The sequence below is a fragment of the Dromiciops gliroides genome, chromosome 2 (assembly GCF_019393635.1).
Source record: "Dromiciops gliroides isolate mDroGli1 chromosome 2, mDroGli1.pri, whole genome shotgun sequence".
NCBI classification, from domain to species: Eukaryota; Metazoa; Chordata; class Mammalia; order Microbiotheria; family Microbiotheriidae; genus Dromiciops; species Dromiciops gliroides.
Genome location: NC_057862.1, coordinates 239,012,098 through 239,156,276, shown reverse-complemented (window position 1 = coordinate 239,156,276; position 144,179 = coordinate 239,012,098). Strand labels below are relative to the sequence as shown.

The window sequence follows — 144,179 nt, the reverse complement described above, 5'->3', positions numbered from 1 at the left end:
TTGGCTGGGGCGCTTTTTGACCCTGGGCTTCAGCTACCCAGAGGTCATTTTGCTGACCCACCAACCATTACCTCCTCACCCTTTCTTCTCCCAATTTTCTGTTTTGGTTTGGTTTGGTTTTTTTTGCAGGGCAATGAGGGTTAAGTGACTTGCCCAGGGTCACACAGCTAGTAAGTGTCAAGTGTCTGAAGCCGGATTTGAACTCAGGTCTTCCTGAATCCAGGGCCGGTCCTTTATCCACTGCGACACCTAGCTCTCCCCACCCCCCAATTTTGTTTACCATATTCGTAGGGAGTCCCCTTTTAAATGGACAGCAAAGGAATACTGCCCTGGGCTGACAAACAAAATAATGGAGTTATTGATCTTTTTATGTCCTCATGTGCCTAGCACAACACCTTTCATATAGCAGACAGCTGAAGTTGGGAGGCCCAGAGTTCAAATTTCACCTCAGATACTTACTAGCTGTTTGACCCTGGGCAAGTCACTTAACCCTAATTGCCTTAAAACATTCGGGCAGTCTCCAGTCGTCTTGATGTTTATCTTGCCACTAGACACAGATGGCTCTGGAGGAGAGAGTGAGGCTGGTGACTTTGCAGAACCCTCTCTCTCTTAAATCCAGTTCACTGCAAGTCATGACATCACCCAGATGTCATGGTCCTCTTCAAGAATTAAGGTGGGGGGGGGAGGTTTCATATAATGAGACACCTAATAAATATTGGATGGATTGGTTTTCCAAGTTCATTTTGGGAAATACCTGAATTTAAGAACCTGCTTGATCTATAAGGTAGTCCCATAAGTGAGCACATATTTTTTAAATTCCTTATTTTTTGCTGTGTGAGGGTAGTAGAGCACATGGTGCATAGGAGTGTTTAATGACTTGACTTAGAATTAGAAGAATCATGTTCAAATCACTTAATAACTGTGTGTTCTTTAGGGTCAGCTAGTTGGCACAGTGGAATCCAGGCACTTGGCCTGGATTCAGTTCAAATGCAGCCTCAAGACATTAGCTGTGTGACCTTGGGCAAGAAACTTAACTTCTGCCTGCCCTAGTTTCCTCAACTAAACAAATGTGAAATGGGGATTAAAATTGGACCTATCTCACAGGACTGCCTTGAGGATCAAATAAAATAATAATCCTCAAGGTTAAATTATTTAACCCTTCTTAAGTGAAAAGGGGGGGATTATGAATGTAAGACCTACGTTTTAGAGCTGTTGTAAACATTAAGGTGTTATGTAAGTGTGCAGCTTTGGAAGACATTTATGTATTCTGTGTGGTCATATAAATGAATTTGAATAAGTTAAATTATTTAATTCCCCCAGCTTTAGATTTGCCTTCTACTAAATGGAGATCATAGTATTTGTAACAACCTAAAGCAGGCAGCTAGGTGGTGCAGTGGATAAAGCACCAGCCCTGGATTCAGGAGGACCTGAGTTCAAATCCAGCCTCAGACACTTGACACTTACTAGCTGTGTGACCCTGGGCAAGTCACCTAACCCTCATTGTCTCTCCAGAAAAGAAAAGATATATTAAATTAAATTAAACATGGGGTTGTTATATAGCTCACATGATGTATCTAAAGTACCTTCCAACTGTAACTGTTCAGTGGTGTTTAACTCTTCTTGACCCCATTTGGGGTTTTTTTGGTAAGGACACTGGAGTGATTCACCATTTCCTTTTCCAGCTCATTTTACAGATGAGGAAACTGAGGCAAGTAGGGTTAAGTGACTTGCCCAAGAACCCTATGTAAATGTCTATCAAAGGAGAGAATACAAGAGTAATGCTTTGTAAAGTTCTATGCTGTAAACCAATGTTCATGGAATACCAAAAACCTTTAAAAATTCTGAGGTTTCCATCCCTCCTGAATCTTTAGGCCTAGGGCATTTGACACAGTGTGACCTCTCATAAGTTCAATTCACTGCATTTGAGAGAGCCCCTGAAAATCACACCTTCAAGAGACATTATTTCCCCCCTCCCCCCCCCCTACTTATTCAGGGTTCTTGTTGGGAGATCCTGGGGTTGGTTGGTTTTTAATTCTTTGGGATTTTAGTTCATCTGGTAATTCTAGATAATGTTGGCAAATTTCCATAGCCTCAGAGACTTAGAACTGAAAGAGACTTCAGATCCTTTAGTCCAACCCTATCATTTTACCAGCAAAACCAAGCCAATCCAGTCAGCATTTATTAATCACCTACTAAGTGCTTGGCACTGTCCTAAGTGATGGAGATGTAATCAATACAGTCCCAGGCTTCAAGGAGCTTACAAGTTAATGGGGTGGGGAGAGACAACACATCTGGGGTGGGGGGAAGGGGCAGGGAAACAGGGGAACTGGATGGAAAAGGAGTTGCAGAGGCTGAGTAAAGTGAGCCCACTTTCTGCCCCCGATAAAGAAAGGCATTGGGAAGAATTTGGTACTCTGCCCTCCGGCCCGAAAATCAGAGGGGAGAGATGGCTTGAGATAACAGTGTGGTGGTGAGCTTAACCTGGGAGGGGCATCATATTCTGGGGAGTTGAAACTAGACAGGACAGCAGATGCAAAGACAGCAAAAGGCAGTGTGGGGACTTCAATCCAGGTCCTCTTTGGGTAAAGCCTGAATGCTTTTCCACCATACCAGGGTACTTCTTCCCATCTTGTATTGTGTTCTTTTAACTTTATCTGAGATGTTGGAACATAAACATTCATTGTAATAATGATGTCATGGATATAACACTTTAAAATTTGCAAAGAGCTTTACAAATGTTATCTCTGGATTGGTCACAACAACCTTGAGGTGGATGCTACTATTATCCCCATTTTATAGATGAGGAAACTGAGCCAGACAGGTTGTCACTTGCCTAGAGTGGTCATACACAACTAGCAAGTGTCCAAGACTGGATTTGTATTCATGCCTTGGCCAAGTTCAGCAATGTACTACTAGTTGACTTCTTGCTTCCTCTAATAAAAATAGCTCACATTTACATAACATTTCCTGTAGGCTGTATCATTTGATCCTTGGAACAATTCTGTGAGGTTTAAACCCATTTTACAGATAAAGAAATTGAGCATCAGATTTAAGTGATTTGGCCAGGATAACACAACTAGTAAGTTTCTCCAGGTGGCATTCAAAACTCAGGTCCTCCTGGTTCAGAATCACTAATCAGTAAGCATGAAGTGTCTGTTATGTTCAAGACACAGGGAGATACAAAGACATAAATGAAATCAACCAATCAGGCAGTTGTCAAATGCTTGCCATGTAAAAGGTACATAGTACTGAAACAGTTCCTGACCTCAAGGAACTTTCATTTTGTGAGAGAGAGAAAGAGGGAGAGGGAGGGAGGCAGGGAGACAAGGAGGAGGAGAGAGGGAGAGGTCAGTAGGTAGGTAGGCATGCATAAAAAGTAAATACAAGATAACTTTGCTGGGGAAGCTGTATCAGGTCATGTAAGAAGTAGCATTGAGCTGAGCTTTTGGAGGAAATTAGTGATTCAGAAAGTCCTTAGTGAGGAGAGAACACCATCTAGCCATGAGATATGAAAGCTTGTATTTCTGAAGAAAGAACTTCACATGCTACTTGTAAGTGATCCTTTGAATTGCAGGTGCATTTCAGAAGACTAGACATTTGGTGCATTTGCTGCCACAGACCATGGATTCCTGGGTTACTAAAGCAAATGCTTCAGAACCTTGGTCAGCATTTGAGTGTGTCCATCTGGAAGACAAGTGCTCCTTACCTTACCATAGGGCTTTATTATATGCTTGGTCTTCATTTCTTATCACCAGCAGTTGTAATTCAGTGCCAGTTTTCATATGTAATTATATAGTGATTTTTTTTTTTTACTTTTTAAGAGCAGAAATGAGAAATCACCTTCCCCCATGTGTTGAATATTTCTCCTGCTCTTATTCTGTCATCTTCTTTTTGATTTTCATCCTTGAAGAACATTTGTGAAAAAGATTTATTTCCTGTTATGTGTACATAATTAAAAGTACTTCAGGGTGTTAAGGGCTAAAATTCTAGCTAGTCTGTCTAAAATATCTAATGAGTGGTCGCCAATAAATTATAAGCTTTAGCAAGAGTTAGACTTTTAAGCATTTATTAAGAAGAATAAGAATTTGGTAAAGAGAGAGAGAAAGGCCTAGATTCCTATCAAAGGGAGAGCACATTTCTAGCTCCCTTCTCCGCCAGAGTCCAGAGGAAAGAGCCTGAGAGCGAGCACCAGTGTCTTCCTTCCTCCTCCCACTAGCCTGCGTCACTTCCTGACGCCAAAGAAAAGACTCCTGGTCTTGCCCTCAAAGACCTTCGCTTCATGGGCAGAACTCTTCTACAGTAAGTCTCCAGCAGGTGGCGTCATTCCAATCGTTACAAGGGAAAAAGAAAAAAAAAAACTTCTATGAAAGCACAGGATGGGAGATGGAATGTCTTGTGTGAAAAACAGCAAGACTAGCTATTCCACCTAGGTGAAAGATAGAGTCCAGGGGCAGCTAGGTGGCGCAGTGGATAGAGCACCGGCCCTGGAGTCAGGAGTACCTGGGTTCAAATCCAGCCTCAGACACTTAACACTTACTAGCTGTGTGACCCTGGGCAAGTCACTTAACCCCAATTGCCTCACTAAAAAAAAAAAAGAGAGAGAGAAAGATAGAGTCCAGAACTCTCCACCAAATTGCCTCATTCTTCTGATGAAAATGATGAAGTGGAGGGGCAGCTAAGTGGCACAGTGGATAAAGCACCGGCCCTGGATTCAGGAGTACCTGACTTCAAATCTGGCCTCAGACACTTGACACTTACTAGCTGTGTGACCCAGGCAAGTCACTTAATCCCCATTGCCTCACTAAAAAAAAAAAAAAGAAAGAAAGAAAATGATGAAGTGGGCAGTGAGGTCCCTAACATTGGGAAGCAGACTCTTTGGTTTACCTTTACAGGAGTACCTCAATTTATACAATATAAATAAATAAATTTTCCTGGAGTTCTGTGCAAACAGGATTGTCAAGCAACAGGAAAGCTGTCTCCTTGTAAAATCTTAATGTTAATTCTGTCATAAATCAATTACACATATTCCACTTTTTCCTTTTTATTATCTCATTTGATCATGAAGTAATAAAGAGCTTAGCACAGTACCAGCCATGTAGGGGCACAATATAAAGGCCTGTTCTTTTTTGTATAAATGTACATTCTAAAGTAAGTCAGATATGTAGTTTCCTCTGCATTGCTATAGCTTCTAACTTAGTTAATAAATATAAATCTTGTCCTTTAGCAGGTATATGGGCTATATCAACGGGGAAGAAAAGTTCACTTGTGGTTTCCAAAAATTATTAAAATGGTTTTTTTAATTGAAACCAGATAAAATTAATATTACACAAATATAGGGCAGCTGGGAGGTGCAGTGGATAGAGCGCCAGGCCTGGAGTCAAGAAGATCCATCTTCTTGAGTTCAAATCTGGCCTCAGATGCTTACTGGCTGTGTAACCCTGGGCTAGTCACTTAACCTTGTTGGCCTCAGTTCCTCATCTGCACAATGAGCCTGACAAGGAAATGGCAAACCACTCCAGTATCTTTATTAAGAAAACCCCAAATGAGGTTATAAAGAGTTGGACACAACTGAAACAACTAAACAATAGCAGGCTTGGGAATGATATGCTATAGTTCTTAGAAACGTCTTTAAAAAGAGTCAGTGTGGTACAGTGAGAAGAGCTGCCACTTTGTACTTGTGTAACTTTGGGCAAGTCACTTAAATGCTCTGGGCCTCAGTTTCCTTATCTTTAAAATGAGGGTATTGGGCTTAGTCACCTCTAATGCCCCTTCCAACTTTAAATTCATCATCTATTGTGAAAAGAATGTGAAGAAGAGCCCAAGTATGTTGGGTGGACCCTTCGGTGAATTTATGGAGAATATGGATAAGAATTACATGGGATTGGGGGCAGTGGATAAAGCATGGGCCCTGGATTCAGAAGGACCTGAGTTTAAATCCAGCCTCAGACACTTGATACTAGCTGTGTGACCCTGGTCAAGTCACTTAACCCCCATTGCCCTGCCCCCCAAAAAAGGAATTACATGGAATGAGCAAGCCCAAATGAATTGTGATCTATGTGGTCAAAGGAAATGGCCATCTCAGTAAGAGCAGAAATCCATTGAAGTATTAGGATACCCCCATTGTAGTGAACAGTCCACTTTTTAAAAAATAATAGCTATGGGGCAGCTAGGTGGCACAGAGGATAGAGCACTGGCCCTGGAATCAGGAGGACCTGAGTTCAAATCCGGCCTCAGACACTTAACACTTACTAGCTGTGTGACCCTGGGAAAGTCACTTAACCCTCGTTGCCTCACTAAAAAAAAATAATAATAATAGCTAGCATTTATATAGTCCTTTAAGGTCTTCAGAGTGCCTTACATAATAAACTAGAAGCCTTTTTTTTTCAGGGCAATGAGGGTTAAGTGACTTGTCCAGGGTCACACAGCTAATAAGTGTCAAGTGTCTGAGGTCAGATTTGAACCCAGGTCCTCCTGAATCCAGGGCCTGTGCTTTAGCCACTGCGCCACCTAGCTGCCCCAAGTGCCTTACATAATGTTAATACATATGTATGTATTCAGGGACTGGTTGATTTGTGGATTATCTTGATCCTTTATATTTATTCCCACTCCAATGCCCACCTTTTGTAATTTCACTAATGGGTTCCTTGGTTGAGGGTGGGAAAAAGTTTGAGAATTATGGGTGGATTATAGTTCCTGCTATGCTTATCCCCTCATAGATAATTAACAGTTAATCATTTCCATTAGAGCAGTGTTTCCAGTTCTCTAGGTGATGTTGGAGCTGGTTAAAGATCAGAGATCCAGAAATCTTATGGGGGCAGAGAAACATGACAGTATGAGTATGACATATGCCCTATACATGATGCCACTTATTCAAAGTGTGTGTCTCTTTTTTTGAACAGAAATGAAGAAGAGAGGCTCATACAGCAGGGAGAAATATGGGAGAAGCAGTTATCAACAGAGCAATGCTTGTCGCTGGAACAGAAGGCGCAGTTCTAATGAAAGGCAAGTGTAATGATAGGAGTCACCCTTTATCCTATGTCTAATTTCAGTCTTAGCTGTGGTTAAAGGTAGTGCTGGGCTCCTTATTTGAAAGTAATTTTTTTAGGCTGTAGCTGTTGTCTAGAAGAAGTTAGAAATAGAGATAACATCATCTGCCTTCAGACAACTTTACCTTTACCTGATTAGAAGTATTTGTTATTTTACAGCTAGAGGTGCAATCTTCTAGGCATTTAATTTCAGTCATTCAGCAAAGGTCTGGGAAAGACTGCAAGATCTTTGCCCTTCAGGCACAGTGGTTAAAGCACCAGCCCTGGATTCAGGAGTACCTGAGTTCAAATCCGGCCTCAGACACTTGACACTTACTAGCTGTGCGCCAATGGGCAAGTCACTTAACCCCCATTGCCTTAAAAAAAAAAAATTTAATACCCATGGAATATAAGAATTAGAATGCAGTCACCATACCCAAACACATTCACCTTCTCCATCTTCATTCATTCCATCCAGTGCTCTGTCATAAAGAAAAATTGGTTACTATACACAGAACAGAAGGGATTGTAACTATGCTTGAAGTCACCACTTTGCTCGGATACTGATGCTCCTGAGTCCTATATGTTAGTAAACATTAGTATGTTGATCATGAGGCAATCAAGGTAGACTTCACAGCACCACTTCTGGAAAGATTCCCAGAGGGAACAATAATATCAATTTAAGAACCTTTCTACCCACCAGACTCCCCTTTGGTGTGAGACAGTAACAATGGATGTTAAGTATTAAACCCACCAAAGTATTTATCTCCAACAATAATAGGCATATACTCAGATGGTTAATGTAAAATAGCCTCCCCAAATCCATCCCATGGTGAAATTAAAAAAGTATTCCACAGGGCAGCTAGTTGGCACAGTGGATAGAGCACTGGCCCTGGAGTCAGAAGTACCTGAGTTCAGATCCGGCCTCAGACACTTGACACTTACTAGCTGTGTGACCCTGGGCAAGTCACTTAACCCTAATTGCCTCACTAAAAAAATAATAATAATAATAATTTGATTTCCTCTTCCACTAATTGGCGAAGCTAGGTGGCCCAGTGGATAGAGCACCGGCCCTGGAGTCAGGAGTACCTGAGTTCAAATCTGTCCTCAGACATATAACACTTACTAGCTGTGTAACCCTGGGCAAGTCACTTAACACCAATTGCCTCACTTTAAAAAAAAAAGCATTCCAATGAGTAACACTTGTATAGAAAAATTATTTAGTGTCAAGTAATGGAGTAACCTGGGTGTCCTTTGGAGACAGACCTTCCCTTACAATGTTTGGTTTTGTGAAGCTTATGTAAGTATATAACCATAACTAAATTGTACAGGAAAGCCTAACAGACCAACAGATGTCTTTTGGGGCTGCAAAAGACAAGGGTAAAAGAGTCACTGGAAAAGGGGATGAAGGGAGTTTAAAAATCAAGGAATAGACTTCCGGGGGCAGAGCCAAGATGGCAGAGAGAAGCTAGGAACATTCCTGAGCTTTCCTGTATTTCCCTCAAAAACAACATTAAACCAAGCCTCTAAACAGATTCTGGAACTACAGAACCTACAAAAAGAGAGACAAAATCCTGCTACTTGAGAAAATTTAGAAGACTTCAGCAAAGGTCTATCTCACCTAGGGTAAAAGGGGAGGGCAGCTCACCTAAGTAAAGCTCGGCTCAGTGTGGCTTAGCACCACTAGTCTCAGCTGGCAGATCACCTTAGCAAAGCTCCACTCATTGGCAGCTCAACACTATTGTAACTCGACACAGCTGAGAGTGGGGCAGCCAAGAGTAGTAAGAAGCTTGCAACCATGAACCCTGTGCCCCAGGAGCAGACTTCAACTTGATAACTTTAAAAATAGCCTACAACATGAGCAAGAAACAAAAAAAGAACCTTACCATTGACAACTTATATGGTTAAAGGGAAGACCAAAATTCAAACACAGATGAGTTAGTCAAAACGCCCACAAGTGAAGACTCAAGAGGGAAGATTATCTTGTCTCAAGACCAAAAAGCCATCTTTGAAGAGCTCAGAAAGGCTTTTAAAAATCAAATAAGAGAGGTAGAAGAAAAAATGGAAAAAGAAATAAGAGAAATGAAAGTTACACTGCAAAAAGAAGCACAAAAAATGACTGAGGAAAACAATTCCTTAAAAAAATACAATTGGCCAAATGAGAGAAAAAATTAGCCAAACAGAAAAAGAAGTGGAAAAGCTTACTGTGGAAAATAAGGCCTTAAAAATTAAAATCGAGCAAATGGAAGCGAATAACTCCATGAGACAACAAGAATCTACCAAATTCGTTTTATGACACAAATATGGTGGTCATACCAAAACCAGGCAGAGCCAAAACAGAGAAAGAAAATTATAGACCAATTTCCCTAATGAATATTGATGCTAAAATCTTAAACAAGATATTAGCAAGGAGATTACAGCAAGTGATCACCAGGATAATGCACTATGACCAGGTGGGATTTATTCCAGGAATGCAGGTGTGAGATTAAAATTGGATATTAGATCATAAATCTCCCCTACTTAACCTTTCCCTTAATTTATCTCCCAGACTAGTAAATGGAAGAAGCTTCTGGTTTTCTTTATTGTATGGTATTCACAAGGTGATATTGATTAGAAGGATAGGAAAGTAGAAATACAATACAAATGGTCTTAAGTCTAGGCTTAGTCTATATTCTGTATAAAATTCACCAAAACCCAAGGCCACTTTTGGGGAAAGAGACCGAGTCAAGCGCGTGCTGTTAACCGAGAGCCGGGCCGAGTCAAACTCCAGTCCGCGTCTGTCTGTGCAGCGCAGCCAGGAGACCAGCGGAGCAGGAAAAAAGCCCCACTTCCATTCTCTCCTTGCCTTTTCAGCTCGCACCCCAGAAGTCGAGTGCATAGCAGGCAGTTTGACATGTGCAGCAGGCACACTGGCATGCGTAGCTCATGCCATTGGTCTCCTCCCCAAAAGGGTGGTCCTTAAAGAAAAACTGGCATCTTTCAGTTATCCTAACCGACTGTTAAAAAACTTTCATTTTTTTTTTTACCACACAGGGCTGGTTCAACATTAGGAAAACTATTAACATAATCAACCATATCAATAAGAAAACCAACCAAAATCATATGATTATCTCAATAGGTACAAAGAAAGCTTTTGACAAAATACAGTACCCATTCCTAATAAAAACACTAGAGTTTAGGAATAGGTGGAGCTTTCCGTAAAATAATAAACAGTATCTACCTAAAGCCATCACCAAGTATTATATGCAATGGAGATAAATTAGAGGCCTTCCCAATAAGATCAGGGGTGAAACAGGGATGTCCATTATCACCCCTATTATTTAATATTGTCCTAGAAATATTAGCTTTAGCAATCAGAGAAGAAAAAGGAATTAAAGGAATTAGAATAGGCAAGGAGGAAACAAAACTATCACTCTTTGCAGATGATATGATGGTATACTTAGAGAATCCTAGAGAATCAACTCAAAAATTACTTGAAACAATTAACAACTTTAGCAAAGTAGCAGGATATAAAATAAATCCACATAAATCATCAGCATTTCTATACATGACCAACAAAGTCCAGCAGCAAGAGATAGAAAGAGAAATTCCATTTAAAGTAACGGTAGATCATATAAAATACTTGGGAGTCTACTTGCCAAGACAAACCCAGGAATTCTATGAACACAACTACCAAACACTCTTCACACAAATCAAATCAGATCTAAATAATTGGAAAGATATCAATTGCTCATGGATAGGCAGAGCTAATATAGTAAAAATGACAATACTGCCTAAATTAATTTACTTATTCAGTGCCATGCCAATCAGACTACCTAAAAATTATTTTATAGAGCTAGAAAAAAATAATAACAAAATTCATCTGGAAAAACAAAAAATCAAGAATATCCAGGGAAATAATGAAAAAAAAATTCACAGGAAGGTAGGTTAGCGGTACCAAACCTGGAGCTTTACTATAAAGCGGCAGTCATCAAAACTATCTGGTAATGGCTAAAAAATAGAGTGGGAGATCAATGGAATAGGCTAGGCTCAGGAAATGCAGTAGTAAATGACACTAGTAATGTAGTGTTTGATAAACCCAAAGACTCCAGTTTCTGGGATAGGAACTCAGTATTTGACAAAAACTGCTGGGAAAACTGGAAGATAGTATGGCAGAAATTAGGCATAGACCAACATCTTACACCTTATACTAAAATAAGGTCAAAATGGATACACAATTTAGACATAAGAGGTGATACCATAGGTAAATTAGGAGAGAAAGGAATAGTCTACCTATCAGATCTTTGGAAAGGAAAACAGTTTTTGACCAAACAAGAGATAGGGTATATTATAAAATGCAAAATGGATGATTTTGATTATATTAAATTAAAAATTTTCTGTACAAACAGAAGCAATGCATCCAAAATTAGAAGGGAGGCAGAAAGCTGGGAAACAATTTTTGAGGCCAGTACTTCTGATAAAGGCCTCATCTCTAAAATATATAGGGAACTAAATCAAATTTATAAGAATCCAAGTCATTCCCCAATTGAGAAATGGTCAAAGGATATGACCAGGCAGTTTTCTGATGAAGAAACCAAAGCTATCTATTCCCATATGAAAAATTGCTCTAAATCTCTAATGATTAGAGAGATGCAAATTAAAACCACTCTGAGGTACCACCTGACACCTATCAGATTGGCTAAAATGACAAAAAAAGAAGATAATAAATGTTGGAGAAGCTGTGGGAAAATTGGAACACTAATTCATTGTTGGTGGAGCTGTGAACTGATCCAACCATTCTGGAGAGCAATTTGGAATTATGCCCAAAGGGCAATAAAGCTGTGCATACCCTTTGACCCAGCAATTCCACTTTTAGGTCTTTTTCCCAAAGAAATCATGGAAAGGGGAAAGGGACCCACATGTACAAAAATATTTATAGCTGCTCTTTACGTGGTAGCAAGGAATTGGAAGTTGAGGGGGTGCCCATCAATTGGGGAATGGCTGGACAAGTTGTGGTATATGAATACAATGGAATACTATTGTGCTGTAAGAAATGATGAGCAGGAGGAGTTCAGAGAAACATGGAGGGTCTTATGTGAGCTGATGATGAGTGAGATGAGCAGAACCAGAAGAACATTGTACATAGTATCATCAGCATTGAGTGTTGACCTACTGTGATGGACTATATTCTTCTCACCAATGCAATGGTACAGAAGAGTTCCAGGGAACTCATGATAGAAGAGGATCTCCAAATCCAAGAAGAAAAAAAAAGAACTGTGGAGTATGGATGCTGATTGAACCATACTATTTCTTTTGTTTTGGGTGCTGTTGTTTTTTTTTTCTATTTTGAGGTTTTGCATTACTGCCCTGATTTTTTCTCTTATAACAGGATTAATGCAGAAATAGGATTAATGTTATTATGGATATATATATGTGTGTGTGTGTGTACATATATATATAGATATAGATATATAGATATATGTATATAGATATATAGATATAACCTATATCAGATTACCTGCTGTCTAGGGGAGGGGGGAGGGAGGGAGAAAAATCTGAAATTGTAAAGCTTGTATAAACAAAAGTTGAAAACTATCTTTACATGTAACGGAAAAAATAAAATACCTTATATGTTAAAAAAAAAAAGATATCAATTGCTCTTGGATAGGCAGAGCTAATATAGTAAAAATGACAATACTGCCTAAATTAATTTACTTATTCAGTGCCATGCCAATCAGACTACCTAAAAATTATTTTATAGAGCTAGAAAAAATAATAAAATTCATCTGGAAAAACAAAAAATCAAGAATATCCAGGGAAATAATGAAAAAAAATTCAAAGGAAGGTGGGTTAGCGGTACCAAACCTAGAGCTTTACTATAAAGCGGCAGTCATCAAAACTATCTGGTAATGGCTAAAAAATAGAGTGGTAGATCAATGGAATAGGCTAGGCTCAGGAAATGCAGTAGTAAATGACACTAGTAATGTAGTGTTTGATAAACCCAAAGACTCCAGCTTCTGGGATAGGAACTCAGTATTTGACAAAAACTGCTGGGAAAACTGGAAGATAGTATGGCAGAAATTAGGCATAGACCAACATCTTACACCTTATACTAAAATAAGGTCAAAATGGATACACAATTTAGACATAAGAGGTGATACCATAGGTAAATTAGGAGAGAAAGGAATAGTCTACCTATCAGATCTTTGGAAAGGAAAACAGTTTTTGACCAAACAAGAGATAGAGTATATTATAAAATGCAAAATGGATGATTTTGATTACATTAAATTTAAAAAATTTTGTACGAACAGAAGCAATGCATCCAAAATTAGAAGGGAGGCAGAAAGCTGGGAAACAATTTTTGTGGCCAGTACTTCTGATAAAGGCCTCATCTCTAAAATATATAGGGAACTAAATCAAATTTATAAGAATCCAAGTCATTCCCCAATTGAGAAATGGTCAAAGGATATGACCAGGCAGTTTTCTGATGAAGAAACCAAAGCTATCTATTCCCATATGAAAAAATGCTCTAAATCACTATTGATTAGAGAGATGCAAATTAAAACAACTTTGAGGTACCACCTGACACCTATCAGATTGGCTAAAATTACAAAAAAGGAAAATAATAAATGTTGGAGAAGCTGTGGGAAAATTGGAACACTAATGCATTGTTGGTGGAGCTGTGAACTGATCCAACCATTCTGGAGAGCAATTTGGAATTATGCCCAAAGGGTGATAAAGCTGTGCATACCCTTTGACCCAGCAATCCCACTTTTAGGTCTTTTGCCCAAAGAAATCATGGAAAGGGGAAAGGGACCCACATGTACAAAAATATTTATAACTGCTCTTTATGTGGTGGCAAGGAATTGGAAGTTGAGGGGATGCCCATCAATTGGGGAATGGCTGGACAAGTTGTAGTATATGAATACAATGGAATACTATTGTGCTGTAAGAAATGATGAGCAGGAGGAGTTCAGAGAAACCTGGAGGGTCTTGCATGGGCTGATGATGAGTGAGATGAGCAGAACCAGAAGAACATTGTACACAGTATCATCAACATTGAGTGTTGACCTACTGTGATGGACTATATTCTTCTCACCAATGCAATGGTACAGAAGAGTTCCAGGGAACTCATGATAGAAGAGGATCTCCAAATCCAAGAAAAAAAAAAAAAAAGAACTGTGGATGCTGAATGAACCATACTATTTCTTTTGTTTTTGGTGCTGTTGTTTTTTTCTATTTTGAGGTTTTTCATCATTGCTCTGATTTTTCTCTCATAACATGACTAATGCAGAAATAGGATTAATGTTGTTATGTGTGTGTGTATATAGATATATAGATATAACATATCAGATTACCTGCTGTCTAGGGGAGGGGGGAGGGAGGGGAGGGAGGGAGAAAAATCTGAAATTGGAAAGCTTGTATAAACAAAAGTTGAGAACTATCTTTACATGTAATGGAAAAAAATAAATTTTTTTAAAACAGGAAAAAAAAAAGAAAACTAACCAAAATTATATAATTATCTCAATAGGTGCAAAGAAAGCTTTTGACAAAATATAGCACCCATTCCTAATAAAAACACTAGAGAGCTTAGGAATAGGTGGAGCTTTCCTTCAAATAATGAGCAGTATCTACCTAAAACCATCAGCAAGTATTATATGTAATGGAGATAAGTTAGAGGCCTTCCCAATAAGATCAGGGGTGAAACAGGGATGTCCATTATCACCCGTATTATTCAATATTGTCCTAGAAATATTAGCTTTAGCAATCAGAGAAGAAAAAGGAATTAAAGGAATTAGAATAGGCAAGGAGGAAACAAAACTATCACTCTTTGCAGATGATATGATGGTATACTTAGAGAATCCTAGAGAATCAACTCAAAAATTACTTGAAACAATTAACAACTTTAGCAAAGTAGCAGGATATAAAATAAATCCACATAAATCATCAGCATTTCTATACATGACCAACAAAGTCCAGCAGCAAGAGATAGAAAGAGAAATTCCATTTAAAGTAATGGTAGATCATATAAAATACTTGGGAGTCTACTTGCCAAGACAAACCCAGGAACTCTATGAACACAACTACCAAACACTCTTCACACAAATCAAATCAGATCTAAATAATTGGAAAGATATCAATTGCTCATGGATAGGCAGAGCTAATATAGTAAAAATGACAATACTGCCTAAATTAATTTACTTATTCAGTGCCATGCCAATTAGCCTACCTAAAAATTATTTTATAGAGCTAGAAAAAATAATAACAAAATTCATCTGGAAAAACAAAAAATCAAGAATATCAAGGGAAATAATGAAAAAATGCACAGGAAGGTGGGTTAGCTGTACCAAATCTGGAGCTCTACTATAAAGTGGCAGTTATCAAAACTATCTGGTACTGGCTAAGAAATAGAGTGGAGGACCAATGGAATAGGGTAGGCACAGGAGACACAGTAGTAAATGACATTAGCAATGTACTGTTTGATAAACCCAAAGACCCCAGCTTCTGGGATAGGAATTCAGTATTTGACAAAAATTGCTGGGAAAACTGGAAGATAGTATGGCAGAAATTAGGCATAGACCAACATTTGACACCTTATACTAAAATAAGGTCAAAATGGGTACATGATTTAGACATAAGAGGTGATACCATAGGTAAATTAGGAGAGAAAGGAATAGTCTACCTTTTAGATCTTTGGAAAGGAGAGCAGTTTATGACCAAACAAGAGACAGAGAATATTATGAAATGCAAAATAGATGACTTTGATTACATTAAATTAAAAAGGTTTTGTACAAACAGAAGCAATACATCCGAAATTAGAAGGGATACAGAAAGCTGGGAAACAATCTTTATGGCCAGTACCTCTGATAAAGGCCTCATTTATAAAATATATAGGTAACTAAATCAAATTTATATGAATCCAAGTCATTCCCCAATTGAGAAATGGTCAAAGAATATGACCAGGCAGTTTTCTGATGAAGAAATCAAAGCTATCTATTCCCATATGAAAAAATGTTCTAAATCACTATTGATTAGAGAGATACAGATTAAAACAACTCTAAGGTACCACCTGACACCTATCAGATTGACTAAAATGACAAAAAAGGAAAATAATAAATGTTGGAGAAGTTGTGGGAAAATTGGAACACTAATGCATTGTTGGTGAAGCTATGAACTGATCCAACCATTCTGGAGAGCAATTTGGAATTATGCCCCAAGAGCTATAAAGCTGTGCATACCCTTTGACCCAGCAATACCACTCTTGGGTCTTTTGCCCAGAGAAATCATAAAAAAGGGAAAAGCACCCACATGTACAAAAATATTTATAGCTGCTCTTTTTGTGGTGGCAAGGAATTGGAAATTATGGGGATGTCCATCAATTGGGGAATGACTGAACAAGTTGTGGTATATGAATGTAATGGAATTCTATTGTGCTGTAAGAAACAGTGAGCAGGTGGAGTTCAGAGAAACCTGAAAGGATTTGCATGAACTGATGATGAGTGAGATGAGCAGAACCAGAAGAACATTATACACAGTATCATCAATACTATGTGTGGACCAGCTGTGATAGATTAGATTCTTCTCACCAATCCAACAGAACAAGAATGTTCCAAAGGACTCATGATGGAAAAGGCTCTCCAAATCCAGGGGGGTAAAAAAAAGGAACTGTGGGATATGGATGCTGATTGGACCATACTATTTCTTTTGTTTTTGATACTGTTGGTTTTCTGATTTCAGGTTTTTCCTTTGTGCTATGATCCTTCTCATGTAACATGACTAGTGCAGAAATATGTTTAATGTTATTATGTATATTTAACCTATATCAGATTGCCTGCTGTCTAGGGAAGAGGGAGGAAGGAGGGAGAAAAATTTGAAATTTGAAATCTTATATAAACAAATCTTGAAAACTATTTCTACATGTAACTGGAAAATAATAAAATACTTTTGTTTTTTAAAAAAGGGGGAATGAAAAATGAATGATAAAATCATGTCTCTTCTGTTGCTCATCACAGAACAAGTTGAACAATTTTGGAACTAGATATTTTTCCTGTAGTTGTCAAGATTACCAGTATTTAAAGAAAACAGTCTTCATTCCCTTGGCTTCATTATTGCTAAGGGTAGGGGTAACTTTTTAGTGTACTCGATACTTATAATGGAATTAACCATGATTCTTAAATAAGGCCTTTGGTTTGTCATCTTCTCATAAACTCCTAGAATTTTAGTTGAAAAAAATTTGAGGAATCTAGTTCTACACCTTTATTTTCCAGATGAAGAATTTGTGCTCCAGGGAGGGAGGTGAATTGACCTGCTAGGACTAGGACCTTCAGTCTTCTGATTCATTCCATTGCTCTATTCCCTATACCATGTTATTTCCTTACCTTCAGCCTGTAATTTACCAAAGGTGAAATGGATGGCTCTTTGGATTAAAAGCAGTACGTTTTCATTCTGGCTTTGACCCTGAAGCAAATGTCTTCATTCCTGAGCCTCAATTTCCCCATCTGTAAACTAGAATAGCCAAGAAAAGCTTGGTAAACCTAGACTAAACAAAAACTAGGACTTGCCTGGTGTATAATTGCTTTTGTGGCAAATGAAAACTGCCATGACATTCTTAGTGGTATGGGTTTCTACGATATTTTAGAGTACTTTGCAACTGGAACATTTTAAATGACTTCAAAAAATGCATTGATGCTTAGAGGTGAAAATGGGAATTACTCTGAAAATACACATCCTTTAAAAAACAAAGGTGAGCAAAAACATTGCCTGACTATTTTGAAGTATATGCTAGGAGAAAAGCCTGAAACTTCAGTTTCACATAAGAAAATAGGCAAAATAACCAAACAAGTTGTGGTGTGAATGTTAATTTAGCTGTATTTATACCATAGGCAGAGGGGTATTGGGACACTAGGTAAACTAAAGCCCTTTGCAGCAAGTAAGCATGACGTCCCAATTTACCATAGCTGCTTATGTTTACAGATATGGAGCACACACATCTCATAGTGCTCAAAGTTCTGACAGCAATACTAGCGCCCTTTCATCAACTTCCAGCTCAGACGCAAGCTCTTCAGTGCCAGGTAAGGCAGTTGCTGAGTGCCAATTATGACCTCTCTTTTGAATCCTTTCTTTCTGACAAAAAATAATTCAAGCGAAAATCCCACCTAGTCAACTTGGTTTTTTCTGTTCAGGCAACACTTTCCTTCTTTAGCTAGAATTTTTGGGGGTAAGTTTGTAGGTTCACTTGGCACCAAAGCAAAAAAGGCCTCTGAGTTTAACCAACTTTCTTCTCATTCTCCTTTTAAATTATTTTTTTCTTTTTTCAAAGTGAAATTACTAATCATCAACAAACACACACAAAATATATATGTGTGTGTGTATGCATGTGTGTGCATGTGTGTGTGTGTGTATATGTATACCTATATGAGAATCAAAGAGAGGGTTTTATATGAACCCACGATCCTCTATCCATTTTGTTTTTATGCACACATATTAAACTTAACAAGGTAGTATTAAAATTGCCTATCGTATCCCATTTGAACTTCATTTTGTTTTCTTCTGTATTTTTAAAATGTTTTATTGATGTTTTATAGACCTTCAATCTAGTGATGAGCATGTGACTATATTTTCTTCCATCCTAGAAAAGATGAATTTAAGCAGGGGTGAGGATCTAATAGCATTACAAGTTCTTTGCCAGGTCAGTCAGTTCATCTTTTTTAAATTCAAATTTCATTTCATTTCATATGGTTAAAGAACTGCCAGGATTTTACTTTGATCCCGAAAAGAACCGTTACTTCCGCTTGCTTCCTGGACATAACAACTGCAACCCCCTCACAAGGGAGCTTATCCAGCACAAGGAGAGGGAGAGCAAAAGACTGAAGCTTTTAGAGGAAGAGGATCTGCAAAAAAAGGTGGGCATGAGGCAAGAGGACAAAATGGAATATTTTATTCTCAGAATTTTTTCCCCATAATGCACGCGCACACATGTCTGTGCACAATATAGCACACCAGTTGCTGAAAAATGACATGCCTAACTTCACCTAACAAACTTCTTTCAGGATGGGGTTACTCACTACTCTGAAAGATGCCTCCAGGACTTATCTTCTTGAGTTGTGATAGAGGAGAAAGAAAACAATTGTCTCTTTGTAAAGTTTAAGCTATTGTCCTGTTATTTGACCTACAAAGGCCTGTGTAATGGGAGAACCACTGAATGGAGAGTGGGGAGACCACTCTTACCAAGGTAGCTGTATGACCCTTAAGCAAGTGATTTAACCTTTTGGGGGTCTTACTTTCCTTAGGCATAAAATGAGGAGGTTGTACTGAACATTCTGTAAAGCCTGAATGGTAACCTAGAATTTATTATAATGAGCTTTCTCATGTTGAGAAATTAATTTCTTACTGTGATCTCCACCTCTGTGCTAGATAAAATTTCATCAGATTCTCTCTTATTTTTCCTTAGAAAACAAGCAGAATTGGATTGAATCCATTACCATTGTTGAACAAGAGGCAGTTGGGTTTACTCTACCCTACCAATTATTGCCGGTAAGACATACTTCTTTAGAATGTTTCTTCTGTTTCTTTGAATGGCACAAAGGTTGGACTGTGTGATCTCTGAGGTTCTTTGCAGCTCTGATTCTTCCTATATCATTGTTTCAAAACAAACCTTTCCAAATGATAACTGAATATCCTTCACAAGGGCCATCACTTTTAGCTCCTTAAGGCAGTCCCAAGGGAGTTATTTCTTTTCTGGAGAGTGGAAAGGATTCCTCCATGAAGGGGAATGGAAAAAGGAGAGAATACAAAGAAATTAAACATGGATGAAAAGAGAAATCTTTTATTTTGGGAGGCCAGTCTTTTTGTTACTATTAAATAATTTATGTACTGATAAATCTTTCATATTTTAGTGAATTTGGCAGGTCCTATAACTTCATCACTATGAATTCCCCGCCTCCCCCACTTCTCCTATTCTCCTTACCTGTTTGCACTATTGAAAATAAGCTTATCTTTCCAGAAGTGTTATGCTAAATGGATACTTTAGAAGTGAGTCACTCCTTCACTTCTGATTCAATTCAACAAATACAGGTATCCCAAAAGTTTTAATGCAGTTTTAAGCTATTTAAGCTTATAAAAACTTTGGCGACACCCTTTCTTTACTAAATTTTTCTTTACTAAATCATTTTTGTGCAAGGTACTCCAAGGCACTGGGAAGACAAAGATGTGCCTCCATCACATAGATCCTACCTTCAAAAAGCTTACAATCCAATAGCTAGTGTGAAGATACATGCTCAAATCATGTTTTCCCTAATAAGCATAGTTCTAAGTACAAATTGGGCAGTGTGCTATGAGAAAGTTGTGGAGATGTGTCAATCCCTTTCTGACCGAAGAGGTGAGAGAGACTCTTGTTTAACCAAGGTAGGCTGTTTTAAATGACAGTTATATCAATCGGAATTTTGTGTAAATAAAATTGTGTATAATAAGCCCTTAGCTTATTCTCAAGCCCAAATTTTAGAGTTCTGGTCTTCATTGTTTTTTTAAAAAACAAAAAAGGCTTATAAATAATCCTAGAACCAGTGAACAGTGAAAAATAACCAGCTGTGGTACGGCAGAAAGAAGACTGAATTAAGAGTTGAAAGAAACTGGTCCTGGCCCTACCCTTAGACTTTGTGTTGGCCCTCTTCTCTTCTCTCTCTATGTTTTCTTTTGGTGACCTTGTTGCACTTATGGATTCAGTTATAGTGTCCACAGATGAGTCCCAGACCTGGTATCCTGAGCTCCCAAGCCCCATCTCACCAACTGCCTAGAGGACATTTCAATCTGAATGTCCTTTAGGCATCTCAGACTCAACATGTCTGAAATAGAACTCATCTTTTCCCCCAGACCCCCCTCTCCTCCAAGGGCATTGCTGTCCCAATCCCAGGTTCTCCGCCTTGGTGTCCTCTTTAGTGGCTCACTTGCACACACCTTTTTTCTCCCCCAACCCCCCATTCCTAAGTCTGGTCAATTGCCAGATCTCCACAATGTGTCTCTCACTGGTCTCATCTTGATTCACACATAAACAGTCCTAGTTCAGGCCCTCGTCACCTCTCTCTTGGACAGATCCAGTAGCCTCCTGATGGGTCTCCCTTCCTCAAGCCTCCCCTTACTTCAGTCCATCCTCTACATGGCTGCCAAAGTCTTCCTAAATGGAAGGTCTGACCATGTCATTTCCCTATTCAGTAAATTCCACTGGTTCCCATTTGCTTCTCTTTGTCATTTAAAGTCCTTCCCCCATTCCCCTTGTCCCAACCTACTTTCCATTTTCTCTCACACATTAACCCCATCCAGCCAAACTGGTCTGTTCTTCCTTCTGTTCTTTCCTCATTCTGTTTCCCACCTGTTCCTTTTTTCACTAACTGTTCCCACTGCCCAAAATGCACTCCCTTCTCCCACCCCCACCCCCTTTTTTTGGGGGGGGGGGGAGTCAATTGGGGTTAAGTGATTTGCCCAGGGTCACACAGCTAGTAATTGTTAAGTGTCTGAGGCCGGATTTGAACTCAGGTCCTCCTGAATCCAGGGCCGGTGCTTTATCCACTGCGCCACCTAGCTGCCCCCCACCCCCTTTTAAAATCCTTAATTTCTTTCAAACTCAGCTGAAGCCAAACCTATAGAAAGTCTTTAGTGTTGTCCACAGGGCATTGTATCTATTTGTGTGTATATGCACATATGTATGTGGTCTTCTCCACTTAGGCTGTAAGCTCCAGCTGCTTGACTGTTTTCCTTTTGTCTTTGTATCGACAACACCTGCTAGTGTTTGTCTGACACATAGTAGGAAAATGCTTGATTTTTTTTTTACCTCTGTGACCTTCATCAAGTTGCTTCACCACACCAAATGTCAGTTTCTGAGGTACTTTCTGGCTGCCACGTGCTCCTTGATGCTACTTCTTACTACCTCTCTCTTCACTTGCTAACAATTTGTCCATTTAAGCCCCGTTGAGCCATTGTTTCCATTACACAATGGAAAGGCTACACTGCCTTCCTGCATTTCCCCTTCCTGCTCAGGCCCCATATAACACTTTGTCCTACTGCTACAAGCAGTTGTGTTTGTGTTTTATTTATCCCTGTACTAGTAAGTTTTCCATGAGAGCAGGTTCAATTAAAGAGGTCAGAAAAGAGACCATTAGGAAAACCTACTCTGGCTTCATGATTCCTATCTCCCAAACTTCTGAACAATAAATGATTCAGAGAAGTCCTCAGGAAGTAGTAAAGGGTAATTTTGGTGGTATAAATGTGCTTACTTTTATCTCAAAGGCAGGTAAGTACATCTCTGGGCCAAAAAAGAAAACACCCAATCCCTGAGATCAGAATCAGAGCTTTTTATTTGAATGGGGAAGGGTATCTTCAAGGTTTTGGTCAAGATATACAGAAGGCAGTACTGTGGTTAAGATTCAGAGCTCTTGGGGGTTTCTTCTTGACATCCATATCCCATTTAATATGTTCAATCTTTTTTGTCAATTTTGGAAAGTTACACTTTCTATCTCCCCAATACTTAAGCCCAGTGCTGAATAAAAGGAAATTGCCTAAATGTCTATTGAATGAAAATGGTTAGAGAATCTTGCCCTTAAAGCTATTCTTAAAGAACAGTATGGAAAGGAAAAATAATAGAGATTTTTCTCATGCTCTACTTACTCTTTCCCACATCCTGAATTTTGTTCACTGCTTAAATAGTCATTACTACCCCCTCCCTGTTTACTGCCTACAGACTAGTCCATGAGTTACGTGTAAACTGCATGCAGAGAAAGAAGGTGGAAATTCAGAGCCCCGATTCCTCTGTTGTTGGAACTGATCACTTTAAACTCATAGTGGTGAGTTGGAGATGATTAAGTATAAGGATTAGCTATGCCAGGATACTCCATAGGGGTGGCAGAGATTTTGGGGTGGTCTATGAACTAGATATAACATTTGGTTTTTAACTTTGGCTTCAAACTGCCACAGAACTGGGTGGCTTGTTATTTATAATTTAAGCACCTGCTGTATCTGCAATAGCAGGTGCTGTCCTGGCGGGGTAGATTGTACTGCAACCATGAACCCACCCATCCCTTCTGCCCCATCAGTTTGCATTAGGGCCCCCATATGCCTAAAGACCAGCTAAGCATCATACATTCTTTTTCCTTTAAGGTGTTATGTCCCTCAGTTGGGTGATGAATTGCATGCTTGTTCCAAGATAAAGGTGGCCAAATTTGGAGCTCGTGTGCATCAGGAACTAAGAGATTCTAGGCAATATAACTTGCATGATCTGTGCACACAAAGGCATTCATTTTCTGAACGATACCTCCATTCCATTTGCCTTATAGAAAGAACCCATCTCCCTATGCTTTGAGACCATTTCCTGTACCACCCCACCCCCACAACATACATGTACCCCTAGAAAGGAGGTAGCAGCCTTTTGGTCCTGGATAGCTCTGGAGACTGCTGAAAGAACATCAATGAGGAGGATAAAAAGTACTTTTTTAAAAGACCTGACTCAGGAATATAACAAAGTATAAATAATTAAAAAGTAGAGTCATCCAAACCCAAGTCATCCCTTTTCTTCCTCTTTGCTAAAGGGTAGCTGTGAAAAGAAGAAAAAGACAGCAGTGGAAAGCATAGCCTTGGATGATTAAGGAGAACTCTTCTAGTGGGAGGGATGGACTTGAGTACAGAATAGTCCAGTGGGGTCAATGCCTGTTCTCTCTGAGGTACATAATACAAATTGGTGTCAGGACAGGACTAAGGTGTTAAAAGACTATTGTAGTCACATCGTCGTTATGGGGGCGGGGGGAGAGATAGACATGAATTATTCTCAGTCTTGCTCCTGCTACACTAGGATCTAACCTAAAATCCACGATACCCCATCCTGATATTCTTCCATTAAACCAGGATGAGCATAGTAGGAAGTCATCTCCACTGCTTGTCATGTGTGTTAGGCAGACTTACCTCTCTTGAGCAAGTGCCTCAGATGACACAAACCTGCTTGGTAGAGTTCTAAGTTGAAGGATTCCTCAGTGACTTTTCATCATAAATGCTGGTAATTCTGTAGATCTTACCTTCCTTTAAACACCATGACAAACATTTAAGCATGGCTGCTTGTCACCAGAGGTCCCATTTTACAGTTCAGATCAGATCCCAAGCACTAGTAATCATTCTTCCTGAGGCATACTTTGGACAGAAATTGAAGCAGCTACACCAGTTTCTCTAGACCCAATTCTTATTTAAGTACTGACCTCAGTTTCCCTGGTAACATTACCTCCAATAAATGTCCCCTTTGTGTGATGTCCTTACGTTCTATTCAGAGTTGTTGAATTGCTAAATCAGGTGCTTGTCAGCATTGCCCCAAAGATGGCTATATTTGGGGGTGGTGAGGGGAGAGTCCAAGTGATTTCTGCTCTTAGAGTTAGCTGACCATATTCCTGCTAAAAAATGTTTTAAAAAGTAAAGGGGCAGTGGACCAGAGAGAAGTGAGCTGTTGCTCAGTTATGACCCTCACAGCTGACCCTGACTCCTACTTTGAAGTAGCACATGGTTTGCTTTGGCAGGCTGACACTGCCCGAGAGAGGATATTCACAGTTAATGATGTGGAGCATGGAGGCTGCAAGTATGGCATCATCAACCTTAGTGGTTTAGGAACCAAGGCTCTCACTGTGGAGATGTATGACAACCTCTACTTTACCAACCGCAAGGTATGTCATTAACTTCTTTGTTACCGGCTATAGGACCTATCCTTTCCCTTCTTCCATCTAGTAATTCCATATCCCAGTTTGGATTTAAATGAGTGGTTCTTGGGGGCAGCTAGGTGGCAGAGTAGATAGAGCACCAGCCCTGGAGTCAGGAGTACCTGAGTTCAAATCCGGCCTCAGACACTTAACACTTACTAGTTGTGTGACCCTGGGCAAGTCACTTTAACCCCAGTTGCCTCACTAAAAATAAAAACAAACAAACAAACAAATAAATGAGTGGTTCTTGGCACTTGGAGGGGCCAAAGAAAAGTTGGATTGTAAAGATGGTAGGAGGGAATACGGGAAGATACCAGACTTTATTTGTCTGATTTTTCTATTCCAAATGACTGAGATCCTGAGTAACTACATTGCAGCCTCAACAGTTGGTGGCTTAGGGAGAGAAAATGACTGCTTTCTCAGATGGCTGTAAGGCAGTCTTTCACAAACTGGGTTTAAGAGCCACAGAAGGGGAGGTGTGAGAGGAGGAGGAAGGATGTTATCCAAAGGTGTCTCAGAGTTGTAGAGTTGTGAGGATGGGGAAGAGATGAACCGTTTGCAGTCAAATAATGAGCTTTCCCTTTCCATGGTCTCTCTGTAAGACTAAGATAAAAAGCTGAGCTTCAAACCTTCCAGCAATAGCTCCCTAAGTACCATCAAAAACACTGTGGACTCTCTCTGCCCTCCCCCTTTTTTGGGGTAGCATATAGGATAAATTAAGTTTGGGATTATTTGAAGTGAAATACGTTGTCTCCCTGCAGTTTGCCTATCTTGGGAAAATTTCTTTTGCTTTTTCTATTTTCTTTTCTTTCTTTCTTCATTTGTTATTGTAGTGAAGGAAGATGGCAGCAATAAAGTGCCTAGGGTGTATTCAAAGCATCTGATAGCGATTTTCCCCCATTCAAAGCTACCCTGATCCTCTCCCTCTTTGAAGTCTTAACACAAAAGTGTCATAGGGAGATAGTGTGCTTTGCTGATATTTACTGGGGAGGGAATACCCCATGGCCATCAATCCAGCACCAAGCTCACATGTAAAAGCAAAAAGGGGGATCAACCACCTTATTCATGAGCATTAAGAATACTGTATTCTACTGTTTCAACAGACATAAAAGCTGCATAGAGCTTGAAAACTCATCTCTGACTGATAGTTAAATTCATCGGGGCCTTTCCCTTATTATAAAGCCACATGGGATTTAACCAGCTCAGAGGAAGAAGAGAACCAAAAGATATCCCTATTTCTGAGACTTTAGGAAACATACCCTGACAATAAGTTAGAAAGCAGTAGTCATAACTGATTTTTCTTCTTGCCGTGTGCTTCCTTACCAGGTAAATTCTGTATGCTGGGCCTCACTGACTCATCCAGATTCCCATGTTTTGTATCCTTCAGCAAGTGAAGAAGTCATGAACACAGAGCAACTATGAGGGTGTTGTTGCCTAAATAAGAGGCTGAATGGAGGAGTGTAAGCCACTGCATGGATATCCCACCTTGTAGGAGAAAAAGGTGCATCTAAATAGAACTCAACAAGAGAATTCTCATGGAAAATAAGAATGAGCAAGCAAGCTCATTATAGGTACTATTTCCCAGGAACATTTTATGCCCTGAGAAAAAGAGTATAACTATCCAAGAGGGCTTCTATTTGTTTAGAATTAAAAATAAAACTTATAAAAGCATCAAAGCCTACAAAAAGAAACAGCTAATTAACACTGAAAATGACAAAGGGGGCTAATCTTGACATGGAGGATTTATTCTTCAAAGAGAGGTCACACTCATTCTGTATGATCTTCACCTTCCTTTAAAACAACTTCCTAGAATCTTCCTTCCCTTCCACAGTTTTTATACCTTCCATTCCTTTGCCCCAGCCCTCCCCCCCCCCCCCTGCCGCCAAGAGTTTCAACAAAAGAGGTGTCTTTTAAATTATGTTCAAGGCAGCTGCCCTCTCCCCCAGTCAGTGGACCTGACCAAAAAAGTGAAAGGTAACCATGGGCAGAATTAGGAGCAGCAGTGGGTTGCAGATTAAGGCTTGTTATAAAAAATTCTTGCCAACAGAAGAGTTCCCCAGTGGATTCCCATGAGGGATCTCACTTGATGTCTGGATGACTACTTGTGAATGTTGGGAAGAAGAGTCTTATCTTGTTCCAGTACATGTTGCACTGAGGTGGCTGCTAAAAGTACCATTCGTGGGTAGCTAGATGGCAAAGTGAATAGAGTACAGGGCCTAGAGTCAGGAAGACCTAAGTTCAAATCTGGCCTCAGATACTTACTAGCAGGGGCAGCTAGGTGACGCAGTGGATAGAGCACCAGCCCTGGAGTCAGGAGTACCTGAGTTCAAATCCAGCCTCAGACACTTAACACTTACTAGCTGTGTGATCCTGGGCAAGTCACTTAACCCCAATTGCCTCACCCAAAAAAAAAAAAAAGATACTTACTAGCTGTATGACCCTGGCAAGTCACTGAACCCTGTTTGCATCAGTTTCCTCATCTATAAAATGAGCATTAAACCACTGCAGTATCTTTGCCAAGAAAACCCCAGAGGGTCACGAAGAGTCAATATGATTGAAACAAATGAACAAGTGAAAAGTTCAATTCACATTCTCTGCTATTATGACACTTGATGTACCCTAGTGCCTTTTGGTAGGAGGAGAGGCTTCACTCTAAGGAACACCTGACTTAATTTCCATCACTTGTATGGTCAACCAAGTGGTACCTTCCTGTTTATATCATGGAGCAGCATTATTTTGAAGTGACTCTCATTCTGTGTATTTCCCTTCCTTAAAGGAGGCAGCAATTGGAATCTTTGCAGAGGAGGTCTCACAAAGTGCTTAGAACCTTTTTTTAAAATGTTGCTTTCTGGGAACAGGACCAGCACATGTTATGGATTCTAATCTGTATTTCAGAGGACAGGATTTGATCCATAGTATATCCAGTCATATTATGAGTCAGGTCTGTTACTCCCTTTTATGTAGCAGAAGTGTTGCTAAAATGTTATATGACTATTTTTATAAATCAACTCCTGCCTTAGGTTTTAGATTTACTTTAAATCAGAATTTAAAGAAATCCAATTATAATTCCCATTTTTTCATTTATTTTTTTAAATCTTAAAAGTATTTTATTATTTTCCAGTTACATGTAAAGATGGTTTTCAACACTTGTTTTTATAAGATTTTGAGTTCTAAATTTTTCTCCCTCCCACCCTTCTCCCCTCCCCAAAACAGAAAACAATCTGATATAGGTTATATATGTAATATCACATTGAACATTTCTGCATATAATTCTCCTTTTTAGTCTTTTTTTTTTTTTGCAGGGCAATGAGGGTTAAGTGACTTGCCTGGGGTCACACAGCTAGTTAAGTGTCAAGCGTCTGAGGCTAGATTTGAACTCAGGTCCTCCTGAATCCAGGACCAGTGCTTTATCCACTGTGCCACCTAGCTGCCCCATAATTCTCCTTTTTAAACAAAAAAAATCCCCAGTGTGCTTTTTTTGTGCAAACCCATTCTTATGTGGAGAGGTTTTCTTTAAAGCAAGACCCACTTTTATATAAATGTGCTACTCTATTGTGATATTTACTCATTCTTGTGAAAAATATCTATATAGAAAGAAGACCTTTGTGGTACAAAAAAAAAGAAAATGAACGCAACCTATTGGCTTCATTTAAAATGCTTTCTTTTTTATGAAAATGACATGATCTTTGTTAGGCTTTAATAGGATCAAAAATACTAATTTTTTTTTTAATTTTTTTTTTTAGTGAGGCAATTGGGGTTAAGTGACTTGCCCAGGGTCACACAGCTAGTAAGTGTTAAGTGTCTGAGGTCGGATTTGAACTCAGGTACTCCTGACTCCAGGGCCGGTGCTCTATCCACTGTGCCACCTAGCTGCCCCAAAAATATTAATGCTGATGTTCCTCTCCAATGGTTAGTTTCCCAGTATCCCCAGGTGTTAGTTTTGGGTACACCTTCTGTTTTCGGCAGAATGTCATCAATCCTTTGTCTACAAAAGTGATACTTTTTTTTTTTTTAGTGAGGCAGTTGGGGTTAAGTGACTTGCTCAGGGTCACACAGCTAGTAATTGTTAAGTGTCTGAGGCCGGATTTGAACTCAGGTCCTCCTGAATCCAGGGCTGGTGCTTTATCCACTGCGCCACCTAGCTGCCCCTAAAAGTGATACTTCTGATTCATCATCCATGTGTGTGCCCTTTAAGTTCTTTTTACCAATAGCACTGATGGTTTTATACTTAGCAGTCTGATCTTGTGTGTACCTATGGCACATATTTGTGAGCACACCTACCTGCAGTTACTGTGCAGAGCTCTATGGAAGAGATTAAGCCCACAACCTTTAGCCTCATGAAAATCATGCTCTAAGTAATTTATCTGTCCTCAAGGGTAAGCTATGATATGTAAGGATTTTCTTCCAACTTCTTACAATCTAAACACAAGACCAAAATTTATATGTAATTTACATGACCCAGCCACAAGATAGTTTATTAATATTTATCTCAGTTTCTGAAGTAAGTACCTAATGGGTTTTGACCTCATAAAACTTACCATTTAAGGCAATATGACATACATATCAAATATCCAGATCAACCTGGCTATTCTCAGTTCAGTTTTCATCATTTTGAAAGATTTTGCCTAAAAATTGTTTTTGTTTCTATATTGTTTGCTAACCTTAAAGTATATAACCATTGTGGAGTTTTTTTTTTTTTTAAATGGCAGTTAGGGGGCAGCTAGGTGGATAAAGCACTGGCCCTGGATTCAGGAGGACCTGAGTTCAAATCTGGCATCAGACATTTGACACTTACTAGCTATGTGACTCTGGGCAAGTCACTTAACCCTCATTGCCCTGACCCAAAAAAAAAAAAAAAAACCAGGCTATAATAACCGTCATCCAAGATAAATACTCAGTTATATTATTTAGGTAAAGGTTTCTCAGTCTGTCATACTTAGTGGCGTTGATTTAATTATTCAAACTTACATATTCCTAAAGCCCAAAAGAAATCAAGGTAGAGTTACTAAAACATTCAATATCCTTGTACGTTCTTGTATCCTTGGGTCTTAATACTAATCTGGTGGCTGGTAAGTTTAGGTATAGTTGGCTGACAGTGAACAAACACAATTTCAGAGGAGTCCTGATAAAACAGGCTTCCTTCTTCCTAGTAGAATTGATGGATTTAGAGTGCATATTGAAAGCATAGTTCTGTTTTGGACATGGCCAATGTGGACATTTGTTTTGCTTAATTATATGTTTGCAACAGGGATTTTCTTTTTCTTTCTCTAGCAGAGGATCGAGGAGAGGTGGGTGGGAGAGAAGGCAGAGTAAGAAAAAAAAATTTTTAAAAAGAGGTGGCTGCAAACAGTTGCTTTTGTCTGTTCAGTTGTGTCTGACTGTGGCCCTATTTGGTGTTTACTTGGCAAAGATACTGCAGTGATTTGCAGTTTCCTTCTCCAGCTCATTTTACAGATGAGGAAACTGAGGCAAACAGAGTGAAGTGATTTGCCCAGGGTTACACAGCTAGTAAGTGTCTGAAACCAGATTTGAACTCAGGAAAAAGAGTCTTACTATCCACTGTGCCACCTAGCTGCCCCTACTATTGTCTTCTAAGCAGGAAAAGGGACAAAGATGTTCCTGATCACTCAGCTATAGATGACTGTGTGGAAGGTTTGCAGGTTCAGAGTCTTCATGGTTCTGTTTAAAAGAATCCATTCATCCCCATTATTTCCCAGAAGAGATTCCTTCTTCCTCCTGTTATCCTTAATGTCATTCTTCAGGCTTTGTCTCATGGGCATTGCAGAGACTCCAGGCTGTGCCAGTTTACTTCCTGCCTCCTTGTTCAGCAACACCAGACCAGGTACAGTGCTCATTTGATTTGAGTGGGTTTGTATTTTAGTAGGGCTAGAAGAACAGTGGACGAAATAGAAAATCATAGGATTAGGCTCATTTGTCTAGTCCCTTCTCATTTTAGAGATGAGGAAATTTAAGGTCCAGCGATTAAGGGACTAACCCGAGCTCACACAGATAGGGAGCAGCAGAGCCAAGATTCACACCCAATTCCTTTGGTTTCAAATCCAGTGCTTTCACCTGTACTTGTATTGCCTCACAGAAAAGCTAGATTCTAATCCTGAGTGTACAGCCCAATAACCCTGTACTTTTATGTCTCTCAGCCTTCATTTCCATCTGTCTTACACACAGCAGGTACTCAGTAAACATATGTGGAACTGACTTGTTCTTCCTCACCTGATATTAAATTAAAAGAATGGGGGCAGCTAGGTGTCGCAGTGGATAAAGCACTGGCCTTGGATTCAGGAGGACCTGAGTTCAAATCCAGCCTCAGACACTTGACATTTAACTAGCTGTGTGACCCTGGGCAAGTCACTTAACCCTCATTGCCCTGCAAAAAAAAAAAAAAAGAATGGACCAGTTAATCTTTGAGGTTCTTTCTTGTGTTTTAAAAAATACTTAAAAATATATATATATTCTTTAATCAGTAGTCCTGTTCACACTTCTGTGTTTCATAGAAGCTGAGACCAATAAAATGTCTCCATTTTTTCCTTGAGATTTGCCCAAAGTTTGGGTCTAGGATTGATTTAACAACAAAACCTTAGGGACCGAGTAAACTTATCTTACTGCTAGGAATCAAATACAGGTTTTCTAACCCCCTAGAGACAAAGCCAATAATGGCATGGTTGTTTCCAGATACATTAATACCAAAGTGGGGATTTGCCTAAGCTCATCCCAGAACTAGTCCTTAGTGGCCTTTAAAGGTTTTGAGTAAACCTTCTCCTCTTAATCTTATTAGTGGGAACTTCAGATTCCCAAGCAAAGATGGTCTGAGTGGCCTGTACAAGAAAACAAAACCTAGGTAGAGACTGCCTTTTTGAAAGCATTTAAGCCTGAAATCACGCCTGCCTCCTTTAAGGCAAATTATTTGCTTGGGGTGGCAAGGTAGCACAATGGTAGCACTGAGCCTGGAGCCAGACACTTACTAGCTGTATGATTTTGGGCAAGACACTTAACCTCTGTTTGCTTCAGTTTCCTCATCTGTAAAATGGAGATGATAATAACACCTACCTCCCACAGTTGTGACGAGGATAAATGAGATAATATCTGTCAAGCACTTTGCATAGTACCTGGCCCATAGTAAGTGCTTTATAAATATTAACTATTGTTATTATTTGTTTTTCCAAACATCCTGTAGATTGGAGCTAAGGAAACTGGGGATAAACCTCTCAACTCTCCTAAGACTGTGCATTCGGAAAAATTGGCATGGACTCCACCTATATATATGTGAATATATTTACAGGTTTCACAGTACCTAGCTGCAGAAGGATTCTATTCCTAGCCACAAGAAAACCCACACAGCATAGTTTATGGATAACAGTTGCTAATCTCTGAAGTTTCTTAGATATGTGGGAAAGATGACATGTGATATAGGCACTGCAGTGGAAATAGAGAATTCAACTTATGTGTTGTTTCACGTCTGCCTATCTAAAAAGACTCAAAAATTCTTTTTCTTTTTTTTTTTAATTTTTAAAACTCAGCAGAAGACCAGCCTGGCATGCTTTGCAATTTTAAGATCTCCACTGCCTGGTCTTGTGCATGGTGCCTGAACCCCCAGGCTAATAATTGCTTCAGTACAGGTGAGCTGTGACCTTCTTAGAATCTGCAACAAGGGAATGATTTAGTAGATGGCTGCATCTCTCCCTGTCCTCATCTTTCAGTAGCATGGACTTGTGGAAGGCTCCCAAAGATCACTTGTGTATTTCCTTTAGGTTTGTCCAGAAGGGTCCTTGTAACCAATGCAGTGACTGGTCATCGGCAGATGTTTGGGACCAACAGTGATGTACTGGCACAACAGTTTGCCACCCAGGTTGGTTGATACTGAAAAATTCTAATCAAGTGCAGATTGAAGCATATTTTTTGTCTTTCTTTTTGTTTTTAATTGATTATTCATATTTGTAATGGGTTTTGTTTTTCTTTCCTTCTTAATGGGTGGGGGAGGGAGAGGTGAGAGAAAATTTAGAACTGAAAATTTTAAAAAGGTCTAATCAAGAGTTCAGGTGGTAGTTAACTAAAACCCAGGAAAGATGATCATGGTCCCCTATAAACTCCCTACCACCACTCCCCAATTTATAGGGAATTGTAACATAACTCAAATATTAGTAGAAGAACTTTGCAGAAGATGGCCAAACTTAATCAAATCTGACTTACTAGTGGTGTAACCTCATGGTTAAGTGTGGCTCTTGGTGAATTCTTGTTTATGGTTAAACTGAGGTACATAGATTATATAGGAGCACAAATAATTGAAAAAACTTATAAATAAAATTAATAAACCACTTAAGCTGTTACATTTTAATATTTAGATGTCATTACTCATGGTTTTGACTGTTTCTGACCTCTGTCTATAAGAAATGGTGTAATTACAGTGAAAATACTTCTGAGATTCATCTACACTGCTTTGAAAGCAGTAAGAAAAGTATCTAAACTGCTCTTCCTCATCCCCCAATTAGGTTCCTACAGTATAACTGGAACCATTCTCCTGTCTAATACCCATTGTCCCATCCTGGAATGTTTTTCCTTCCTCCCACCCCCAAGCTTATACCTAAGGCTATGATAGATTAAAAGACCTATTGGAGACTGCAGTGTTGAAGTTGCAATGGCATACTGCTCTCAAGTGAGATCAAAAGGAATGGAGTATATAGGGCCAGGTCTGGTTGCAGAAATTTGCTCTCTTCCTCCTGAGGCTACCAGTATATTTCACGTATATGAAGACATCTTTCTTTCTTTGAGGTGAATTCTAATCCTAATAAGTTCCCCTCATTTTGGGAGCCTTATCAGTCGAGCCAAAATTCTGTGTGTGCATGCAGATGCATGAGCGGATGGACACACTCTCTCTCTCTCTCTCTCTCTCTCTCTCTCTCTCTCTCTCTCTCTCTCTCTCACACACACACACACACACACACACACACACACACCCTCTTTTGCCCTGACTTTGTGAATGTCAAAGCATGAGAATTTGGGTGGTTGATATGATTTGTTTACTAGTGGGCAATAGATGTTATTGTAATGACTCAGCATAGAAATTCCTTGCCTCTCTACGTAGTCCCCTGTACTATTCAATGGCTGCCGCTCTGGGGAGATCTTTGCTATTGATCTGCGTCATCGAAATCGTAAAGGCCAGGGCTGGAAAGCTGCCCGCTTATTCCATGACTCAGCTGTGACGTCTGTTCGGGTCCTACAAGATGAGCAACACCTAATGGCGGCAGATATGTCTGGGAAGGTACAGACTTTTCTCAAGCTTCTGCTGGATGATCATGAGATCCTGAGGGACCCAGATAGAGGGCGGGGCTACTCCAAAGACCACAGTTGATACTACCTGGCACTTTCTTAGTGGCCCTGTGAAATGTATTGCCTATATTATTATCCCCATTTCACAGATGAGAAAACTGAAGCTAGAGTTCAGTGACTTCCCCAGGGTCACACAGTTAATGTGTCTGAGGCCCATGCTGGACCCTGGTTAGACCCAGGTACAATGGGTTAGCCACTAAGAAAAAAGGGTCCACCTTATTTCCATCTTGGACTTGGTACAGATTGCTTGTGAAGGGAGAAGACAGCCATTAGAAAGCTATCATATAGTGGATTTTTATAGGAAGCAGAAGAGATCTGGTTAGCTAAGCTTTAGGGGCCCTGCTTTGCTGCTCCACCCCGGGCAGAGATGAACATGACTATGTTTCCTAGACTTTAAAGAGTGATGGGAGAGGGGCAGCTAGGTGGCAGAGTGGATAGAGCACCGGCACTGGAGTCAGGAGTACCTGAGTTCAAATCTGGCCTCAGACACTTAACACTTACTAGCTGTGTGACCTTGGGCAAGTCACTTAACCCCAACTGCCTCGCTAAAAAAAAAGAGTGATGGGAGGAAGAGGAGACTAGGGACTGGAGAGGGAATCAGCAGGCCCTAAGTACTCTGGCACTGACTGTGCCTTGCCCCCATGATGTGGCCTTTTGTTTTGCTCTTTTAAGATAGGCTTCTAGTCTGATTCTAGCTTCTGGCTCTTTAATTAACTTCTAGCAAAGTAGGTAGTTCCTTATGACTTTACCCTTATGACCTTAACTCACAGATCAAGCTATGGGACCTGAAGGCAAATAAGTGTGTGAAACAATATGAGGGTCACAATAATGAATACGCCTACCTGCCCCTGCACATACATGAGGAAGAAGGACTTCTGATAGCAGGTATGTGGGAAAGACACATTTCTATATAGGGAGTCAACTGAAAACAGACCTGCCCCCCAACTTCAAGTTATCCTGGAATGTTATGTAGGGTTTATGATATGAGACTGCATTCTATTGTATTATTTCTCATATAGTCACCACCTGGTTAGACAAAGACAACACTTCAGTGATGAGGAGCCAAAAGCCATTGCTTGGAATATATAAGCTTGACCAGAACAAACTGGAGGAAAAATAGACGTTAGGCACATTTTCAGTAATGAAGAAAAGGATTAAAAGTTTAGTTAGTGAAGATTTTGTACAAATAAAGTTATACAAAGTAGGTAGCAGAATAAGACTAAAGATGGTGGGCTTGGATTTGGTATTTGCCTATCTCAAGGATATCACATAAGATACTTTACTGTAGAATTCACCACCACCGGGGCAGCTAGGTGGTGCAGTGGATAGAGCACCGGCCTTGGAGTCAGGAGTACCTGAGTTCAAATCCGGCCTCAGACACTTAACACTTACTAGCTGTGTGACCCTGGGCAAGTCACTTAACCCCAACTGCCTCACTAAAAAAAAAAAAAAAAGAATTCACCACCACCACCCCACCACCCAAAAAAGCAACTTGCTCAAGTCCCTGTTATAAAGCAAGTTCTTTCTAATACTTTTTTTTTTTTTGGTGGGGCAATGAGGGTTAAGTGACTTGCCCAGGGTCAGACAGCTAGGAAGTGTCAAGTATCTGAGGCTGGATTTGAACTCGGGTCCTCCTGAATCCCGGACTGGTGCTTTATCCACTGCACCACCTAGCTGCCCCACAAGTTCTTTTTAGTAAGTAAATCCTAATGGGCAGGGTTTCAAGATACATATATTTAACACCAAATTTGAGGTTCTGACCTCTTGTCACATAGTAAGATATCAGTAGTTTATCTTCCAAATGTATTTCCTCTGAAGACTTCCAAATAGTGTGCATGTTGCAGCATGTCCCGTTTTTCTATACTCACCCAACAAATATAACACATTCCTCAAGAACTGGGATCCTTGAAAACAAACTGAGCCTTTATAAGACAAGGCTTCAGGGACAATTTGCTGGTTGGCAATTAGAGATACACGTACAGCAGTGCAAAATGTCTTCAACATTTCCCATTTTGTTTATTTATTTTCTTAAGTCCAAGAAATGAAACTAACCCACCCTCCAAATTCTGAGGAAGAATTGTAAAAAGGATAAAGAAGGGAAGGCCAGGGAGTTGCTGGTATAAACTTTCCACCCATCCCCTGGTTGGACTACCCCCCAGTGTACTTCTATACCCCCTTCTCTCACCTAAGATATCAGACTCTTGGCCCAGAGGAAAGAGAGCCGGTCTAAGTGATTCAGTCTAGTGGGCTACATTAGCTTCCCCAACCTACAAGGTGTCCAGAGACAGGTATCATTTTGAGTACCTCACAATATGCTTATATTAGAACATTGTTTAGAAATCATTACAATATTTTTGTATCACTTACCAATGCTAGTTACACTGTCGCACATGTACGTGCTAGTGCTCAAGACTCTTGAAGAAGTTAAAGTCCATCTGCTTGACAGCTCATCATTAACCAACCCTCTTTTCCCTTTCCAGTGGGTCAGGACTGCTATACAAGGATATGGAGCCTTCATGATACCCATCTGCTCAGAACCATCCCTTCCCCATACCCATCCTCCAAGGAAGACATCCCTAGTGTGGTTTTCTCCTCCTATCTTGGCGGCTCCCGTGGAGTGCCAGGATTGCTCTTGGCTGTTCGACAGGATCTCTACTGTTTTCCCTATAATTGACTTTGCACTAGACCAGAAAAAGAAGCACAGTAAGATGCCAACCTAATGGAATGGAGATCTAACCAAGTAGATTAAATACAAACTCGTCAGTATAAAGTCTGACGGTATTGATATTGTTGCCTTCCTTGATAGGATATTTTAAGTGGGTGCTTTCAACTTATTTTTTTTCTTCTTAGCTTCTTGGGTTCAGGTTATAAGTCTTGCATTATGTGGGAAAGCTGCAGATGTATTGTCTAATTCCTCTGTGGGCTCAAGGAGTGTGCAAATCCTTTTCATAAAAGGTGCCCATTTCCCTTCCCTTGGAAGATCTCATTCTGTTTTTAAAAATAAACAAGACTTTCCAAGAACTGAAAGGATTGATAGAGTTGGGTTTTTCCTTCTCACTGACCAGAAAACTTTCCTTGAACCTAATGAATGAGAAGTCAGTCTGTGCCTGGGTCCCAAGATATGTGCACATGCCTTATCAAGAAAACCACTATGATATTTCTACAGACAGTTTAAGTAAACAAGACTTGAAGAGTCAAAGACAATACTCTATTATAGTCTCTAAAGAACAGGATGTGGCATTATGGGATGGGTAACAGTTTAACCTTCTTGATTATACACCATATAAGTTTCTGGGATATCTGTTCCAGTTATCTTTCACGAGCATTGGAAAGAAAACTTTTTCTTTAAATTATGACTGCCTTTAAAGTTTTCTTCCTTTGTTAACTGAGCAATAAGTCTAGCGACATGTAACTATTTACAGTGGTTAAAATAGATGGAAGTATTTTTCAGTCAGCAAATTTCATAAATCTTTTATTGGATGAATTTTTCTATTGAAAAATAAAAATATATCTTTGCTGTTATGTGATTGATGCCTTTTGTTGCTTTAGCTGCTTAAACAAACCAAACTGACATAAAGCCTATTAAAATATTGGGTGCTGGGGCAGGTAGGTGGCACAGTGGATAGAGCATTGGCCCTGGATTCAGGAGGACCCGAGTTCAAATCCAGCCTCAGACACTTAACACTTACTAGCTGGGTGACCCTAAGCAAGTCACTTAACCCCAGTTGCCTTACCAAAAAAAAAATTGGGTGCTGACATGACTTAAGTTGAACAGACATATTCCCAATAGAAGACAAACTTATTAGAGGATTGTGCAATACAATTGCTATATACAGCTATCACTCTATTAACCAATAACAAATTCCTAGTTCAGGGAGGAACTAAGAATCAGGGTTAATTGGTGCTTGATGTAGGGTAGGAAGCCAACATTTTACTAGGCCTGAATCCAGATGAATGTGCTTACTGACCCTTCTTACCTGCCCACTCTCCTTCGCTAACAACCCCTTTCACTCCAACATGTCACTTTACCACTGGCCTACCACCCAATACAACCTGGAAGTTCACCCACAAGTTTATCTATTGAACCACTCTCTTATTGAAGGGCTGTTTATTTGACCATATTCTCATATGTAAATTTCAATAACAGTTTTTAAAACTGGAAAGAGTCATGAGAGCAGCAGGTTTAACCCAGGTTTAACAGTGTTAAACACATAAGTGAAGAAACAGGCTCACAAAGGTCACAGTTCCTTGCCTATGGCTTACACTGTGGGAAGGTCACTCAAGTTCTCTGCCTGCCAATTTAAGTTGGAGTAGAGGGAAAGAAGTACCTTTTTATAACCTTTCCATGAAACATTCTGGGTTCATTCTGGTTTTTCAGGGGGTAGGAATGGAGTCAGGAAATGTATTTCTAGTTCTATCCCAAGGGGCTAATAACTTGTGTGGCCTTCCAGTCCTTTCTTAAAAGCCTCTGTTTCCTCATCCCTAATGTAAAAAGATTAAATGGCTTCTAAGGTTTCTTCTGGATCTATAATGGCTTGGTCATGATAGTAAGATGATAGTTACCTATGTGTGTAGGGAGCTTTTATCTTTTATTGATGCCTTTTTTCTTTATACCCCAGTAATTTTGAGAGGTAGCTGGGTGGCACAGTGGATAAGAGTGTTAGGCCTGGAGTCAGGAAGATTCATCTTCCTGAATTCAAACCTGGCCTCAGACACTTACTAGATGTGTGATCCCAGGAAAGTCACTTAACCCTGTTTGCCTCAGTTTCCTCATCTATAAAAAAGCTCTTTGCCAAGAAACCCCCAAATGTGATCATGAAAAGTTGGACACAACTGAAAAATGACTGAACAACAAATTTTCTACCACTAGTCTACTCAATATTGAATCCTCCCTCCCCTGGGACAAAGAAAATTCAGAAAAAATATCCCATATGGAGATAGCATCTGACAATGTACACACTAGTGTTCTAATACTACCCCATCTTTGCTGTGAGAGAGGTATGTTTCAATATCACTTCTCTAGAATCTTCATTTGATTTTTCTGTTATTCAGAATTATATTTCCTTTTAGTGGTATTTTGGGTTTTTTTGGGGTTTTTTTTTTGCAGGGCATTGGGGGTTAAGTGACTTGCCCAGGGTCACACAGCTAGTATGTGTCAAGTGTCTGAGGCTGGATTTGAACTCAGGTCCTCCTGAATCCAGGGCCGGTGCTTTATCCACTGCGCCACCTAGCTGCCCCTTTTAGTGGTATTTTGTAGTCATCATATAATAGTTCTTTTGCTTCTGTTTATTTCAGTCTGTACCAATTCATATAAATCTTGCCATATTTCTCTGAATTCTTCATATTTGTCATTTCCACATAGTAATATTCCATTATATTCATGTGCCATTCTCTAATTGGTGAGCAACCACTTTGTTTCCAGCTCTTTGCTGTCTTAAAGGTGGCTGCTAGGAATATTTTGGTATATTGGAACTTTGTTTCTGACTTTGACTTCCTTGGGGGAGAACCCTGACTCCTAGGAAGAAGCACTCACTATGGGACAAAAACTGCCAAGAAAAGTGAAAAGCAGTCTATCATAAGACCAGTATCTCCCACAAATATACAAAGATAAGCTCTAAATGGATACATGATTTCGGTATAAATAAGCATTTATTACATGCCTACTAGGCACCAGGTACTGGGTTTTTACAAATAGTATTTTTGTACAAATATCTTACTTCATTTTCACAACAACCCTGTGAAATAAGTGCTATTTTAATCCTCATTTTACAATTGAGGAAACTGAGGCAAACAGAGGTTAAGTGACTTTTCCAGGGTCATACACTAGTAAGCGTGATGCCACACTTAAACTCAGTTCTTCCTGACTCCAGATCCATCACTTTTATCCACTGTGCCACATAACTGTGTCTAAGGTTATAATAAAAGATGACATAAATTAAAGGAGCAAAGAAGAAAATACTTTTGATAACTGGGGAGAAGAAGAGTTCATGACCAAACAATGGATAAAGATCACAGGAGATAAAAAAGGCAATTTTAATTACACAGAATTTAAAGAGTTTTGCATCAACAAAACAAATGCGGTTAAATAAATAAGCAGTTAACTAGAGGGGAAAACCTTTGTAGCAGTTCCTCTAATAAAAATCTCATTTCTAAGATATATAAGGAACTGATTCAAATTCATAAGAACAAAAACCATTCCTTCAAGAGAAAGTTAAAGGATATGAACAATTTTCAAAGAAGAAATCCAAGGTATCAACAATCGGGGGAAATGCTCAAAATAACTACTAACAAAAAAAGCAACTCAAATTCTCTCTCATGTTTAACAACTTTGTTTTGTCAGCAAAGTTGACCAAAATGGAAAATGACAAACATCAAAGATGCTTCCAGAAAACAGAAATGAATTGTTAGTGGAGCTGTGAAGTGGTCTAGTTCTTCTGGAAAGTGATTTGGGTTAATAGCCCCAAAGCACTAAAGTATGCATACCCTTTCACCCAATGATAACAGGCCTATATCCCAAAGTATTCAAAAAAGGAGAAAAGGATCCATATATGCCAAAGTATTTATTACAACTCTTTGTTAAAGACCTGGAAACTAAGAAGATTGGATACCATCAATTGGTTAAGAGCTGAATTAATCACTATAAATTAATGTAATGGAATATTATTTCACCATAAGAAATTATGAAAATGACGATTTCAGAAAAACTTGGGGAATATATGACCTGCAACGTGATCACATACAGACAAGTTAAATAACTTCCCTTACATAATTCCAAATTGAAATCCACAATAGCTAGACTATCAGTAGTACAACAATGTGCCTCTCTTTCCACTGCCCTTCCAACACTGTTCCTATCTTTTGTATTATTTATCAGCTTCCATGGTGTGAGATGGAACCTATGTTTTAGTTTAGATTTTTCTTACTTCATATATAGTTTGCACATCTTTTGAAAATTATTCATATCCTTTGAGCACCTGTCCACTGAAGAATGTGACTCTTGGTCTTAAATATTTGAGTCAATTCTCCATTTTTAACATTAATATTCAAAACAAAAATTTTAATATAAACATCTATTAATTTTTACATTAGTAACATTAATAGTTTATGCCAAACTATTATAGTATTTAATGTAAATATTTCCCCTACTCTACTATTTCTCATCTGTCAGTTTTAGGTCAAATAAAAGATTTTTACATTTTGTGTATTCAAAACTATCTGTTTTGTTTTTAAATATTTCCTTTTCCCCTGCTTAAGAATTCTTTCTGTAAGAAAGAGGGTCAGAAGAGGCGGAGCCAAGATGGCAGAGGAAAGGCATTAAATACTCAGAGCTCCTGACAATTACTCCAAAAAACTCCAAACACAGCCATAAGACACCTCCTGGAGCTGCTGAACCCACAAAAAAGATGGGCTGAGATAATTTTCTAGCCAAAGACAGCTTAGAAATATGGCAGGGGGGGGTGAGGTGGCTGCTGTACCAGGGTGGGAGTGGAGCCCAAACCTATGGTCATGCCAACACAGACCCAGTCCCAGGCAGGCTGCACCACAGGAATGTACCCCAAAGCCTCCAAATTAGCTGCAGCACCAGCATCTTCTGGAACTAACCTCATAGTCTGGTGAGAGGGCTGAGTGGTTGGCTGGGGCGGGGGGGGGGGAGTCTACAGGGGTTTCTGTGGGAGCTGAGGGGGAATTCTGATGTCCTACACCAACAGGGAACCAGGAAGAAATCTTGAAATGTGGCAGTCCAGATGGGGGAAGGGCACAGGCTCATCAGAGCTAACAACCACAACAACAACAAAAAAAATTTTGTTGCCTACTTAATTAGCAAGTTGGCCTGAAGTTATTTACAGACCAGAGCATAGGCCAGGCAAGTGAAGAACCTGCCTCTCCTTAAATTGTACCACCTGGGACCCCCTGAAGCTCAGGACAGTGCAGCCTGGAAGCAAGACCCCACTTTAAGAAGGAGTTAAAACTCAAGTAAAAGACAGGCAAGATGAGCAGGCAGAGAAAGTTGCAAACCATAGAAAGTTTCTTTAGTGACAAGGAAGATCAAGCTGCACCCTCAGAAGAGGACTCCTACATCCAAAGCTTCCAAGAAAAATATGAATTGGTCTCAGGCCAAAGAGGTACTCAAAAAGGACTTTGAAGATAAAATAAGAGAGGTAGAGGAAAAAATGGAAAGAGAAATGAGAGTGATGCAGGAAAGTCATGAGAAAAAAGTCAACAGCTTGAAAAGCCGAATGGAAAAGGAGATACAAAAGCTCTCTGAAGGAAATAATTGCCTAAGAATTAGGATTGAACAAATGGAAGCTAGTGACTTTATGAGAAACCAAGACACAATAAAGCAAATCTAAATGAATATTTTTTTTAAAAAAGTGAAATATCTTCTTGGAAAAACTGCTGACCTGGAAAATAGATCCAGGAGAGATAATTTGAAAATTATTGGACTATCTGAAAACCATGATCAAGGAAAGAGTTTAGACATCATCTTTCAAGAGATTGTCAGGGAAAATTGCCAAAATTGCCCTGATATTCTAGAAGCAGAAGGTAAAATAGAAATTGAAAGAATCCATTGATCACCTACTGAAAGAGATCCCCAAAATGAAAACTTTCACAAATATTATAGTCAAATTCCAGAGCTCCCAGGTCAAGGAGAAAATATTGCAAGTATAATTCAAATACTGTGGAGCCATGATCAGGATATCACACCTTCTACATTAAAAGATCAGAGAGCATGGAATATGATATTCTGGAGGGCAAAGGAATTGGGACTAGAACCAAAAATCACTTACCCAGAGAAACTGATTATATTCTTTCAGAGAAAAAATGGGACTTCAATAAAAAAGAGGACTTTCAGGTATTCATCAAAGTTTTCATTGTTAGAGATACTTATTTATTTTCTAGTCTTTTTATTTCCATGCTTAGTTTATTGCTTTTGTTTTCTATTTTGTTAGTGTTTTTATAGGTATAAAATTTCCCAATTGTTTTAGCTATGTCGTAAAAGTTTCATTATATTGTTTTCATTATTTATTCTTTGACTCCATCATGACTCAGTCATCTTTTGGTCCTATTATTTTTATTATAATTCTCTTGTGGGGGCAGCTAGGTGGCACAGTGGATAAAGCACTGGCCCTGGATTCAGGAGGACCTGAGTTCAAATCCAGCCTCAGACACTTGACACTAGCTGGCAAGTCACTTAATCCTCATTGCTCTACAAAAAAAAAAAAAAATCTGTTGTGTTATAACCTATATTTTATTTTACTTGGGGGGGGGGTGTTGAGAGGCAGTGAGGGTTATGTCAAGTGTCTGAGGTTGGATTTGAACTCAGGTCCTCCTGAATCCAGGGCCAGTGCTTTATCCACTGTACCACCTAGCTGCCCTCAAAATTGTAGATTCAGTCTTTTTGTTTTGTTTTGGTTTGGTTTTGGGTGAGGCAATTGGGGTTAAGTGACTTGCCCAGGCTCACACAGCTAATAAGTGTTAAGTGTCTGAGGCCAGATTTGAACTCAGATCCTCCTGATTCCAGGGCCCATGCTTTATCTACTGCACCACCTAGCTGCCCCCTGTGTAATATAATCTATAAAGGAAGCATTTATTATATCTGCCTTTTTACATATGGCCTGGATTCTTAGCATATATTCACTTTTTGTAAAGTTTATCAATGGATGATGCAAAATATTTTCTTTAGCATACTGTTCAGAGGTTAACAAAGGTCAATCAAATCTATTTTATTCAATAAATTCATTCACTTATTTTCCTTCTTCTTACTGACTGAATTTATACAGCTAAAATATTAAAATTCTCTATCCTGGGGGCAGCTAGGCAGTGCAGTGGATAAAGCACTGACCCTGGATTCAGGAAGATCTGAGTTCAAATCTGGCCTCAGATATTTGACACTTGCTAGCTGTGTGATCCTGGGCAAGTCACTTAACCCTCATTGCCCCACCCAAACCCCCCCCCCCCAAAAATTCTCTATCCTATTGAGTTACTAGTGATGTCTTTTTGCAATTAGCCAAACTTTTAAGAATTTATCTATGCTCATTAGTGTATATGATTTAATATTTCTAATTTTCTAATGTTTTTAGACATCGTAAAGTTTCCTTGTCTTCCTTGACTTTATCAGTTAGGTGGTGCAGTGGATAGAGACCAGGACTTGGACTCAGGAAGTTCTTGTTCAAATCCAGACTCACCCATTAACTAGATGGATGATTCCCAGCAAGTCACAACCTCTGCCCACCTTGGTTTTCTACAAAAATCTACAAAATTAGGACAACAGTAGGTCCCAATTTCCAAGCTTATTGTGATGACAAAATTAGGTAATACTTGTAAAGTGCTTTACAAATCTTAAAGCTTTACATAAAATCCAGCTATCATCAATTTTTATTTCATTTTCTTAAAATGTGATTGTAAGCCTTTTTTATTGGCTAGAATAACATTGTTTCATCCCACAATTTGCAGTTTAAAATGTATTCCTGAGGCAGCTACGTGCACAGTGGAGAGAGTAGTGGCTTTGGATTCAGGACCTGAGTTCAAATCCCACATCAGACACAACACCTACTACCTGTGTGACCCTGGGCAAATCATTTAACCCTGACTTCCTTGCCCCCTCAAAAAAAGTTCCTTCTATACAGCATTTTTTTCATTTCTTTATCCATACTTGTTATTATAGAACATAATACTTCAATTTAGGATAATAATTAACATTAATATTAATGACTGTTTCCTCCCACTACTTTGTGAGTATATTCATATTATATACATTATAATTTTTTAAAACTTTGTCTATTGTCTTGTTTTTTCATTAGTTTAACCCCTTTTCTAGTTCAGATAAGAGCATCATAACTAATCCTCAATGTTCTTTCTCCATCTATCTTTTCTACTATTACAGTTATATTAATTTGTAATTCCCCTGTCCTATATACACCAAAACATTTACGTCAGCAATAGATGCCTATTGACTGATGAATGGATAAACAAATTGTGGTATATAAATGTAGTGAGATTTAATGACAAATGATAAGAATTCAGAGAAGCAGAGCAGAATTTGTAAACTGAGATAAGAAATAAGAAAATATACATTATGATTCCAATGTAAATGGGGGGGAAAACTGAACACTAGACATTCCTGGTTATCAAGTTTGACTATGAAAAGGGTTGAGAAAATTTATTTCTGGTCCTTTTTTCACAGATGCAGGAAAATATAGGTACAGAGTAACACAAAAGATAGCAATAAACTTTCAAAAATTTTAATACTCCAAACATGTTTTTCTTCCTTTTTTACTCTTCATAGGATTTTCTAGACTGTATTCCCAAGAATGGTCATTCCCAAGAAATATTAGGGTTCAAGGGAAGCAATCCCTACCCATTTAAAACAGGAGTTATTTGTCCCTTTTGATGCTATCCAATCCTCTGCTCTACCCTCTCCAAGCTGTGCCTTCTAGGCACACTTCCTCTCCCCATTGGAAGTTATTATCAAGGTTCTTAATTTGTTGTCATAGGATCATTTATTAGTGGAAAGAACTTTATTGATCATTTAGGCAAATTCCCCCATTTTACATCTGAGGTTGTCATCTGCACATGGTCACACATGTAAAGAGCAAAAAAGAATCATAGATAAAAGTTGAACCCAGGTTTTCTAGCTCCAAATCCAGCACGACTTTCTCCTGTACCCAGGCGTGACTCTCCCCGATAGTAGGTATCCTGAAACAGCTGATCCCTTTCCCCCAGCAGAGTTTATCGCAAGACCCTCATCTCAACCCACCCCTAGCTCCATCAGGTTGTTAATTCAGACTTTCTGCTGGCTAAAGCCCTCTCCTGTTCTTCTGTCCAAGGTTTGCCAGTTCCATCCTTACCTTCCTACCATGCCAAAGTCAGAAGAAACTAAAAACTCACACATCTACTCTCAAATTCTGAGTTCTCATAAAGACATTAGCTTCCATTTGCTCAATCCTAATTTTAGGGAATTATTTTCTTCAGAGAGCTTTTGTACCTCCTTTTCCATTTGGCCAATTCGGCTCTTCAAGCTGTTGACTTTTTCTCCCATGGTTTTCTTGCATCATTCTCATTTCTCTTTCCATTTTTTCCTCTACTTCTCTTTATTTTCAAAGTCCTTTTTGAGCCCTTCTATGGCCTGAGACCAAATCATATTTTTCTTGGAAGCTTTGGATGTAGGAGCTTTGACTGTTATCTTCTTCTGAGGGTGTACTTTGATCTTGTCACCATAAAAACTATGGTCAACATTATTTTTTCTATTTGTTCATTTTCCCAGCCTATTTCTTGACTTTTAACTCTTTGTTAAAGTGGGACACTGCTTCCAGAGTGGAGGGTGCACTGTCCCAAGCTTTAGGGAGTTCAAGCAGCTGTTTTCAGAAATACTAAGAATTTGTAAGTCCTTAGTTCTTCCAAGGTGGTATGATCTAAGGAGAGGTATGTCCACTACTCTCCTGACCTGTGCTCTGGTCTGCAAGCAACCACAGGCCTCCTTATATGCCCTGGAACCTGGAACAGAATCCTGCTCCACTGTGGCTGCAAGCTCTGAAGTGCTTGTGCTCCTCCCCAGCCTGGGATCACTACCCAAGACTGTGCCCTGAATCCAGGTGTGGGCAAAACAACTGAGTCCCACCTCAGCACCAACATAGAGACCCCTGTAATCTCCCCCTGGCCAACTGCTTGACACCCTCACCATCCTTGGGATAGCTGCTGCCTCAGACAATTCAGAGACTCCTGAGGCCTGGTTCACTGGGGCTGGGGCTGTGTTGGGGGGTTAGGTCTGCACTGGCACTGTGCTCCACTCTCACCCTGGTACAACAGATCTTTCCGGCCAACCTTCTAAGTTTTCTTTGACTGGAAAATTATTTCACCCTATCCTTTTGTGGGTTCTGCTGCTCCAGGAATTCTTATAGCATTATTTGAAGATATTTGGAAGGGTCTTGTGGAGAGCTCTGGCAAGTCACTGCCATTCCCATGCCATTTTGGCTACCCACTCTCAAATTCTAAGCAAAACCTGAGTCCCCTTACCATTTCCCCATCCAAAAGGTTGAAATTTAAGGATGAAATTGTCCCTTTGACTAATGTGGAAATGTTTTGCATGACTGCACATGTATAATTTTTATTGAATTGCTTGAGTTCTATAGGGGTGGGGAGGAAGAGGATTTAGAACACAAAGTTAAAAATCGATGTAAAAATTTCTTTATATATGTAACTTGGGGAAAATCCTAAGTGAATTAAAAAAAAATTTTAATCAAAGATTTTTAAAAGGATGAAATTGTTCCCCTGAATTATTCACTTCCATTTATTAATTTTTGTGATGCTTTTTTCCTTAAATTCTTTAAATCATTGTCAATTTTTTTAATTGCCCTGTCACTCTGACAGATAAAATTACAAAATATATCCTCTACTACCCTAATTTCTTTTATTACTAACCTGGATTTAATATAATTCTGTTTGATCAGTTTACATGTTGAATATCCTGCCCACCTCATCATTCATTCAAAAGAATTGTTCAAATTCTCTCCTCTCGTTGAATTCCAGACCTTTTCACTGATATTTAGCCTCAGATTTACAGGATGTTACTTTGGTGTACCAATTGATGTCTTTTGCTCTTCAAAATAACATATACCTGTTTTCCTCTGATTTCTTCATATCCGCAGATTCATCTTGTGCTGTTTTCATTTTTCCTACTTGGAATTTAAAGGGTCTTTTTCCTTGCTGCCTACAAAAATTCTTTTAATTATGCAGTTTTGAAATTTGACTATATTTCTTGATTTCAGTTTTGGGATTAATTCTGTAGATTCCCTGTTTCGTTTCGTTTTGGTTTTTTTTAGTGAGGCAATTGGGGTTGTGACTTGCCCAGGGTCACACAGCTAGTAAGTGTTAAATGTCTGAGGCCGGATTTGAACTCAGGTACTCCTGACTCCAGGGCCGGCACTCTATATCCACTGCGCTGCCAAATACCTTTCCAGTTATTTTATTTTTCTGCTCCAGGATGTACTTTTGTACTAAATTCTCTAATCTCCTGGCTAGACTGGATTTGTTCCTTAAGAGTTCTAATTTCTGTCCTTGTTCTTCGATATTTTTACATAATCTTTTGATTACTTTTCTAAAACATTTTGTTGGGAGTTGTTCTGCTCTAATTCAGGGAGTTTTGCATGATTTATTGGTACTTTACCTTCCTTGGGAGACCGAGTCGGTTTCCTTAGTTTCCAAATATTTTTCCAAGATAAATCTTTTCCCCTCCAATTGTGGGTTTGTCCTTGCTAAAAAAGTGCACATTGCTAATTCCTTACATTCAGAAAGCTTGGTGCTCTGGTGACCTTCCCCAGCCTTTGCTGCCCATTCTCTCAGATCCCAGAGTTGGACACCTCAGATTTGTCTGGGTTACTCTACTCTTGCTGCATCTGGATTTCTTTGGTCCTTAAAAATGGCCCTCAGGCTGGTCTTGAAGGTGTCCAGAGAGGATTACTCAGAACACTCCTGAGAGGAGCAGTTTTTGCCATGGTACATCTTCACAACACATCCTGACAGTCTACCAGTTTCCTTCTGTTGTTCTGTATTACTTTTAGTCAGTTTCAATCCTCAAAAACTGTAACATTTATAGATCCTCCCAACTTCTGGGCCAGTGCTCTATCCACTATGCCATCTAGCTGAGCTCAAATCTAACCTCAGATACTAGCTGTGTGACCCTGGCCAAGTCACTTAACCCCAATTGCCCTAAACATCTGGGGCCATCTACTGGATCCAGATGGCTCTGGAGGTTTGAGATGTTGCAGAGCCCTCCCTTACTTAAATCCAATTCACTGCAAGTCATGACATCTGTCATGGTTCTCTTTTTGAGAACAAAGGACAACCAACCACCCTTTTAATCAGCTATGTGTCTGGTCTCCTCCTTCCTCCACACTATTCCTCAAATGCACCTTTTCTTTTCCCAGGACATACTGCTGGTATCATTCATGGGTCTCAGTTCTCCTAGTAGCAGAATTTCCTCCTGGGACATAACCACAAATTAACTACAAAAGCAGGATGACTAAAACTGTAGCCACAATGATGATCATGGGATGGCTCTGGGCCAACATGCAACCTAGTTTGGGGAACACTGAGGGAATGCTTGGATGAGTAGAAGTCCCAAGAGCCAAATGTCAGTCACTCCCCCCCACCCTTCACCTTGTAGCAGGTTCTTTCAGTCTTCTTGTCACTATTAAGTTTTCTGAACTGCAATTGAGTATTATTAAGGAGACTGGGGAAACTGTCCCTATAAAACTTGTTTTTTTGAAATGGCTGCAAACCATCCATAATTATTTTTCACTTTAATACTAAATCCATCATCTTACTTGCTAACTAACCTGGAAATCACTTAGGAAATAATGGAGGTGGGGCAGCTAGGTGGCGCAGTGGATAGAGCACCAGCCCTGGATTCAGGAGGACCTAAGTTCAAATCCTACCTCAGACACTTAACACTTACTAGCTGTGTGACCCTAGGCAAGTCGCTTAACCCCAATTGCCTCACCAAAAAAAAAGGAAGTAATGGAGGCAGTCTGAAGATTTTAACAAGTTCTAGGTCTTTTTCATCTCTAAATTTATGTATTTATATTCCTAATTCACATACTAAAACTGAAGGGTTTTTGTTGAATTGCCAGTAGTTTATACTTACTGCTCATGAATACAAGAGCTCCTGATTCTTTGCTAAACCTTTAAGCTCAATGACATAGGTATTTCTACACCATACTACATCCTAAGCTACTTTTCCCCATTTCTCACTATATAATAATAATTTTTTTTTTTAGTGAGGCAATTGGGGTTAAGTGACTTGCCTAGGGTCACACAGCTAGTAAGTGTTAAGTGTCTGAGGCCAGATTTGAACTCAGGTACTCCTGAATCCAGGGCTGGTGCTCTATCCACTGCGCCATCTAGCTATCCCCTATATAATAATTCTCTATGGAGGTTCACTCAACACACTAGAAGTCTAGCTGTCACTATGCTATTCCTCATTTTTGCTACATGACTGGCTCGCCTTTTCTAGTGATATAAATCCAGCATTGAGCACAATCCCTGGCACACAGTAAGCACATGAGAAATGTTGGTTGATTGATCTTCAAAGATGTCCCAAAGGCAGATCACTCAGGGGTTCTTTTTGTCATTTTTTTTTTTGTCATAGAGTCCTTTAACAGCCTAGTGAAACCAACATACTCCTCAGAATTTTCTTAAGATATATAGAATTACCAAGAAAATCAATTGTACTGAAAAACACTTAAAATATTTTTTGAAACATTCAGATCCCAGATTAAGAACCCCTGCTCTAGGAGCTAAAAACATGACCTGAGAAATTCTTCTTTAATGAAATTTAACAGCATAAAACTTCCCAATATCCTTAGTCTCCAGAGCTACTGTATTTTTTTAAATGTTTAAGCTTGGTCCAGAGTCTACTTAAATATGTTTAATAATCAGAAGTCTTGCAGTTCAATAAAGTATGTATAAAAGCTTTTAGTTTTTCAGATGAAAATCTTCTATGCCTGTTTCCCCTCCTCTCCATGTGACAGTGATATTGACACAGGACTGGTTAGACCACACTTTAAGTATATTGTATTCAGTTCTGGAAACTACATTTCAAAAAGATGCAAGCCCATACCAAATGAAGAATGGTTGAAAGAACTGTAACCTTGAGAATAGTTAGAGAGGTCCTAGTGATCATATGGAAGTGATTAGACTCTATTTGTCCTAAAAAGAGATGAGCAATAAGCTAAACCAGCAGAAAAGTTAACCCTAAATAGAAGGAAGAACAAGTTGTCCAAAAGAGGAACTGATAACATCCTTGGGGCTTCCCCCTCTTCGGTGGACCAAGTAATACAGAGGTTGAACAGATTTAAAGAATGTTTTCAGAGAGGATTGTTTTTTCAGATGAGCTGAATCAGAGAACTTCTGAAATGTTTTTTTGATGGGGGGGGCAAGGGTAAAAATGAAGATGTCAATTGCTGTTAGGAAAAGTTGTAGTGCTGTCACATATAAGTAACTGATTATAAAGCTCGTCTCACAAGCTCATGAGATAAATGGTAATGCTTCTTTTATTCTGCTTTTCTATATTAATTTTGACATAACTAGATAAATTACTTAACTTTAGACTATCACACATTGACCACCAGTATATACAATTGAAGCTTAAGTGGAATGAGTTTCAATTGTTTAGCCAAAACCCATACTGTTCCTTTTACACTGTTGCAAAGTAAGAACACTCCTTTTCTTCCCCAAATTTGAAGATTTTGCTCTATTTTTGGGTTGTTGTTTTTTTGTTTTTTAGTGAGGCAATTGGGGTTAAGGGACTTGCCCAGGGTCACACAGCTAGTAAGTGTTAAGTGTCTGAGGCCGGATTTGAACTCAGGTACTCCTGAATCCAGGGCCAGTGCTCTATCCACTGCACCATCTAGCTGCCCCCGATTTTGCTCTATTTTAATTATATGGTTCCTTCAAGACTTTAGATTTCTTTGTTAAATTATGTTAGACTCTAATGATGCAGTAGTTGTGTAAATGCAACAACAGATGAAACTCTGGAGCTACTTATCACTGGGCTATTAGTTCTCCTTCTCCCTCACTTCCTGCTTCAACACACACAAACACACATAGACATTAAAAGGTTCTCAGGAGTAAGACAACTTCCTTAGTTTCAAAAAGAAATTACAGGAGCATCTAGGTGGCACAGTGGATAAAGCAACAGCCCTGGATTCAGGAGGACCTGAGTTCAAATCTGACCTCAGACACTTGACACTTACTAGATGTGTGACCCTGGGCAAGTCACATAACCCTCACTGTCCCACAAAAAACAAAAGGAATCTTTCATTGTCAACTAGGTTGAATCAGTCAACCTAGATGACAATGATTACCAAACCTCAAAAGCCCTTTCTACCCCACCCCCCCATCCCCCAAAAAGGCAGCAGGTGCCTTTACTTTTTACCTTTTCCAGGAAGGTACCATCCTAGGCAGATCAACACAAGAGGATGAAAGGCGTGCAAAATGAGGATAACATTGTAACAGGCAAGGTGGGGAGTCCAAATAACTCGGGGTCTAAGAAGTCCCTTAGCATTTCTCAGTATGCTTCCTTTATTTGGTCTCACTAGAGCACTGTGATTTATTTGAAGGTCCATATTAGAAAGGTCTTTACTGCAGGGTTTAATTATAGCCCCATATAGATTCCCCAGGTTTCCATCTCTATCCAGGGGACATATGATGGAGTCCTTTGAGTCCCATTGCTTAGGAAACCATTTAGTCAGCCACACACTTGATAACTTGAATGTGTCAGCAACAAGTTCAATACTTAGCAAACATGCCTACTACCTATGGAAAAAATCTTTTAAGCCAACAGTTTATCAAAAGTCTGGATAGGGGCAGCTAGGTGGTGCATTGGATAGAGCACTGGCCGTGGATTCAGGAGGACCTGAGTTCAAATCTGGTCTCAGACACTTAACACTTACTAGCTGTGTGACCCTGGGCAAGTCACTTGACCCCATGAAGTCTGGATAAAGGTAAAAAAAGGAAGTAATAGTTTAAAAAAACCCACATACACACACACACACACACACACACACACACACACACACACACACACAGATTCACAATAGGATGTACTTTCCTATTCTCTACGTTGCTTTGATTGGAGCAAAGTGAATCAAGTTATTTTCTACATTACCTTATTTATAATCCAAACCAAAGTTTACGGCTAGTTATTATTAATCATCTGCAATGTTTATTGACTAAATTTAAAAAATGAAGGAAATAAAAATAAATTCTAAAAATTAAAAAAAAAAGAAGCAAAGAATCAAAAGGAGCAGCTAGGTGGCACAGTGGATAAAACACTGGCCCTGGATTCAGGAGGACCTGAGTTCAAAACTGTCCTCAGACACTTGACACATTGCCGTGTGACCCTGGACAAGTCACTTAACCCTCACTGCCCAGCCAAAGGAAAAAAAAAGGAATCAAAATAGAAGGAAATGCTAAATTTTAGTCAGAGATCAGTGAAAAGAAAAGTGTCATTTCCCCCCCCGAACAAGTTCACAAAAGTCCTAAAATCTATCCATAGAACATAGGTTAAGAGCCCCTGCTAGGTCAATCACATATCAATAAAAGTGCATTTTGTTATTATATAGTTGTTTCAACTGTGCCTAACTCTTTATGAGCCAATTTGGGGTTTTCTTGGGAAAGTGGTTTGCCATTTCCTTCTCTATCTCATTTTATAGATAAGGAAACTGGGGCAAACAGCATGAAGTGACTTGTCCAAGGTCAAACAGCTACTAAGTGTATGAGGCTAGATTTGAACTCAAGGAAGATGAGTCTTTCTAATTGCAGGCCTGGTGCTCTATCCATTGTACCACCTAGCTGACCCATACAAGTCTTGTCCCCAAGCTACACTACCATTACTTTGGGAAGAAAGCATGCCAAATGTTCAATACTAGAAGGATCGGGCACATCAATGCAAAAATAGTGAATTTACTTGGAAATAACTATCATCTTATATTCCTATTTTCTTTGTCTTAGCAGAGAAAAGCAGCTGGCAAGGTACATAGAGTGCTGGGCCTGGAGTCAGGAATACCTGAGTTAAAATCTAGCCTCAGAAACTTACTGGGTTTCTCTCAGTTTCCTTAACTGTAGAATGGCAATAACTGTAGCACCAACCTCACAAGGTTGTAGTGAAGATTAAATGGGATAACATTTGTAAAGTACTAAGCACAGTGACTGGCACCTGGTTACTTAATAAATCCTTATTGTCAATCCCCCATTTTTGGATTTTAAAAAATGCATGACATCAAAAAAATAAATAAATAAAAATAAACCAGGGGCAGCTAGGTGACACAGCGGATAGAGCACCAGCCCTGGAGTCAGGAGTACCTGAGTTCAAATCTGGCCTCAGACACTTAACACTTACTAGCTGTGTGACCCTGAGCAAGTCACTTAACCCCGATTGCCTCACTAAAAAAATAAATAAATAAATAAAAATGCAGAACATCAATTGACACAGCTTGGTATTTGAAGGTATTCTTGAATTCTCTTCTTTCTAGCAGGTCTACTCTTTAGCCTACTCCTACTCCTACTCCTACTCCTACTCTACTCTAGTCTTCTGCTTCATGCCACCCTCCACCACCCCACTCCCCACACCAAGAAAGAAAAAAAGAAGAAAGTAGAGTATGGAAAATGAGAACAATGAAGGGGAAAGGAGGTACCACAAAGAGAGAGTGGTTATGGCTACAAGAAAGAAAATAAGCTATATTTTGACCAGCGTCCCGGATGAGGAGGAAATAAGTATGATTTTACATGTACCTGATACAAGAAATTAAAGGTCTAATGGAGAGCCTTAGATTAACATTCAAACTCAGAAAAGACTATGCTTGGAAATGATAAAGTACTTACCAATAGCGTTTCTATTGGTTAAAGCAAACTAAACCTACCCTCGCACCCTATCTTTAAAACTATGTAAGTAACAAAAAAAAAAAAAAAACACAACTATGTAAGTGTCCATCACCCATCCATGGCAGGTTAGACACCTAACCTGCCAAAGTGTAAGAAAAGTTGAAAGGATTAGGAAATAGAAAGAAAGGAAATTTACCAACCTGACATTCTCACAGAAACAAAATTCCTACCTTATTTTTCTATCCTTGATACAGCCAGTAACTGGTTCCCCACCAAATAGGATGCAGAAGTGTGTATTAATTATGCTTTATGAGGGATAAGGGAAGAAAAAAAGGACAGCTCACATTTCAGAAGGAATATTCCTTTATAACAGTTAATTTAATAATACACAGTTCTAGAAGGAGGGCCTCAGCCACTGTGCTATAAGGAGACAGTAAGGGAACAGGTCTCTGAGTAGGACCCAATTCTGATTACCCATGATCATGAACTGTCTCTCAAATAGGATGCCCCTCCAATACATACGCCCCCCCATCCATCATTAAGGGGCAAACTTTCCATTTAGTTCAGTCCAGAATTTTGTTGCTTTTTAATTAGTTTTTGGCCATAAAAGATAAAATCCACCACGGAAGATTATTTTAGCACAAACAGTCTCTTTCCAGTCACCTCATGGTTAGGGATGGAGATCCAGTACCTTGATAAACTTAAGTCCATTTGATTTCTCTTGCAAGGACTGAAGAGATGATGGAATTTTGTTTTCTATGTGCTCTGTTATAACATATATACATGTATGCATGTGTGTGCACATAGATATGCATACACACAGACACAGATATATATATATATATGTGTGTGTGTGTGTGTGTGTATATATATATATATGTTTTAATAAAACTTTAACAGTCCAATCTGTGCTTTGTCCCTGGAAGATTACTCACGATCATCCCTCTAATAATCAGAGGGCTCATGTGTTTGGGAACCAAGAATAAGACACTTTAAAACAAGCATTAAAATCCTAGGGCAACACTTGGAAGTAAGTCACAGGCTTTAAGGAGAAGTAGGTGAGGAAAGGTACCCAGGTGCTAAATTTCAGATAAGGGTCTCCTGCATCTTAGAAAAGCCTAGACAAAAACCCCAACAGTAGGTAAAGATGCCTTTTTTAAAAAGGAGCAGAGGAGAACTTATCTTCTTCCTGTGCTCTCAAATACAGGAGGTGGCCTGATACCCACACCCTGACTTTCCTGGAGGCTGAAACCTAATTCCAAAACCATAGCCCCCTCACCCACCACTCATTCGAGTGACCTGCACTTGAAGATGGGTGATTCCTGATTGAAACAGGCTTAGCTAAGGAATTGGAATTTAAGTCCTCCTGAACACCAAAGGGTAGAATTCCCCATACAGCTGTCCAAAGCATTAAACCAGAAAGCCTTAGTCTCCTTAGCAGCTGGAGGAGAGTCTACCCTTTAGGTGAGGAAGATGAGATAGGAAGGAAAGAAAGAAAGGCTTTAAAATGCTTTAAGAGAACAAGCAAAAGGCTAACAAGCAATGCAATGGCTTTGGACCTAGCCCAGCCTCGCAGGGAAGAACTCTTGCTACCATTTTTCCCTGCGCCGGTAACTTTGTGTTAAGGATTCAGTAGCCAACTGTATCCTTAGCACTCAATTTCTTTGTATTTATATATATTCATTTATAATTATAGATATATGTATTTATATTTTATTTTTTTAAACTGGAATAAAATGCAACGGATTCTGGTTCACTCACCTTTAAAATGAGTTGCCCAGTCCCCCCACCCCGAGGGATTTAGGCCTTCAGCCCTGATCTGATGTATTCACCCCCAACTTGACACTTGGCCTCCCATACAGAGGTGGTAGAGCCCCAAGGATATCTAGGAAAGAGGGCACACACTACAATAGGCTACCAGGTCAAGGAGGGGAAGACCCCCAAAGAGATTTGTTTCTAACCCTGAGAACCTAAGGAATTGTGAAGGACCTGGAGAGGGAGCTGGTGTTAAAGGTCACCAGGCTTTTTATTGCAGTTAAAGCAGACTCGGACTGGGTGGTCCCAGCCTCGAGAGGGGACGGCTCGGCGGTCATGGGAACACTCATCGCAGAAGCCTTGGCCACAGGCCCGGCAGTGATGTTTGGAAAGCTTTATGCTGAATTCCTTTCGACAGTTGTGGCAGTGCAGGATCTCATGGTCAGGCACCCAGTAGGCTGGCCTGGCAGCATCTTTCACAAGACCTAAAACAGAGATAGAATTAGGGTTAGAAAGAGAACAGAACTCAAGCCGGCACATATGATACCTCCACACAAGCTACTGGCTTAAGCAGGCCCCTTTGTTCTAACATTATAAATGAAGTAACTCCATGATATATCTTTTTTTTTTTCCTGTGGGGCAATGAGGGTTAAGTGACTTGCCCAGGGTCACACAGCTAGTAAGTGTCAAGTGTCTGAAGTAGGATTTGAACTCAGGTCTTCCTGAATCCAAGGCTGGTGCTTTATCCACTGCACCACCTAGCTGCTCCTCCATGATAAACTTTTAACAGAGGGGAAAAACAAGAGGGTCCAAAAATGTTTTCATTTCCCCTGCGTTTTTTCAGTCATGTCCAATTCTTCATGAGTCCATCTGGGGTTTTCCAAAGATACTGGAGTGGTTTGCCATTTCCTTCTCCAACTCAATTTACAGATGAGGAAACAGAGGCAAATACTGGAAGTGACTTGCCCAGGGTCACACAGCTACTAAGTACCTGAGGCCATATTTGAACTCAGGACAATGAGGCTTCCTAACTCCAGGTCTAGTATTCTATCCACTGTGGGACCTATTTGCCCCATTTATCCCTGAAGGTAAAGGCAAATACTGTCTCCCTGGCCAATAAGTTACAAGCTCTTGAAAAGATTTTCCAAGCTCATTAGTTAAAATCAAGAGTAGTTTAGGTTAAGTAAAGCACAGCGACAACTACCAAAGATCAAGTTTCTCAGTTACAGTCCAAATTCTCCTCAACCTTTTAAGCTACTCTAGCTTAAAAAAGTCCTGGTCTACCCCATCAGAACTCTAAGTATATTTTACTCTCCTTGTAGCACACACTTCCCTACCAAAAATCCAGCTTTTCTGCAAAAATGATGGTCCTCGGGGGCAGCTAGGTGGCACAGTGGATAAAGCACCGGCCCTGGATTCAGGAGGACCTGAGTTCAAATCTGGCCTCAGACACTTGACACTTACTAGCTGTGTGGCCCTGGGCAAGTGACTTAACCCTCATTGCCCTGCAAAAAGAAAAAAAGAAAAAATAGATGGTCCTCGTTTGCTGCTTTTGCTGCTGTGATTATATGCTTCCCAGAGATAACCCTGAAGCCACTAAACTCAAGGTCACTAATAGAGCTCTAAGCAGAAGTCCTTCAGACACAAGTATTAACCACTTTCTTGTCACCCAGGTGAAGGTTACTGTGGTAGAACCCAGAGTCTTAATAATTACATATGCCCTTAAAAAGGAGTTGGATCTACCAACTACTTCCAGTTACAGAGCTAATAGACTCAGTGCAGACTGAAATATACTTTCTCTTTCTTATTGGTTTTGGGGGAAAAGGAGGAAAACTAATGCAGAAATTTAGTTAAGCTTGACTATACTTATTTGCTTTTCTTGCCTACTCAATGGATTGAGAAGGAGAACACAGGAGAGAAAATTTGGAGCTTAAAATAGATAAAATTAAATTTTAAAAGAAAAAAGAGGAGCTAGTGCAAGAACTCATTACTTTGCTAGAAATACACCACACATTGGAGTGAATAATTGCCCATACCCACCTAGTGGTATGTCGATGGCTGTTACTACTGCTCCCAAGGTATTCTGCACTGCCTCACCCACTTTCCTGGCAATCAGTGTCCCACCTTCTTCATCCACCTGTGCCTCTGGAACATCTGTGCAAAATATTTTTCTATATTAAAGGAAAAGCCCAATGATAAACCCTCATTCATCTCCAACAGAAGATCAACTCCCTTGTGAAAGTATGAAATATGAAAGAAAAAAACTTCAATATTCTTCATAGTACAGTTCAATTCTATAAGGCTTGGGGCATGCATACTGTCAGCTGAGGACAAGAGATTGGATAAAATATGGTTTTTGTTTTTGTTTTTAGTGAGGCAATTGAGGTTACATGACTTGCCCAGGGTCACACAGCTAGTAAGTGTTAAATGTCTGAGCCTGGATTTGAATTCAGGTACTCCTGACTCCAGGGCCGGTGCGCTATCCATTGCGCCACCTAGCTGCCCCTAAATATGCTGTTTTTTAAAACCATATTGTGAGTATTTACTAACCTACTTCCAAAATGTTTTGCTTGAAGGGCACTAAGAAACATCATCTTCAAAAAGAGAACACAAACCACGGTTCTCTTCCATAAATAATACAGCCTTTCCAAGACTTCCTATTGCTGGTTTTAGTATTATCAAGAAATAGCACCCAAAGATCTATGACTACAGAGAAGAGGATAAGCCAAACCAGAGACATGAATCACCCTCAGAAAAGTTTTCTACTTTGGGAGTGTACCAGTGTGGAAGTAACCAATCCCAAATGCCCGCTGGAGTGCCCAAAGGAACAAGGTACTCCCCAGTCTGCTCTTGTGGCTCCACTGTCCCAAATTACCTAAATGGACGTTTCTTGCATCAAAGCAGGTGTCACACACTCGAACAGGCGCAGGCCCCCAGCCCCGCTCAGGTACTGGCCGTGTCTTGGATGAACAGCTGTCACAGAAGCCCTCCCCACAGGCCCTGCAGTGATGCTTGGTGTCATTATCTTTAAACGATATTGCACACTTGTTGCAGTTCTAACAACCCAGAAAAAAAAAACAAAAGAGGCAGATCATTTGTGTCAGTTCCGGTAAAAGGGGCAGTGATACATAGAATAAATGCCATAGAGCCATCCTGGGGTGGAATTACCTGTGAATATCAACCAGAAACCTCCTTCCCAAAAGTAGGTACCTCGGGCATTCACCACCCCTACCAGAACAACACTTTCCCCAAGAGAGAATGGTAGTAATCAACCCAAGGCAATAACACAAAATATCTTTTTCTTTCTTTCTTTTTTTTTTGCAGGACAATGAGGGTTAAGTCACTTGCCCAGGGTCACACAGCTAATAACTGTCAAGTGTCTGAGGCGGGATTTGAACTCAGGTCCTCCTGAATCCAGGGCCGGTGCTTTATTCACTGTGCCACCTAGCTGCCCTAAATATGTTTTTCTTAACCAAAATTAGGGTAATTGTCCAAAAAACCTTCTTGGAAGCTAATATATCACTACTTAAGCTTCTTAAGTGATTTGGGACCAATGGTTCCAGTCCCTTTTACCACAATTGATGAGCTTACTCCCAAGTAGAGAAACCAAAGCCCAGTGAAGAGACATGATTTGTCTAATGTCATGAAGTTAAATCAGTGGACAATCAGGAAAGGAAAATGTGGCAGATCAGCTCTCACTGCTGCATTCTCTCCAGTCGTATGGTATGGATTTTGATGGAAGAAAAACAAATCTCCCCAGTTCTTCCCACTGATCTGGGAGGTAAATGGTATTTGCTTAACACATATCATGACAGGGCTGGTGGGACAATGCAGATACTACTACATACCAGGATCTGGGAATTGGGTCTCCAATAGGCAGGGGCAATCTGGTCTGTCAGCCAAGATGTCACTGCCTTCGTGGGCCCAAGGCTCAGCTCAGACACTGACTGGGCCATGAAGTTCATCCCATCTAGTAGGCGCTGGGCAGCATTGTTGTTGTCCTTCAAAAATCCATCTGTCTGAAACAAACAAATGGGCATGCATCCAAATAAAAGGGACTAATAATTCTGATAAGCTGAATATTCGCCATTAATTAAACTTCACAAACCAAACAATCAGCAAGTATTTATTAGCAAGTATTAATTAAGAGCCTAATACTACTACGTGCTTAGGCACTAGAAATTCAAACACAAAGAATGTAATATTCTCTCCTCATAAGGAAGCTTACATTCTAATGAACACAAAACCATTTGGAAAGATTGATGGCACAAGAACCACCACACTCACTTCAATACAAATTATCAAATGCAATGAATTTAGTAAATATAGCTCCAACCTAGGGGATCAGGGTCTACAGAATCACCATAAAACGAAGTGTACATATATGTAAAGTACTTTGTCAACATGAAAGCACTGTATTAGTTATTATATTTGTATGTATGTATGTATGTATGTATATATATATATATATATATATATATATATATATATTTTGTTGTTGTTGTTATTGTTGTTTTTTGGTGGGGCAATGGGGGTTAAGTGACTTGCCAAGGGTCACACAGCTAGTAAGTGTTAAGTGTCTGAGGCTGGATTTGAACTCAGGTACTCCTGAATCCAGGGCCAGTGCTTTATCCACTGTACCACCTAGCTGCCCCTAGTTATTATATTTAACCTAAAACAAGTATTAAAATACACATTACTTAAGATCAAGAAACATGTTATTAGAGAACCTCCAATTATGCAGGCATATAAAAAAGCAAAACAATTCCATCTTTTGGGGGGTGGGGGAAGCAGGGCAGTGAAGGTTAAATGACTTGCCCAGGGTCACACAGCTAGTGTGTCTGAGGCCAAATTTGAACTTGGGTCCTCCTGAACCCAGGACCAATGCTTTATCCACTGCACCACCTAGCTGCCCCAACAGTTCCATCCTTTTAAAATTTTTTATCTTTATAAAAGTAATAACTACCATCATGTATTTTGCTTTTAAGATGTACAAGACACTATACAGAGAGCATCTCATTTGAACCTTATACCAAGCCTAGGATGTGGGCACTGCTGGTAATATCCCCATTTTATAAACGGGAAACTTTAAGCTTATACTTAGAGGTTAAATGCTTTGACCAAAGACCAGGTAAACAGGTATTCATTTCCTGGAATATAACTTATATCCTATGATAATGATGGCTTAAGGAGAGAATACTATCAATCTGATGGTATTAGTGGTGGTAAAAGCCCAAAGGGAAAATGTCCAGTTGCCTGGAAGTCATACTAAGTCTTCAGAGAAGAGTTTGAAACAAAAAGGGGGTCATTTCTAGAAATGAGACCATAGTATACTGACCAATTCAAAAAAGCAAAGGTGTTCTTGTTTGAAGAATAAATAAAGAGGGGCAGCTAGGTGGCACAGTGGATAAAGCACTGGCCCTGGATTCAGGAGGACCTGAGTTCAAATTTGACTTCAGACACTTGGACACTTACTAGCTGTGTGACCCTGGGCAAGTCACTTACCCCTCATTGCCCTCTGGAAAGGGAAAGGGAAAGGAAAAGGGGAGGAGGGGAAAGGAGAGGAGAAGAGAGGAAAGGAAAAGAAGAGAAAAGAAAAGAAAAGAAAGAAATGTTCTGGAATGTGATACTAAAGTGGATATGATATAATAGATAGATGTTCAGACATAAAAGTTCACCTTTAAGAAACACCTTGTAAAGAGTTAAGATTTACAGTTGTGACCTGTCATATTCATGTGGATTAAGAACCTGCAACCAGGGAATGACTTATGTGGGGCAGCTAGGTGGCACGTGGATAAAGCACTGGCCCTGGATTCAGTAGGATCCGAGTTCAAATCCAGCCTCAGACACTTGACACTTACTAGCTGTGTGACCCTGGGCAACTCATTTAACCTTCATTGACTGCAAAAAAACAATAGCAGCAAGGTACTCTTTCCTTTGGTCCAGTGTGAATGCCTATGCTAGGGAATGATTTATTCTTATGTATTTGTATCAGTGCCCTAAATAGCTAAGATCGAAGACATTTAACAAAGATATTTACAGTGAAGATTTTGCAAATTGTTTTCCTTCTGATCCTACCTTTATGTATTTTGCTTGCACTTAAACTTTTCAATTTTATATAATTGAAATTGATCATTTTATCTTTTTAGATAAATTGCTATCTCTTGTTTAGTTAGTTAAGAAATCTCTTGGGGGCAGCTAGGTGGTGCAGTGGATAAAGCACTGGCTTCAGACACTTGGCACTTACTAGCTGTGTGACCTTGGGCAAGTCACTTAACCCTCATTGCCCTGCCAAAGCAAACAAAAAACCAATCAAGAGGGATTGGGCAGGACTTCCTATAGAAGATGGGATTTCAGTGGGGCCTTAAAGGTAGAGCTGAAGGAATGAAGTTAAGAAACCTCTTCATTGTAGTTGGGAAAGTTACTTCTTCCTTTTGTCCTCCAAAATTTTCATGAAATACCCGTTGGTATTTATTCATTTTTCCATGTTAAGTATTGTAGCATATAATACAGTATGTTGCTCTAAAACTAATTACTGCCAGACTGCTTTCCAGTTTTTTTCCAGGAATTTTGATCAAAAAGGGACCCTTTACTTCAGTAGCTAGTCGGGCCCATTTACCAGAGCTCCCGCTGGCTTTCTGAGTACCTACCACCCATCTCCCAGGAGTCTGCTAAGTTCTGGTCATGCACGCATACAATGCTTGCACCCTAGGTTCTGTTCCTCTTCAGTTTTATGATTGCTAGATCTGGTCCCATTTTCAGTTATATGCTGGAGTATGTAGGAGAGAGCAGGACTCCTCTACAACTTTTTACAACACAACTGTTACCAAAATTCTCTACTACCAACATATTAATGACTATTCCTGACACCAAACACGATCCCTCTGTCACATCTACATATTATTAGATAGCAGAGGAGGGATAAGAAAAAAGGAGAATACTTACTCCAGGCCAGACATGTTCGATTTCTGTCCGTACTACTGTGTCCACAGGATCTTGATTCCCAAACCAGTACTGCCGACTACGATATACCACACCACAGTTAGGACACTCGATCACATACCTGTAAGGGAAATAATAGTTATCCAGGTAGGCATAAGAAGGAGATGGATATATACCAAAATATCTGAAACTCAGCTACTTCTACTCACCCAGACCATGCATACTTCGCGAGACCCATCCAAGGGGAGTCGGTGGAAGCAGATGTTTTAGGCACCACACTGACCTCCTTTCCTCTTTCATAGCAGGCCTGAAAGATATTGCACTCCATCAACTTCTTGTGTATAAAGAAGACCCCAGCCCCAACGAATAGTACTGAAATTTGTGATCATATATGGGTCAGGAAAAAAAGACCATTTTAATAAAGAAGCCAATACTCTGGAAGTTAATCAATAGAATATGAGCATACACATGAATATATAAAGTCTAACAATAACTAGATGGTACTTTGTGGCTAAAAGAAGAAGTTTTATGTGAACATGCAGCCATAAGACCAATCTGTAAACTACAGATCTAGCCAACATAAAGTGAAACAAAATCAGGAATTGTCTGAAAGAACATCTCATCTAAAAATAAACACTTAGATGCTTGACAGAAAGCACCAGTAACATTTAAAATGCACTTGGAATTCACACGTTGACTCCAAAAGCATTGAGATAGGACAAGAGGTAGCTCCTGGGACTGTTTCAAGCTTCAAGTCTCTCTCTGAGGAGAGAAAAAAAGCATACCTATAGGCAAAATAAAATCACCCAGTTACTTACCTTGCAGGTGTATACCCGGTTATCATACTGGTGGGAGTATCTACAGCGGCTCTTTGCCTCATGAGGCACTCCTTCTTTTCCATGATTCATGCTGTTTTTACATCCAGACCTATGATCCAAAAAGTAACAGTGATGCAACAGGCAAGGGAGTTAATGCTGTTAGCCTGGAAGATATTTTAGGCCCAAAACAGCCACAGGATATTACTGCGGTGCAGTCATCAGCATTACTACAACTAGGAATTGGGAAGTCTCTAAATAAATGAGCAAAATGAGGCCAGATAACATATGGCTCTCCACTCTGACTTCCAAAGAAAGGAAAACTACTGTCCTCACAACCCAAGAACAGAAATCAATTAACAAATATTTATTAAGTATTCTGCTGTATATGCTAGGCACTGGGGTACACAAATACAAAGAGATAAAGGAAACAATCCTTTTCCTCAAACAGCTTACACAGGGGAAGGTAAGCAGGGGACAGGGAAAAATCTGTACATGCAAATGTATACAAGTTTAAAGAAATATATAAGACTATTAATACAAAATAATTTGGGAAGAGGCACTAGCAATCAGGTAATCAGGAAAGAACTTATGTAGGATGCAGTACTTGAGCAGGGATTTAAAGGAACCTAGGAATTTTAAGTGGCAGAGGTGAGAACAGAGTGCATTCCAGGCATGAGGGTAACAGTCTATGTAAAGGCATAGTTATAGGCGACACAATGTTGTGTAGAACCAACAATCATGAGCAGGTCAGTTTGGCTGTACTGTTCAGTGCAAGAAAGGGAGTAAATGTATGAAACTGAAAAGGTAGGCTGATGGCAGATTGTGGAGGGCTTTAAATGACAAACAAGTTTGTATTTTATCCTAAAAGGAATAAGGAACCATTTGACATTACTGAGCAGACAAATGACCTGAGCAGAACTGTACTTGAGGAATATCAATTTGGTTAATTGTGGAGAACAGAGTGGAGGCCAATTAAGAGGTTATTACAATAGTCTAGGTGTGAGGTAATAACGACTTGAACTAGGGCAGCAGATTTGTGAGTGCAAAGAAGAGGAAAAATAGGAGAGACACTGTGGAATGAAAAGAGGAAAAAATCATTTCCAAGGGAAAAAAGCTAAAACAGGACTTGAGTTTCCTCTTAGGAAAAAGAACAAAGAGACTTAATTAGATGCTTAATTAGAAATGAAGCTTGATCTCAGAGAATCATATTGAGAGCTAGATGAAACCTTAGGAGGTCATCAAATCCAACACCTTCATTTTACAGATGAAGAAACCGAGGCACAGAGAAGTTAAGTGATCTGCCCAAGGTCCCACAGCTAATAAATGTCTGAGTTGGGATTTGATTCTAGGTCTTCCTGACTCTTCAATCTAATGTCCAGCAACCATCTAGTCCAACCAATGCCCCCCAAAAGAATTTCGCTTATAACAACTCTTGACAAGTAGTCAAGTCTTTACTTGAAGACTCTAATGTCAAGCAACCCACCACCTCCTAAGACAGCAAATTACGCTTTGGATAATTCTAATATATCAAGCTTAATTATATGTGATTCTGAAACTTCTACCCATTGCTCCTTATGCTTTCCTCTGAACCTTATTCAACCAAATAAAGTCTAATCCTTCTTCCATATTACAGTCCTCCAAATCTTTGATGATTACATTGTTATTATTGATTATAATCTCTTTCCTAACTCTACCCTTCTTGAAGCTAAAACATACAGTATTAACTCAGCATATTCTGGTTGTCGTCCTCAGGATATTCTCAAAACTTACCAATGATGTCTGTCTTTTAAAAATGGAATCCCCATAACTGAACAAAATATTCAATGAGGTCTGACCCAGGCAGCGGAAAACATGCCTTACTGGTTCCTTATTCCTGAAACTACACCTCTATTAAATGAAGTCCATCCAAGACTACCTTAGCTTTTTTTTAGCTGCTATCTCTTACTGAACTTCTAGTGAACTCAACCCCCAAATCCTTTTCAGAAAAACTATTTTCTCTCCATGCTTTAACTCTGCAAATATACAGTGAGGAATTTGTTGAACCCAAGTATAACACTTTACACTTATCTCCATTAAATTTCATCTTCTTAAATTCAGCTCAATCCCTTCAAGATCTTTTGTATACTGATTCTATAATACAGCATATCTTTGCCAGCTTTGCATAATGTGAAAAATCTACTAAGGGGTCATTTGTGCCTTTTTCCAAATCACTGATAAAAATATTAAGCAGTATATCCCTCATCTTGCAAATGAGGAAACTAAGGCTCAGATAAGTGATTTGTGCAGGGTCACACAGGGAAGAAGTAGTCAAGGAAAGACCTGGGACTGAATCCCAGATCGTACATTAACCAATCACTTAGCCTCTCTAAGTCTCAGTTCCCTCATTTACAGAGCAAAGAAAATGTTGCCAGTGAGGATCAAATGAGATAATGTTTTTTTATGAACCATAAAATACTGCATGCTTACATACATGCATACATATACACACACATACACATATGTCAACATTCCCCATAGCATGTAAAAGTTTCTTGAGTACGGTCTCATTTTTTTTCTTAGTGCCTTAAAGAGAGTCCACGCTTAATAAACGTTTGCCCATGGTAAAATTAGGATTTAAACCTAGATCTTCCAACCTTACTGTAAGCCCACCGATCTTTACCCTCTCTTTGATAGTCAATATTCATTAGATAATAAATATAGATATTCAACCCAACCTCTATCCCATATTGCCCAAGTGCCATTCTGGTTTGGAACTTACAAAGCTAAGTTTTGAACTTTATAAGACACCATGATTCATAGGCATTTCTATCTTGTGACTTTAAAAAATCAGGTTCCTATTAATTTGTCCTACAAAGTAGACCAGGCCTACACACTTTTCAGGTAGTGGGTAGGTTGAATTGTTGTCTTCACTTACCCACAGCTGAGGCAAATGGAGGAGCAGGTGAAGTACTCGTCTGGAAAAAAGGAACTGTGAGCCATCTGGTCATCAGGGATCTCACCGCTGAAGCGGTCACTCAATGCCTGCCAGAATTGAGGGGGGGAAGGCAAGAAACTACTGAGTAACTCAAGAGAAAGCCACTTCTCCCGTTTTCTCGTTGAAGGAATAGCCTTCACAGAAAGACTAAATTACTGGCCTGATGTGAGAGGCTCCTCACCTGGGGAATGGAGACCAAATGAAGACAAGTGTTGCTGTATCATGGCCCTGTAAGCACCGACCAATACTTCAATAAACCTTAGAAAGAAACTAACCCCTCTCTTCCAAAAAGCAATGAAGGAGCAAAGTAAGCTGATGGTTCCCCTAAATTCCATTTAAAGTTAAGATCTGTCATATACTTGATGTTTAATTCCAGACAACTACAAATATAATTGCCCACTTTTATCATGAGAAAATAAGGCATAAAAAGTTGAGTTTTCACTGTGAGCCAGTAATAGCTCTTATGAGGTTGAGCATTTCCTGGATTCCTTACTCTTCCCTTTCCCTCCCCTCATAATTCACATGGATATTTTATTAAGGGTTGGGAGGGTGTCAAGATGAAGGGGGAAATATTCCAAAAAGTAAAGAAGAGTCATCATAACACTTGGCAACCTTTTATCAGTACTGCTAAGCCAAAAGACAGGAAGCAGCCAAGCCTCCATGGAGTTGAAATAAATTCCAGGTTGAAGGATAAAGTGTTTGCAGAGACAAAATGAAAAATGTATGTTGAAAGGCATCTTCCATTTCTAACCCTCTATTTTATACTCCCTGCATTCTACTAGGTCATCCTTTCAAGTTGAATATTTTCCCCCTCTAAGTCCTGGTCAGACATAGCTGAATCTGTGGGGGGAAAAGCAATGCAATTCTAATCAGCTATTTCCAAAGGTATACAAATTAAACAGGAATAGATTCTGTAGTCATTAAAGGCATCCATTTCACTTTAAATCCCAGGTTTTCAACAATTAGTTTAATCATTTAGGTATCTTTCAAAAGGGAGGAATTTTTTTTTTTAATTGGAAGGAGTAACTTTTTTAATTGAAAGAAATGTTAAGTAATTTTGGGCACAGTCAGAGATTCCAGTGTCAGTGCAGAAGCTTCAAACTCTGGGGAGAACTTTATACAGTGGGGCACATTAAATCCTTTAAAAGCCTAGACAAATATAAAATGATCCAATTTAATAATAAGACAGAAGAATTCCCCCTTTGGGGCCGATTTTCAAAATGGCAATCAAATACTTTATCCCAGCTTAAAAATAGTAAGACACAAAAAAGGAAGAAAATACCAATAAAACAAAAAGGTAGCTATAATCTCAAGAGAAAAATGATTTCTTTTGCCAGCAATACAGACCTCTCTTCTCTTCCCCAGCCCATCTTAATCCTATCCATACCTTAGCATTCAAATTCAAATTCCACATCCTGCCAAGAAGCCTTCCTGAGCCCTCCAACCCAAACCACTCCTCCCTCTTCCTGAGCCCTAAAACTTACTGCTGGTACCACATGGCTTGACCTTTAAATTTTCTTGTCTTCCCAACTATACAATAAACTCTGTATAACATAGATCGATCATCCATTTGACTTATTCCATATCCCCCACAGTGCTTAGGACAGTGAAGTGCGCACCTCAGACATTCAAAAGATACTTGTTGAAAAGATCACGTGCCACTGGAAACTTGTCTTCTTTCCCCAGCAAACATTCCTTCCTTATATGGGGTAGTTGCTGATGGCATTCAACAGGTTTCTCTTACACTTCCCTGTACAATCTGGCCTCAAACCATCCCAGACTTTCATAAATAATGGCCCAGCAAAGGTTTGTTGTTGTGTTCTTGTTGTTATTTTGGGGTGTTCCCTTGCTATGCTGAACTGACTAAAGGTCAAACAGTGAGGTACACAGTTTGTGTTTGGTGCCCTCTTTCCTTTCCTTTTACAGCATCCCTTTCCTGGAAACTCCCTGGCTTCCTTCCTTGATCTGTAAAATGAAGGGGTTGGGACTATATGATTTCCACAGTCCGTTCCTGCTTTGAATTCTATGCTCCAACCCCACTCTCCCAGGGCATTGTGATCCTATCCCACCCACCCTCCACCCCCTCAAGTCCCCTTCTCCTTTCCCTTTCTCTCTTCCCTCCCTTCTCCCTCTCTCACCCCCTTCTCTTCTTCCCCTTTTCCCCTCTCCCTCTTCTTTCTCCCTCTCTCTCTTCCTAGGACACCTAAGTTGAATTTAGGTAGCAGTGATGCCACTCCATAGTGTTATCAACTATTTAGCACTCTGCATGACTTAAGTTGCTTGCCTGTATAGAATGTCAGTGTAAATGAAACTTGAAGGGGTAGGGGATAGGTGGAATAGGGTATGGGGGGGATAGGTGGGATAGGATATGGGAGAGAGGGAGGAAAACAGAGAAGGGAAAGGAGGAAGAAGGGGAAGAAAGGGGGGGAAAGAAAGGGGAAGAGAGTGGGAGAGGGGGACAGAAAGAGTAGGAAGGGGAAGAGACAGGGAGGGAAGAAAGGGAAGGGAGAGGAAAGGGAGGGGCAGGGAGAAAAGGGGAGGGGGGAGGGAAAGAGGGGGGAGGGGAGAGGACAAGAGAGAGATGGAGAGGGGCTGGGGGGTGGGAGGTGGCAGGGAGAGAAATAGTTTATTTAGTGCCTGTGATCCATTCCACTTAATGACTGTAAGCCCAGGGCCTGAGATGGAAAGTGTGAATCTGCTATTCTCTCAATTATTCTCAATTTCTGCATGCATCTCACAGTATGAGCATCTCAGTAGGTTGTATAATTCTAGAATCTCCTCTACATCACATTCACACCCAGTCTATTCATTCTGCTTAGGCTGGTAGAACTAAAGTAAGGAACAGCCTTGTTTGGTCTTCCTGGACAGCTAGAAGGCCCCTGCCATGTTTCCTTCAAGATTCTTGTGTTTTCTATGGCCTCAATCAGAGCAAAAAGTCCAAGTTGTATGGTGGTGTGCGTACTTGTTAATATGATTATATTTATACTTACATGTGAAGAGCTTTCAAGAGTATTTTTTCCCTAATCATCAATTTCCCTACCAGCTGAGTCTTTACCTGTTTTAGTTTTCTTCTATTTGATTAGAAGTCTTGGTTCCTGCCTGTCTCCTGATCAATACCTTAGCTGGGTGTAGTGAAAAATAAAATTTATATTCAATTGTTTCCATAGCAACCATCTCAGATTCAGCTGATTGTTGATAGACTGTCTTCTTTTAAAAAGGCCTTAACCCCCCTCTTTCCAACCACAAACTTTTGTACTTCACCTTATAGATAATTAAGGTAATTTTGACTACAGACCGATTTTCCTTTTCCCACTAACTTTAGATTCTAACCCATAATAAGGAGACACTCAACTGTAATCTCTTAAAATGTTATGGTTCACAGGAGTTTTCATTCATTCATGCATTCAACATACATCAATTGGACAAGCTAGCAAGCATAGGAAAGATACAAATACAAAAAAAATGGAGTACCTCCTATAAGCTAATCGTTGTAAGAAGGCAAATATATATATTTATACTAAAAAATAAAAGTAAAAACAATGTATCTTGAGATGAGAAGGAAAAGATTATTCCCTAGGTAAGGAAAGGAATTGGAAAAAAATTCAAGAAAGGCACTATAGACATCTAGTACTTAAGCTGTGTCCAGCATAGGATTTGCATTTCAAGAGGGAGATCTTAAACAGTTTAGGTCAATACCCAAAAGAAAGAACAAATGTGCCATATTTCAGAATTTAAGATATTATTTGGCAGTTGGAGTCCTGAGTCCTACTGGGTGTACCTCTCAAATAACACAAGAAAGACAAGTTTCCTATTTTACCAGTAGATGAAGCCAGCTGAGAATCTGGACAAGTATCATTACTTGCACTAGAGAGAGAATCATTAGCTTTTGAAGAAGTCTATTGAGTCCATTTGCTCAACCCCCTTTGGTGTTTTACATTTTTTAGGGTAATAAGTGACAGTTATCACTAATGTCTTGAAGTGTTAATAAGTGTAAATAGCCTGCACTAGAACCCAGGTCTCCCAACTCCCAGGTCAGATCTCTTTCCACAATACCATGCTATCTTTCTGATGGGAAATTCATTTGCAAGATAAATTAGATCCAGTATGCCATTCTCACAATCCACGTTGTGAGGCTCACTTATGGGTAAACCCACAGATAAAAAAGGTTCTTAAGCAACAAATTTTCATTTTTATGAATAAATAATTTGTAGCTGAAATCTCAATGTCTGAAATTATAGGTGTTTTAGGTGATTTTTTTTTCTTTAATTTTTCTGGGGGGTGCCAAAGTCCAGAAAGAAATCATGGAAAGTAATTCATACCCAATTTGAAAAAGCAGTTTCCCCAGAACACTTCCTCATGGTGTCACAAATATGAGTATACATATTTTAGACATGGCAAAACTATGGGTACAAATGGCTAAGTGCTTTTCCCAAGGTCAAAGGAGTTCATCAGTCTTAGAATATGAATTCCCACTATGATGTTCTTTCCACTGATATAATCCCTTTTCAGAAAGATTGACACAAAATACAGATTTCTTTTCACTCAACAAGTTTTTCTTATTATTAAATGATAACTCAGGAAAATTACATATTTGCTCTATTGATCACATCATTTGGTGGGGAATTTTTACTTTATAAAACTGTTAGTATAAATTTAATGGCAGGGAAAATATCAAATGGTGACCCAACAGCAATGAAAGTGCAAGAATCATCTCTGCTTCAAATACTTGCTGGTCTACACCCTTTTATTTAAGAAAGGGATAAGACTCTGGATTTCCTATGTCATACTAAATTTCTGGGCTCTGTTTACAAGCTAATTTCTTATGAAGTAAACTCATAAAACTAACTCACTTTCTAGACAGGTTTCTCATAGGTTTATCTTTGCTAAGGCAACAACTTCTTATGACATCACAGAAGAGGGCAGGCTGCCTCCAAAACAAACCAGATGTTTGTTATTCCTTCAGATGCCAGCTGCCTCTGAGAACTTCCTGAGGACTATTTTCTAGAAAGTAGGTAAGAAAAGAAATAATTTCCTATAGTGATCACTGAAGAACTAGATGATGTTTAATAGTTTGGCACTGTCTGGCTTCAGCTGGCTTACCTAACCCATAGGAGCAAAATATTAGGGAGAGTTTAGTAAGTACCAGAGTGGATGAAAGTTGTCCTCCCTCAACTGCAACCTGATTTTTATTTTCCAATGTAGATAATACCACATGATCCAAACTTGCTCCCCTTCCAAGATTCCAGATCTCACATCATTCCTGGGTTTCTTGGGTTCTCCTCCTCCCAAGATCCCAAAGCTGGAGGAGAAAGGCTGGGAAGGGTCTCCCTTCTGAAAAAAAAAAACAACCCTTGGAAAAGCGTTTGTAGCATGTCTGGAAATGGTTGCTTGGAGACCAGATGATCCTGAACTTCAGTTGCCCTGGCAACAACATAGCTCTTTCTTTATTGTACCCACATGGCTAGCACTAAACAAGAGCTAGCAATACATTTCCTCTTTCAAATTTTGAGTTTTTAGACTGTAAAATATTAATACAAGGTTTGCCTGTCCTTCATTCCCTACCCCCACCCAATAATGATTAGACATTTAATAAATACTCTCTTATGATGGAATTTGAGGACCAAAGTTTTCTACATGTGCTGGTCTAGGGAAGAATGATGTTATATAAAGCCAATATTAATTTTTAAATGATAGCCTCAATTACACCGCAGCAATTTGGACTCATAAGGAGTATAATGTAATAGAAAGTCTACTATCGGGGCAGCTAGATGGCGCAGTGGATAGAGCACCAGCCCTGGAGTCAGGAGTACCTGAGTTCAAATTTGGCCTCAGACACTTAACACTTACTAGCTGTGTGACCCTGGGCAAGTCACTTAACCCCAATTGACTCACTAAAAAAAAAAAAAAAAAAGAAAGTCTACTATCATTCTCTCCAGTCAAAAGTCCTGGGTCGTAGTTTAATTCCTACCTCTGAGGGACAGGTAGGTGGCACAATGGAATCAGGAGGACCTGAGTTCAAATCCGATTTCAGATGCTTGACACTAGCTTGTGACCCTGGGCAAGTCACTGCCCCCCCCCCAATTTCTGCCTCTGCCATTTACTAAATGTACAAGCTAGTACTAACTTAGGCAAATAACTTCAGCCCTCTTAGTCCCAAATGCTTCATCTCTACAATTCTCACTCTAAAATACTCTGATTCTGACTTCTAGTACTGATATTCCACCATTGCTATAAAGTTTGTCCTCCACCACTAGCAAGACAAATGTACCAGAAGAAGACACACCCCCTACAGGTTTCTGTGCCAATGCAGTTCCTGCCACCACTGTGGTAAGCAAGGGCAGAGATCATAAAGCAAGGAAAATACATGATAAATAGGTGACCTAAAACTTGCTGAACAGTAGGAAATTCTACTAAAAGATGGTATCAAGAAGATTATTATTATGAGGCTCACAAAGGGCAAGAAAACTGCCTCTGGATATATTTTAATAATGCAACACATAGAAAGATACTGACTATAACACAAGTTAATTCTTCAGTTTTTCCCACTAATCTATTTCTCCAATGGCTATCTTTCAACTTTAGTAAGAGATGAGGGAGGGGATGTCAATGATTCAAATGTAATTCACTCTTTTTTTCAATAAACATTTTTATTTAAAGTTTTGAGTTCCAAATTCTAACCCCCCTAGGGGGTAAAAGCAATCAGATATAGGTTATATATGTACTATTGTTTAAAACAATGGAATTTTCTTTTAAAAAATCTATAAGCAAAGGGGCAGGTGGGCGGCGCAGTGGATAAAGCACGGGCCCTGGATTCAGGAGTACCTGAGTTCAAATCAGGCCTCTGGCACTCGACACTTACTAGCTGTGTGACCCTGGGCAAGTCACTTAACCCCCATTGCCCGCCAAAAATTAAAAAAAAAAATCTTTAAGCAGTCAACCTACATTAGGAATGATAAGGAAAAGGCAGAATTAAGCTTTCAGGATATAGGCAAAACTACTTAAGTTTCCATCATGTGAACCCTTAAGAGATATCGGATTCAGTGCCACAATTCTGCATCAGGGGTCATTCATTCTATGAAAATTTACTTCTCTGCTCATGTATAGCTTATACTGAATTGCTTGAGTTCGGGGTGGGGGGGAGGAAGAGAGTTTGGAACACAAAGTCTTAAAAAATTTGATGTCAAAATTTTTATTTACATGTAATTTGGGAAAATAAAATGAAAAAATTTAAAAAACCAAAAATTTACTTCAAAAAAGGCTCTTAAGATCAAAAGCAAGCTCATCATCAAATAGTGATTATTACAATACCCATATTTTGAAAATCTTTTTATGATAAGGGTACCTACCTCTGTCAAAGGTTACTAAGAATACTAATAAGAAGTTGAGGAGGAAAAGTAACATGGAACAAGGAAAAAGGGAGAAGCTAGAGAAATTAGATCTGTCAAGGATAGCTAGGAATCATGGGAAATCTAACCCAGCAATTCCCCTGGTTCTGATTTTAATCTGTAATGTTCACCTTGCCTAATAAAAAACATTAAGCTATGCCTAATAGAATGACAATGTTGTTCTTCTAAACCCCAATTTCAAGAACAGCCGAAAACTATCTTTTACAGAATATTTCAATAATTTATAAATTTTAATAACTATATCATTGATTGATTTTAACAAAGTTGTTTGGGTTCTCTTCCAATCATTCAGGGGCAGCTAGGTGGCACAGTGGATAGAGCACTGGCCCTGAATTCAGGAGGACCTGAGTTCAAATCCAGCCTCAGATACTTGAAACTAGCTGTGTGACCCTGGGGAAAGTTACAATCATTCAACAACAACAACAAAAAAGGGGGGCAGCTAGGTGGCACAACCGGCCCTGGATTCGGGAGGACCTGAGTTCAAATATGACCTCAGACACTTTACACTTGCTAGCTGTGTGACCTTGGACAAGTCACTTAACCCTCATTGCCCCTCCAAAAAAACAAAACAAAAAAACAAGCAGGTCCCTTCACTCTTTCTAATGGGGGCGGCTATTCAAGAGGACCTGAGTTCAAATCCAGCCTCAGACAATTGACGCTTACTAGCTGTGTGACCCTGGGAAAGTCACTTAACCCTTATTGCCCCAGAAAAACAAACAAAACAAAAACAAAAAAATCATTCAATATCATATGCCACCACTTCAGCAATAGAAATAAAGATCAGTGGGTCCTAAGAAAACTACTGTGTCATCAGTAAACAAGGATTATCATAACTTCAATTTGGTCAGGGCCCTTGTAATCATACAGCCTGTCCAGACAACTTTCATGAATCATAAGCCTGAAAGACCTTAGCATTCTACCTGTTCTTATTAAATGTGCCTAGCAAAGGTGGCTGGAGTAGACTTCAGAAAGACTCCTCAGAGTCTCCTCAGCACACATGGGTACCTAATATTCTGCCTAACACAGACAGTCTCATCTAAATATTAATCCAGAAAAAATGTTCTCCACATTCAGAAAAAGAACTGTGGAATCTGAATGCCGATTGATCATAATATTTTTATTTTTTAGTTGGGTTTTTTTTTTCCTTTCTTGAGGTTTTTCCCTTTTCTTCTGATTCTTTCACATCAGAACTAATGTGGAAATGTGTTTAATGAGATTATACATATATAACCTCTATTAGATTGCCTGACATCTTGGGGAAGAGGGAAGGGAGGGAGAAAAATTTCAAACTCAAAATCTTATAAAAACAAATGTTAAAAACTATCTTTACATGTAACTGGGAAAAAATAAAATACTATTAAGATTGAAAAGAATACAAATTAAAACAAACAACTCTGATGCTTTATCTCACACCCATCAACTTGTATAATAAATGCCAGAATTACTTGATGTTAGATGGTCTGTAGGAAATAAGGCACACAAATAAAGCAATGATAAAGTTATGGGAGGAAAAAAAGAAACTTGACAAATGGTTGCTGAGTTTCTGCCTACACTGCCTATGTATCCAATAAATGTCTACTACCAGTCATCCAATAAAGAAAGAAAGAAAAAGAAACGAATAAAAATTAATCCAGGTGTCTGAGAATGGGTATAATGGCAGCCTCATGCTCCCATCATGAATTGTCAAGGGTTTTTAGATTTCTGTTAAGAGATTTTTATCTCTCACTATACTGGACCCAGGAAACTTTTGACAGGTATGGATAGGGTTTGGTTTGGGGGGTGTGTGTGTGTGTGTGTGTGTGTGTGTGTGAGAGAGAGAGAGAGAGAGAGAGAGAGAGAGAGAGAGAGAGAGAGAGAGGTCTGTATGCATATATATGAAAAAATAGTAGGGGCAGCTAGGTGGCGCAGTGGATAGAGCACCAGCCCTAGAGTCAGGAGTACCTGAGTTCAAATCCGGCCTCAGACACTTAACACTTACTAGCTGTGTGACCCTGGGCAAGTCACTTAACCCCAATTGCCTCACTAAAAAAAAAAAGTGGATTATCAGAATTATGAGTCTTACAAATACATAAATTGCTACTTTTTTAACCATTATCACCATGAGTCATTTCCTTTCTGTCTCTCACACCAAAGTTCCACTGCTTTTTCTTATAGCAAGGCAGGCCAGTGGACTAGTGACTAATATGATTAAGGTATCGAGATGCATGTGGATGTTTTAACAAAAGCCATTTAATGAGGAGATGGCATGAGCAGGTAGCAAGAAGATGAGCTTTCCAAATAGATTTAGTTGAAATACTATAGCATTAATGTTGGAAGGCAAGAACTTGAACCCAACCTATAGACTTTCCATATTACAGTGAGAGATCTTCTATCAATCATGAAATGGGATGACATCATTAGTTCTATAGTATAAATAAATCTGCAATATAAAAAGGGGCTGTAAGAAGATATAAATGAACCAAATTATGTATGTGCACATAGGCATGTATATATGCATGTATATACATACATACATACATACACACACACACACATGCACACACTTTATTATTCCTAGGAAGTCCGAGAAAAACAAACTGATTTCTTTCAAATCATGTGATCTAAAACTCCTTGAGATAGAAGATGAGGAGCCTGGTTTTGAAAGAAGAGCATGGAATTTATCTAGGGGGCCAGCAGCACAATTCAGAGCTAAATCTCCTATCGATACTCCTTTTCCTATTCCTAAAATGTCTGGGCTTCTCACACTTTTCCCCAGGTTGAGGACCTCTGCTATCTGCTGGATTTTCACTAGCTGCCCCACAAAATGACTACTAGGAGCTTGATGAGTACTGGTCATTGGGAATACACTGACCTTCAGTGCTTTGTAGATGACCCCTGGGTGTCTGGGAGAACGGGTGGTGTTGTTCTCCAACTGCTGCTCCAAGGCCCGCCTCAGCCCAGAAAAATCTGTAGGTGGATTGTAAGTCCGTGTTCCTTTGTAGTGGATGGAACTGAAAGCTTCAGGAAATCGACCCAACTTCCGGAACCGGTCCTGGATCAACTTCTCTGGCACCTCAGAGGGGTGATCTGAAGGCACAAATCCAGGTATACATGAGCAAACAGTTTCTTTTGAAAACAAATAATCGACTTTTTGAGAAACTGAAAATATTGTTAGGGTTGGCATCTTCCTTAAATTCATATGGAAAATTAGCAAGACAGAAAAGGAAATCTCTTATCTATTCCCAGCTATTTCTTCCTATAGGTCCTTTCAACCATTTAAGGGAGCAGAAAGAAGTACACATGCAAGGAGCTTAAAGTCATTATTTCTCCCACAGTAAATCAGAAGCCACAAACTGAGATGAAGCAAAGTTGGATATTAGCACAGAACAGGCCCTTGGCCAAAACACTTCCTCAATAAATTTAGTCTGTATCATTTATAAGATGAAGATAATTCATTTACCTCCAAGCCTATGAAGAGAGCCATATCAAGAAAGAAAGGTGATATTGAACTTCTTTCCCCAAAGCCCTGAAGATTAAATTACAATATTCCAATACACAGAAGCTCAATATTCTAATACACAGAAGAAATCTTAGAATAGTCACCCCTTCCTTTTCTCAAATGTATAATCATAGAGCTGAAAAGAACCATGAGGGGCAGGTAGGTGGCGCAGTGGATAAAGCACCTGCCCTGGATTCAGGAGGACCCGAGTTCAAATGTGACCTCAGACACTTGACACTAGCTGAGTGATTCTGGGAAAGTCACTTAACCCTCACTGACCCACAAAAATAGAGAGATAGACAGACAGACAGAAAGACACATAAGATATATAGATTAAATAAATGAATGAATGAATGAATGAACGAAAAGAACCATGAAAATCATTAGTTCAACCTTCCTATTTTCTGAGTAAAGAATTTCCTCTCTCTTATTCATATAGGTCCCCTAAAATAAACATTACTGATGTTATTCCTTCCTGGTTTCCTTGTTTTGAGTAAAATATTAATTTAAGGTATTTAACTGGCAAACAGGATACAGGGGATCCCCCTACAAGAATTCAGGTCTACCATTAACACTCTGATGAATGCATGTACAAATCATGTTACTTTTGGAACTGACCTCTTTATAGTCCTAGGTTAGAGGATGGGACCAACAGTGTACTCCAGGATAATTATTTTATATCAGGTCTTTATTAAATGAAGTTAGTTTACCTATGATATTTCCAAATTCATGTAACATAAAATCATTTTGCAATGAGGTTCTGCTACAGATCATCAAATAATTATTCCCAATTCCCCAAATTACAAGGATAGTTTATGTAACATCTTAGTGGTAATGTTTCTTAAATTCATTACCTTAATTTTTTATTATCATCAACTTGAAATATCAACAAACATGAACATTTCCTTCCACAACAGATAGCAAAAAGGACTGTATAGGATACAATGTAAAAATATATTGCATAGATTTCCTGTGTCCCTTTTCTGAACTTATTTCTGCTTTCTTCTCTGTATTTTTAATGTTTCACTGATATTTTTTCTTTCTTTTCTTTTTTTGCTCCTTTTCTCCCTTTTTTGGAGGGGTATCACCATCAACCACCCGTTTTCCCACTCCCAACCATAATAATAGGAAAAATTCCTCTAGATCATAATTAGTATCCTACATCCCTTACCAAATTAAGACAAGCATCCAACATCATTATCTAAACAGACCTCCACAGATTGACTTTGTTACTATTTCTTTCTTAAAATATAGTAACAAATATCCTATATTAAGCCATTGGAAAAGCACCTTAAGAAATTTATAATTTAACAATACTATATCTAACACAGTCAAGGCAAACTAATGTAAAACCACAGGGCTTAGAACTAGAAGGAATGTTAATGATAATCTAGTCTAGCAGTTGTGGTCTTAGGAATCCCAGGGAGTCCCCAAGATCAAAAACATTTTCATAAGAGGCAGCTAGGTGGTACAGTGGATAGAGCACAGGCCCTGGATTCAGGAGGACCTGAGTTCAAATCCGGCCTCAGACACTTAATACTTACTAGCTGTGTGACTCTGGGCAAATCACTTAACCCCAATGCCTCACCAAAAAAAAAAAAAAAAAAAAAAAGAAAAGAAAGAAAGAAAAAGAAAAACATTTTCATAATACCAAGACATTTTTGGTCCATTAAAATGCTCCTCCTTTTATTAACTAAATATCTCCGTAATGCTGGAATTTCTTCACATACTTCAACCAAAACAACATATCCCAACAGACTGAATGCAGAAACAGATGAGAATCCAACTGTCTTTTCTTTAGTCAGTCATTAAAGAGAATTGCAAAAAATATAAAAACCAATGTTACTCATCTTTTTTTTTTGTTTTGGAAAAAGTTACTTTAATTTTAAATGGTATTTATACAAACATGCAATGAATTTATTATGCTTTAAATGAATTAGTAAGTTATTTTAAATTTTTATGACTCTTTCTAATAAAATAAATATTTATAGATAAGGAAATTTAGAGAAAAGTTACTTGTCCAAGGACATAAAGAAAACAAGCAGAATCATCATTCAAACTCAGATTCTCTGACTCCAAACTGAGAATTTTTTAATGAGCTAATTCCTTTAAAAACAAAACAAAAAAAAACCCCTCCAATAAGTCTTTTTCTAAGATTTGTTTTAAAAAAAATTTCTCCACATCTTTCTTTCTTTCTTTAGGGGGGAAGGAAAGGAAATCAGCTAAAATTTATTATGTCCACACTATCCAAAAGAGGGAAAGCACACAGAGAAGGTGAAAAGAAAAGACTATATTATTACCAATCACCAAGAAAGTACTAGGAAACTAACAACTACTTCATTTTTTTCCTTTTATTCAGCAAGATCAATATACATCTGCAGCTACTCACCAGAACCCAACAGCTGGGTATGTACTGTTTCATGGAAAATGATGACTGCCGGACCCAGAGTAGATAAAGGGACATCTAGACCACAGCGGGCAGAGGTGGCCTTGAGCTCCTTAGTAAAGTGTTTCAGGTAGGCTTCGGAAGCATCTCCAAGGAACTTGAAGAGGTCATTATGCAGCCTGTCTGCATGAGTCCGATAGATGACCAGATCAGAGATGGCTAGAACCTTGAGAAGCAGCCTCGTCCTCTGGCTTAGGTTGACTGTAGCTCCCAGGAGCCCTTCTGTATCTACTACTGCCACTTTGTGGACTGGATCATAGGCTGCCCAAACCCCCACTGTGCAGGACTCCTGGGCTGGGGATGTTTTGAAGACCTCACGACCATAGAAAAAAGTATGGTTAAGGGTATGAGACTTTCCATCCCCAGTATTTCCAAAAATGGAAACCACCTTCAGATGCTGGTCAGGTTTGCAGTCCAGTTTCTTAATAAAGTCTTCTTCATTTATTACCTTATAAAACAATACAAGATAGCAAAACATGAAATGGCTAGAAATATAACCAGATAGAATCAGCATTTAATAAGCTGATCGGATATTTATCAAGAGAGGACAAAGAACTGTGTAAAATTCATCAACAACCACCACCACATGGTCACTATTCAGTATCTACCACCCTCCAAAAACCAACTCTGAGCCTCTCCTGAAGCCATTGTTGATTCTCTAACTGGTCTTGAAGACCAGTGACCTGTATTAAAAATATATAAACTATATAACTATATCACTTCTGAAAGTCTCCATTTCTTCATCTGTAAAATGGGGATAATACCTACACTAACCTATCTCACAGAATTGTGGTAAAGAAAAACCATTTTAAACCTTAAAACAACAGATGTGAGCTATTATTAACTAGGTATCAAATATCATCAGTCCAACGATTCAGCTGACGCCTAGATTAAAGGAATCAGATCATCTAGTCCAAGCCATTCAGTTCTTATGGACAGGGAGGGTCAGGGACATAAAAAGGCCACAACACCGAGAAAAAAAATGAAAAGAATCCAAGGATTTAAAGGGTGTGTCTGTTGCTCTCTACTCTTAGCCAACTCTAGGGGAAAGAGCATAGAACTGTCTTTGGCAGGAATAACTAGAGGCACAGAAGTTAACTTTGGCAAGAATCCCTGAAGGGGTGTCAAGAGCCAGTTGAGGCAGCAGAAAAATAGGCCTAGATCCAACTTGAGGCCAATGACACAGAAAAGTTAATGCCCAGCCATGTAGGGTTTCTACATTCAAGGTCAAATCAGGAAGTAGAAAGGGTCTTTACTCAGACATGGAATGGACAAATGAAGGAAGACTTGGAGGGTCCGGATAAATTGGATATACCTACCCAATTCCCCTGCTGCTTTCAACCTGTTCACACACTCACACACTCACACACTCACACACACACACACACACAACCCTACCCCTAGATGATTTGGTGTTGTTGACTACACACCCAAATTCAAAAATAGAGCCTGCTAGTGCAATTTTATCCACTAGAAATGGCTAGAGAAATTCTATCCACTGCAAAATTTCTAAGGAGAAAAATCAAGAGAGGGAAGAGAAGAAAAACATTTATATAGTACCTACTATGTGCCAGGCACTGTACTAAGCACTTTTAGCACTTTTTACATATATTACTTCATTTGATCTTCAACAACCACCATGTAAAATGTTACCCTTATTTTACAACTGAGGGAAAAGAAGCAAACAGGTTACACCAGGGTTACACAGGTATCAGAAAGTCAGATTTAAACTGAGGTCTTTCTGACTCCAAATCCAGCACTCCATCCACGGGACCAACAGTGGGTGCTGCCTCTAAATGAAAAGGTCACTGAGTCCCAGACTGTACCAGGATACAAACGCCAGATATAATACAGGAAAGGATATATTGAGTAACTGACACAATCTCCATACTGGTTCTCTAACCCCAAATGTTAGGGCTACTCTGATTGGCAAGGAGGAAAAAAAAGCTGATAGTACTTCTGCCAATTCTGCAAGAGGTCTTCCCGGGTCCCAGCCCACCTGTGAGTGCACGGCCTTTACAAACGATCTTCATCTCTTCGGTATATTCTTTGTACGTACCTAGTTATTTATATGTTGTCTCCCCATGAAAGCGTAATGCTCCTTGAGAGCAGGGACTGATTTTTGCCTTTCTTTGTATCCCTAGCATTTAACATAGAGCCTGGCACAACAGTAAACACTTCTTTAACTGTTGACTGATGAACTTTCTAAAATTGTAAATGAAAAACACTATCACCACCCAGAGAGAGGGAGTAAGACACATGTAACCTCAGTAGTCAAAGAACTCCAGGAAAAAGGGGTAAAAATGCTTGTTATTTCACCATTCATTTCTCCTCTTTGGCCAATTCAGGACAGACAGGACACGGAGGTTATAAGAGAGTACCCTTGCAGCTTCTGCAGTCAGTCCTGATGTGGTACCCCTCTCAGAACAAACAAATATGGCCTCTAGGAGAATGCATGCAGCAACAGACCAGACTAATGCATTCTTCTTAGTCGGTCTATTATTCAGGCCTCTAGAAGCAGTACGCCTTCACCTGACAAGGCGAGCAGTACACATTTACTGTGCTTCCCCCAAGGGCATGTGAACACCCAAATCAGCCATAACTTGGTCTATCAAAACATACTACGTCACACTAAGGTGCTTGCACATTACATCAATAATCTGATGATTAGTCGAGGAACAGTCTGCAGTTAAGAAAACTCGGATCCAGGCACAAAAGGTAAACTGTGAACCCAAAGTTACAAGTAACAAGCCAGAAGAAAGATTTCAGCACAGTGAGACATTCCCACCAAAGTCGCAGACGGCAGCATCCAATTTCATTGACCAAATTTAGAAACAAAACAAAACAAAACAAACAAACAAAAAAACCTCAATGGCTGGTTGGCTTGAGTTCTGGCAACAGCATACTGTCAACCCATTTACTGACTAACCAGGAAAGCCACATTCTTTCAGTGGGGACTGCTGACATTTTATATAGCACTTTAAAAGTCTGCAAAGCACTTTCTGTACATAATCTCACTTAAGCTCCAAAACAACCCGATCAAGTAGGTAAAACAGATTCTTCAGAAGAGGAAGCTCTAGTTCAGTTATTTGCCTGGGGGTAACACACCTAGTAAAAGGCAGAGGGGCAAGATTGGAATCCAGGACTTCCTGGCTCCAATCCAAATCAAGAGCTCTATTCCTGAAGCCACATTTGTTTGCAGCAAGGTCAAGGCTATAATTCTAACAGTCTTTAGATCCATGTCTAGATGAGGGCTTAGTCTTAGAGGTCTCTGTGTTTAACCAGGATTTAATGGGACTTGTTCTTCACTGGCAACAGGCAAAAATGACAAATGTGTTTTTGGGGCAAGGCAATGCCAGACCATGGGGTAATAAACATCTTTTAAGGGGCAACTGATTGGGGCAGCCAGGTGCCGCAGTGGAAAAAGCACCAGCCCTGGATTCAGGAGGACTTGGGTTCAATCTCCACCTCAAGACACTTGACACTTACTAGTTGTGTGACCCTGGGCAAGTCAATTAACCCTCATTTCCCTGCCAAAAAGAAGAAGCAATTGATAAAGAGATCAAAGAAAGAGGAAATAGATCCATATGGACAAAAATATTTATAGTCACTCTCTTTTCTGTAGCAAAGAACTGGAAACTGAGGCAGTGCTCATCTACTGGTTAATGGCTGAACAATATGTGAACGTGATGAAATACTATTGTGCTGAAGAAATTATGAAAGATAAGTATGATAGGTATATTTCTTGCCTTCTCAATGAGTCAGGGAGGGGTAGAAGAAGGGAGCAAATTTGGAACCAAAAAAACAAAATTAGGAAGTTTTAAATTATGAAAGGGATGGTTTCAGTGAAAGCTGAGAAGACTTCTATGAAGTGAGCAGATCCAGGAGAACAATTTATACTATAACAACAATATTATAAAGATAAACAGCTTTATGGGCAGCTAGGTGGCGCAGTGGATAGAACACAGGCCCTGGAGTCAGGAGTACCTGAGTTCAGATCAGGCCTCAGACATTTAACACTTACTAGCTGTGTGACCCTGGGCAAGTCACTTGGCCCCAATTGCCTCACTAAACAAACAAACAAAAAAAGATAAACAGCTTTAAAAGATTTGGGAATGCTTACCAACATAATGACCAACCACGATTTCAGGTAACTAGTGATGATAGTTGTAGGAATGCAGTGAGACCCCAAGATCCCAACCCCCAAGGAATCCTTAAACTTTCCCAAGGGAAAGGACAGCTCTGCCGCTCACCTCAAGAATGGGTATCCAAGCAAGACCCAGATACTATGAAAAGCAAAACCAAGGTCTTTCAAGATGATATAAAAAATATGGATGGGTACTGCCTATCTTTTTTTTTTTTTGGTGAGGCAATTGGGGTTAAGTGACTTGCCCAGGGTCACACAGCTAGTAAGTGTCAAGGGTCTGAGGTCAAATTTGAACTCAGGTCCTCCTGAATCCAAGGCCAGTGCTCTATCCACTGAGACACCTACCTGCCCCAGTACTGCATATCTTACTGATGCCCCCTTATTCCAAAATCCCCTCCCAGGAAGTTTGACCCTTCCCAGTTTTAAATCTTTATAATTCCCTCCCCTTTCTTTGTTTTGTAAACATACAAGTCTTCCCTTACCTTTCCAGTTTTCCATAGTGATCTGTTCTCAGGTCAAAGATTCAAGAAGAGCTTCTAATTCTTTGGGTGAGCTAGCCCCGCCCCGATCCACATGGAAAATACCTTCCCCCAACAATGATGATATAGGCTAACCACCTCCAGTCAGAAAGGGGATAGACTGAAATTGCAGACTTGACATACATTTTTTGGACTCAGTCAATGTGAGAATTTTTTTTTTGCTTGACTATACGTATTTGTTACAAGGGTTTTGTTTTTCTTTCTTTTTCATTGAACAAGGGGAAGGTGGGAGAAGTCAGGTTTTTATCAATTCAAAAACTGTTTTAAATAAAAACTTTAAAAAGGCAACTGATAGTTTGTTATTCAGTTCTAGGGGTGACCAAAAGGTTAACAGATGACACTATAACTGTGAATCCAGAGTTGCCAACTATGGATTGAGCAATGGCAGATCCATCATCCCACAGAGTATGCAATATATAGCCACACTACTATCAAATAATAGTAGTCAGTATATTAGTTATTTGGTTATACCTGGCCTCAACAAGACCATAAACTGCACACCCCAATAATGAATCCTTGGCAGGCTCCTGGACAGTCATTTAATGATTCAAGATGATGGGGAAAAGAAAAGGTCCCTACAGGTTGACATAAATGCTGTCATACCAAGTTCTAGACCCTAAGAAACTGATCCATAAATTAAACTCAGCTAAATTGATCTAAGTATGACAGGTTCATGAATATAAAACTGGAGATTAAAAAAAAACAATTTAAAAGGGGGAAGCTAGGTGGCGCAGTAGATAAAGCACCAGCCCTGGATTCAGGAGGACCTGAGTTCAAATCCATCCTCAGACACTTGACACTTACTAGCTGTGTGACCCTGGGGGCAAGTCATTTAATCCTCATTGCCCAGCAAAAAAAAAACCAAAACAAAAATTTAAAAAAACAAAACAAAACTGGAAATACGAGGCAGGACTACTTTAGATATCATCCTTGTCTCTCCTTCCTATCTCAACCAAACTCCTAGAAAAAGCAATTTAAACCTACCTCCACTTCCCTTCTCAAAGTCTTTGCAACCTGCTTTCTGACCTTATCACTAGACTGACACTGCCCTTTCCAAATTTACCAATCACCTGTGGATTGCAAATCTGATGATCTTTTCTCAGGCATCATCCTTCTCCACCTAACTGCTTCACATGCCACTGCAGATGAGCCTCAAACCACTTTCCTCTCTGGGCTTTCATGACACTAGGAAGGGAAGGAAATAAGCATTCCTTAAGTACCTTGCCAGGCACTGTGCTAAGCATTTTACAAAGATTATTTCATTTAATCCTCACAATTACCTTGGGAGGGAGATACTATTATTATCATCCCCATATTTACAGTTGAGGAAACTGAGGCAGACAAAATAAGTGACTTGCCCAGGGTCACATCTAGTAAATGTTGAGGCTGGGATTGAACTCAGGTCTTTCTGACTTGGGGGTCCAGCACTCTAACCACTGTACCACCAAGATGCCTCAGTCTTGGTTCTCCTCCAACCTGTCTAACTCCTTCTCAGTGTACTCTGCTGGTTCAGCATCACCCAGATCACATCACCTATGGGGTATTTCCCAAGGCTGTTACAGGCCCCTTAGTCTTTTCTCTCTACATTCTCTCTTAGGACCTCATCACATCCCAAAAGTTTAAATTATTTCTATGTTGATGGCTCCCAGATTGGTCCAGTCAGAATATCCAGCCCACTCTCTCCCTTGGGGTTTAACTCCCCTTCACAAATTGGATGTCCTAGAGACATTTCAAATTAACAAGTCCAAAACAGACTTTATTATCTCTGTCCACCCCACCCTAACACACCTCGGACCACACCCATCCTCTCTTCCAAACTTCTTTATTTCTGTTAACTGCACCACCATTTTTCTAGCCTCCCAAGTTTATTATCTTAAAATTAAGAATTTTTTACACTCAGTCCATAAACTGTTCAGTTGGGAAATCTTGCACTTAGACTTCTATAACATAATAATAGCTAGTACTTTTATAGCACTTTAATGCTTGTAAAGTACTTTACAGATACCTCATTTTATCCTTACAGTAGCCCTGGAAGGTAGGTGCTACATTTCTCATACCTGATCCCTTCTCTCTACTCACATACCTACAACCTTAGGTTAGGCTCTCATCGGCTCTCATGTGGCTTATTGCAATAACTTAATGGACCTACCTACCTCAAATCTCTCCCCACTCCAATTCATCCTCATACTGCCAAAGTGATTTTCCTTAAGCACAAATCTGACCATGTCACTTCCCTACTTAATCTACTCCACTGGCTTCCTCAATTGCCTCTAGATTCAAATAGAAACTCCTTGGTTTAGCTTTTAAAGTCCTTCATAGGTTGGTCCAAATCTATCTCTCCAGCGTCACTGAACATCACTCCCCTCCTGCACTGGGTAAAGGAGCCAAACCTCCTTCTCAGTTCATCACATACACCATTCCATCTCCTGTCTCTGGGTCTTTTCACCCACTGGCCCCAGTGCCTGGAATGAACTTCACTTCCATTTCACAGAATTCTTCTCCTCCTTCAAGTCACAGACAGTTCAAGCACCACATTTTCCATGAAACCTTTCTTGGACCCCCATGTACTGGTGCCTTACCTCTGAAATTACCTCGTATTTATTGACCTTGCATTTATTCGGGAGATACTTACAAATGTATTTGTTGTTTCCCACATTAGAATGTTCCTTGGGAACAGGAATTGTATCATGCATTGAATTTTTGCCCTTAGCACCTAGCAAAGTATCAGGCACCAAAAAAGTGCTCAATTGAGTACTTATCTGAGTGTTTGGTGGCTAGGAGTTCTATTTAACTGTGCCCCTCCTTAGTGTTCCCTAAAAATGCCTCAACAAAGAAAAGGAGCACAAGGGTGACCGACCATTACAACCTAAAACAGAAGCAACTAGAGCTGAATGCCCAGACTCTTAGATCCAATGGACCCCATGAAGAGATGAGACTTGAAGAAAGTGATGGCAAGTATAGAATACAAAATTACAGCATGCAATTAACCAGATCCAGTCTTGCCACATCAATAGCCAAATGCATCAGCTGCCAACCAACCCTGAACTTCAGGTATAGAAATATTTCCTCCAAGAACAACCATATGTCATATTCTATTCCGGGGGAGGCAGGAGAAAAGAGCGCTGGCAGAAGGGTCTTATGGATTTGGAGTCAAAAGGATCTGAGTTCCTACATATGCAAAAATATTTACAACTGCTCTTTTTGTGGTGGCAAAGAATTGGAAATTGAGGGGATGCCCTTCAATTGGGGAATGGCTGAACAAGTTGTATATGAATGTAATGGAATACTATTATGCTCTAAGAAACAATGAGCAGGAAGAGTTCAGAGAAACCTGGAAGGACTTACATGAACTGATGCTCAGTGAGATGAGCAGAACCAGGAGAACATTGTACACAGTATCAACAACATTGTGTGTTCATCAACTGTGATAGACTCGATTCTTCTCAGCAATACAATGGTCCAAGACAGTTCCAAAGGACTCATGATAGAAAATGCTCTCCAAATCCAGAAAAAAAGAACTATGGAATCTAGATGCAGATTGAATCATACTATTTCTATTTTTTTTCTTTTATGAGGTTTTTCTTTTTTGCTCTGATTCTTCTTTCACAGCATGACTAATGCAGAAATATGTTTAATGTGACTGTACATATATGGCCTATGTCAGATTGCTTGCTGTCTTGGGGAGGGGGGAGGGAGGGAGAAAAATTTGAAACTAGAAATCTTATAAAAACAAATGTTGAAAACTCTCTACATGTAACTGGAAAATAATAAAATACTCTTATGGGGAAAAAAAGGATCAGAATTTATTTCTTGGTTTTCTGTGTGACCAGGGGGGAAAGTCACTTAATCCTGTTTGAATTTCAGTTTCCTCAGCTAACAAGGGGTTTGCATTAGATGATCTCTAAGGTCCCTTTACAATGAATCCTACACTTCAGGACACTTCAGGAATTGGCTCTGCATTCCCAAACCATCAAGCATTGGCAAAAATAAGGGCTAACGGAGTACCTAATATAATACCATGGAATTTCACAGCTTCCAAACAGTGATCCTGCTTTACCACTATGTAAATTCAAGAGTAGACCTGGGAACACGGGATAAAAACGATCTTTTCACACAATGAATCACCCTCAAACAGGTGGCACTCTGGCATGATAAAAAGGTCCATTCAAGACTAAAAATTTTTGGACCTTTTAGGAAAACCAAGACTTCCAAGGCAGAGAAGGCAAATTACAGGCAGTGGTTTATGCTCTGAATCATATAATTCAGCGTCTCTTTTGATCAAAGGGCACCAAGGGGTGGAGAAGTCAACACATCAACAAGCACTGTGCTGAGGACTGGAGAGACAAAGAAAGGAAAAAAGAACCCTGCCCTCAAGGAGCTCACAATCTAATTGGGGAGACAACATGAAAACAACTGTACAAATAAAACTGGAGATAGTCTCAGAAGGAAGGCACCAGCATTAAGGGTGGTGGGAGAAGGCTTCTTGCAGAAGATGGGTCTTAGCTGAGACTTTAGAGATGCCAGGCAATCCAGGAGACAGAGATGATGAGGCAGAGCATTCCAGGCATGAGGGAGAACCAGTAATAATGTACTACTCATCAGGAAAATGGAGTGCCTTGTGGAAAGGACAGCAGGGAGAACAGGCAGTACCGCTGGGTTGTAGATTATGTGGAGTATAAGAAGACTGGAAAGGTAAGAAGGGGCCATGGTATGAAGAGCTTTAAAAGCAAAACAGATCAAAAAATATTTGATCCTTGAGTACTAAGGAGCCATTGGAGTTTATTTGGGGGGGGGGGTGCGGGTGTGACATGATTAGAACTACATTTTAAGAAGATGTCTTTGAAAGTTGAGACTGGGGGACAAGCTAGGTGGTGGAGTGGATAAAATCCTGGCCCCGAGCACTTGAGTTCAAATCCAGCCTCAAGACACTTGATACTTACCAATTGTGTGACCCTGGGCAAGTCACTTAACCCTCATTGCCCCACCAAAAAAAAAAAAAAAAAGAGTTGAGACTCAAAAAAAAGAAAGAAAAAGAAAGTTGAAACTGAGAAAGGGAGGAAGTTGAAGTCAGACCAGGGCAAATTGCCTGAGAATGTACTGAGGTGTGAAGGGAGTGTAGGTAACAGAAAAGAAGCAGAAGGCAAAGATGAAAAGGAGGAGCAGAGGAAGTAGTTTAAGGAAAGGGGAAGGGATAAGAGATGAAGTGATTAAGACACAGGGAGAGATGGAGTGATGATGAGGAGGTAGAAAAATGTCAGAGTTTTTAAACATAGAAGTAGAACATGTGTGCAAGACCACTTTCCCTGTGTGTAGCTGAGGTGATGTAGATGGTACTGGTCCCTAAAGTGATTTGAAGAGATTTTGTGAACATTAATGTGCTATATAAATACAAGTTATTATTATGTTGAAGGCAGCTAAGTGGTGTAGTGGATAGACTTCTGGGCCTGGGATGAGAAAGATCTGAGTTCAAAGCTGGCCATAGACATTTACTGGTTGTGGGGCCCTGGGCAAGTCACTGAAGCCTATTTGCCTCCATTCCTCATCTGTAAAATGAGCCGGGGAAGGAAATGCCAAACCACTCCAATATTTTTGCCAAGAAAACCCCAAATGGGGTCATGGAGAGTCAGACATGACTGAAATGATTGAACAACAACAAATGATTATGTTGTAGAGGTATAAATGCAAGTTTTGTCAACTGATCAGGTATGTGGGTTGAGTGAGAGTGAGAAGTTCATAATTCTAAGGTTAAAAACGTGGGAGGATGGGGAAATGGTGGTGCCTTTAACAGAAATGGCAATGGAACCAGGAAGACCTGGATCTGAGGCCCATCATGACTATGCAACCCCGGACAAGTCACAACTTTTGAGGACTAAAGATAGTTCTTGAAGCCTTTACATCAGAGAAGATGCCAACTTGAACTGATAGGAGCTTCCTACTCTGGGAATTCCCTGTATCAATGAAATCACAGGCCCATGGCTCATCCTATTCCCTAAACCCATGCCTGCTGAGGCCACTGGCCTAGACATATCCATAGTTTGCAGTGACTCCCTAATTATAGGACTCCCACACTGGAATCTGAGATGGGTGATAAAGTGGTGCAAAAAGGGGGGAGAGTAGGGGGCAGCTAGGTGGCACTGTGGAAAAAGCACCAGCTCTGGATTCAGGAGAACCTGAGTTCAAATCCAGCCTCAGCCACTTGACACTGTGTGACCCTGGGCAAGTCACTTAACCCTCATTGCCCTGCCAAAAAAGGGGGGAGGAGGGGGGAGGAGGGGGGAGGGGAGGGAGGAGAGACAGACAGACTAGAAATGTGGCTCTAGTATGTGAAACTCTGGGCCAGAAGCTGGAATGGCACTTACTGTTTGGGGTTGGGAAAATGATCAGGAGAAAATATTATACTCTGAGTCACTAATTGGAGACTAATGGACCAGTATTATTTTAAATTCCAGTGGTATTTTGACATACCAACTCATCAGATTTAGACACCAAACACCAAACTTTAACTTCGATGAGATATTAACATCATTATAAAATGCACTTAACACCCTTCCCCATGAAATGTCTTTTTAGGAGCAAAGGCCCAAAACAAATTCAGAGAATGCCGAGATAGGAGTGTTACTATGGGACTGTTACTGTGACAATCTAGGACTGGGATAAACAAAAGATTAAGAGATTGGGAATATTTTATACTTTGTGAGGGAACACAGCTCCATCTGGGGCCTTTTGGTTAGCAATGGTGTAAAGTTTGGAGAATTATGTTACTGGTATTGATACTGTTATGTGCATAAATTGTGTATTTGTGTATGTCAGTCTATTTGATGCACTGCTATACACAGGTAAAGGAAAAGGAAGGCACACACCAACTGCAAGTACCAACAATGCCTAGGTATATAATGATGGGGTTAAAAAAAGGGACAATATGAAAACTAGCTTTGCCTACAATAATGAAGTATTTTTATGATGCTAAGTTATGTTGTGTTTAATAGCTAGAGTTAATTTGGTATTACTGCATTTATATTATTTTCATTATGTTCTTGACCTTATTACAAAGTTTGAAGTGTGATAAAAATAATGGGTGAAACATGAGATAGGTATTTGGGAATATCCATAATACTTGTATGGGAATGTTCCCATATGAGATTTGAAAACAATATATGTATATGTACACTTTCAGAAGGCTAAATAAAAATCAAGAATAACCCAACAAAACCTCAGATCGTGGAATATCTTGAATAGCTAGGCAAAGAAGTCTGAACTTGACTCAGAAGGACAGATCTTGGGAGTGGTTACCTGTCAATGATGATACCAGCTATCCATTTTTTCCCCACCCCCTTTCTCAAGCAGGTCTGTACCAGGCTTACTGTCTTCCTCTCTTCCTGTCCTCCTGCCCTTATGCTAAGGATTTCCACATGCATGTAGATTTTCCATCAAACATCCTAATATCCCAATCCATCTCTAATCCCATTAGGGTCCATGACCCTCTACAACACCTTAGCCATACAAAGGTACCCTGCACTTGACACTTACTAGCTGTGTGACCCTGGGCAAGTCACTTAACCTTCATTGCCCTGACAAAAACAAACAAAAAAGTTATGGGGGCAGCTAGGTGGCACAGTGGATAAAGCACCAGGCCTGGATTCAGAAGGAACTGAGTTCAAATCCGGCCTTAGACACTTAACACTTACTAGCTGTGTGACCCTGGGTAAGTCACTTAACCCTCACTGCCCTGCCCCCCCCCCAAAAGGTACTCTGCTATACACCATCTTGCCATTACCCACATTTCGATAATTTAAAAATGCTGATACTAGCTGTGTAACCCTGGGCAAGTCACTGAACCCCAACTGCCTCACTAAAAAAAAAAAAAAAAGCTGACATTCTTCTACCCGATCATAATTACCCCCTCCCCTAAACTACTACTACTACTACCATCTTTCTCTGTCTTCACTGTTATCTACACTCCCCTCCACAACTCAGTGCTTTCTTGGGTAATAACTTCACCTTCCTCCTTTCCCAGTCTGGACCTTATCAATCAATTCAATTCCATGTTGTTCTCTGTTCTTGACTCTCTTGCCCATCACCCAGCAAGCCTTATCAAACCCCAGCCCATGATGACTCCCACCATTCCTGTCTTCCACTCCTATTCACCTGCTATTGAACAGAGATGGAAAAACTTCTTTACCTACACAGAGTTAGGAAAAAAGCTGATACAGGTGTTTGGTGAATAGTAGAAGCAGTATAGTACATAGGAAAGAATAATGACTGTGGAATATGAGGACCAAAATTCAAATCCTACCTCTGCTGACGACTACTACTACCTTTTTTTCTACATCACCTTCACTACCTAGTAGATCTTTCCAGCCCCACAGTAAAATTCTTCCTTGTAACCAATAAATATGGCTGAGCCCAACTGATCAACACATTAGTCTCATCTGAAAATATGTGTAATTCCATACCACCATCTCTGCCAGTCTGGCAGACTTCAGCGTTCTGGAATATTTTAGTATTATGTTCTCCTTTAATGTGGTCATCATGTAAGTTATTGTTCTTGGGCAACTCTCAACCTTCCTGGAACTCAGTTTTTTCATTTGTAAAATAGCCTCTGAAATCCCTTCCAGCTCTAGGTCTATGATCCTATGCTTCTAAATGTAACTAAAACCATCTTTTCTATCTACCCAGCAGGGTGGTTCTGAAGATTACATAGGGGGAAAAAATGGAAAGGACACTGAAAAATTAAAAACTCTAAACAAATTCACATGCAATGTTTTGGTGCTAATTTATCTTTTACAATCATCCTTGTAGAAAGTTGTTTTGGGGGCAGCTAGATGGCGCAGTGGATAGAGCACCGGCCCTGGAGTCAGGACTACCTGAGTTCAAATCCAGTCTCAGACACTTAACACTTACTAGCTGTGTGACCCTGGGCAAGTCACTTAACCCCAATTGCCTCACTAAAAAAACAAACAAAAAAAAAATAGAAAGTTGTTTTGGTTTTTATTTTAACTCAAACAGAAGCCTTATAAAAACACTCCAAATCATTTAGAAGAGAAATGCAAATTAAAACAACTCAGAAACATCACTTCACATGAAAATGGACAAGACAGTAAAAGATGGGAAGTCAGTCCTGGAGGGGTTGTGAGAAGACATGCACACAAATTCTCAATTGGTGGGTCCAACCATTCTGGAAAATGATTCAGAATTATGCAAACGTTACTAAATTATTCACACCCTTTGACCCCCAAAGATTAATGACAGAAAGGTCCTACATACACAAAGTTATTGATATCAGCACTTTTTATTGTAGAAAAAACTGCAAACATAATAGGAGTTCATCAATCCAGGTACAGCTGAACAAATGATGGTATATGAATGTTATGAAATATCACTGTGACATAGGGAATGACAAATATGGAGAATAAAGGAAGTTTGGGAAGATGTGTATGAACTGACTGAAATGGTTTTCTGTTTTTGCTTTCTTTACTTAAGATAATATGAATGGCTGGAGAGCAATTTGGAATTATGCCCAAAGGGCGATAAGGCTGTGCATACCCTTTGAGCCAGCAATACCACTTTTAGGTCTTTTTCCCAAAGAAATCATGGAAAGGGGAAGGGGACCCACATGTACAAAAATATTTATAGCTGCTCTTTACGTGGTAGCAAGGAATTGGAAGTTGAGGGGGTGCCCATCAATTGGGGAATGGCTGGAAAAGTTGTGGTACACGAATACAATGGAATACTATTGTGCTGTAAGAAATGATGAGCAGGAGGAGTTCAGAGAAACCTGGAGGGTCTTGCGTGAGCTGATGATGAGTGAGATGAGCAGAACCAGAAGAACATTGTACACAGTATCATCAACATTGAGTGTTGATCTACTGTGACGGACTATATTCTTCTCACCAATGCAATGGTACAGAAGAGTTCCAGGGAACTCATGATAGAAGAGGATCTCCATATCCAAGGGAAAAAAAAAAAAAAGAACTGTGGAGTATAGATGCTGAATGAACCATACTATTTCTTTTGTTTTTGGTGGTGTTGTTTTTTTCTATTTTGAGGTTTTTCATCATTGCTCTGATTTTTTCTCTTATAACAGGACTAATGCAGAAATAGGATTAATGTTATTATGTGTGTATATATATATATATATATGTGTGTGTGTGTATGTATATATATCTATATGTATATGTATATAGATATATAAATATAACCTATATCAGATTACCTGCTGTCTAGGGGAGGGGGGAGGGAGGGAGAAAAATCTGAAATTGTAAAGCTTGTATAAACAAAAGTTGAGAACTATCTTTACAGGTAACAGAAAAAATAAAATACCTTACATGTAAAAAAAAAACCAAAAAAGATAATATGAATGGGAGCAACTAGGTGGCACGGTGGATAGAGCACCAGAACTGGAGTCAGGAGGACCTGAGTTCAAATTCGACCTCAGACACTTAAACTTACTAGCTGTGTGACCCTGGGCAAGTCACTTAACCCCAACTGTCTCACACACACCCCCAAAAAATAATAAGATAATATGAATGACCACAAGACAGAAGATGACATAATTCTGGTCAAATATAATAGTCAATTGACTAGTCCAGATAACACAGATAACACTTTTCTTTTAAACTTCCTTCTTTTTGTTAGAGGTAAACTATAAGGCAACATTTATAAGGCTATGTGCTATCAGTAGTGACTGCTAGACTGCTTTGCTTAATTTTTTTCTTTAAATCAAATGGTACTAATGGAGTTGTTTATTGTGAAGTAATCGATGTGTCAGAATAAAATATCAATCAATAAATTCATCCTTAGGTTCCAGCCCTTTTTCCTTAAGCCAAAGAGGAGAAATAGTCCTGTGATGGTAGGACTGGTTCTTCGATTAGGTCTGAGAAAGGTGAAGAAAACAGAAGACAGTGATCAAAAGCACACATTTCCAAAAGCTATAGACTGGGTTTTTTTAAAAATGCATGCGGGGGCAGCTAGATGGTGCAGTGGATAGAGCACGGGCCCTGGATTCAGGAGTACCTGAGTTCAAATCCGGCCTCAGACACTTAAACACTTACTAGCTGTGTGACCCTGGGCAAGTCACTTAACCCCAATTGCCTCACTAAAAAAAAAAAAAATGCATGCTATCATCATTGGAAATAATTCTAAAAGTCAATAATATGAAATGCAAATTAAAGCAAATTAGAAGTTCCATCAAACTGGCAAAGATGACAAAAGAAATGATAACTGTTGGAAGGGATGTGACAAGGCAGATATAGTAATGTAATGTTGGAGCTGCAAACTGATCCAACTGTCCGAGGAAACACCTTGGAATGATGATTTTTAAAAACTCACTAAAATGTACATTATCTCCTTTGAACCAGGAATACCACTTATTAGGTAAATATGTAAAGAAAGTCAGGAAAGAAAAAAAAAGACCTCCTCTACATATGAAAAATATTTATAGCTGTACTTTTTGCAATAGCAAAGAACTGAAATAAAGCAGAGAGCCAACTATTATGAGATACCTTTTAAAATTATGGTATATGATATACTGTATTTGCACTTAAGAAATGGCAAGTTCAGAGAAACTTGGGAAGACATGTATGATTGATTAAGAGTGGAATAAGAGAGGGCAGTTAGGTGGCACAGTGGATAAAGCACTAAAAATATAAAATATTTATAAAAATATTGTAATATATTGTAGACATTCTATATTATGTTTATATATAATATATAAATATTATATTATAGATATTATATATTTATGTATCATCAGCCTTCTTTATTAAAGAATAGCATTTGAGGTGCAGCTAGGTGGCGCAGTGGATAGAGCACTGGCTCTGGATTCAGGAGGGCCTGAGTTCAAATCCAGCTTCAGACACTTGACACTTAACTAGCTGTGTGACCCTGAGCAAGACATTTAACCCTCATTGCCCTGCTCAAAAAAAACAAAAAGAGAGTGGAATAAGAAGAATGAGGACAATAACTTACATGATAACCACATTAAAGTAAAGGAGAACACAACACTAAAAGATTCCAGAACACTGAAGTCTGCCAGATTGGCAGAGATGGCAGTATGGAATTGCACATATATTTTCAGATGAGACTAATGTGTTGATCAGTTTGGCTCAGCCATATTTATTTGTTACAAAGAAGAATTTTACTGTGGGGCTGGAAGGGATCTAGTGGGTAGTGAAGGTGATGTAGGGAAAAAAAAGATAAGTTTCTTTAGGGATGGGAGGAAGAAGTGTTATTTGCATTTCAGTGATCTTACTTGGCATCACTCAAGAGAAAAACAGTCAAAAGACAATCCCATATTCATTAACTACTTATATCTACATCGTGCTTTACATACATGGTCTCATTTAATCTTCCCAACTCTTAAGGGTAAATCACTGGAATTATTATCATCTCCATTTTACAGATTAGGAAATGACACTCAGAGAATTTAAGTGATTTGCCCAAGGTTATGAAGCTAATCAGAACAGTGCAGAGACACACAGACACAGAGACACACACACACACAGACACAGACACAGACACCACACACACACACACACACATACACACAGACACACACACACACACAGAGTTAGCTAGCATACAGAGCATTTGGTAGTTTAAAAAGTTCCTATCAGTCTTCTTCTTGAAGTTCTCAGGTACCACTTTTCACTTTTGGAAAGCTAATTGTTAGAAATTCTCTCCTTATGTGACAATCCATGGGTTAGATGTGCAAATATCATTACCATTTTTACAAAGAAGGTGCACAGATTAAATTACCTGTTCAGCTATTAAATAACAGATCCAGGTTTTTAAGTGGGTTTTCCATCTCCAAGTCCAGCTTTCTTTACACTGTATCACACTGACATTTTTTTTTACATGCTTATTAGTTCAATACCACCTCTTCCAGATGGTCATCCTTTATCATCATAGTACACTGAAGTGAGGAAAGGTGGAAAAGGAAAAGAAGCTATCCATCATCTCCAGTTTCTAGTTAGACTCAGACTTCTGAATTTCTTTATCTGAACTGCTTTCAGTACCTCTACAGGGTACTAAGATATTTGACTATCCATAACCACCACCTTGCCATTGCTGAAAATTCAGAGAATGCCACGCTGCTGAGAAGCATCTGGCTATTAACCTGCAGGCAAAACTAGCCAGAGAAATTCTAAGAAGTGCCCCCATGAAGCCTTTCCAAGTGCCTACATCTTTACTACCCAGATGACAATAATAATAGCTATATCTATATAGTGCTTTAAGATTTATCTCATCTTGAGGTAGTTGCTACTGTCATTGTCCCCATTTTAGAAATGAAGAAAGTGGGGCAGCTAGATGGCGCAGTGGATAGAGCACCGGCCCTGGAATCAGGAGTACCTGAGTTCAAATCCGGCCTCAGACACTTAACACTTAACTAGCTGTGTGACTCTGGGCAAGTCACTTAACCCCAATTGCCTCACTAAAAAAAAAAGAAATGAAGAAAGTGGGGGAGCTAGGTGGCGCAGTGGCTAGAGCACCAGCCCTGGAGTCAGGAGTACCTGAGTTCAAATCTGGCCTCAAAACACTTAACACTTACTAGCTGTCTGACCCTGGGCAAGTCACTTAACCCCAACTGCCTCACCAAAAAAAAAAAAAAAGAAAGAAAGAAAGAAATGAAGAAAGTAAGGTTGTCATCATGCCAATACAGCTTTTTTGGGGGAGCGGGAGGGTGCTATATGAGAGAAATATAAGGGGGGAGCAGCTAGTTGGCACAGTGGATAAAGCACCAGCTTTGGATTCAGGAGGACCTGAGTTCAAATCTGACCTCAGACACTTGACACTTACCAGCTGTGTGACCCTCAGCAAGTCACTTAACCCTCATTGCCCCGCAAAAAAAAAAAAAAAGAAAAAGAAATATAAGGGTGGGGGAAGGATATGATGTGAATTGTACTGGGAGCAAAAATCACTGGCAGCTTGCTGAATTAAGTAATTCAGTCATTATGGTTTTTCTTCACTCTCCATAAAAGGTTTTCTTCAGACTCTCCACAGAAGCAGCTAATTCACATTAATTATAATCACCATAAGCCCTAGAAGCAAGGAAGTTTGTCCCTGAGGCAATTGGGGGGGGGGGGAGCTTCTTTCACCAGAACAATCAAATTGCTATGAGAAGCCAAAGCTATTACCAGTGACAACAGAATTCTACCAATTTGGGCCAATTTCTAACCTTTGACCCAGTCAGTGTTTCTGCATTTCTCCCCCTTCCCATTTTGAAGAGCAAAGTTTTAGCAGAGCCCATATAACAGAATCTTCTGAAGATGGCTTACTATTAAATTTTACCAGTGGTTGAACTGTTTTACTTTCTTCTAATTATTTAAAACTACAGTAAGTAATGAAAGGCTCAGAATCCAGAGAGGCTAGCCAAAAGACACTATGTTATCTCTATGCAGATGACTCCCAATTTTTCTATCCAGTCCTAGCCTCTATAAGTACTCAGTTAATATTTGTCCATTCTTTTTTTTTTAGTGAGGCAATTGGAGTTAAGTGACTTGCCCAGGGTCACACAGCTAGTAAGTGTTAAGTGTCTGAGGCCAGATTTGAACTCAGGTACTCCTGATTCCAGGGCCGGTGCTCTATTCACTGCACCACCTAGCTTGCCCCTATTTGTCCATTCTTACCAGGTATGGGGCAGCTGGGTGATGTAATGTGTAGAGTGCTAATCCTGAAGTCAAGGAGACCCAAGTTCAAATCCAGCTCAGACACTTATTAGCTGTGTGAGCCTGGGTAAAGCATTTAACCCTATTTGCCTCAGTTTCCTCATCTGTAAAATAAGCTAGAGAAGGAAATGGTAAACCACTCCAGTATCTTTGCTAAGAAAATGCCAAAATGGGTCATAAAGACAGGACTAAAAACAACAAAACACCAACAACAACCAGGTCGAAGAATAAGACCAGAGATTTAGAGTAGGAAGAGATTCTATAGCTTATATCTGGTCCAATCCCCTCATCCCCCCCTCCCGCCGGATTACCTGACATGTCATCACGCCCAATGATGACTCAGGTTCCACAGTACAATTTCTCCCTTCTGAATGGAGGACTGGAGGGTAAAGCACTAAACTCCTCCCAAAGCCTTTTTTGAGGGCTCATAACCTTCTGTGTACTCCCATTTTCCATCAGCTGCTCTGCTTGACTTGAACTCCCGGAAAGAACATGTCCCCGAGCCCGTTACCTGGGTCCCTCATCCCCTTTTTCAGCTTCCTTTTCTGTGTGGTCTTCCCTCCAGCCCTATACTGTAAGTAGCTTGAGGGCAGTGGTTATTTTTTTCTTATTTGTATGCCCAGCACTTCGTACCTGGCAGAGAGTAGGCACTTAAGGGTTACGAAATAGAACCAAATAGAAATTTTGTAACTCAGGAAACTGATGCCCAGAGAGATTAAGTGATCTGTCTGTCTACAGTAACAAAGGTAGTGAGAAATAAGGCTATGAGCCCTTAAGCACAGACCCTCCAAATGCAAAGCCAGTGCTAGGTGGGTAGAATTCAACATTCTCAAACACCAGTTTAGAAAGTAAATGTCTGGACTATATTCTTCTCACCAATGCAATGGTACAGAAGAGTTCCAGGGAACTCATGATAGAAGGGGATCTCCAAATCCAAGAAAAAAAAAGAACAAACTGTGGAGTATAGATGCTGATTGAACCATATTATTTCTTTTGTTTTGGGTGCTGGTTTTTTTTTCTATTTTGAGGTTTTGCATCACTGCTCTGATTTTTTCTCTTGTAACAGGATTAATGCAGAAATAGGATTAATGTTATTATGTGTACATATATATATGTGTGTGAATATATATATATATGTATAGAGATATATAGATATAACCTATATCAGATTACCTACTGTCTAGGGGAGGGTGGAGGGAGGGGAGGGAGGGAGAAAAATCTGAAATTGTAAAGCATGTATAAACAAAAGTTGAGAACTATCTTTACATGTAACGGAAAAAATAAAATACCTTATACATAAAAAAAAAAAAGAAAGTAAATGTCAAGTCAGTACAAAACCAAGAGAGAAGCAGTATGGTTTGTATGTGGGGCTTCAACCACCACAAGCATCATAGGACCATAGATTTAATGGAAGAAGGGACCTGGATGGAAGGGACCCTGGAAACGACCCTGGAAGGAACCATCCCCTTCATTTTAGGGATGAAGAACCAAGACTCAGAAAAGTTAATAAGTGACTTGTCCAGGATTCCACAGCTACTAAGTGTCCAAGGTGTGATTCGAACCCAGGTCTTCCTAACCCTAAGACCAACACTATCTACTACATAATTCTGTATCACAGGGTTTCATTTCATTATAGGCTGTATTGTATGAAAAGGAGAGAAGGTTAGCACTCCCCTTGGTAAGGATGGAAGAGGTCCTAGTGGCCTTTACAACACATATACAGTTGAGGCATTGCCACTTACTCTGTGACATTTCATTATAGGCTATAGAAATTGAAGCTCCTTTAGAAAGACTTCCAATTCCTTATCATGGAACAGGAGAACAAAATTCCAAGGCTGGAACTCTGCCCTTTATTCCACCCTTCTCAGACCATACAATTAGCAGCTTCCATTTACCTTAACCTCCAGTTGGAGAATAAAACTATTTTCTGCTCTTCTCAAATATTTTCTCTTTTTCTCTGTCTCTCTCTATGTATGTATGTATGTATACAAATATGGGTTTTCAATTGCCCCAGCTCAGATACAAATACCATTGTTATACTTATTTCTAGACCCCAGTTCTAACCCTGTTGTCCTGACTTCTTGGCTTCCTGGTCTCCTTATCTGAGTTCTTGATTCCTCATACCTAATTTGGCTCCTTATTTGTTCTCTCACCCTGGTAGAAGTTTGGATGGTCTCTTCCCAGCTTCAGCACTCAGAGCTGTATTGTCTGGAAATTGGCCCTTTGTGTTCCCCTTGGATCTGAGAGCTTGAACTGATTAAATATGTGCTTGCCCCATGACATCTAAATATGACTTAGGATTAGAGAATTTAGAGGTAGAAAGCACGTTAAAGGTCTAGTTCAGCTCACCCATAGATCATGAAACTGAGGCCCAAAAAGTAATAAGCAACAAAGGTCTTCTAGCTTCAATTTAGAGTTTTTTCCACTACACCATGCTAACCTGATCAAAGTCACCTGTGTTACACTTGTGTTGCATTTGCCCCTGCATGAAAAATCCTGGGAGACAGAAGTAAACATGAAAAATGGGGTTTCCCACTTCTCCCCTACTTACACATACACATTTTCACATGTAAACACAAACATTAATTGTTTTCTTAAGACCTGTGGACTAAAGAAAAACATAACAAGTACATCAAATTTGGGGCAGCTAGGTGGCTCAATGGATAAAGCATGGACCCTGCATTCAGGAGGATCTGAGTTCAAATCCTGCCTCAGACACTTGACACTTACTAGTTGTGTGACCCTGGACAAGTTACTTAACCCTCACTGCCACCAAAAAAATAAATGCAAGTACATCAAACTCAATAGCTAAGGAGCATCTAACCACTCTGGAGAGCAATTTGGAATTATGCCCAAAGAGCTATAAAGCTGTGCATACCCTTTGACCCAACAATACCACTCTTGGGTCTTTTTCCCAAAGAGATCATAAAAAAGGGAAAAGGACCTACATGTACAAAAATATTTATAGCTGCTCTTTTTGTGGTGGCAAGGAATTGGAAACTGAGGGGATGTCCATCAATTGGGGAATGGCTGAACAAGTTGTGGTATATGAATGTAATGGAATTCTACTGTGCTGTAAGAAACAATGAGCAGGTGGAGTTCAGAGAAACCTGGAAGGACTTGCATGAACTGATGATGAGTGAGATGAACCAGAAGAACATTATACATAGTATCATCAACACTATGTGTGGACCAACTGTGATAGATTAGGTTCTTCTCACCAATCCAACAGAACAAGAATGTTCCAAAGGACTCATGATGGAAAAGACTCTCCAAATCCAGGGGTGATATGGATGCTGACTGGACCATACTATTTCTTTTGTTTTTGATGCTGTTGGTTTCCTGATTTCAGGTTTCTCCTTTGTGCTCTGATCCTTCTCATATAACATGACTAATGCAGAAATATGTTTACTGTTATGTATATTTAACCTATATCAGATTGCCTACTGTCTAAGGGAGGGGGGGAAAGGGAGGGAGAAAAATTTTTAAAATTTGAAATTTGAAATCTCATATAAACAAATCTTGAAAACTATTTCTACATGTAACTGGAAAATAATAAAATACTTTTATTTAAATTTTAAAAATAGCTAAGGAGCCAAATTTCACTTTCTTTCACTCCAATGTCCCCCCAAACATTCCATTATTTGAAAGGGTAGGAATTCCCTTCCAATATCATTTGGTCACATTCTCTCATACATACTACTCACAATATCCTTCTTCCTCTGGTAGGAAAGAACTAAACATCTTAATGATGAGATGACCCACAGGACAAAGTCTTTGAAGGACTTTTTTTTTAGAACACTGATTCAGTTTCTTTGATCACACCTAACTCACCCTATTCTGTTCTCCTTTTACATATAAAGAATGAGTCTTCTAATACAAGGTTCAACTCTGATGACTAGCTAGAATGCCCAGAGTTAAATAACAAAATAGTTATAATATTCTCACAAACCTCTTCTTTTTTGTGACTTGCCCAGGGTCACACAGATAGTAAGTGTTAAGTGTCTTGAGGCCAAATTTGAACTTGGGTCCTCCTGACTCTAGGGCCAGTGTTCTATCCACTGTGCCACCTAGCTGCCCCACAAACCTCTTCTGAAAAACTGTGTAGACAGTTAGCTATCCCACCATTTTTGAAGGCTATAGCCCCTCCAAGCTTTTCCCAACTGTCAACAAGAAAGTCTAACACAGGCTTTGATAGAATGTTAAGAATATCGGCATCATCTTCCAAGATATTCTCAGGGAAAATTGCCCTGAAATTCTAGAAGCAGCAGCTAAAATAGAAATTGAAAGAATCCACTGATCACCTCCAGAAAGAGATCCCAAAAGAAAAACTCTAAGGAATATTATAGCCAAATTCCAGAGCTCTCAGGTCAAGGAGAAAATATTGCAAGCTGCCAAAAAGAAAGAATTCAAAGACTGTGGAGCCCCAGTCAGGACAACACAAGATCTAGCAGCTTCTACATTAAGGGACCGGAGGGCATGGAATATGATATTCCAAAGGGCAAAGTTAATGGGATTACAACCAAGAATCACCTACCTAGCAAAACTCAGCATAATCTTTCAGAAGAAAAAATGGGACTTTAATAAAAAAGAAGACTTTCAGATATTTGTAATGAAAAGACTTGAACTGAATGGCAAATTTTACTTTCAAATACAAGACCCTAGAGAACCATAAAAAATTGGAGCTGGGAGACATACCTGGGGTCGTACAGTGGGCGACTGTCTTGTGTCTGAGGCCAGGTTTTGGCTGGATCCCCCTGGGTCCAGGGGTGATGCTTTGTCCACTGTGTCACCTAGCTAGGTGATGAAATCTTTAGGGTTAAATTGAGGGGTGAGGGAATGCACTGGGGGAGGGGGAAGGGCAGAGATGAAATCCTACATGAAAGAAACAGGAAAAGGCTTAAGGAGTCAGGGAAGAGATGGGAGAGGATCAGGGCAGTAAATGAATTTTACACTCATCAGAACAGAGCTGCCTCGAGGAAGGACTAACACACACACACACACACACACACACACACACACACACAAAACTGGGTGGAGTAATCTGTTTAATCTGGGCAGTAAATGAGCCTAACACTCATCAGAATTGGCTCAAAGACCTGAATCTCATTAGAATTGGCTCAAGGAGGGAATAAGGTACACACTCAATTGGGTAGAGTAATCTCTCTAACCCTGCAGGAAAATAGGAGGGGAAGGGGATAAAGAGAGAGGGGCAAAAGATGGAAGGGAAGAGTGGGGGAGGGGACAGACAGAAGCAAATCCCTTTTGAAGAGTGATAGGATGAAAGAACATGGATAATAGAATAAATATCATGGGGAAGGAAATAGGATGGAAGGGAAACAGTTAACAATAGTAATCATGAAAAAGAGAAAAGGGGGGAAAATTGTACAAAAAAATATTTATAGCAACTCTTGGTGGAGGCTAAGAATTGAGAATCAAGGGAATGTCCATCAATTGAGGAATGATGGAAAAAGCTGTGCTATATGACTGTAGTGGAATGGTCTTGTGCTATAGGAAATGACAAACAGGATGATCCCCAAAAAATCTGGAAAAACTAATGAACATCGATGTATAGTAAAGTGAGCAGAGCTGGGAGGACATTGTACATCGTGACAGCAGTATTATTCAATGAGCAATTGTGAATGACTTAACTACTCTCAGTAGTGCAATGATCCAAGTCAATACCAAGGAACTAATGAGGAAGCTTACTATTCACCCCCATAGAAAGAACTGATAAAAAGAACACTTGTGGATTGTACATATATAACCTAGTTGCGATCTTGTGGAGGGGGGAGGAAAGGGAGGGAGGGAGAAAAATTTGGAACTCTAAATCTTATGAAAATGAATGTTGAAAACTACCCTTACATGTAACTGGAAAAAATAACATAAATGTTTGTTGCTTAAAAAAAAAAAAAGGAATATCAGGCTTGGGGCTAAAAAAAAGAAAATCAGGCTTGGAATCAGGATACTTAGGGTCTTGCCTTCCAAAGATCATGTGACCTTGGACCACTTATTTGAATTTCCCTTTGTCTCAATTTCTCTTATCAATTAAAAAGGAGATAACCCCTAACCTTTTTCCTACTTTCAAAAGCCAGTATACTATCAAGCAAAATCAATTTATGCTTTTCAAAAGAGCCATAAAAAAGGGCTTCTTAAACTTTTTCCACTTGTGAGCCCTTTTTGCCCAAGAAATTTTTATGAGACCTTTGTTATATAGGTATATAAAATAGGTAAATATAACCATTTACTGTTGCCAAATTTTTCACAATCCCCATATTTAGTTGCTCAACCCGAAATGGGGTGACAATTCAGTTTAAGAAGCTAGGCCAATAGAAGACTAAGGGAACATTATCATTACATGATCATTTTACCTTTTAAATGACACTTTGGTGCAGGTACTCAATTCAACTGAACAAGTATAAGGAGCACCTATGTAGCAGACACTGGGAATACAAATTAAAAAACAATTCTTGCTTCAAGGAGATTAAATTATGGGGGGTGGGGAGAACAACAGTATGTACACAGATAAGTACCAAGTAATTTTTTTGGTTGGGGGGGGGAACGACAATGGGATGGGGATCAAGAAAGGCAGCCTGTAGGAAGGAAAGCTGAGCTGAGCTCGGGTGGAACTAAGGACTCAAAGAAAAAGAGGTAAGGAGGAGGAGCATCTGAGCTGAGGCTTGGGAGACAGTCTTAGAAAGGCACAGAGATAGGAGGCGGAGAGTCGTGTACAGGGGAACAAGCAGCAGGCCAGTTTGGCTGGAACATAGAGTGTGTGAGGGGGAGTAATATGAAATAAGTCTGGAAAGACAGGTTGGATTGAGGCTTTGAAGGGCTTTAAATACCAAAGAAGTTCTGACAAAAGGTTCTTAACTAGTGAAATGATAAAACTGGCTCCTTCAGATTTTCAGATCTCTCTAAGGCTATATTTAAATGAAATCAACTCAGTTATCTGGAATAATGGAGAGCAGTGTCATAGATAATTCAAATGATCAGATAAAGTCATCTGTGCCTGGCTCTGGAATGCAAGAATTTCCCCCCCAAAAGCCAGGGCAGATTTACTGTCCCAAGTATTTTGTTTAAAATAATTTTCAAGGGCAACTAGGTGGCACAGTAGATTCAGCCCTGAATTCAGGAGGACCTGAGTTCAAATCTGTCCTCAAATACTTGACATTTACTAGCTGTGTGACCCTGAGCAAGTCATTTAACCCTCACTGCCCCACTCCAAAAATGTAATTAATCAAATCAATTCATTAGTGTTCAGATTAGTTTGTACTTTGGACAGAAGCTAACCTAAGATTAAAACTTCATTGCAAATAATCCACATATTGATAAGAGTTGGCTGCAGCAGGATTTTTATTTTCCTCAAGGAGGAAAATGACAATGTAGACAGACATCAAGGAGGAAAATGACCATGCAGACGTGAAATATAGATCTATATAAGGAAGAATGAAGCAGGGGCAGAGGCTGTGGCCAAATGAGTGTGTTCTTGGTTTTGAGAATCCCATATTTCTCCCTAAACTCATAAACTGAGGGAAGTTACTTAAATCTTGCCTACACTGAAATAGGACCATATTGCCCACTATTTCTCAGACAATTCACCAAGTAGTAATAAAGCAGTTACAGTTCTTATAGTCTAGAAATTCTTTAAGAATCTGATTCTTAATCTCAGCTCTGCTGCTTAATTTTCTGATTGCAGCAAATGATTTAAATTTCTCTGGGCCTCAGTTTCCTCATCTGTAAAATGAAGAGGCTGGCCTAGATTACCTAAAAACCTCTGGCCCTATGGCTTTGATACACAACATTTCTGTAAACCCACTTAAAAGATAATGCAAAAATTAAATTAAATTAAAATGCAAAAAAAAATAAGATAATGCAACAAGCCAATGAAGTTGAGGTTTCCAGTGTTAGCTTGCTTCTCAGTTCTTTTGTGTCTGGAATCAGATTCCTTGAGAAGCTGGTGGCTATAGTCCAATCCTATGGAGAAGAAAATAGAAGCACACACACTTTCCAGCAATAAGCAGAAAGCAGAATCATCCTCTAGTGAAGTCAAGCCAAAGAATGGGTGATGAAAGAGGAGCTAATATATATCCATCTATGGAGTACCACTCAAGTGGCAGTAGAAAATTGCCAAACTTTATTCAATGCTCAAAAGTCATTGAAGAAAGTGGGAGGAAAACATCAAGCCCATCCTTCCTAATCCCCATGGAAATATCCACTTTTTCCTGCTTTAGGTTCATTCCCTCTCCACTCTCTAATTTTTCCCCCAACGGTCTTTTCATTTTTCCTCAGCTAAGACTTATTTCAACCCCTTCTGTTAGGACTCTTTATCTAATTTTCTCTTGTCTCAGATATGGCAAGACAAAATCAGTTAGAATTTCTAACCTAGGCTTCAGTGATTTCATAAGAAACTTCTAACGCCCCCCCAAAAAAAATTCCCCAGAAAGTTCAGTAATGGGAACCAAGTTCTCAAAAGAGCCTCCGGGTCAAAGTCAATGACAACAGCACTGCCATCTACACGGAAAACATTCAAGGCCAATTTAATAAACATCCATCTGTTACAGTATTTTATGGCTCAAAGAGTCTATTATGGATATAACACCCACAGAATCCCCTATTCCTAGTCCCATTAATCTCTTGTTCAGATCCAGAAGATCAACAATTTCAAATAAGTGATTGACTAGAAAGAGCTGAATCAAGTTGAGCAAAACAAACTAGAAGGAACAGGAAATATGTCAAGGTGGCCCACTGAAAAGCTGAGTCATAGGTAGTTCATATCCTATATAGGTCAACTTTTAAATGGACCCTGGACTACACAGAAAGCCTACTAAGGAAACTGCTTAAAGTCCTGTCCAAATATTTCTGGCACTAATAACTAAATGAAAAAGTCTGAGAGATCTCAAGTATTACTGAGCACAGATTAAAGACATGTAAGAGGGAGTTTTAGTGTCTTGCTGATTGTTGAATTCATATTCAAACTAATGTTTCTCAGTAATCCTAGGCTCTCTCCACTCCTTAGATAACCAAAGGGGGCTTTCATCCAGCCTTTTTTCCCCTAAATGCAGGGAAATCATTTAGGATGAAGGGGACAAAACCCAAAATGCTCTATGCTACAACCATATATACATAAAGGGTTGTTATCAGGTTAATGGTCCAGCATCTTGCAAAAAAAAAAGATTAATGAATGAATAATAAATAAATATTCAATAGATATATAAATAAATAAATAAATGCAAGTAACGAACAATTTGAAACCAACAGAGTCTGAGAACAGGGCAGTGAACAGCTGGGAAGGTTTGTTGGTATTTTTGGTTCTTCTTTGATAGGAAACCAGTTGGACAAATGATAAGTTTCCAATGGAGACTATGCCACCATACGATATGCATCATACCTACGATCTTTTCCTACTTTGCGGCCTCTACCATCCAATCTTGTTTCTGCTCCCATCTTTCTCTCTCCCAATCTAATTCTGCACAGGCCTGTGCTGTATAATCCACTCTAAGTTTCTGTACTGAATACCAATGATTTGTTCATTGTCAAATCCAGTGGCCTTTCCTCAGTTTCATTCTTCTTGACTTCTCTAGAGTATTTGAACTGTTCCTCTCTGGTTTTTAGTAATACTGCTTTCTCTTATAACCTAACATCCTCAGTCTCCTTTGCTGAATCTTCATTCATAAATCAATCCCCTGACTAGGTTTACCATCAAGATTTTATCCTGGGTCCTCTTTTCTTTTCTTTACACTCTCTCTTGGTAACTTCATCAGCACCTGTGGGTTCAACAATCACCTCTATAGGTGGAGCCAAGATGACAGAGGAAAGGCAGTAACCTCTTGGACCTCCCTGCATGATTAAGTCAAAAACCTCCAAATAATGCCATAGGACAATTCCTGGAGCAGCAGAACCCACAAAAGGACAGGGGTAAGATTACTTTCCAGCAAAAGATGGCTTAGAAGGTCAGCAAGAGGGGGCTGCTGTGCTGGGGCAGGAGTGGAGTCCAACATCATGATCACACCTACACAGATCCAGACCCAGGTAGGCCATGCCAAAGAAAGAGGCCCCCCCGGAGCCTCTGAATCAGCTGCAGCACCAGCATCTTCTGGAACTAACCTCATGGTGTAGTGAGAGGGCTTAGCAGTTAGCTGGGGGAAGATTGCAGGGGTCTCTGCTAACGCTGACCTGTGCAGGGAAACAGGAAGCAGTCTTGAGTGGTGGTGGTGGTGGCGGCAGTGGCAGCGGCCCAGGTTAAGGAGGGGCGCAGGTTTGCCAGAGCTCTTTCGACCTTATCAAAACCAAATTTTGTTTGCTGGTTGAAGAGCAAGCAGGCTTGGTGTTATTTACAGACCAGAGAACAGGCCAGGAGAGTGAAGAACCTGCTTCTCCTTAAATCAGTCCACCTGGGACTGCCTGAAGCTTGGGACAGTGCATCCTAGAAGCAATGTCCCACTTTAAGGAGTTAAAAGTCAAGAAATACAAAATAAGCAGACAGAAAAAGATGCAGACCATAGAAAGTTTTTTTTGGTGACAAGGAAAATCGAGGTATACCCTCAGAAGAGGATAGCAACGTCAGGGCTTCTAAATCCAAAGCTTCCAGGAAAAATATAAATTGGTCTCAGGCCATAGAAATCCTCAAAAAAGACTTTGAAGATGAAGTAAGAGAGGTAGAAGAAAAAATGGAAAGAGAAATGAAAGTAATACAGGAAAGTCATGGGAAAAAAGTCAGCAGCTTGAAAAGCCAAATGGAAAAGCTCTCTGAAGAAAATAACTGCCTAATAATTAGGATTGAACAAATGGAAGCTAATGACTTTATGAGAAACCAAGACACAATAAAGCAAATCAAAATGAAAGAAAAAACAGAGCAATGTGAAATATCTTCTTGGAAAAAAACTGCTGACCTGGAATATAGATCCAGGAGAGATAATTTGAAAATTATTGGGCTACCTGAAAACCATGATCAAAATTAAAGCTTAGACATCATTTTCCAAGAGATTGCCAGGGAAAATTGCCCTGATATTCTAGAAACAGAAGGTAAAATAGAAATTGAAAGAATCCACTGATCACCTCCTGAAAGAGATCCCAAAATGAAAACTTCCAGGAATATTATAGCCAAATTCCAGAGCTCCCAGGTCAAGGAGAAAATATTGCAAGCAGCCAGAAAGAAACAATTCAAGTACTGTGGAGCCAGTCAGGCTAGCACAAGATCTATCAGCTTCTACATTAAAAGACTGGAGGGCATGGAACATTATATTCCAGAGGGCAAAGGAATTGGGATTACAACTAAGAATCACCTACCCAGCAAAACTGATTATAATCTGTTAGGGGAAAACAAGGGACCTCAATGAAAAGGACTTTCAGGCATTCTCGATGAAAATACCTGAACTGAATAGAAAATTTGACCAACAATCATCTCTACTTGGTGACTCCAATATCTTCATGTATATTCCTAATGTTTCTATAGGAGGTAAATAAATAGCATTTATATAGTACTTTAAGGTTTGCAAAGCACTTTCCATGTTATCTCCTTTGATCTGATCCTCAGGACAACCTTCTTACCATCCACATTTTACAAATGAGGAAGTTGAGACTGATAAGTATTAAGTGACTTGTCCAGGGTCACTTAGATTAAGGCCAAATTTGATCTTCCTGACTTCAGTTCCAGTGTTCTATCCACTGCCTTTTGAGCTTGATTCTTCCTAACTCCAAGTCTAATATACTAATACTACTGCTTGTTCCCTAGGCCTATATATATTTTCTTCCCATGAGGCTACAAATGCTCAACAATGACTTCATTTTTAAAAATTTCTCCATGTATATAGAACAAAGCAGACATGGTACTGTCAGACTTGGGTGATAAGTTGATTAGTTTTATCAAAAACTTCTTCCCCAACTCTTGATTTTATTCTTTGAGACAAGGAATAAATAGCTTGCTGGGTAGAGGAGGTGAAGGGAAATATGTGGAAATGAAAATAACACATCCACAGATCAGTAACATGTATCAGTAAAAATCCAGAATTTTCAGAGGCAATTGACTAGAAAGAACTTAATCAAGTTGAGCAAGCAAACCAGAACAGGAAATATGTTATGTATGCAATATATACTAAATATTTTTTATATTAGTCCTCTAAGATTCTCTCTTCATCAAACAAAACCCTAACAAATAAAGAGTATATCTGTGGCTTAATAATTTTCTCTGCCAAGGAACAGGGAAGAGAGATATATGCCAATAGCTTGAGGGAATTGGGGGGAGGAGGCATGTCAAATAAAGGTTTTATACAGATGGGAGAAATGTGAAGATATTTGTAGGCAGCAGATCAAGATAGAAGACCATAACCAAAGGATGATTTTGGGAGACTCAAAATGGTGTATGGAAGAGTTTTGTTAATCTAATTTAAATGAACAACCAGGCTTACACAGCAAACAGGGAAAAGTACCAAGTATATGCAAGTCATGATTCGATCTTTCCCCAAGCATTTTACACATCATCCAAAATGACCTTTACACTACAATCAAGGTGGCAAAGTTTGGACATTACAACCCCACCTGTTTATTACTTCTTTGGCCTGAACTGCTTTTGGCCTGCAAATCAGGGTAATGAAGATGGAAATAGCTGGTGTTCCAAAGTGTTTCCCCATACTAGAAAATGAGCTGAATTTACTCCCTTGGTAATGTGAAAAGCCAAGGAATGTAGGGTTGACAGGACTAAAACAGACTGAGCAAAAAAAATGTGGCAGACCTATAATAGCCGGTTTGTGGCAAGGGATTCCCCATGCAATAGGAAAATATCTTCTGCTACTTTTCATTCTTCCATCCCACTACATCCAAACTCAGTTTAACCAATGAGGGTGGAGAAGTGGAAAGGAGGGGAGTGAAGCCCCAGCATTCTGAGTTGCACTATTCTGGGACTGTAAACAAGTGAAGCAGCCAAGCATATGATGGGTCCCCTTAAAGGAGCAGTCTTAGGGAGGCTAGGACCACTGCTAGCTTAACTGAAGGAAATTAGGAAGATTCCACTTTTAAGTACCAGTTATCAAAAGGCTCTTCAACTCAAAGGTCACGATTGTCTAGTCCTGGGTCAAGGAAAGTGTCTTCTCCAGTATCTACTTCCTTCCCCCTCTATCAACTATTCTTAGGTCAAATAAGGCTATGTTTCTTTATCATCCTGCATATTCAGCAGCAACTGATAGTACCTAACCTAGGAACAGGAGACTTCTGGCATGAAAACATCTTTGGCTCTGCTAATGAAGTAGAAAGGATGTCAGTCAGCAGATATATAAACAAACAAACAAATGAAAATGGATAAATTCTCTTGTTGATTCACTGCTCTCCTACACACCTCTCTGGATGAGTACAGTAATAAGAAATGTGTAAAGGGAAACAAAGAGGAAGATGAAATGCTAGTGAGAAAAATGTCAGATGGGGTTAAAGAGATGTAAAAAGAAAACCTTTCAAATATGAGGAGCTCAGAAAAACATGGGAAGACATAACAAGTGAAGCTGAGCAAAGAATGCAAAACCAAGTGAACAACGGACCTGATGATTTACAATAATGTTAAATGCAATCTGCAGGAAAAGGCAGTTTAACTCAGACATCTAGAGAATGTTTCTAGATCCACTAGTACATAGTAACACATATCCTTCCACTTAAAAGAGGCGGCAAATAGACAGCACCAACTGAAGCACAGGTTATCGGGCCTTGGCTGTTTTATCAGCCATGCTTAAATATTTTCCTTTCTAATAACAGAGGAAAGGAGAGTAGTACTCTGAAAAATAATTGATGTTATTTTCCAGAAAGGGTATCATATTTTAAAAGGAAAAATATTTTAATATCAATTTTTAATGGGGGAATTTTTTTTAAGAAAAGGTTCTTTTTGGGGGACAAGTGGATCAAAAATTTTGTTGGGATGAAAGAGTTGTTTGAACTTATCTGCAAGATCAATCTAAGGAGAATAAAATATTTGCAGGCACTCCATTCCCTCTCCCATCTCCCCCTTACTAGTATAGAGTTGCTGGAATCTCAGATGCTGCCTGTCTGGAAGAGGCCATTTACCTATTCTGGAAACAAAGTATTAGACTAGCTAGATACTGTATTTTCCCTCAAGTTGTGATAGGATCTGGAAAAGCAATGGAACCAATCAGAAGATAGTCCTAGAAATAATCACTTTCCCAGACTAAGTCTTAGCATATGGCCAAATGCTGAGAATGCTGATTTCAGTAATTTCACCACCTGGATATCTCTGAAGAGGCAGACAGAAGAGAAGAAAACTGTACACTGGTTAATTTGTCTCTATTTTCAAATAAGCATAAGGATATATTTCAGATTTTTCCAACCAGGGCTATGTTTATCTGATAATACCAAAATCAATCCAAGATGCTTTGAAATTAGTTAAATCAATCAATCTGTGTTGGCGTAACTTTCTTTGGTATATGAATGCAGAACTCAAACAGTTAAAAGCCTTTCTTAAGCAAAATATAATAAAATAATATAATCATTTACCCCTTTGATAGTCTGTTGAAACCTACAGCTCCCTTCTCAGAATAATAAAGCATGAAATAAGGAAACCAATTATATTGAAATATAGTTAACTATTAAAATACTAAGTTCATGAACCCCAGGTTAAGAACTGGGTTGGTTTGGATTTTTTTTTTTTTACAAATAAATGCAATTGCTATTAATTATAGATATTGGTTTTGGCAGTGAGCATTTTATTAATTTTTTTTTTTTAGTGAGGCAATTGGGGTTAAGTGACTTGCCCAGGGTCACACAGCTAGTAAGTGTTAAGTGTCTGAGGCTGGATTTGAACTCAGGTACTCCTGACTCCAGGGCCGGTGCTCTATCCACTGTGCCACCTAGCTGCCCCTTTATTAATTATTAATATTATATGCCAGTAAAGGACTAACCAAGTGTCTCTCTAACTTCTTAGTTTCAAGCTTTGTAGTAAAGAAAGCAGGGAGAGAGCTTCAGCTTGCCAGTTAGCACAAGGAGGTGAAAAGACCCAAGCTGTCCTAAAAGAGATCAAGAGAGACTCTAAAACCTCAAAAATGTCCAGGTGGCCTTCCAAGGGTCATTATACATTGTTCAAAGCTAACTGGTTTAGCATCATCCAATTCCACTGGTTGACAACATTTGATGGTGGTCCACATTAAAATGAATTCTACAAAAGAGGGAAAAGAATGCAAAAGACCCTCAGTGAAGTAGCTCAAGGCAAAGTTATCTAGGTGGGGTTTAATCCCCATCAGTCCTTCACAGAGCTAGACAAAGTATCTACCTCCATTTCTTTTGTTCCCTTGGGTTTGTCCCACCCAAAAATCTCAAGTTTCTGGAAGGGGGGGAGGGGGGTGGAGAGAAAGGACTGAGAAATCTTGGGGTCCCCCAAGAAATCTATTATTAATAATTTTCCCACAGAACCCTTGATCTAAGGCATGGTTCAGGTTCTACTCCTAAGGAATAACTTTCTTTGTATAAGAAACCAAGAATGACTTTTTAAGTTGTAGAGCTGAATCTTAGAGGTCATCTAATCCAATCCCCTCCTAAAGATGAAGAAATCAAGGCCCAGGGAAACTAAGTGACTTGATCAAAGTCTCTAATCAATAACAGCTTAGTGTTATTGTGTAAAGCACACTCCTTGGAAGCACAGAAGTTAGCTACTAGCCTTAAACAAAACAGGCATGCTTCTAAGACCAATGTTTAGTCTTTCCATCAAATTCATTGCCATATTATTTATTCAATTAAAAAACCGTTGAGGCAAAGCAAAGGTTTTTCTAAAATGGAACCCTGTTTCTGTAACTATTCTAACATTTTCTGATATAAATCAACTATCATCAAAATCACAATAATGATGTGGGATGGAATTAAGGTCAAATTCATCGTCCCAAAAGAATTACAAGACTCAGTGACTCAGTTTCCCAAGTTTTATTGCAATACTGTGAGTGAACACGGGGAGAGAACCAGAAAAGTGGAAAGTATCTCTCGAATAAGGGAAAAAAAAAGACAGTAATATTTATAGTATAGATAAATTGATTATCAAGTCTCATAATAATCTCCACGTGAGGGAGGTACAGGGGAGAAGAACCTGTCCTTCTCATTATAATAATCTCCACTTTAGAGATGTGGAGGGGAGGGCCTACCCTAATATGGACTTCCTGGGGGCCTAAACCAATCCCCAAGGTGGGTACCTTTTTCAGTGGAGGTATGTTTTGGGGGTTTATGAGTCATAAGGTCTGGGGACAAATTTGGCCTTCTCTGTGCATGTCTCTTTATGATTCCCATGGCTAGTTTCAAAATATCTTCATTTTTCAGTTATTTGTAGTCTAAATTTCTATAGCCCATCAGTGTTTCGGTGTTATATGACCTGCCTCTTTATGTTCTTGTTTTTTTCTTGTTATGGGTACATATTACTGTGGGTACAGGAAAACCTAGGCCTTGACTTGTTTCCCAAATCTTAAGTTATCCATTAACTGGAGTCTGAATCCCTTTTAGAGCTCATATCTGAATTAGAGCTTGGGTCTTAGGTTTTTCTGTTAACCCCTTTTTTGCCTCCTACATCATTAGATCTTAGGAAATAACCAGGTAACGGGGCTTTGAGAAGATAATGCTATCAACAGAGTGAGACCCATATTAGCAAGTAGATAAGACAAACTCCCTGGCTTGGTTTAAAAAAAAAGGAAAAAACCAAGATCTATGTGTGCTCACGCACCCGTGCAGGAAGAACAGTAAGTGATGTAAATTTCAACATAGTAAAGTTTGGAGAGAAACTATCTTTTCTAATCAATCGAGAATCCTCAGTACCTCAAATGTACTCACCTCACCTCTCAGGATCATTTCCCATGAAGGCACTGGTGCCACCTTCCACAACAAGTATTTCCTAATACCACCCCCTGCCACTAGTTGCTAGTTCTCTCCCTCTCCTCAAGCTCCCTGGTAGTCACTTATCTCTGCTCCCAGTAAAACGAGTTCCTTTCAGCTTTTTAGCCGTAGTGCTTAGCACAGATCAGGCACTGAAACACTAACTGAACTGTTGAATTTCGTTGGAGATAGTGTAGAGGCAGTTAGTTATATTTCTGCTCAGGCAGGATTGTACTAGATGAGGCAATATTTATTTAATAACAATATTTATTTAATGCCTAAAATGTGACTAGCATTGTGTAAAGTACAATCAAAGTAATGAAGCAGTAGGAATTTAAGACGTCATCACTACCCTCAAGAAGCCTACAGTCTAGATGAGGAATTAATATAGTCCTTTTTTTTTTAAAAAACTGAAAAATATATACTGCGTTCCAAAGAAATACTGACTGCCAATCTGGGAACACTTTATACTTTACATCCCTAAAAATCTCTCTTTTTTTTTTCTGGGGCAATGGGGATTAAGTGACTTGCCCAGGATCACACAGCTAGTAAGTGTCAAGTGTCTAAGGCCAGATTTAAACTCAGGTCCTCCTGAATTCAGGGCCGGTGCTCTATCCACTGTGCCACCTAGCTGCCCCCCTAAAAATCTCTTAAAGAAGAATTAATGATCTGTGAGAACTATTTAGGCTTGTCAGAAGGGACATGACTAAAGAAGATAATTTCTTTAAGGTTCTTTCCAGGTCTATGATGCTTTAAGAAACCCCACCACTTAAAAGAAGCTTATTCTAGCTTTAGCAGTCCAAGTAGTCCAAGAAAGTGCTTTTCTTGCTGTCTCTAAACTTGGTGTTAGTACATCATGCCTAAATGACAGTGGTATTGGTTCATCTCAGTTCAACCTCTCATTTTAAAAGTATGACATAGCAACTAGAATTGTGGCTGCATTCCAAAAAGAGACAGTAAAAAGAAATCAATAAAGAAATTAAAAGGGATCACACATATCCAAGTTGTTCCAATGACAAGATGTTTTGTTGGTAGATGTAATTTATAACCTCCCCACCCCACCCCACCAAGGCACTGATGATTAGAAGCAAAATGAGGATAAGGACAAGGGGATGTGTGAAACCTGTGTAGATTGGAAGAGTATACATCAAAAACATGAAACACGATATAATTTCGACAAGCTTAAAGACAAAAATTTTCTGGATCATAATGAGGTTTTTTGGTCTGGAAGCAACAGTCCTGATCATAGCAAGTGAATGCAATGTCATCACTAACTCCACCATCTCACAAAGCATTTCATATCATCAAGTTTCAATGATTCCAGATGCTTTTCCATTACATTTATAATGTGTGACATTATAATGAACAATCATAATTCTGCCATACTAAAATAAGGAGTCACACTCTGTGGAGATACTTTCCTGAGCAAAAATGCAGATGGCATTTCTTGGGGGGGTAGGGGCAGTGAGAGTTAAGTGACTTGTCCAGGGTCACACAGCTAGCTAAGTGTCAAGTGTCTGAGGTCGAATTTGAATTCAGGTCCTCCTGAATCCAGGGCCAGTGCTTTACCCACTACGACACCTAGCTGCCCCCAAAGACAGCATTTCTAAGCTTTATTTCCTAATGTTACCACAGGATGCTGCTCTGTTTGTATCCCTTCTCTGTCGAACACCTCCACACACAGAGGTCTTCAGTGGCATTTAGTCAGGAATTTACCAACATGTTATCAACCAGAAAACAATTTAAAATCCTCTTATGATCTTGTTGCAACCCGATCTTTTCAACATTTTAGAAAGGTCTAGACTTGTTGAGAACTACTGTCCCACTGAGTTATCTACACTAAAAAATGAATCCAGAGACTTACCTGAATTTCTTCAGTTTCATCCACTAGAAGGAAACTCACGACCTTTTCTGTCATCTTCTTCCTCTTGGTTTCCTCATCCATGCCTTCTCCTTCCAGTTGCTCCTGTGCCTTACTGACATGGTAGATGGTAACTGGATGTCTTCTTTTGCTACCCCCTGAATGAGTCCTCTTCTGACACTCCAGGCACAAATTGATTTTGCAGGTCTGGCACCTCACCGATGCCCGCTGCCTAACCCCAGGGGAGTGCCCATTGGGGCCCTTACAGGGGTCACAATAAGGGACGTGGCCAGGCTTGAGTCTAAGTCGCTCATGGTTCCGTAGCCTCTCCTGCCTATGCAGTTCCTCTTCACAGCGGGGACACTGCAAGCTGCAACACTCATCACACTCAAAGACAGCTTCATCGGTCCCACTGCAAGCATAACTTTCCTGGCACATCAGTCCAGGGTTCAGTCCCTTTTCTGTTGGGGAAGCCTGGGCACTCATAATGAGTTTAGAAAGGAGACACACACAGCATACAATGCTTATTGACTGCTCCCCAAAAGCAGACTACAATAGAGTTTCCCACGGATGACTGCACAGAAATTCCACAGGATTCCAGACCTAAAAGACTTGTATTTCACCTCAAAAAAATAAAATAAGAATTCTTATTTTTTTCTCTCTCAGATGGTTGTATTTTCAAACCTTCTTCATCCAAGACTTTTATATCAGCAGAAATATTGATTTGGCTTGATTTCATTATCCATAAAGTGCAGATGAAAAAGTTATTAAAAATCAACTTTAAAAAGGTCTGTCAGATAGGTCTGATTTGTCAACCAAGGTAGATTCCTCTGCTAGGCCTCCGTCCTGTGGTTTTAGTGATGTAAGACAGTGGTCAGGTGGATTTCAAGATAATCCAACCTCAAGTCAATATTTCATGGGATGCCTAGAATAAAGGAAGAAGATTTCACTTATGCAAAAACAGAAGTAAACTTTTAAAATAAGACTCTGATTAAATGTCAGGTCAGACTCTTCAAAGGGATCTTACTTTTTGCACATATGCTCAACCAAAAAAGCTCAAGTAGGACTGTATCAATATTAGAAATTACACCTTTCGAACTATTGTTAAACTTATCTGTAGGCCCAGTGCCTAATGGATAGTAGACACAATGTTTGTTGATCTGAAAAGCAACTCAGAGCCCAAGAGCAGGACCCAGAGCTCTGACTTCTTCCTGATTCTTTTCCACTAAAATATTCTCTATTCATCTACTCTTGAAACAATCCTGTACCTTTGAGCTATCACCAAAAGAAAGAAAAGAAAGGAAGTACCACCACCACCATCATCATATATACTCCTGAATCATAAAAACAAAAGAAAAAGATCTACAAGAAAAATTAAACTCCAAATCCAAATGCGACCAAAGGCCTGGGTAGCTCTGGTTACACTTGTAACTGGATTGTTTCCATTTCAACTCCAGACACATGTCTAATAAAAGACAAAACCAAGGCTCACCATTTAACATTTTAAAACAAAACAAAACAATTGTTGTACTTCCCTTAACTTCTCAAAAGGAGAAACAGAGAATCTTTCCAATAAGCACTGTTTATCTTTCTGTATAGTTTCCCTCAAAGATAGGCTCATCATTATCTGTCACTTAACATGAATTCAAGACCCATATTCCACTTCAAAACAAAATGAAAAACAGGCAAGAAAAAGAGGATTTTTTTACACTTCCCCTAACAGTTACATTCCTAAGTAACTCTCCCAGGCCTCGCCCCACCCCACCGACTAAGTTTGAAACACTGTTTTCCAACCAAAACGCACATTCACTCCACCCCTACCAACAATCCATCAATCAATCATTTTCCCTGTCTCCAGATAAACAAGGCAAAGCAAAGGAAGAGAAGAATCTTTCCTGACTGTGGAGTCTTACGCCAAGCTGGCCACCCTGACCTCAGCCAGGGTCACGGGTGGGGAGTGGAGGAGTGGGAGTGGGAGGGGGGGGAACAAACCAGAACTACCATCACTCCACCCCCAAACTCTCATAACTAGTGGGGGATGGGGGAAAAACAAACAAATAAATAGCCCACCATCAAAACAACTCACTCTCCACCCTCCTCCCCCACCAGAGCAAACAATCGTTCCTCTCCTCCCCTCCCTCCCTCCCTCCTTCCTCCCAGGCAGCAGCAGCCACGACCCCCCAACCCCCGCCCCGAGAGGGGCAGGAGCAGCACCTAGGAACAAAGAAGGCTCCCCCAAAATCCCTCCCGCACCCAGGCAGAGCCCTCAGCTAGATCCATTGTTTACACAACATCACCGTCCACCCCGCCCCCACCCGCCGCGGCCTCGCTCCTTGGCCCGACCCCCCCAACAAGCCCCGGCGGCGGCCTGGGCCCCCAATACTCGTCACACCCGAGGATCCCACCATAGAGCAGCTCGGGGCCCCTCGACAAGAGGCGGCGGCGGGCGGCGGCGTGGAGGGAGGGGTCTGGGGAAGGGTCCCGGGGGTGCGTGGGAAAGGGTGGGGGCTGCTCCCTAAGGCACTGGCTGCTCCAGCTCCAGCTCCAGCTCCAGCTCCATCTCCCCCTTCCCCGATCCCGACCTCCCGCTTCCTCCTCCGCCTCTTTTTTTTTTTTTTTTGTTCCTCCTCCCCTCTTGTTGTCAGTTCGGATCAGCTGATCCGAGTGAACTTCACCCAGCTCCGGCTAACAGGAAGGCACGAGCAGGGCAGTGCCGGGCCCCGGAGGGGAGGGGAAGCGGAGCTGAGCCAAGGGAGAGCGGGAGAAGACCGAGAGGCGGGGTGAGGGGGCGGGCGGGAGGCTGATCCATGGCGCGTGGCTTGCTGGGATTTGGAGTCCGGATATGAAGAATGGTGGCTTCTGCGTCTCCGCAGGCCTACGCCGGAGGAGACTACATCTCCCAGAAAGGAAGAGGACGAGGAAAGGAGATTGCGCTAAAGTAAAAATGAGAGGGAGGTTGGGGAGGAGAGGGTGAAGAGGCACCCAGAGGCTTTCGGGATTTGGAGTTTAGAGGTGGTGGTAGTTTTTAATAGGTTTGGGAATTGGGGATGGTTTGAGTTGGAGAAAGAAGTGGGATTGTTTCAGGGAGCCAAAATGTGTGTTGTTGTAATGATTAGTCTTCTTGTTTATTAACTTTTTTTTTAAAGTGAGGCAATTGGTTAAGTGACTTGCCCAGGGTCACACAGCTAGTAAGTGTTAAGTGTCTGAAACCGCATTTGAACTCAGGTCCTTCTGAATTCAGGGCCGGTGCTTTATCCACTGCGCCACCTAGCTGCCCCTGTTTATTAACTTTTACTAAATTAATTACTTTGCTGGGAGGACTGCACATAAATACATCCCTCACCCCCACCCCGTTTCAAAAATTACAAACAAGAAAAAAACCAAGAGAGTCAAGTTGAGGATGACTTAAAATAAGCCTGCTGACTTCGAATTTTACCCACATGTATTTTCCAGGACAATGATGATTTTCCCCCACCCTCTTAATTCTTCCAACCTAGAGTCTCAGAGCGGCTTACTTTTCAATTCAACATTGATTGAGTGCCTAGTAAATGCCAAACACGGTGATAGGTCTGCTAGACGCTCAGGAGACTTAAGAAGTGGATTTTTAATAACAAATAATACCTTACATTTGGGTAGTCCTTTCACAGATGACCTCATTACAACCCTGGTAGTGCAAGTGATTCAAATATTATTTCCCTTATACAAGATGAAGAAACTAAAACACAGAGAGGTGACCAGGTTTATCTGGTATCATGGCAAGATAGTAGCAGTTCAGGGAGGATGTTCTGGAAAAATTAGCACCTCTGGTGTGAGGGCTTACAGGGCCCTTTTCTGGGCTGTTCATCTATCTTTGGTATCTACCTGCCACCCACCTCTCATCTGTGGCTTTAAGAAGTTGCAGCATTCACAGGGGTAAAACTGTCGGGGCAAATGGGCTAAAGCAGTTTGAGATAACTGAGAGGCCTTAAATTCAGTGATGAGTTCTTAGAGGTAAAGATACTGGAGTGATTTGCCATTGCCTTCTCCAGTTCATTTTACAAATGAGAAATTGAGGCAAACAGGATTAAGTGACTTGTCCAGGATCACACAGCTAGTAAGTGTCTGAGGCTAGTTTTGAACTGAGAGCTGATTCACCACCCAGTCCCCTCTTTCCCAGACAAATGAATTGCCTGGGGCTGACGGTCTTTGTCATTTCCAGACTCTTGATGGACTTATGGACTTTCCCCCAAGGAATTTATCCCCTCCCAATGTTCCCCACCTTACTCCCAGGACTTTATGTTATTATGTAAAAAGGATCCACCTACATTAAGTAGTTTCTATTCAGAGTCAGTAATGCCTATACTTAACTTAGGAGCAGTTCTATTATTTCTTTTGTCAAAGGTTCATTTACATTAATTAGCTATATGTCACTCTGGAGCCATCTTTTGGTTCCCTTTTTGTTCTGTTACCCCATTAAAAACCCTGTCCTCTGTTCCCATCTTTGGGTATTCCTAGCTTCCAGCCTTTCCAGTACCACAAGCTATAGTTCTTCTGCCCCATTAAAGACCTTATTTTCTCCTATATTGATTGTTACCTTAATTTCCAGGTTAACATATTGGGGCTCTTTCCAGGATTTGAAGACTCCATGCCACCGTTTTTGACCTCCGGATGCTCGCGCCTGCAGGAATCTTTTATGTTCCAGTCTGGACTCAAATTCGGAGGCCTGGCCTGGGTAAGGGTCTCTCAAATTCAGAACTTGCATCCTTTTCACTTGAGTTCCTAAGAAGCTCTTTGGTCGGGGGTCTGATTATGTCTGTGGATGATTTTTATAAAGGGTCCACTCTGACAGGTCCCCCAAAAGGGGATGGCTGCAGGTTTTTTATGGACCATATATGTGGCCACTCTGACAGGTCCTGGAAAGGACCGCTGCCAGGTTTTGTTTTCAAATCATGTACCACACGATTGCAAGTGCTAGCAGAATTCAAGTCTGACCCACAACACTGATGTTCTTGATTCTGCCAGCTAAAGGCCCTGAGTGGGACTTTGCTTTTTTTTCCTCTCTCCTTTTTCTTTTTTTTGCGGGGCAATGGGGGTCACACAGCCAGCAAGTGTCAAGTGCCGGATTTGAACTCAGGAACTCCTGAATCCAGGGCCGGTGCTTTATCCACTGTGCCACCCAGCCTCCCCCTCCTCTCTCCTTTTTCAATGGCATTTTGAATGAATTAAGTGAGAATCGGAACCCTCTTCCCTTTAAAAAAAAAAAAAGGGAGGAAAATAGAATTTTTGATAGTTTTTAAAGGAAAAAAGAGACCAATTAATCTAGCTCAAATTAATAGGTCTTTGAGGTTAGAAGAGGACTTAATTTGTGCATGCTAAATTATCATAAGAATCTTTACCATTATTGTTTTTGTGTCTGTCCTTGTAGAATGTTATTTGTGTTAAAAGGTTCTATATGTGTATGTGTGTCCCTTGCTATTCAAGCTGAGTCCTTTATCTTGCACTTGGTTAGCAATCCTCTTTGCCACTCAAAGTAGAATTGTCAGAAAGGTAATTTACACAGAGAGGCAGTTAGAGAGACTATATCTTTATTTTATTTTTACTTGTTTTTAAGAAATTTGTTGGGGCAGCTAGGTGGTGCAGTGGATGGAGCACTGGCCCTGGATTCAGGAGTACCTGAGTTCAAATCCGGCCTCAGACACTTAACACTTACTAGCTATGTGACCCTGAGCAAGTCACTTAACCCCAATTGCCTCACTTAAAAAAAAATTGTTAAAACTTTAGTTGAGAATTGATCTCCAGAGGGGCAGAGCCAAGATGGCGGAGAGGAAGCAGCAAGCTGCCCGAGCTCTCCTTCTGTTCCCTCAAAAAGAACATTAAATCAAGCCTCTGGACAGATTCTGAAATTACAGAACCTGCAAAGAGACAGAGAGACACAGTCTTCCAACCAGAGATCATTTAGAAGACTTCAGGAAAAGGTCGATCTGACTCAAGCAAAAGGGAGGCCCAGCGCAGGGCAGCAGTCCAGCACCGAGGGGGTTGGGGCAAGTCAGCAGGAGCTGCGGGCCACAGCTGAACAACTGAGGCCCCTGGAACCTGGCTCAAAAATATGGTGGCCAAGAAGGACAGTGGAAAAACCTACCTGCACCAGCCGGGAGGGCAGGTTGCCAGCTGTAGGGCCACGAAAGGGACAGGCGGGATCGGGTGCCTGGCCAAGCACACTCAGACAGGAAGTGTAGGGGGTTGAACTGCACACACTATAAAGGCCTCAGAGTAAAAAGCCGGCCACACAGCACCTATATCCCTGCACAAGAAGCCCAAAACAGGACCCTGGTGCCCCCAGAGCAGACCTCAACTTAAAAAATAAGTAAATAAGCTGCAATAATGAGTAAGAAGCAAAAAAGAGCCCTCTCCATTGAAAGCTTCTGTATCAATAGGGAAGAAGCCAACACAAACTCAGATGAGGACAATACCCTCAAATTGCCTACATGTGAAGCCTCATGAGGGAAGGTGAATTGGTCTCAAGAACAAAAAGCCTTCCTGGAAGAGCTCAAAAAGGATTTTAAAAATCAGTTGAGGGCAGCTAGGTGGCGCAGTGGATAAAGCACTGGCCTTGGATTCAGGAGGACCTGAGTTCAAATCTAGCCTCAGGCACTTGACACTTACTAGCTGTGTGACCCTGGGCAAGTCACTTAACCCTCATTGCCCTGCAAAAAAAAAAAAAAAAAAAAAAAAAAAAAAAAAAAAAATCAGTTGAGAGGGGGGCAGCTAGATGGCGCAGTGGATAGAGCACCGGCCCTGGATTCAGGAGTATCTGAGTTCAAATCCGGCCTCAGACACTTGACACTTACTAGCTGTGTGACCTTGGGCAAGTCACTTAACCCCCATTGCCCCACAAAATTAAAAGAACAACAACAACAACAACAACAAAATCAGTTGAGAGAGGTAAAAGAAAAAATGGGGAGAGAAGTAAAAGCAAAACAAGAAAACTATGAAAAAAGAAACAGCAGCTTGGAAAAGGAACCACAAAGATTGACTGGCCAAATGGAAAAAAAAGGTGCTTAATCTCATTGAAGAAAACAATGCCTTAAAAAATTCACTTGGTCAAATGGAAAAAAAGGTACGAAATCTCACTGAAGTGTTTAAGGGCTAAAATTCTAGCTATTCTGTCTAAAATATCTAATGAGTGGTCACCAATAAATTATAAGCTTTAGCAGGAGTTAGACTTTTAAGCATTTACTAAGGAGAATAAGAATTTGGTAAAGAGAGAAGAAAAGGCCTAGATTCCTATCTATTAAAGGGAGGGCACATTTCTAGCTCCGCTCTCCACCAGAATCCAAAGGAAAGAGCACTAGACAGAGCGCCTGGCTCCCCCCTTCTTCTTCCTACAAGCAAACATCACTTCCTGACGCCAAAGAAGACTCCTGGTCTTGCCCTCAAAGACCTTATAGTAAGTCTCCAGTAGGTGGCGTCATTCCAATCATTACAGAAAAAAACAATGCCTTAAAAATTAAAATTGGACAGTTGGAAGATAAGGAATCCATGAGAGAGACACCAGGAATCAGTCAAGCAGAATCAAAAGAATGAAAAAATAGAAGAAAATGTGAAATACCTCATTGGAAAGAGATCTGTCCAGGAGAGACAATTTGAGAATCATTGGACTGCCTAAAAGCCATGACCAGAAAAAGAATCTAGACACCATATTCCAGGAAATTATTAAAAAGAACTGCCCTGATATCATAGAATCAGAGGATTAAATCATCATTGAAAGAATCCACCAATCACCTCCTGAGACCCCAAAAGGAAAACTCCAAGGAATATTGTAGCCAGATTCCAGAATTATCAGGTGAAGGAGAAAATACTCCAAGCAGCCAGAAAGAAGCAATTTAAATATCATAGAGCCACAGTCAGGATTGCTCAGAACCTGGCAGCTTCAACATTAAAGGACCGCAGGCTTGGAATATGATATTCTGGAAGGCAAAGGAGCTTGGATTGCAGCCAAGAATCTATTACCCAGCAAAATTGAGCATTCTCTTTCAGGGGAAAAGATGGACATTTAATGACATTGGGGACTTTCAATCTTTCCTGATGAAAAGAGAATTGATCTCCAATATTAGTTTAAATCCATGTTTTATGAACCCCAAATCAAGGTTAATCAGGTTCTATTTAAATTTGGGGAACTATCTGGGTTCTCAATTCACCAGTGTTTATCACCAGGTAAAAATGAATTTATTGATAATAATGGTCTGATATTGAAATGCTAGTAGACGGACTTGAGATAAATTGAGAATTTTGCCATTTGGAAATAGTTCTAGTTGTAACTGAATTCTATTCATCTTATTTTAAGTGAAATATGTCTCCTAATAATATGTTTGGGGTTTAAAGTCATGGTTTATTTTGCATTAAGATAAAGTGTTTAAAAAATTTGGATCTGGAAATTTAATTGCAAGTTACTTTAGTTTTTCAATCTGTTATACAGATATGTGATAATTATAGAGTATTCTTTGGGGCTTATAAATTGTTGTAAATGCAACTGTTAAAAGAATGTCAAATACTTGAAACTGTTTGCTTAGAAATGCAGTCAGTACTAGGGGCAGCTAGGTGGCAAAGTGGATAGAGCACCAGCCTTTGAGTCAGGAGGATCTGAGTTCAAATACAGCCTCAGACACTTGACACTTACTAGCTGTGTGACACTTAAGTCACTTAACCCTAATTGCCTTACCAAAAAAAAAAGAAAGAGAGAGAAAGAGATGCAGTACTACTCTGAATTCACAAATAAGTGATCTCAAAGTCTGGGTTTAAGTTCTCCCTCTGGGATACTCTCTATCTAGGTAAAATGAATGTTTGACTCTGGCAAAAATAAGAACACATTTTAAAATTATGAAAACTTGGAGGTTTTCCTAATATGCCAGAAAAATTTCTTCCATTTAGCAGTGGTGCTGTTTCATAGCTTTTCTCGATAACTGTTAAGCAGTAATAATTACACACATTAATAATGGTATGGTAGTTAAAAATAACTTAGTTTTAACTTTGTTAAACTTTTACTGTTTTCTTTCTTTAAGCTTCAGGTATTTCAAGTTTTCATACCCCTAGCAATTCAAATATTATGATGGTTTTGTGTGTTTAATAACTTTTAATGTTGGAGTAAGTTTTATTTCAAAATAGGATATTCAACTGTAATTTGTTTTACTATCTGGTGTTATTGTTAAAAAAACATTTATGCTGTTTTAACCTTTTTCTTTCCCTTAATATTCTATTTCATTGATGGGATCACAAACTTCCATAGCATTCATCTACCTTTTAAAAGTTGTCCTGGGGGCAGCTAGGTGGCACAGTGGATAAAGCACAGGCCCTGGATTCAGGAGTACCTGAGTTCAAATCTGGCCTCAGACACCTGACACTTACTAGCTGTGTGACCCTGGGCAAGTCACTTAACCTCCATTGCCCCGCCAAAAAAAAAAAATATAAAAAAAAAAGTTGTCCTAACTATTAATGGTATTTTTAGGCAAAAAGTGAATTATCAGAGCCAAGTTTAATGATGTATTGTCTGTTTTTTTGCTGAAATATATGATTACTGTTAGAATTAATTTCTAATGAAAATGTAAAAAGATGCACCTCCCCACCTTCTAGGCCATGACTTTCACTAGATATATAGGGGTTAAGTGATTTGCCCAGGGTCACATAGCTAGTAAGTGTCAAGTGCCTGAGGCCACATTTGAACTCAGGTCTTCCTGACTCCAGGGCCAGTGCTCTATCCACTGGGCCACCTAACTTCCCATGTGCCAGATACTGTGCTAAGTAAGCTCTGGGGAGACAAGGAAAAGCAAAAAAAACCCACACCAGATCCTTTGATTTGAAGGAATGGTGTCCTTCATATTTCAGGGAACAGGATTTAACCAACGGTAATAAGGATAGCTAGCATTTATATAGCACTTTAAGGTTTCCATAGCATCTTATGGTTAACTTGTTTGAGTAGGTGCTATAGTTATCCCCATTTTACAGATAAGGAAACTGAGACTGAGATATGAAATGACTTGTCCAGGGTCAAATGGCTAATACGTATCTAAGAGAATAATCAAACTCAGATCTACATATGTATTGTGTATATAAACATATATACATGTCTAGATACTAACATTGCTATAGCATTTCACAAAGCCCTTTATATATATGTATACAAATGTATATATGTATACATAAACATTTTTCTATACAAACATATCTATGTCATATCTATTCATACTAATACACATATATATATATACACATTCACACTTGTAATCTCACTGAGTTCTCACAACAACCCTGTAAAGTAGATGTGATTATTGTCCCCATTTTACAGATGAGGAATGCTATAACTAAATCTCTCAAATAATGAAGCACTGTATTGTGGCAAGGTTCTACTGCCCGCAGCTAGGTATGAGATATTAAAGACTAGGCAGAGATATTAAAGAGTTGAAGAATATGCTCAAAGTCAGCTAAGAACTTTTTTATGCCAATTAATGGGTCAATACATTAGAACTGAAATGAACAGTTATGCCCTTTTTGAATTTTAAAAGATGACTTGGGGGTAAAAGAGAGGAAATGTAGCAGGGCAATTTTTTGAACCTGGAGCTCAAGTCACACATTTGAGGTTAGTTGGATTACAGGAAGTTTCCCTAGAAGGTTTTCTGGAATTTTCTTTTTAGGTCTGCCACTAATATTTCTTCCAACAAGCACTTATTAAGTTCCTAAAAGTTCTTTGCAAATGTTAGAGGGTTTTCTAAATGTCAGATGATGACGGTGGTAGTGGAGGTAGTAGTATAGGACTGTATTAGGCAATTGGAGATTACAAAAACATAAGACTAGGTATTTATCATTTAGTGGAGGGCATAAAATTTGACATACATAAATATAAAATAGAACTTGCCAAGGCAAGGCTGAACAACATGTGACCTTAATTTTTTAAAAATGCTGTGGAAGTTTCTTGGTATCCTTGAATAAGTTTCTTTATTCTTCAGTGAATTTTGTAAAAAGAGGATATAAATACTTCCCAAGAGTATTATAAGAATTAATAAATGTGGGACAGCTAGGTGGCACAGTGGATAAAGCACTGGCCTTGGATTCAGGAGGACCTGAGTTCAAATCCGGCCTCAGACACTTGACACTGTATGGGCCAAATTCAGTATGGGAAGAGTTAATTGGGTGGCTTGCCATAATATGGGGGTTCAGAAAATAATGGGAGACCTCTAGGTCCAGAGTTTCCTCTCTTCCAAACTGCCTTTTATTTAGTTATTTCTCTCAGACTGATAAGAAAGGAGATTAACAGCCTCTTTTCCACAAACAAATCAGGTTTTATTAATGGAAAAATAATGTACAACACAAGTGAATAGAGCCAGGGACAATGAGAAAGGGGACAGAGAATGGGAAAAGTATGTCCCACTTCCCAGATGGTTAGAATCTAAATCTCTAGGGTAAAAAGGCCCCCAGGTACCTCAAATAAGCTCTGCTTCCTCAGCTACTCAGAACAGCTTGGCTGGAACAAAAACTGAATCAAACTCTAAACTTTCTTCCAGCTCAGCTGGCCTAAAGAGCCAGTCTTGATTCAATAGCAAACTCACCACCACCTGGAATCCATAGTTTTAGGGAGAATCAGCTGTGCTGTGTCTCCTGGTTCAGTCTGAAGGTCAACCACCACCAACTCCTCTCTTTCCTCTCTCTCCTCTCTCTCTCAGTTCTCTCTTCCCCTTCCTTCCTGTCCCACAGCAAGGGAGGTTCTCAGACCTGCTGAGTCTTCCATTGGTTCAACATACCCCCTGAGCTGTCCCCATTATATATATATATATATATATATATATATATATATATATATATATATATATATATATATATATTCTTTTTAATTTTATTTAATTTTATTTTTTTTAGTGAGGCAGTTGGGGTTAAGTGACTTGCCCAGGGTCACACAGCTAGTAAGTGTTAAGTGTCTGAGGCCGGATTTGAACTCAGGTACTCCTGACTCCAGGGCCCTTGCTCTATCCACTATACGACCTAGCTGTCCCCATTATAATTCGGCCAGGCCCATATGGCCCTGGGGGATTTCCTAGGTGGGGCTTAGGTACTTTGTTGGATACTTTGACTCAATAAATGTTCTTTGTGTTGTTCAGTCCCACCTAATATACATGACAAATATAATCAGAGTTCCTTTTGTTTGCTCTATTATCTCTTCAAGTACATACCCATCTTTTCTTTGGCTTTTCAAGATTACATCTTTTCAGTCTGACCATAATGAAGCAAAGATAGGGTCTTGGAAACCCCAAATCACAATTCCTTACAACACTTACTAGCTGTGTGACCCTGGGCAAGTCACTTAACCCTCATTGCCTGGCAAAACAAAACAAAAAAAATTAATAAATGTTTCTCTATGTACAAAGGGCCATGGAAGTGTAACTTATCCCTATATAATTCAAGCAAAAAAATTGGCTTGTATCCCCACGAATGAAACTTTTTACCAAACTCATTTATTCAATTAATTTTTTAAAATGTATATATCTACATCTATATTGATATCAATATCAATATATACATATAGATGGTTGTGTATATGTATGTATATATGTACATATGTATTCAGGCAGCTAGATGTTGCAGTAGTTAGAGCACCAGGCCTGGAGTCAGGAAGACCTGAGTTCAGATTTTACCTCAGATACTTACTAGTTGTGTGATCCTAGGCAAGTCACTTAACACTGTTTGTTTCAGTTTCCTAACATGTAAAATGAGCTGGAGAAGGAAGCTCCAAATAGGGTCATCAAGAGTTGGACATAATCGAAATGACTGAAGAACTGCGTATTATGTAATCTTGTTGAGTTCTTTTAATATAGCCAGAGAAGTTGATTCCTGTCAGGAGTGAAGCAGAAGACTGGACTTATAAGGCTGGCTGTTCTTATCTCCTACAAGAGAGATGGTGGGTCAGAATTATATCTATCTGCTCTGCACCCCCCCAATACATTGTTTGTCTAAAAGAAATAATTTTTAAGTTCAAGCTACACTTCCAGTTGCTATCCATTTAAGGAAGGAATACTCCAAGCTATATATGAAGGTTTAACTCTTCACCAAATGCCAGTTAAACAAAAATCATCACATATAGTAAATAGTAGGTAAACCCATTTATCCAAACTAGTAGCAAACAGAGATAAGAGAAGTTATACAGATTAAGATATATCAGACAACACACTGAGTGAATGCACTATCCTATTGGGAGTAAGATATCTTAGCTCAACTGAGACAGAGAGAGATAGAGAAGAGACCTTAATCTTTTTTTTTTTTTAAACCTCAATCTTACCTAAAGAGAAACTACCTAGTCTCTAGTGTGGTAAATTGGTAACAGAGACATGATCAAGATGCTGGCTCTTCTAGATATTGGCTTCTTCCCAGAGTCTCCTCATGCAGGCACAGGGCACTGAGTGATAATTTTCCACCAATGAGGAGAGTCTTATGTAAAAGAGCTTGAAACCAAGGTTACAACAGGTTTACTCAACGCTCCTTCACATAATTCAAATCCAGCCAAATTGACATACTTAGAGTTCCCCATCAGGACATCCATCTCACCAGCTGTTTTCCATTCCTGGAATGTACTTCCTACTCATCTCTACCTTCTAAAATCCCATATGTTTAATGTGACTGTACATATATAACCTATATTAGATTGGCAGGGGAGGGAAGATGTAACTTCCAGATGCTAGTCACATGCTTTCTCCTCAGGGTTCTCACAATGTCTTTCTCAGCAGGAGGGTGGCACTCTGATTCTCACACAGTAGATGTCTTTGGTTTCTTCATCTGAAAACTGCCTGTTCATATCCTTTGACCATTTCTCAATTGGAGAATGACTTGGATTCTTATAAATTTGATTTAGCTCCCTACATATTTTAGAAATGAGGCCTTTATCAGAAATACTGGCTAGAAAAATTGTTTCCCAGCTTTCCGCCTCCCTTCTAATTTTGCCTGCTTTGCTTCTGTTTGTACAAAAACTTTTTTAATTTAATGTAACCATAATCATCCATTTTGCATTTCATAATATTCTCCAGCTTTTGTTTGGACATAAATTGTATTCCTCTCCATATATCTGAGAGGTAAACTGCTCCTTCCTCTCCTAATTTACCTATGGTATCACCCTTTATGTCTAAATCATCGTGTAAGATGTTGGTCTATGCTTACTTTCTGCCATACTATCTTCCAGTTTTCCCAGCAGTTTTTGTCAAATACTGAGTTCCTTTCCCAGCAGCTGGAGTCTTTGGGTTTATCAAACGGTAGATTACTATATAGTTATTTACTACTGTGCCTAACCTATTCCATTGATCCACCACTCTATTTTTTAGCCAGTACCAAATAGTTTTGATGACTGTTGCTTTATTGTATAGCTTCAGATTTGGTATGGCTAGCCCACCTTCCTGTGCATTTTTTTCCCTTAGTTCCTTTGATATTCTTGACCTTTTGTTCTTCCAGATGAATTTTGCTATTATTTTTTTCTAACTCTATAAAAACTTTTTAGGTAGTCTGATTGGTATGGTACTGAATAAATTAATTTAGGTGGAATTGTCATTTTTATTATATTAGCTGGGCCTATCCATGAGCAATTGGTATTTTTCCAATTATTTAGATCTGATTTGATTTATGTGAAAAGTGTTTTGTAATTGTGTTCATAGAGTTCCTGAGTTTGTCTTGTCAGGTAAATTACCAAGTATTTTATATTGTCTACTTTTACTTTAAATGGAATTTCTCTTTCTATCTCTTGTTGCTGAGCTTTGTTGGTCATATATAGAAAGGCTGATGATTTATGTGGGTTTATTTTATATCCTGCAACTTTGCTAAAGTTTTAATTGTTTCAAGTAGTTTTTTAGTTTATTCTTTTTTTTTGGTGAGGCAATTGGAGTTAAGTGACTTGCCCAGGGTCACACAGCTAGTAAGTGTTAAGTGTCTGAGGCCGGATTTGAACTCAGGTACTCCTGACTCCAGGGCCCGTGCTCTATCCACTGAGCCACCTAGCTGCCCCCTAGTTTATTCTTTAGGATTCTCTAAGCATACCATCATATCATCTGTATCATCTTCAAAGAATGAAAGTTTTGTTTCCTCCTTGCCTATTCTAATTCTTTTAATTCCCTTTTCTTCTCTTATTGCTAAAGCTAACATTTCTAGTACTATATTATTTTGTTTTGGTTTGTTTTGTTTTGGTTTTTTTTGGTGAGGCGATTGGAGTTAAATGACTTGCCCAGGGTCACACAGCTAGTAAGTGTTAAGTGTCTGAGGTCGGATTTGAACTCAGGTCCTCCTGACTCCATCCACTGCGCCACCTAGTACTATATTAAATAACAGAGGTGATAATGGATATCCCTGTTTCACCCCTGGCTTCTCTATGTCATCTACCTGGACTTTTTTATACAACAAGTATGGCATAGTTTTTCTGCATCATAAAAGAATCAATAAGAACCCCTCTAGCTTCCAGGTTCCTTTGAAGGTCCAGGTCATGTACATGTAAGATAGAGAAGGTCTTTGAGGATTAAGTAGGCTGGTTCAAAACAATATTTTTTCAATTCTTGGCTGTATTTTTTTGTGTGGGGGGCAATGGGGGTTAAGTGACTTGCCCAGGGTCACACAGCCAGCAAGTGTCAAGTGTCTGAGGCCGGATCTGAACTCAGGTCCTCCTGAATCCAGGGCCGGTGCTTTATCCACTGTGCCACCTAGCTGCTCCTCTTGGCTGTATTTTTTAAATTTTGGAACTCACTTTCTTTTGTAGACTGGTATGATCCATTAATGACTTGTTTTCTCACAACTACAGACACTATAATATCTATAACAGTTATGAAAGTGTACTCTTGAAAAGCTAAAATATTTGTATGCTTGCTTGGAATAATATTCATTCTTAAAACCCACAGAATTAAAAACACAGCAAAGGGGGCAGCTAGATGGAGCAGTGGGTTAAAGCACCAGCCCTGGATTCAGGAGGACCTGAGTTCAAATCCGGCCTCAGACACTTGACACTTACTAGATGTGTGACCCTGGGCAAGTCACTTAACCCCCATTGCCTAAAAAAAAAAAAACACAGCAAAGGAGAACAATAACACAGGGGTGTGTGTGGCATGAAATTCAGCATTCAACTGACAGAGAACTAAGGGTGGGGATAGTAGTTTTGTCCTTCTAAAAACAACTCATCCCCTGCATCATTATCCAGTGTTGGCTTGCCCTTTCTTTTCATTTCTTTGACACCATGGGCCAGAAAAGCCATTTCTATATCTTCCCTCTGCCATTATCACTAGTCAAGGTCAGTTATTCTTAGTCAGCCTAGTGTTGGTAGACACACAGGGCTAGAAAAGGGATTCCTTTTTCTCCACTGCTTCTTCCTGCCTCCCTCTACCACTATTCATCTAGGCAAGGTAAGATGTTATGATTTAACCTAATATCAATAGAACCATACAGGCATGACTATTACAATCACAAATAAAGCCATATCAAAATTATTGCTTGTCTCAAGTAACTCACACACCACTGTATATCTTGGCTGATAATGAAAATAGAAATCTCTTAATATGTTCTACGTTTTTATGGTTCTGAAGCATACCAGTATACATAAAACACACCTCCTCAAATACTACTCATCTAACATGCAGGGCCACATGTGATCCATGGCCAACCTAGGCTCCATCCTACTCTAATGCTATCTCTAACAGATGTATAAGAAAAATTTATTCCTTGCTCTCACATGAGTAACAATTTGGTCAGATTATAGTAGCTCCTGGTGACTGATGGTAGATTAAGTGTCTTTGTAGAATCTCCTAGCCTTCTTATTCCATTAAAAAAAACCAACAACAACAAAAACCAATATGCTCAAAGGACTAAGTTTCACCAGCCTTGAAGAGAAACACTTACTTTTATCTTATGGCTGGTAAATTCTTCCCTTTTACTTCCCTAACCTCAGTGACTTGGAGACTTCTAAAGCAATTATCCTTCTCCCCTTTATTTTTAAAAATTTTTGTTTATTTTAAGCATTTAATTTCTTACACTCCCAACCTCCCCCACCCAAAGAAAAAAAGAAAAGCAAGTCTTATAATAAGTATGCATAGTTGAGCAAAATAAATTCCCACTGACCAAGTCCAAATTCTTAATCATTTGCCCTCATCACAACAGACACTCCAAGACCTTTAACAGCCATTAAAGGCTACTCTTTAAGAGTTACAACTTTTGGGAGCCAACTAGGTGGTGCAGTGGATAAAGCACTGGTTCTGGATTCAGGAGGACGTGATTTCAAATCTGGCCTCAAATACTTGACACTTACTACCTGTGTGACCCTGGGCAAGTCACTTAACGCTTATTGCCAGTGGTGGGGTGGGTGGGGAAGTTACAACTTTTGCATGCATAGAAGTTACATTCTGCATCTTTAGTTCATCTTTTAGTTGATGAACAAAATTCCAAGGAATATTGGCTGGTCATTGCATAGATCAGAGTTCTTCATTATTTCAATGTTGTAAGGGTGGAATAACCGTCCTGTACCCCTGCCCCCCCCCCCCAATTTGGCTCTGGTCTCTTGACTAAGTGTAAACACTTTTAAAAAATCAAATCAAACAATCATAACTGAATGATAAAATGATCTATATAACTCCTTGAACCAATCAAAGCCATTCTGTGAGAGACTGGGTCATGTCCAAAATATTTTGTATAAAAGGGAAAAGCTATCTCAGAATGGGGAAAAGAGATTTTGAGTATCTACACTCCAGAAATTGGAGTAAGCATAGAAAAGAAAAAGGAGGTGGGTACTGACCTATGGCAGAGAAGGGAGAATTCCTAATCTCTATGGGCATAATGGAGAGGAGGATCAAACACAATGGAAGTCTAAGAAAAGGTCTATTCTTTTCCCAACTTCCCTTCCTCATCCCTGTCTATCCACAGATAACTCTAATATAACCTACTGGGTTTTTTTACCTAAATGTTTCCAGTAAACTGAGTTTTGCCTCAATCAAAATGAAGCCAAGGGTTAACTATCTCTAATCTCTGTCTCTGTCTCTAGATTGAGATAGAAATATATCTAGACATAGAGATATACATACCTATGTAAATAAATATATACCTATGTATGTGTGTAGATATATTTACATATGTATTTATACGTATGTATATATAAGATAGAGAATCCAACCTTTGCTTATGTATTAGGTATTTTTCCTTACTAAGAGCTCAGTGATTTTAACTGACCTCAGAACTTTTCATCTAAAGTAAACTCTCTAAAGCCAATGAAAAGGAAACCAAAGGACCTTAGGGGTTATTATATTATATTACCCTATAGGCTTAAAATGAACCAGTTGTTTTAACTGGATAGCTAAATTCTGATTAGTGTAACGAATCCCATGAAATAGTCGTATTATTAGAATTTGCACTGCATATTTCCACTGAGCTGGGACCAATTACCATATTTTATACATAATTATGTTTGAATAATGTGAATTTGAATACATACAACCACTTAACAGGATTCATTATTTGTAATAATCGGGATCTAGCTATATTACGTTTACAATGTTGTTTTTGCCTTATAAATTGTTTTCCTGGTTCTGCTCACTTCACTTTTCACCAGTTCCTATAAGTCTCCCCAAGTTTCTCTGAACCTTTTTGGCCCTTTTGTCATTTGTCTACCAAAGTATTCCATTATATTCATATCCCATAATTTGTTCAGCTATTTTCCAGTTGGTGAACACTCTCTCAATTTCCACTCCCCTACAACCTTTATTCACATTCTCATCTCTGCCCCTCCTCAGACCCTATTATCTCCTCTCTCATTTCATTGCCCCATAGGACTCTGGGTCTATTGCTAACAAACTCTCCTTCATTTTATATCTTTTCTCTCACGCTCTTTTCATCTTCTGGTGAGGAGAAGAACCTGGCTTTCCCCTAAACATAGGTATCCTCCCTTTCCATCTTTCTGCATTGCAGCTGCTCCTTCTTTCACTCCCTTGGCATACAGGATTAGTAGAGGGATTCTTAGCTCCTCACTGACACTTCCACATCCTTCCTCCACCACTATTACTCAGGAACATTTCTACTTTGGAAATATGTATTTCAGCTTTATCATCTTGTACAGATCTTGTTGCTACTGACCTTTAAGTAACTCTCCTTTCTCAAGTTCAGTACCTGGCTTATCATCTTTCTCTTCACCCATTCCCTGCCCACATCTTTGATGATTTTGGTATGTATATTGATTTTTTTGTGTAACTACCTGGCCTCTTGGTCATTACCCTTCTCAACTTTCAAGACCATCTCCGCTCAACTTCAGCAAACCACAGGAGTAGTAGTCACATAGTCACATCTTGCACTTGACTGACTCAAAACAGTTCAACTTTCCAGAAGTCTAAAATTCCCTTTGATCATGATCTAATATCCTTCTACTTTACTTTCTTGTAAACCAGTTCTCTGTTTTCACCTCAATCTTTAATCCCTCCATTTTATCCTATTCTCTTAGCTAATCAGCATAGTTTTTTGTTTTTGCTTTGGTCTCTTTACAATCCTAAAACATTTTTTTTTTTTGGTGAGGCAATTGGGGTTAAGTGACTTGCCCAGGGTCACACAGCTAGTAAGTGTTAAGTGTCTGAGGCCGGATTTGAACTCAGGTCCTCCTGAATCCAGGGCCGGTGCTCTATCCACTGTGTCACCTAGCTGCCCCCTTAAACATTTTTTAATTAAAATTTTATTTTTAAATAATAAAATGTAATTAACATAAATAAAAACAAGTAATTGAATATGTATGCAAACTAAAGGATTAAAATCTTACTTAAACCTCTAGTTTTTAATAGATTAGAATCAAACAAACCAATAGGTAACAAACACAAAATAGGTTTGTTCTGTTTCCTTTTCTGTTTTGTTCAAATTTTATCTTCGGTTTTCTTTTTCTTTTTTTTATGTAGTGGGGTTGAACCCCATGGAGCATACTTGAGAACAGGCTTACACTGGCCATCCCATTTACCATATAAATCTCTGGCTGCCTCTTCTGTTTTGTGCTTCTTTGCCTGACCATAGATGGCCAAACAGCAATTCTAAGAATATGTTCAGACTTGAAGGCATTCTTGTGAGTTTGAGAGGTCAGGAGATTCTGTAACCTTGGTTGGTACTAGCTGTGCTTCTTGAAGGAGAAAAATGACCACCAAAAAGTGATGAGCCTAATGTGGCTTGGCTTGCCAGAAGACACAGACCTAGAAGGTTGAGATGAAATGTAAAATCCCTATTCAAACAGCCCTTCAAACCAAATCTTGTCTTGAGGTTTTAAGCATCAGCTTCCTAGGAGAGTGTAACTATTTTATTGCTGCAGCTTTTTTAAGTTCTATCATTGTGCACTTGTGGGTCATGTCCATATTAAGCCTTTCTTCTGGAGAACCGGAAATAGCTGTTCTGTACCTAATTACATCGTACTTTGTCTTTCTACCTCTCCCTTTGGGGACATCCTAGATAGGGTTATATTTGTATTCTTGGAATATTGATTTAGCAGTTGTGTGAAGGAGGTGCTGGAAAGGGGAGAGATTGAAAAAGAGAAGTTTAAATTAGGAGATTATTGAAATAGTAGATGAGAGAAATGATGTGTACCTGAACTAGGCTAGTGACCCTGTGAGAGGAGAGAAAGAGACTGCAAGGGATGTTGTGGAGGTAAAACTGACAAAACTTAGCAATTGATTTGGTATGAGCCGCAAGGGAGAGTGACGAATTAAGGACAATGACAAGGTTGTAAACCTGAGTGACTAGGTTGCTCACTCAAGAGAAATGCAGAAGCTAAGAGAGAATCTGGAATCAGAAGATCTAGGATCAAATCTTGACAATACATCTGTCTTTCCTTGGGTAAGTCATTGAACATCTATGAAGAACTGAAGTTACTCATCATGATGAGGAAATTGAATTGTATGACCTCCACAGGTTCTTTTGAGCTCTAAATCCATAAAACCCATCCATACTTATTTCATATTACTCCTCTTCACATATTCCTCATTCCAACCAAACTGGCTTAGCAGCTGCTTCCCAAACTTGGCATTCCATATCCTTTTATACAGGATGTGATGTCTCCCAAGCCTGAAATACACTCTTCTCATCTCCACTTAGAAGTTTTGTCTTCCTCCAAGGCTCAGATTAGGTGTCACTTCTTCTGGGAAGCTTTTCCTGATCCTCTTGGTTATTAGTACTTTCTCTATGTCTGGCTTAATTTGTCTTTATTTCTATGTTCCTGTTTTATCCCAGAAAAATCTAAGTTCCTTGAGGGCAAAGACTGTGTTTTACTTTTGGTTTTGTATCTTCAACCCTCAACAGCATGTTATGTGTGTGTGTGTGTGTGTGTGTGTGTGTGTGTGTGTGTGTGTGGTACTTAATGAATGTTTCTTGATGTTTTTTTTGGTGAGGCAATTGGGGTTAAGTGACTTGCCCAGGGTCACACAGCTAGTAAGTATCAAGTGTCTGAGGCCGGATTTGAACTTGGGTACTCCTGACTCCAAGCCTGGTGCTCTATCCACTGCACCACCTAGCTCTCCTGTTTTTTGATTTAATACAGAGATCACATTTAACATTATTTTTTAGGCTCCCTAGCAACAGAACCAAAATGTATACCCTTTTCATGCTGCAGCATTTACATTTTCTTACCTTTCCTGTTCATTTCCACACCATACCTGCTCTCTAGCCATCATCCCCAACTCCCCTACCATTACAAATGCCCCAAACTTGGATTCTGCCCCTGTGATGACAGATTCTGATAGGCAAACTTTTGCCATATCTTGCTTTGAATCAGGCCTCCACAGCAACTCCAGGCCATCTCCATACTATACCACCACACGTTTCCTTCCCACCCTCCCCTTTCCAGATGCCTCTTTTGTGACTTCCCCAATTAGAATGTAAGCTTCTAGAGGGCAGGACTTTCCTGCTTGCTTATATGTGGATCCCCAGAATTTAGCATAGGGGATTAACATGTAATAAGGGCTTAATAAATGTTCTATCTACTTCTTTTTAGGTTCTTAAGTTGGCATGCAACAAAGTTTTTCCACTAGCCAAAATATTGTTCCAAAATACTAGTGTTTTGTTGCTGACAGACATGAAAGATATGTAATTCTTTTTTTGGGGGGGGGGAAGAAGTACACTAGCAGTTGGGGGCACATCAGGAAATGCTTCATGTAGAAGGTAGAGCTTGAGTTAAGGATTAAAGGAAAGCTAAGGAGGGAGTGCTGGAGTGTCATGTGTAGAAGTCACGAATCATGTAGAGTGTCACAAGAAGGCCAATGTTGTTGTTGTTGTTTGTCCTTTGTTTTTACAGAGAATCAGTAACATCATGGGATGATGTCTTAACTTGCATTTGAATTGGATTTAAGTGAGGCAGCGTTGCACAAAGTTATCAACTTCAGAGTCATCAGAGTCCAGTGACAAGATAAAAGTTAAGACAACTGGCAGTGGCCCAGGATATCATGGATGATCTTGTCATCTTTGCTGTCTGACCAAGTTCTAAGCACTCTACAACCGCTTCATGGCCATTGGAACAAATTGTTTCCATCCACCCATTTGGTCAGAGGAAGTCTTCACATGCTTGGGGTAGACATTCCCCCAATTCACTAATGGATTTGAGGTCTGTTGATTGCTCTCAACCTGATTTAACTCATCTGACCAGAAAGTTTTACCATGGTGTAGATCCTGAGCATGCTACAGCTTTTTGGAGCCACAGGTGAGAGTTGAGTGATAGGTAGACACCAAAGGTGGATGAGTAGCTCTGAAAAGAGCTTGGCTAGCCCTCATAGCAGAGATGCTAGTCCTCCCTGAATAACCCTATTGAGAAAGCCAATATAGCTGGATTAGAGCGTCTGAAGAAGGTAGTAACATGTAGAAAGATTGGAAAGGCAGGAAAAGGCCAGATTGTAAAATAGATTTAAATCTGAGAGGAGTTTATATATGATTCTAAAAGCACTCTCTATTGTTCATTTTGACCCTTTGATGGTGGTTTCTTTGATCTTCAAGTCTCTCAGCTTCTTCCCACACTGAGCATCATTTATTCACCAGCCTCAGTCCCTGCTCCAAGTGACTTTTGGTCCTGGCTGGATCCTGAGCTCATTCTCTCCAGCTTAGTGGAGTGCTGCACCACCACCACTCCCTCAATTCCTATCCAGGTGTCCTGGCTGGCTCTCTCTGTTCTTCAGTTTCTTGGCCCTACACTTGCATATCAGAGAACTGCTGTGCTGGTACTATGGAGAAGTCCTCTACAACACCAACAGTCAGAGCTTTGTAATGCTGTTGCTTTGGAGTTATCAGTTACTAGACTAGCTTTCTGTTTGGTCTGAGCAGACTTCCCTAGTCTGGAACCAGGATCTCCAAAGCATTGGAGAGATGAAGGGAAGGGTTAAGTTTTGTTGACCACCTATGTGGGTTGGCTACTGTAGCCTTAATGCTAATAGCACAGGGAGCTAAATGAGCTTAGTGTGGACATCAGTTCACTTTTTTTTTGGTGGGGCAGTGGGGGTTAAGTGACTTGCCCAGGGTCACACAGCTACTAAGTGTCAAGTGTCTGAGGCCAGATTTGAACTCAGGTACTCCTGAATCCAGGGCTCGTGCTTTATCTACTGCGCCACCTAGCTGTCCCTAATTCACTTTAAAAAAAAACTTCTTTTGGATTTTGTGTCCTAAATCATAGAGACAGTTTAATTTTCTTTATCTTTGGCACGTAATTTCTGTTTTGGAGGGGTCTGAGAGGATCAGAGAAAATTTCTGGTCCTCCATCTTGTTTATCATGTGACCAGAAGCCTACTCTTTATCAAATTCATTGCTAGGTGGTCAACCTTCTAGCAGTTATCCTCTGACGTTAGCTAGGTTAAACCTCTTCTGTTCACCTAAAAAAGCTTATTTCCTATTGGCACAGACTTTCAGACATCTGGAATTATTTCTCCTTCTGAATAAAGCACCAAATTGGACAATAGGGAGGGATTAATATTTATATAGAAAATTGCTTAGGAGCAATGTGGAAATGATTCAACATAAATAATCTACTTGAATTTTACATTTTTACTCATAGAAAAATTAGATGGATACTGAATTAGGAATTCCAATTCACACAAGCTATGCCCAGTTGCTAGAATTACCTTTGTCCTCCACCTTTTAGAATCTCTAGCTTTTTTCAAGATTATGAAAATGCTACTTTCTGCAAAACCTCCTCTGATTTTCCCACTTTGTTAGAGCTCTGCTAAGTATATATTACAATCTCCTATAGGATGCAAGCCCTCAAAGGCAGGGACTACATTTTTGTCTTCGTACGATCAGTACCAAACTGAATTTCATTTCATTTACTATCAGCACTTTTTTTGTCTTTGTATTATCAGTGCCAAACTTAAAATCTTTCATGTGGTAAATGTTTGTTTGTTGGGCTGAATTTATTGAAAAATTGTGTATAACTTAGCCCTTTCCAAAGATGTCAAAAGCAAATATGGTAATATTGTACATAATCATACATGTATAACCCATATCTGATTGTTTGCCACCTCAGGGAGTGGGGAGGGGAGGGAGGAAAGGGGGGATAAAAATTGGAACCTAAAACTATAAATAAAAAAGTTTATTATTGGGGCAGCTAGGTGGTGCAGTAGATAAAGCACTGGCCCTGGATTCAGGAGGACCTGAGTTCAAAGCCAGCTTCAGACACTTAACACTTACTAGCTGTGTGACCCTGGGCAAGTCACTTAACCCCTATTGCCTCTCCAAAAAAAAAAAAAAAAAAAGATGTTGGGGGCAGCTAGGTGGCGCAGTGGATAAAGCACTGACCTTGGATTCAGGAGGACCCGAGTTCAAATCCAGCCTCAGACAGTTGACACTTACTAGCTGTGTGACCTTGGGTAAGTCACTTAACCCTCATTGCCCTGCCCTCCCCAAAGATGCCAAAAGTTGGGCTTCTTCTTCCCCTCTATTACATGAAAGTTCTTAAGCCTATCAAGAAGCAAGTATTTTTGAGGTGGAAAGGAAGAAAAGGGGGTGAAGGGGAGAAATCCAAACTAATAGTAATGAATGCTAAAACAGGAAGTATTGTATAAAAGAAAGTTTTATTGATGCTTTTAAAAAACCCACATCACTTTTACTTCTTAATATTGATCCACCAAATCATAGAACCCTCACTTTTAACAGGAAAAAAAGTTAAACAAAACATGCCTATACATGTATATAGTATTCTGAAATGTGAGGTCAATTGCTCTCTTGGGAAGAGGCAAGTATGTCTCATTTTCGATCCTCTGGAAAAATATTCATTATGTTAATCTGAATTATGATGTATCTTAGTGCCATCTTCCTTTACATAATAATATCACTGTACAATATTTTCTTTTTTAAATTATGAAAGTATTTTATTTTTCAGTTACATGTAGAGAGAGTTTTCAACATATTTTTATAAGATTACTAGTTTCAAATTTTTCCTCTCCCTCCCCCCCTCCCCAAGACAGCAAGTAATCTGATATAGGTTATATATGTACTATAACAACTGTACAATATTTTCCTGCTTCTGTTTTCTTCCCTTTAGATCAGTTCACAGACTGATTTACAGATGGAATGGACCTTGGACCTTAGAGGTCATATAAGACTTCTTGAGTTTCTCTGAATTCCTCATATTCATCATTTGTTATAGCACACATTACAGGAATGAAATTCCTTTATAGTCCTATACTACAACTAAATCAGCTGTTCTACCATCAATGGGAACTAATTTTGTCCTTTGCCACATCTTTTGCTACCCCCCAAAAGTGTTGCTGTGACTTTAACCTCTGTCTTTGGACTTCCTTGGAGTACAGGCCTAGTTATATACCTAGTAGTGAGTGTGTTTCAGGTAAAGGACATGAACGATTTAGTTTCTTTATAAGACAGTTTAATAAATCCAGTTCAACCCAA

General features: G+C 39.6%; 2 protein-coding genes and 1 non-coding gene across 5 annotated transcripts in view; 2 read left to right on the top strand and 1 right to left on the bottom strand.

Annotated features, from left to right (window-relative positions):
* DCAF4 (DDB1 and CUL4 associated factor 4) overlaps window positions 1–37,539 on the top strand; it is a 38,388-nt gene extending 849 nt beyond the window's left edge. Inside the window, exons 2-14 of one of the 3 annotated variants that reach the window (XM_043989956.1) lie at window positions 6,900–7,002; window positions 17,979–18,076; window positions 18,750–18,907; window positions 19,456–19,538; window positions 22,735–22,837; window positions 24,548–24,691; window positions 26,051–26,100; window positions 30,487–30,566; window positions 32,260–32,355; window positions 32,488–32,585; window positions 33,819–33,995; window positions 34,834–34,948; window positions 36,544–37,539. In XM_043989956.1, coding sequence (XP_043845891.1) covers window positions 6,902–7,002; window positions 17,979–18,076; window positions 18,750–18,907; window positions 19,456–19,538; window positions 22,735–22,837; window positions 24,548–24,691; window positions 26,051–26,100; window positions 30,487–30,566; window positions 32,260–32,355; window positions 32,488–32,585; window positions 33,819–33,995; window positions 34,834–34,948; window positions 36,544–36,737 — 1,497 coding nt within the window. In that variant the 5' untranslated portion in view covers window positions 6,900–6,901 and the 3' untranslated portion in view covers window positions 36,738–37,539. Of the gene's footprint in view, window positions 1–6,899; window positions 7,003–17,978; window positions 18,077–18,749; window positions 18,908–19,455; window positions 19,539–22,734; window positions 22,838–24,547; window positions 24,692–26,050; window positions 26,101–30,486; window positions 30,567–32,256; window positions 32,356–32,487; window positions 32,586–33,818; window positions 33,996–34,833; window positions 34,949–36,543 lie in introns of those variants that run through there. The other 2 variants (XM_043989955.1, XM_043989957.1) reach the window with 2 other exon arrangements.
* A 17,196-nt stretch (window positions 37,540–54,735) lies between these two features.
* On the bottom strand, window positions 54,736–120,860 carry ZFYVE1 (zinc finger FYVE-type containing 1). Its single transcript, XM_043985551.1, has 12 exons — window positions 120,722–120,860; window positions 118,320–119,241; window positions 80,208–80,712; window positions 77,192–77,406; window positions 66,875–66,981; window positions 63,961–64,069; window positions 63,352–63,449; window positions 63,146–63,263; window positions 60,049–60,219; window positions 59,076–59,256; window positions 58,241–58,354; window positions 54,736–56,685 (listed from the first exon to the last, which is right to left on the bottom strand). The coding sequence occupies exons 2-12, from the start codon at window positions 118,800–118,802 to the stop codon at window positions 56,453–56,455; spliced, it is 2,334 nt and encodes a 777-aa protein (XP_043841486.1). The 5' UTR covers window positions 118,803–119,241; window positions 120,722–120,860; the 3' UTR covers window positions 54,736–56,452.
* Window positions 101,256–101,384, top strand: LOC122745144. The gene has a single exon (XR_006355427.1). It is a non-coding gene; the product is annotated as a U6atac minor spliceosomal RNA (small nuclear RNA).
* Window positions 120,861–144,179: the final 23,319 nt, after the last annotated feature.

Coding starts and splice junctions, on each gene's coding strand:
- ZFYVE1 (XM_043985551.1), bottom strand. CDS start 118,802: ATGAGTGCCCAGGCTTCCCCAACAGAAAAGGGACTGAACCCTGGACTG. Junction 66,982..77,191: donor TCATCTACAAAGCACTGAAG/GTCAGTGTATTC, acceptor CAATTCTGGCAG/GCATTGAGTGACCGCTTCAG. Junction 64,070..66,874: donor TCCATTTGCCTCAGCTGTGG/GTAAGTGAAGAC, acceptor TTTGGATCATAG/GTCTGGATGTAAAAACAGCA.